The 122,500-nt window shown below is 36.8% G+C and overlaps 21 protein-coding genes across 39 annotated transcripts in view; 9 read left to right on the top strand and 12 right to left on the bottom strand.

Annotated features, from left to right (window-relative positions):
• Window positions 1-12,665: 12,665 nt before the first annotated feature.
• On the bottom strand, window positions 12,666-17,364 carry LOC106870983 (uncharacterized). The gene is made up of 2 exons (XM_089343554.1): window positions 16,985-17,364; window positions 12,666-14,793 (listed from the first exon to the last, which is right to left on the bottom strand). The coding sequence occupies exon 2, from the start codon at window positions 14,094-14,096 to the stop codon at window positions 13,497-13,499; it is 600 nt and encodes a 199-aa protein (XP_089199680.1). The 5' UTR covers window positions 14,097-14,793; window positions 16,985-17,364; the 3' UTR covers window positions 12,666-13,496.
• A 9-nt stretch (window positions 17,365-17,373) lies between these two features.
• LOC106871004 (uncharacterized) lies at window positions 17,374-26,618 on the top strand. 2 transcript variants are annotated; one of them, XM_014917257.3, is made up of 2 exons: window positions 17,374-18,208; window positions 19,478-26,618. In XM_014917257.3, the coding sequence occupies exon 2, from the start codon at window positions 19,896-19,898 to the stop codon at window positions 20,835-20,837; it is 942 nt and encodes a 313-aa protein (XP_014772743.1). In that variant the 5' UTR covers window positions 17,374-18,208; window positions 19,478-19,895; the 3' UTR covers window positions 20,838-26,618. The 2 variants fall into 2 exon arrangements, with proteins under 2 accessions (XP_014772743.1, XP_089199676.1); XM_089343550.1 differs by lacking the exon at window positions 17,374-18,208 and adding an exon at window positions 18,226-18,464 and having other exon boundaries at window positions 19,478-21,468.
• On the top strand, window positions 24,005-26,618 carry LOC106871000 (uncharacterized). The gene has a single exon (XM_014917251.3). It carries the CDS (start codon window positions 24,005-24,007, stop codon window positions 25,484-25,486), a length of 1,482 nt encoding a protein of 493 aa, XP_014772737.1. The 3' UTR covers window positions 25,487-26,618.
• Window positions 26,512-33,164, bottom strand: LOC149130781 (uncharacterized). The gene is made up of 3 exons (XM_089343560.1): window positions 31,614-33,164; window positions 29,111-30,473; window positions 26,512-28,502 (listed from the first exon to the last, which is right to left on the bottom strand). Exons 2-3 carry the CDS (start codon window positions 30,044-30,046, stop codon window positions 27,468-27,470), a joined length of 1,971 nt encoding a protein of 656 aa, XP_089199686.1. The 5' UTR covers window positions 30,047-30,473; window positions 31,614-33,164; the 3' UTR covers window positions 26,512-27,467.
• Window positions 33,165-33,300: 136 nt separating this feature from the next.
• Window positions 33,301-39,292, bottom strand: LOC106871001 (uncharacterized). Of its 5 annotated transcripts, none has more exons than XM_089343509.1 (3): window positions 39,166-39,292; window positions 37,120-37,252; window positions 33,301-36,285 (listed from the first exon to the last, which is right to left on the bottom strand). In XM_089343509.1, exon 3 carries the CDS (start codon window positions 35,849-35,851, stop codon window positions 34,412-34,414), a length of 1,440 nt encoding a protein of 479 aa, XP_089199635.1. In that variant the 5' UTR covers window positions 35,852-36,285; window positions 37,120-37,252; window positions 39,166-39,292; the 3' UTR covers window positions 33,301-34,411. The 5 variants fall into 5 exon arrangements, with proteins under 5 accessions (XP_089199635.1, XP_089199636.1, XP_089199632.1 ...); XM_089343510.1 differs by lacking the exon at window positions 39,166-39,292 and adding an exon at window positions 38,998-39,122; XM_089343506.1 differs by lacking the exon at window positions 39,166-39,292 and adding an exon at window positions 38,804-38,939.
• On the top strand, window positions 38,450-44,962 carry LOC106871003 (uncharacterized). Its single transcript, XM_089343537.1, has one exon. The coding sequence runs from the start codon at window positions 38,450-38,452 to the stop codon at window positions 39,530-39,532; it is 1,083 nt and encodes a 360-aa protein (XP_089199663.1). The 3' UTR covers window positions 39,533-44,962.
• On the bottom strand, window positions 40,567-42,532 carry LOC106870991 (uncharacterized). Its single transcript, XM_014917239.3, has one exon. It carries the CDS (start codon window positions 42,530-42,532, stop codon window positions 41,477-41,479), a length of 1,056 nt encoding a protein of 351 aa, XP_014772725.1. The 3' UTR covers window positions 40,567-41,476.
• A 1,791-nt stretch (window positions 44,963-46,753) lies between the features above and the next one.
• On the top strand, window positions 46,754-49,676 carry LOC106871008 (uncharacterized). Its single transcript, XM_014917263.3, has one exon. The coding sequence runs from the start codon at window positions 47,073-47,075 to the stop codon at window positions 48,219-48,221; it is 1,149 nt and encodes a 382-aa protein (XP_014772749.2). The 5' UTR covers window positions 46,754-47,072; the 3' UTR covers window positions 48,222-49,676.
• A 1,010-nt stretch (window positions 49,677-50,686) lies between these two features.
• LOC106870992 (uncharacterized) lies at window positions 50,687-54,223 on the bottom strand. The gene has a single exon (XM_014917240.3). The coding sequence runs from the start codon at window positions 53,758-53,760 to the stop codon at window positions 52,189-52,191; it is 1,572 nt and encodes a 523-aa protein (XP_014772726.1). The 5' UTR covers window positions 53,761-54,223; the 3' UTR covers window positions 50,687-52,188.
• Window positions 54,224-54,257: 34 nt separating this feature from the next.
• Window positions 54,258-64,612, top strand: LOC128251349 (uncharacterized). Its single transcript, XM_089343499.1, has 2 exons — window positions 54,258-54,384; window positions 61,705-64,612. The coding sequence occupies exon 2, from the start codon at window positions 61,915-61,917 to the stop codon at window positions 63,643-63,645; it is 1,731 nt and encodes a 576-aa protein (XP_089199625.1). The 5' UTR covers window positions 54,258-54,384; window positions 61,705-61,914; the 3' UTR covers window positions 63,646-64,612.
• Window positions 55,534-57,545, bottom strand: LOC149130780 (uncharacterized). Its single transcript, XM_089343514.1, has one exon. The coding sequence runs from the start codon at window positions 57,543-57,545 to the stop codon at window positions 56,136-56,138; it is 1,410 nt and encodes a 469-aa protein (XP_089199640.1). The 3' UTR covers window positions 55,534-56,135.
• Window positions 58,452-61,235, top strand: LOC106870997 (uncharacterized). Its single transcript, XM_014917247.3, has one exon. It carries the CDS (start codon window positions 58,452-58,454, stop codon window positions 60,225-60,227), a length of 1,776 nt encoding a protein of 591 aa, XP_014772733.1. The 3' UTR covers window positions 60,228-61,235.
• A 256-nt stretch (window positions 64,613-64,868) lies between the features above and the next one.
• LOC106870998 (uncharacterized) lies at window positions 64,869-72,206 on the top strand. Its single transcript, XM_089343174.1, has 2 exons — window positions 64,869-66,614; window positions 70,095-72,206. The coding sequence occupies exons 1-2, from the start codon at window positions 65,629-65,631 to the stop codon at window positions 71,188-71,190; spliced, it is 2,082 nt and encodes a 693-aa protein (XP_089199300.1). The 5' UTR covers window positions 64,869-65,628; the 3' UTR covers window positions 71,191-72,206.
• A 735-nt stretch (window positions 72,207-72,941) lies between these two features.
• LOC106870982 (uncharacterized) lies at window positions 72,942-77,306 on the bottom strand. Its single transcript, XM_089343449.1, has 2 exons — window positions 75,744-77,306; window positions 72,942-75,253 (listed from the first exon to the last, which is right to left on the bottom strand). Exon 2 carries the CDS (start codon window positions 74,897-74,899, stop codon window positions 73,295-73,297), a length of 1,605 nt encoding a protein of 534 aa, XP_089199575.1. The 5' UTR covers window positions 74,900-75,253; window positions 75,744-77,306; the 3' UTR covers window positions 72,942-73,294.
• Window positions 77,307-77,453: 147 nt separating this feature from the next.
• On the bottom strand, window positions 77,454-85,147 carry LOC128246991 (uncharacterized). 3 transcript variants are annotated; one of them, XM_089343457.1, is made up of 4 exons: window positions 84,567-85,147; window positions 80,482-80,506; window positions 79,792-80,183; window positions 77,454-79,450 (listed from the first exon to the last, which is right to left on the bottom strand). In XM_089343457.1, exon 4 carries the CDS (start codon window positions 79,211-79,213, stop codon window positions 78,095-78,097), a length of 1,119 nt encoding a protein of 372 aa, XP_089199583.1. In that variant the 5' UTR covers window positions 79,214-79,450; window positions 79,792-80,183; window positions 80,482-80,506; window positions 84,567-85,147; the 3' UTR covers window positions 77,454-78,094. The 3 variants fall into 3 exon arrangements, with proteins under 3 accessions (XP_089199583.1, XP_089199582.1, XP_052833148.1); XM_089343456.1 differs by having other exon boundaries at window positions 79,792-80,506; XM_052977188.2 differs by having other exon boundaries at window positions 79,792-80,506; window positions 84,499-84,619.
• Window positions 81,333-84,633, bottom strand: LOC106870999 (uncharacterized). Of its 2 annotated transcripts, XM_089343450.1 has the most exons (2): window positions 84,499-84,633; window positions 81,333-84,380 (listed from the first exon to the last, which is right to left on the bottom strand). In XM_089343450.1, the coding sequence occupies exon 2, from the start codon at window positions 84,193-84,195 to the stop codon at window positions 82,855-82,857; it is 1,341 nt and encodes a 446-aa protein (XP_089199576.1). In that variant the 5' UTR covers window positions 84,196-84,380; window positions 84,499-84,633; the 3' UTR covers window positions 81,333-82,854. The 2 variants fall into 2 exon arrangements, with proteins under 2 accessions (XP_089199576.1, XP_014772736.2); XM_014917250.3 differs by having other exon boundaries at window positions 81,333-84,502.
• Window positions 85,148-85,611: 464 nt separating the features above from the next.
• Window positions 85,612-94,142, top strand: LOC106871007 (mitochondrial chaperone BCS1). 4 transcript variants are annotated; one of them, XM_089343453.1, is made up of 6 exons: window positions 85,612-85,727; window positions 86,331-86,412; window positions 87,260-88,016; window positions 88,441-88,596; window positions 89,058-89,175; window positions 89,785-94,142. In XM_089343453.1, the coding sequence occupies exons 3-6, from the start codon at window positions 87,281-87,283 to the stop codon at window positions 90,038-90,040; spliced, it is 1,266 nt and encodes a 421-aa protein (XP_089199579.1). In that variant the 5' UTR covers window positions 85,612-85,727; window positions 86,331-86,412; window positions 87,260-87,280; the 3' UTR covers window positions 90,041-94,142. The 4 variants fall into 4 exon arrangements, with proteins under 4 accessions (XP_089199579.1, XP_089199580.1, XP_089199577.1 ...); XM_089343451.1 differs by having other exon boundaries at window positions 85,654-85,783; XM_089343452.1 differs by lacking the exon at window positions 85,612-85,727 and adding an exon at window positions 85,791-86,132.
• Window positions 92,834-98,990, bottom strand: LOC106870981 (serine/threonine-protein kinase 16). The gene is made up of 7 exons (XM_014917228.3): window positions 98,654-98,990; window positions 97,523-97,763; window positions 96,708-96,847; window positions 96,053-96,173; window positions 95,601-95,696; window positions 94,965-95,089; window positions 92,834-93,660 (listed from the first exon to the last, which is right to left on the bottom strand). The coding sequence occupies exons 1-7, from the start codon at window positions 98,767-98,769 to the stop codon at window positions 93,531-93,533; spliced, it is 969 nt and encodes a 322-aa protein (XP_014772714.2). The 5' UTR covers window positions 98,770-98,990; the 3' UTR covers window positions 92,834-93,530.
• A 3,501-nt stretch (window positions 98,991-102,491) lies between these two features.
• On the bottom strand, window positions 102,492-107,188 carry LOC106870993 (granzyme-like protein 2). Its single transcript, XM_014917241.3, has 6 exons — window positions 106,995-107,188; window positions 105,399-105,582; window positions 104,852-104,973; window positions 104,027-104,158; window positions 103,418-103,563; window positions 102,492-102,795 (listed from the first exon to the last, which is right to left on the bottom strand). The coding sequence occupies exons 1-6, from the start codon at window positions 107,053-107,055 to the stop codon at window positions 102,637-102,639; spliced, it is 804 nt and encodes a 267-aa protein (XP_014772727.1). The 5' UTR covers window positions 107,056-107,188; the 3' UTR covers window positions 102,492-102,636.
• A 4,537-nt stretch (window positions 107,189-111,725) lies between these two features.
• On the bottom strand, window positions 111,726-121,614 carry LOC106870980 (GPI alpha-1,2-mannosyltransferase 4). 7 transcript variants are annotated; one of them, XM_089343395.1, is made up of 3 exons: window positions 121,487-121,614; window positions 114,770-114,922; window positions 111,726-114,007 (listed from the first exon to the last, which is right to left on the bottom strand). In XM_089343395.1, exons 2-3 carry the CDS (start codon window positions 114,891-114,893, stop codon window positions 111,870-111,872), a joined length of 2,262 nt encoding a protein of 753 aa, XP_089199521.1. In that variant the 5' UTR covers window positions 114,894-114,922; window positions 121,487-121,614; the 3' UTR covers window positions 111,726-111,869. The 7 variants fall into 7 exon arrangements, with proteins under 7 accessions (XP_089199521.1, XP_089199522.1, XP_089199526.1 ...); XM_089343396.1 differs by lacking the exon at window positions 121,487-121,614 and adding an exon at window positions 119,711-121,101; XM_089343400.1 differs by lacking the exon at window positions 121,487-121,614 and adding an exon at window positions 119,671-119,798.
• A 646-nt stretch (window positions 121,615-122,260) lies between these two features.
• LOC106871005 (nuclear cap-binding protein subunit 2B) overlaps window positions 122,261-122,500 on the top strand; it is a 10,232-nt gene continuing 9,992 nt past the window's right edge. For both annotated transcript variants that reach the window (XM_014917260.3, XM_014917259.3), the window contains exon 1: window positions 122,261-122,364. In XM_014917260.3, coding sequence (XP_014772746.1) covers window positions 122,284-122,364 — 81 coding nt within the window. In that variant the 5' untranslated portion in view covers window positions 122,261-122,283. The remainder of the gene's footprint in view (window positions 122,365-122,500) is intronic.

Here is a 122,500-nt window from a genome sequence, read left to right as displayed (position 1 = left end):
TCAAATGCTTCAAAATGTTGTTGACTGTCCCCTGACAATCTTCATGTACAAGATGAATTTTTTTCACATTTCCAAGGGTGACACTCACGGCAGGTTTTCCAAATCACTCATCATCTTCTAGTGACATTCTTCTGCTTTCGAAGCAACCATGTCACTCAAAACATTGCATACAACCCACTGCTTCATTGCCGTAAGCTTGCCAAAGCATGCTCAATGTCTCTGTAGCAGACTTCCCAAGATTAACACAATATTTCACGTCGGCTTTTGGTTCTTGTCCATGACAGAAATCACAAACTACAGCATACACGCGATCACACAAAAACACAAATTTCACAACTTGCGAAGTAAGTACAGCAATGTCTCTCGGCACACTGCCTAGTGAAGGTAACTGCTAGCTATCACTGCACCTGGAACCATGTGCTGCCATCTGTTGGCACGCTACAGAACAAGTCAGCGAACTTTTTGATGCCATCTCGTATTTCATTGACTTTAACTTAATGCTGAGTAGTATGAAATGAGGCAAAACAAAGCACGTAGAAATATCTGACAAAACAAAATCAATAACATCTTCTTGTGAGACAGATTGATTTCTCCTGCCATTAACGTTGTTGTTCTCATTTATTTAATATTTTTTTTTATCGTTGTTATTGTTTTTTCTCTCTTTTTTTTTTGTTGTTTGTGTTATATTTTTATATATATATATATATATATATATATATATATATATATTTGTAATGCAGTCACATCAGTAAATTAATAGAAGAAATTTAGGTGTTACTATACAGAAAGCAAATCAATGTGGAAAGAAATAGGTGTTACTATTATAATGTAATGTGGAAGCATTGATGCCATTACGTATTTGGCAATGATGGTGGTCGGCTGCCAGAGTCATTAGCATTTTGTTTTTTTTCTTGTAAATTCCTGAAGACTGCACCTGTGAGCTCCGCTTTTTTTTTTCTGAACGAGATCGTTGCCAGTGCCCCTGGACTGGCTCTTGTGCGGGTGGCACATAAAATACACCATTTTGAGCATGGCCGTCGCCAGTACCCACCTGATTGGCCCTCGTGCCGGTGGCACGTAAAAGCACCCACTACACTCTCGGAGTGGTTGGCATTAGGAAGGGCATCCAGCTGTAGAAACTCTGCTAAATCAGATTGGAGCCTGGTGTTGCCTTATGTTCTGTGTTCAAATTCTGCCGAGGTTGACTTTGCCTTTTTCATCCTTTTGGAGTCGATAAAATAAGTACCATTTGAACACTGGGGTTTATGTAATTAATTCATCTCCTCCCACAAAATGGTTGCCCTTGTGGCAAAATTTAAAACCATTATTATTATTATTATAATTATTATTATTATTATTATTATTATTACTATTACTACTACTTCCTACATTAATTGCTATAAATAACACACAGATCTGATTTGTCAGTTTTTGTGGCTTTGTCAGACACATATATTTTAAAACCTCAGAGTTTCTTTTTTAGATGCTTAAAGTCAAATAGAGAAAGGTTAATATTCCTTAACAGACTGTGTCGCTGTTCAATTCAATGAGATTCTCAAGCTAAAAGACTGCTTTTAATAGCATTCCTTTATGTGGAACAAAATTTCATTAAAGCTTTGCTTTTAAACAGTGGCAAATTTGATACAAATGCAAATGGCTGCCATGTCACTGTCATTTTATATACTTGCACTACACACTTGCATATATGCAAATATACATCCATTCAAACAACTGTATATGTCCATACACACCTACAAAAATAGTGTGTAAACATACAACTATAATATATATATATATATATATATATATATATATATATCGTCATCATTATCCTCCTCCTCCTCATCATCATCGTTTAACGTCCGTTTTCTATGCTGGCATGGGTTGGACGGTTTGACAGAGGACTGGTGAAACCAGATGGCTGCACCAGGCTCTAATCTGATCTGTCAGAGTTTCTACAGCTGGATGCCCTTCCTAACGCCAACCACTCCGAGTGTTGATTACTTAACTCTTGTTTCTTTCCAGTGTCATATGTATGCAGAAAGGTCATGCAATGTCTTATCTCAACAGCCGTTTCAAGAGGTCAAGTCTCACATAATAGGTAATAACTATAATTATCATGTAATTACAGCTACATGATAACCACAATTATTGCATAATTATAGTTACATAATAACCCTAATTCACAGGTGATACGCACACCATGTCACAAGCCTGCGACCATCAGCAAATTCAGATAAAGTTGTCATAGAAAGTTAGGCATCCCTTTTAAAAGAGAAGATTGGCTTTTAAGTCTGTGTGTCTAAAAGGTTTCTCTTAATCCAATATTTACTTACAATTCTTTATGGCTTTTCCTACTTCAAGATCTACCATGCCAGAAATTGAATTATTTCACATTCTCTCAAAGAGTATAAGATCTTGTGATCTTAACAATATGTATTCATGTGTATGTAAGTATGTATATGTATATGCATATATGTATATGTGTGTGTGTTTATGTTTCTCTCTCTCTCTCTCTGTTTACATACATGCACACACACACATGTATGTATGTATGTATGTATGTATGTATATATATATATGTATATTTATATATATGTGTATATATATATATATATATATATAGAGAGAGAGAGAGAGAGAGAGAGACACACACACACACACACATATATATATATGTACATACATAAATACACACATGCATACATATGTATATATATATTTATATATATCCTATTTCCATCATAAAATTTGCACATACATACATACATACATACGTACGTACGTACATACATACACACACATGCACAAACAGATACTCACACATACATACACAGACACACACACAGACACACACATACACACAAACACACACACATGCACAAAGAAAAAGAGAGGGTGTTGGAGATGTGGTTGGCATAAGCATATACAAAGCTTTCCTGTGTCTGCGACTGAATCGGTAAATTGAACAGATAAATCTATTGATTTCTTATATTGGAAATATCAATATATTTTTGCAAGACTTTCATTGTAACAGCATTGATAAGGTATTGGTAGATTTATCCTAAAAGATTGATATAATGTATTGTCTATAGATATTGGTTAGTTTATCATATAATGTTGATATAATACACTGTTTGTTGTTAGACACATGCTGTATAACCAGTTGCAGTTGAGTGTGTGTGTGTGTGTGTGTGTGTGTGTGTCTATCAATCTATTTCAATCTATAGAAAGAGAGAGAAAGAGAGTAAAAGATACAGATGTGGATATATACATATACATGTATAATGTGTGTATGTATGAAAATATATCTATCTATCTATCTATCTATCTATCTATATATATATATATATATATATATATATATATATATATAGAGAGAGATGGAGAGATAGATAGATAGATACATCCACACATACATACATACCTATATATATATTATATATATATATATATATATATATATATATATATATATATATATATATATATATATATATATATATATATATATATATACATATCATCATCATCATCATCATCGTTTAACGTCCGCTTTCCATGCTAGCATGGGTTGGACGATTTGACTGAGGACTGGTGAAACCGGATGGCAACACCAGGCTCCAGTCTGATTTGGCAGAGTTTCTACAGCTGGATGCCCTTCCTAACGCCAACCACTCAGAGAGTGTAGTGGGTGCTTTTACGTGTCACCCGCACGAATGTCATATATATACACACACACACATATATATATAGTTATACATTTGTATGTATGTATATGTATACATCCTCAAGGCAGTTATATAAGTATATATGGCTGCAGTCAAATGACTGCAGCATGTAAAAAGAATAAAAGAATGCATACATATGTGTGTATATATATACACATACATATATATATATATATATATATATATATACATATATGTATGTATGTATATGTATATATATACACATTTATATACATATATATATATACATATATATAGATGTGTGTGTGTGTTTGCTTTTCTGTGTGTTTGTGAGTGTGTCTGTGTTCCAGTGTTTATGTGCTTGCATCTATGTGTATATGTGCACGTGTGTATGTATGTGTGTCTGCAAATGTGTGTGTGTGCACATGCACGTATGCGGTTGTATACAGAATCTTGCTTGTGGACAAACTTAGCTTTTTTCCTCTGCAATGTATGGAGACATTCAGGTGAGTAAACCATCTTCAATTAAAAGAAAAAAAAATTGCTTTCATCTTGGAAACCTTGTCTGTTCAGACATTTTTTTTTGCTTACCTTTGTGCATTGGATGTGAAATGTGCGTGCGCATGCACAAGTGCACCAGAGTATATGGCGTTGAGAGAGTATTGAACACCAATAATCAGATCTACTTAGGCACTGATCCATCACACGCACACATACACGCATGCATGCACACGCACGCACACACACACGTGCAAACACACGGAGATACATGCACACACACACAAACATACATAAACACACACACACACGTATTCACAGATGCTCTCCCTCTCACACACACACTCACATGCACACACACACACACACACACAGAGACTAGCAGAATCATTAATGCAATGGGCAAGACGCTTAGCAGTATTTCGCCCGTCTTGACGTTCTGAGTTCAAATTCCGCTGAGGCCGACTTTGCCTTTCATCCTTTCGGGGTTCGATAAATTAAGTACCAGTTGCGTACTGGGGGTTGATCTAATCGACTGGCTCCCCCCCCCCCAAAAAAAAAATTTCAGGCCTTGTACCTAGAGTGGAAAAGAATAGGCATGCTGCTGTAAAGGAGATACATGGTTACCTAGCAGAGGGAGGAGCAGGAGAAGGAGAGAGAGGACTGACCAAATCCTCGTGAGGGGGTTTGGTAGACGGAAACTGAAAGAAGCCTGTTGTTGAAGTTGTTGCTGCTGCTACTGTTTTTTTTTCTGGCTGTTGTTTGTTGTTCTGGTCATTCAACCTGATCCTCCCAGTTATCATCCGAGACACTCTACCCATGACCATCCTGTCTTTCCAGGTGTACCTGTGACTACCTCATCCAAAGTGTCCTCCCTTTATATGAAATGGTCGAGTGTGACAGATGGGAGATTTGGTTGCTCTTTCTAGCAAACAGACCAGCCAGATGGCTTGCCTACGAGACACTCGTTAATTACACAGTGCCTCCACCACCTACAACAACTGGCTGCACCTTTCTCTTTGTCTCTATGAATCATATCTTATTATTACTCTGCTACATCATTGTCTCTATGGCAACAGTCGTTTAGCTTACCCCCTCCTCCTTCACCAATCTACTACATCACTGTCTCCGTGGCAACAATTTTATTTTTTACCTACACCCGCCTCTTTCACAATTCAACTATGACATAACCAGCATGAACACTACCAAAAATACTGCAGCCACCACCACCACAACCACCACCACCACTACAACTATGACGACAACGACGACCACCACCACCAGCACCACAACCACCACCACTATCACAACCACTACAACTACCACCACCACCACCACCAACCACCACCACCACCACCACCACCACCACGACCACTACAACTACCACCACCACCACCAACCACCACAACCACTACAACTATGACGACAACCACCACCACCACCACCAGCACCACAACCACAACCACCAGCATAACCACCACAACCACTACCACAACCACCACCACCACCACCACAACCACTACAACTACCACTACCACCACCACCACAACCACTACAACTACCACCACCACCACAACTATTACAACTACGACCACCACCACCACCACTGCTGGATGGAAACCAAATCATGTCAAAGGTCAGATGAACACAAGACAGTCACCAGCCATTCAACAATGTGTGCGTGGTGTATATATATATATACATATATATAAAGCCGTACATATACACACATATATCAATATATATGGGAGGGGGTGCTGAAAAGTTCCTGGCTTTAATGGTATCGCGAAAGGCCTGGTTGGAGGTCGAACCTTTCAAGTTCTTTTACAGGTCTCACAAAAACTGATGATGATAATATATATATATATATGTATATATATATATATATATATATATAAGCTGTGTGGTAAATAGCTTGCTTACCAACCACATGGTTCCGGGTGCAGTCCCACTGCGTGGCACCTTGGGCAAGTGTCTTCTACTATAGCCACAGGCTGACTAAAGCCTTGTGAGTGGATTTGGTAGACGGAAACTGAAAGAAGCCCGTCGTATATATGTATATATATATATGTATGTGTGTATGTGTTTGTGTGTCTGTGTTTGTCCCTTCAACATCGCTTGACAACCGATGGTGGTGTGTTTATGTCCCCGTAACTTAGCAGTTCGGCAAAATAGACCGATAGAATAAGTACTAGGCTTATAAAGAATAAGTCCTGGGGTCGATTTGCTCGACTAAAAGGCGGTGCTCCAGCATGGCCGCAGACAAAAGACTGAAACAAGTAAAAGAGTAAAAGAGTATATATACAGGGTGATTCAAGTAACCATACATAGGAAAAATTTATTTCTTTATAAGAAATAGATAAATAAAAAACTTTATAGAGTGGACTGGGTGCTTTTCTTGTGGCACCAGCATTGGTGCTTTTTACTTATTTGCTGAATTCTATGAACAAGAGACAGCATTAGTTGTTTAGGTTCATAGACCAAAGGGGGAGCTTTCACTGAAGAGGCACAACTAGGTTGAAATACAGTGGTGTCTTGAAGCCCCCTCACCCCACCGTTTATGTCAATGAGAGCAGGGAAGAGAGGGAGGGAAGTGAGAAAGAATGGGAAGAGAGGGGAGAGAGAAGGAAGAGAGGAGGAGGAGGAGATGGGAGGGAATTGAGAAAGGTGAGGGGAGAGAAGGGGAGGGAGAGAGGAAGAGAGAGAGGAGAAGGGAGATAGATAGGGTGAGGAACAGAGGAGAGTGAAAGAGAGAGAGAGAGAGAGAGAGCAGGAGAAAAAAAGGTAAAGAAAGAGCTAGTAGTAGAGAGATGAAATAATAGTGGAAAAATATGACAACAGTGAAGAAGAAAGAGAGGGAGGAGGAGGAGGAGGAGGAGGAAATTTGTTGAAAACTGTTAAGAGAGAAGGAAAAAATATTGATAAAGATGGTGGTGGTGGTAGTGGTGAAGACAATGAAGGTTGGAGGGTGCAGAGGAGGTTGTGCTGCAGTTGGAAGTAAAGAAGATGGTGGAGAAGGTGGTGTGGTGAGAAACAAGGCAGAGGAGGAGGAGGAGGAGGTAGAGGTGGAAGTGGAGGTGGAGGTGGAGGTTGTCAAAAACGTCTGCTGCGATATTAATGGCGGTTTAGTGATGGAGTTTTTTGTTATTTCTATAGTTACAAAATGTTAATCAATAATTATCTGTAAATAAAGCTATTTTCGTTGCAGATTTTTCTTGACTTTGTGATCTCTTGATGATAGGAAACGATATTCAGTGAAATAAATGCAAATATTTCAATCAGAAACTCTTAAAATTTGTCTTTACAATTTCATCCATTAAAATACTCATTAAATGATGAAAGCAACCAGGGAAATCCTCCAGCTAGAAACAGCAGCCAAATCTCCCTCAAATCACATTACTATTTTGACAGTTTTGTTACCATATTTCTGTTGAGACACACTGACTTTGCTTTAATTAATTTTGAAAAAAAAAAAAATTAATGAAATAATTTTGTTATTATTAAGCTGGTATCTAAAACATAAATTAACATGAATTTTTGATTGGAGGTTTGTGTCTAGATCGTTTAAACCCTTCTGGTAACACATTTCTATTGCAATAAATTAATTTTGCTTCGATTAATTTTAAAAATAGCAAAGAATCTAATAAAATAACTTTGTCATTATTAAGCTGGTGTTTGGAAAATAAATTAACATGAAATCATGATATGAGGTTTTTTGATCACTTTAACCCTTTTGTTACCATATTTCTGCTGAAATACACTGCTTTGTTTTAATTAATTTTGGAAATGATGAAGAATTTAGTAATATAACTTTGTCCTTATTAAGCTGGTCTATTTTGTCTTCTCTCATTTCAGAGACTGATAAAATAAGTACCAGTTGAGCACTGGGAGTTAATGTACTTGACTTCCCCCACTCCTCTCAAATGCCAGCCATTTTCCAAAATTAGAAAGAAATATTAAGGTCGGTGGAGGCGATAATTAATGATTGAGACCTTTGGCAATTTGCTGTATTCGAGAAGGCGGTGAGCCGGCAGAAACTTTAGCACACCAGGCGAAATACTTAGTGGTATTTCATCTGTCTTTACGTTCTGAGTTCAAATTCCGTCGAGGTTGACTTTGCCTTTCATCCTTTCGGGGTCAATAAATTAAGTACCAGTTGCGTGCTGGGGTTGATCTAATCGACTGGTCCCCCTCCCTAAAAATTTCAGGCCATGTGCCTATAGTAGAAAAGAATTTGCTGTAGTTGAGAAGACAGCAAGTAAAATCGTAGTCAAGGCTAGTGCCAGAGACTTATAAAAGGGATCCGAGCTGGAGACACATTAGAGGCACTTGTGTCAGTGGCACGTAAAAGGCACCCATGCTGGTGACACGTAAAATAAATCGGTATCAAAAGGATTAAATAAAAAACAAAAAATAACGGACATATTGGAGGATATGTTTAGCAAAAAAGACAGGATGGTCACGGTTGGAATGCCATTGATTCTAGGCTTACTTCTTTAGAACTGACTCAAAGTTAAACAATAGCAAGTTAAATAGAAAAAAAGAAAAAGAAAATCTAATTGGAATTTTATTGAAATTTTGGTCAATTTTCTCCTGACTTATGATGGCAGCATATTTCATTAGCAGTGTTGTATCTGTGGATATTGAGTTATTCATTTATGCCAGCTTCTCTGTCAATAACATCTGTCTGTTAAATTTCCACTATCCTCTCCAACCACGCCGCTTCCACCCACCCCACCAATTCATCTAAGCCATCATTTCACTGCAGTTAGATAGAGACTCTTGTCTCATTGTTGTTAAATAAAAATAATAATAATAATGTTGCTGCTGCTACTACTGATGATTATTATTATTATTATTATTATTATTCATCGTTTAACGTCTGCTTTCCATGCTAGCATGGGTTGGATGATTTGACTGAGGACCGGTGAACCAGATGGCTGCACCAGGCTCCAATCTGATCTGGCAGAGTTTCTACAGCTGGATGCCCTTCCTAACCATTCCGTGGGTGCCTACTTAACCAGGAGGTTACCGTAGGTACCTGTTTCCATAGTAACAAGGCAAGCATTATCCCTCTCCAGCAAAACTAATGTGTGTTTATGCAAAACAAAATGTGCTGCTTACTCTTTTTCCAAACTGGACTTTAGTTTGTTTTTTCTTCTCTTAAAACTACGAATTGTGTAGTTTACTCTTGTATTCACAATAAATTCATATTGAATGCTTAAAACTACAATTATTTTGTCGTCTTACGATTGCAATCAACACAAAATGACAACTTCCAAATCCTCCTTCCTGGGTAAAAATGATCAAACTTTAAACCTCTGTAACTCTTTAGAAAAATTTTTTCCGCAACAAGTGAATTAGGCTTTAAGATTCAGCATGAAAAATTACACCAATACACCAAATTTGAAAATTCTCACTTAATTTTAAAATTTCAAAAGCTGCAGCCAAACAGAAATGATCTGCAATTTATTGCAAATCTCATAAGACCAAATCTCATACAGACCCCTAGGGGTCATGTGGACCCCCAGTTAAGAACCACTGGTCTATATTTATATCTTTAGTTAAACATTAAGCTTATACATTTTTAAAAATGTGTGTATGCATAGAGACAGGCCTGTGTTGATGTAGGTATATCTGGGGGATATGTAGAGAGCGGTAGGTATAGTTTATGTCCTATCTGCATTGTGGTGCACTCTGCATCGTTGCATATGCACCAGGAATGTACTGCAATATAGATTTATATCATGGTTAGTGAAGCCATGGCTGAAATATTGAGTGCAAACACATCAGTAACAGGATGATGGAGAGAGAGAGAGAGAGAGAGAGAGAGAGAGAAAGAGAGAGAGAGAGAGAGAGAGAGAGAGAGAGAGAGAGAGAGAGTGAAAAGGATATGAGAGAGTGAGTAAGAGTGAGGCAGATAGACAAGGTGGTAAAAAAAGAGAGAAAGAAGATGAGAAAAAGTGAAGGTAAAAGAGAGAAAGAGAGTGTGTGTGTGATAGAATCTAAGAAGAATATGAGAAAGAGAGGGAGGGAGGTGAGAGGGAGAGTGATTAATATGAAAGTGGGAGGAGAAAAGAGGGGGGAAGGGGTGGGGTGGAACAGAAAAGAATAACAGGTAGAGGTTTGTGTGTGTGGGTATGTGTGTTCATGAGTTAGATAAAAGGGAGAGAAAGATAAATAGACAGATATATATATAGAGAGAGAGACAGACAGACAGACAGAGAGGGGGATAGATAGATCTATCTGTCCCCCTGACTGATCTGGCAGTGTTTCTACAACTGGATGCCCTTCGTAACGGTAGGGTATGTGTGTGGGTATATGTTATATACCCACACGCGCACGCGCCAAGTGAATTGACTTTATTACATGAGAATTTTATTCATCGATCACGAAAAGATAGAAAAACAAACTCGCCCAACAGCAGGATTTGAATTCAGGGTGTAAAAGCGGAGTCCAAAAATTAACAGCAATTGTCTGTGACTCTAACGTTCCAACCTGCTGTTTTCGAGATAAATCTTGCCTGGCTATAACTTCGTTGAATAAATTCTAAAGATAGTACAAGGGAAATAACTCTTACTTACAGGAGTTACGTACCTTGATTTTGTAAAACTGGTCGATATAGAGTTTATAGCTGCACACGCAAATATACGTGCATGTGCCCATACAGCTATGTGTGTGTGTGTATCTAGGAGCACTCCGTCGCTTACGACGTTGAGGGTTCCAGTCGATCCGATCAGGATCTTAACGTAAATGGATCTACGCAAGATTCCCACCTATGGACTTATTACGAACTTTTATGCTTCTCTTTTCTCCTTATTCTTTTACTCCCTCTACATCGTCGTCTCATTAATACATACCATTCTCATCTTCCCTATTTGTCTCAGATGACAGGATATCCCATACACGGGGATATCCAAGAAACAGAATTTTTTTTCCAATAATAATAAAAATAATGTATACAACTTGAGATATTTGTCTTGCCTTAACGTTTGTTGTTCTCTTTAACAATTATATATCCGTAGCATCGGAAATCTGCAATGGCTCCACAACTACCGTCTCGGCTATAACCTTGGAGCCCTAGTAATCCGTTACAGAATTTACCTAGTGTACCTACTCGTTTAGATCACCTGTAAACTAAACCCCCATACTTTGTGTTTGTGTATATATACATACATATATAAACTAATACATCCTTTTGTTGTTTACACCACCTGTCCTCGTCTGTTGTTTTTTTTTTTCGTACATTCTCCCATGAGTACCGGTGACCCGTTGGGTCACTGGAGAAGTGGAATTTTGTTTCGTGGGGTTTATTTTCTTTTACATGTTATTTCGCATGCTTTCAACGAATGTGACATCGAAATCATGTGTAAACGGCTCCTTTTTCCCCGAGAAAAGGAAAGATTTGGCTGCTATTTCTTCCATATCCTGCTACCGTGCAAGTTATATTGGGTCCTTTATCGCAAATAGCTGTTACATGGTAGCAGGACGAGCTAGAAATAGCAGCCAAATCTTTGGAGGTGAGATACGTTGAATGCACACAAAAGAAGCCTAAGAAAAAAAAACTATTTCACACCTAAATTATGAATGGATCTTCTACGAAATACTAACCGTATTTTTAAAGTCATTTTCACATATACTCTTTTACTTGTTTCAGTCATTTGACTGCGGCCATGCTGGAGCACCGCCTTAGTCGAGCAAATCGACCCCAGGACTTATTCTTTGTAAGCCTAGTACTTATTCTATCGGTCTATTTTGCCGAACCGCTAAGTTACAGGGACGTAAACACACCAGCATCGGTTGTCAAGCGATGGTGGGGGACAAACACAGACACACAAACACACATACATATATACATATATACGACGGGCTTTTTTCAGTTTCCGTCTACCAAATCCACTCACAAGGCTTTGGTCGGCCTGAGGCTATAGTAGAAGACACTTGCCCAAGGTGCCACGCAGTGGGACTGAACCCGGGACCATGTGGTTGGCAAGCTACTTACCACACAGCCACTCCTACGCCTATAAATATTTTTTTTAGAGTATTTTCCCCATTATGCACTGTTTTGTGGGTATTTATACTCCAAACACTGAATATCTCTATAACCACTGGTCCAATTTATGCAAAATTTGTTTTATTCCGTTCATATTCACATTTCAGGGCCACTTTACTTTCAAGGTATTTTCCAATTATGCGCCAGTTTGGCTGTGTAACATTGCCAGCTCCTATCTAATTGTCCAACCCATGCCAGCATGGAACACAGACCTTAAATGATGATGGTGATGATTTGTTTAACTGGAGGACACAACCCTGTCAGCTTAACCATGCAGATTAAACTTAGACCTCACTCCTGAATTAATTTACAGCGATTATGGTGATTCAAATGAGCCGAAGGGACACAACTTTTGACATATGAGTACATAGGTGTACTCACATGCACAAGATATAATATAAAAATATATAAATACATAAAAATGTACTTGCAGGGTTGTATGTCTGTATTAAAATCAATGGGGATATTAAAATATGCAAATGGTGAATGAGGAGTGATAATCCAAAGAGATGAAATGGTGGTGTAAAATGATTTTATGAAGAAACTTCAGCAGGTATAAAGTCTTATGGCTGTTTCAAGAAAATATAAGTTGGTATGGGCAAGTTAATTCCAGCCATAACAAACATCTATAATCAGAGTTAATCTAAGAGGATTTATAAAAGAGTTATTCAAGTCTTAATGTTTTAAGCAACATTCGAATGCTGTGTTGGGATATATGGTTCAGGCAAATGATATATAATATAAAACGTGCTAAAATTAAATGTTTAAATAGATTATGAAGTTATTGATAAGTGTTTTAAGATAAATCCAAATGCACAAAGGGCAACTAGGTTAAAATCATATAAAACATTTTTGGAAAAAAATTTAAAAGGATAATGACATCCGAGATCTTATTAAGTAAAGTTTTTTTGTCAGCACAGAGTACATTGATAGATTTTTTTTGTGCATAATTTACATCTTCTAGTGTGTGTATTATATGGTATGGTTTCTGTTATAATAGACCAATCCAGATTGAATTCTTTATTACACATTTTTAACTTATTAATGTGGGTGGTTGGTGCAATTGAATTTTTTGTATCTGGATTAATAAATGAATTTGTGTGCCCCCAGTATCTAATCTTAAAGTCAGCTATACTTCCTACGTATATCTTCTATATAAGAGAATGACATATCACAAATATTGCCAGGATATGGTTCCTTGCTGTATGAATGTGTTTGTGACTTGATAAGATATCACAGAGATATGCTTCCTCTCAGGTATGAGTACGTTTGTGCCTTGGTAAAGCACTGCTGTCAGAGAATGATTTACCACAGATATCACAGCGATGAGGTTTCTCTCCTGTATGAATGCGTTTGTGTCTTGATAAATCGTTTTGAGAGAATGATTTACCACAGATATCACAGAGATAGGGTTTCTCTCCTGTATGTATACGTTTATGTATTGTTAACTTACTTCCCTCTGAAAACGATTTACCACAGATATCACAGTGATATGGTTTTTCTCCTGTATGTGTGTACTTGTGCCTAGTTAAGCTACTTGTATGAGAAAACGATATACCACACACATCACAAGAATATGGCTTCTCTCCGGTATGAACATACATGTGTCGAGTCAAGTGGCCTTTTTGAGAAAACGATTCTCCACAGATGTCACAGTGATACGGCTTATCTCCTGTATGAATACGAACATGTCTTCTCAAAGCATTACTTTTAGAGAACGATTTACCACAGACACCACAGTGATACGACCTATCTCCTGTATGAATGAGTATGTGAGTTTTCAGGTTACATTTTTGTGAGAAAGACTTCTCACATATATCACAGTCATACGATTTTCCTGTCACTTTCGGCATTTCTCAAGAAAAAATATACCAATCCTTTCAGTTACTCACAAAATTCATTTTTCTATAATTTTTTCCCCTTCTATCACCAGAGAACGTGGGAATTAAACGTATTCTACTTCTCTTCGAAACGCTTAGTTTTAGAATGGTGGCAGCTGATGAAGGAAATGTTCTCTATGTGGCCTGTGTGTTTATCATTTTGTCCACATTTTTTTTTGCAACGTCCTATACCCAGATATGCATCTATATATACAGGTAGATGTAGCTATATACATACATGTACATATATAGGCATATACTCATATATTATTTGTATTATATATATATATATATATATATATATATATATATATATATATATATGTGTGTGTGTGTGTGTGTGTGAGTGTGTGTCACAATGAATATGTCTCTGCTATATTTTCTTCAACTGAGATCTTTGTTGCTATGTAAAGATGCTGTAAATTCCTTTGTACATTTGGCCAAGCTTAATTAGAACACAGAATCATCTTGTAAGCATTGCCACACAGAGAAGCTGAGAAATTTCCCTGTTAGTTCCAGTTTAGAAGAAATATTCTACAGTAATTCACCATAGATTTGTATAGACAGGGTTATATCTGTCCTGTATGGTATCTTCCTTTAACTGAAATATGACGATAGTGATGATGCATCAGAAGTTAAAAATTCTCTTCTGTCGATGTCATCTGATGTTCTGAAATAAAAGAGAGAAAGTATAAGATTACAGAGGGTACTTAAGAAAATGAGATTCAACAGTTTACATTATTTCTAAATTGATAAACTGTAGATAACAACTTTTAGCTGAAGAAATTGACTAAGCCCATGTACTCCTCTATTTTCAAGACTGAGAGGTTTATATGTGAGTGTATATATATATATATCTGGCAAAATGCAGGCAAGAGAAATAAGTGCAAAAAATATTTTGAGTTATTTTTTTTTTTTAATACAAGTAACAAGTAATAACAAGTTTTTAGTTTTAATAAAAGCTAATATTTTATAAATCTAAATATGTTATTTGGCTGGCGTAGGAGTGGCTGTGTGGTTAAGTAGTTTGCTTACCAACCACATGGTTCTGGGTTCAGTCCCACTGCGTGGCACCTTGGGTAAGAGTTTTCTACTATAGCCTCAGGCCAACCAAAGCCTTGTGAGTGGATTTGGTAGATGGAAACTGAAAGAAGCCCGTCGTATATATGTATATACATATGTGTGTGTGTGTTTGTGTTTGTCCCCCCCCCCCCATCAATATCGCTTGACAACCGATGCTGGTGTGTTTACGTCCCCGTAACATTGCGGTTCGGCAAAAGCGAGACAGATAGAATAAGTACTAGGCTTACAAAGAATAAGCTCTGGGGTCGATTTGCTCGACTAAAGGCGGTGCTCCAGCATGGCCGCAGTCAAATGACTGAAACAAGTAAAAGAGTAGCTGCAATATTATATCAGGTCGTTCCATAATTTTTTTTTTCTTTTTTTTTTTTATATTCGTAATCTCCGACATCTAAAACGTAGGAATCCGAAAAAAATTGTTTAAAAAAACTCCCTTTTTACAAAGAGAGGTGTGAAACTACATTAGCCCCCCTCCACACACACACACACACACAAATTTCGCTGATATGATTACTCGTTTTTAAAATGACATTGAGGAGTAAGTGTAAGAGGCCGGATTCGTTCAGTTTGAACATAAAACAAGTCACATATTTTGGCCTGATACGACGAGTTTAAATGCTAAAGAGTTAAATACGTGTTATAGCATTATAATGCAATTCAAAATACATGCAAAATTAATAAAATTTAACATAATTTATGTTAATGTGATTCTAAAATGGACTGACATTTGATTAACAATGAAAACAGCAGCATGTGATGTCAACAAGCTGCTACACTAAATAAATATCGTCAGTTTGTAAAATAGTTTTCGATAGAAAAGCAACAAATTCGAGGAGAACCAATTAATAAAGAATGAATCTCGTGGGTTGCTAAGTTTCGTTTAGGAACATAATGCCTAATTCAACTAAGATACTTTGGCATAACTACAGGGTTTTACCCCCCTGTCCATCATCTGACAGTACCCAGGGTACCTCGGAGAATGGTCTTTACCAGTGGTTCCCAGTGTCCATTTCCCCCCACCTTTTTTTTTTATCTTACTGAACGCATCAAACTTAAAAGATGTACGTAAATTGAAACATATACCACAAACTGTGTGTGTGTGTGTAAAGGCAAATAATATCTTACCGGCTATGGCATGCATCCAGTAATATATTCTATACTTTTTCTGACTTATGGACAACTGATAATATATATTAACAGATGTGTGTGTGTGTGTGTGCGAGATGTGCGTGTATTTATGTATTATCATTTTTACTAAGGGCACATGACCTGAAATTTTGGGGAAGGGGACAAATCAATTTCATGGACCCAACCAGGGCTCGACTGTTACTTATCTCATCGATTCCGAAAGGGTGAAAGGCGATCTAGGCGGAATTTGAACTCAGAACGTAAGGATGGACAAAATGTCGCTAAGCACTTTGCTCGGCGTGTCAACGATTCCGATAATATTTACTCAGATCTAATTATATTTTCAAGTAGTCGTTCTATGACAGTATATAATAATATTTAAATATTAATTAATATAGGACCCAGTGTAGAATATGTCACAACATGCTCTGTGATTTAAACGTTATTTTACACAGTTAATTACCAACCACGTATATTTATTTCGATCTCCAACTGAATATCAATTGTAAAGTGGAACTCATTGAGTAACATAAATGTTTTGGACTGAGTAGATGTGTTTTGAGTAATTTCTGTAATTAGGGTGAATGCTGTCCCAGTATCGACAAGGAAACGGTATTTATATAAGCATCAAGAACATAAAATATGCGACTTACTGAAGAGATACCGGGAGATATAGTGGCACTTAATTCCCTGGATGCTCAGTTGAATAAAACGGTTAAGGTTGAATATACTTAGCAGCAGGAAAAGAAGCTTCTGTAAATGGAATGGTGCTTCTCAAAGATAATTATTTATTATTCAGAGCGGATCTTTTCATTTCTTCCAGTTATTCGTATGTTGTCAAATGTTAGCCTGAAAATGTTCAGAAAACGTACTTTCGATGTAGTCTTACTTGCTGATAAAGACAACTGCATTAATTTTTCCGGGAAATTGATAATAATAAAGTTAGAAGCAATTAAATCTCCGTAATTTTAGCCAATCAAACAAGTCCATTGTCCTCCCGAGCGGAAGCCGAAGCCATTTGTTGCCATGGCAATTCCAGTGTCACGCTGTTGAGCCACGGAGCTTTAACCCATTACCTGCCATAATTCTATTAACTGGAATTTTTTTATGAACAACCTTAGAAATATGCTGGAATGATCGAAATAACATTTCAAATAGAAATAAGTGAGATATTGGGTGAAAAATTAGCAAACGTCATTTGAATATCAGAGAAATATCCGTCGCTTACGATCAACGGAACAGCCTGCTCGTGAAATTAACGTGCAAGTGGCTGAGCACTCCACAGACACGTGTACCCTTAACGTAGTTCTCGGAGATATTCAGCGTGACACAGTGTGTGTGACAAGACTGGCCCTTTGAATTACAGGTACAACAGAAACAGAAAGAAAGAGTGAGAGAAAGTTGTGGTGGAAGAGTACAGCAGAGTTCGCCACCATCCCCTGCCGGAGCCTCGCGGGGCTTTAGGTGTTTTCACTCAATAAATACTCACAACGCCCGCTCTGGGAATCGAAACCGCGATCCTATGACCGCGAGTCCGCTGCCCTAACCACTGGGCCATTGCGCCTCCACTGTCTTCTCGTAATCTGAAGTTAACGGGAAATAAAATGAATGAACGTATTGTGAAAGCGCTACACCGGAACAGCGCTAGAGTCAGTGCCCTTTGTGCTCCAGTTTCACAAGCATCTCATCTTCGTAACTCTTATTTAACGGGCACCAATTGAGTATTCATGACTGGTAACTGGTAACTAACAGTTAAATCGCAGAGAACACTGTGACCTATTTTACACTGTGCCTATGTTGGTATCTAAGTATTATTTATATACTTTCATAGAACGACTACTTGAATATGCAGTGACGTCTTTCTTATTGGGATCTAAGTAAGTATTATTAATATGTGTGTATGTGTTCTGGGAATGCACATGTTAATATATATTTCCAGTAAGTTGTCCATCAGTGAGGAAAAATGCACGCAATATTCGTACGCCATAACTAGTAATGTATTGCTAGATAATATGTGTGCGGACACGCATGTATTTTTGTGGATGTTTTGGAGAGAAACTGATAAAAAAAAGTGAGGTACCATTATGAGAGATATCTTCGTTTAATGTCAGAACGATATTACTACGTAATGAGGTAGGTGTACACCCCAGCCCAGCCCCGACCCGACCCGACTTTGTTGCTTCCAGAAAAAAAGAAATGGATACTTTTTAACGAATTTTTGCAACAAATAACCGCTTCGATCCTGTAGATAGAGAGTATGTAAAGATGTTTCCGATGAGTTGAGAGGAGTTTCGGAATATTCACAAGACCCGACATTCTCCACACTCAACTTTGCTGAAAATGGGTATTCTTTAACGAAATTTTATACAAATACCTTTCAAATGGTGCAGAATACGACGACAAAGAAATTTGTAGGCAAAATTTTTTGGAAGGGGGTGGGGTGGGGGAGTTTTGGTTTAGACGGTCCATATAAGTTGGAATCTCTCCGTTTTGACGGCGATTTTTTCCAATTTTTTTTTTAACACAGTCTTCGGAATGATGGAAAGCATCTTTTCATGGAAAAAAGAAAAAAGATTTTGAAAATTTATGATTTTTTTTTTTGTCACTCTCACCACCCCAGTCCGGACTTAAAACACGTGAGAGAAATATTTTCGGTTAAAAAAAATGGCGATCTTTCGATACTAATCCTTTTTTCTGTCATCTCTTTATTTACATCAATTCGGCAGTCTCCGTAAAAAATGTTGTGTTAGGGAAGTGGGAAAGGACGCGAAAGAGATTGAGAGAACGCACGCGAGTTGGCATGCCAACAGTAGCTGTTGCAAGCAGCAAACAACAGTCACCACTGATATGTATATATATATACCAGTTTCTATAATTACCCTCATTTTGATGCATGTTAAACTGTGGTTGGTAGTACCATGTATCACCAATCAATACTATCTTATGTAACTTCTCTATACTGCATCTTCTGGTTAGCCGTCACCACTTAGGCCTTCTTTTGAATCTATCTTCCAAAGATTCCACTAACATAGAAAACTTGGTTTCTTATTTACAGTTTGCCAATATAGAAATTAAAGTAAAATTTCCAATGTTGAATCACATCTTTTTAAGTATTCTCTATACCTTATTCTGTTTCTTCATTTCAGAACATCGGATGACATTGCCAGAAGAACTTCTAATACATCATTATCACCGTCATCAATTCAAGGTTAAAGGAAGATATTGTACAAAACAGATGAAAATCCCATTTACATAAATCTGCAAAGAATTAATGTGAAATATTTCTTCTGAACAGGAATTACTTGAGAAATTTCTCAGCTTCACTGTCTGGAATATGTAGCAGATGATTCTGTATTTTAAATAAGCTTGGACAAATTTATATAGGAGTACACAGCGTTGTTATATAGCTATGAAGATCTCATTTGAAGAAATTCTAGCTGAGACATATTCATTGTGATTAAAAAATTTTAAAATAAAGAAGGAAAAACACCCGTAATATCCATGTGATAGAGTAAGAGTAGTTTTCTGAGAAATTGAAAAAAATTTATATATTTATCTTGAAGAATGCTGAAAGGAACAGAAAATTCATATGACTGTGATATCTGTCACAAGTCGTTCTCTCAAAAATCTAATCTGAAAACTCACATACTCATTCATACTGGAGAGAAACCATTTCACTGTAATATCTGTGGTAAGTCGTTTGCTGGGGGTAGTAACTTGACTAAACACAAACGTACTCACACAGGAGAAAAACCATATCAGTGTGACATCTGCGGAAAATCATTCTCTGTAAATCATAACTTAACTTCTCACAAACTCATTCATACAGGAGAGAAACCGTATCACTGTGATATCTGTGGCAAATCATTCTCTCAAAAAAGTCTCTTAACTTACCACAAACGCATTCATACAGGAGAGAGAGCTCATCACTGTGATATCTGTGGTAAATTATTTTCCGAAAGTGGGGCTTTAACAAGACACAACCGTACTCATACAGGAGATAAGCCATATGACTGTGATATCTGTGGTAGTGCATTCTCTCAAAGTGATTTCTTGACAAGACACAAACGCATTCATACAGGAGAAAAACCATATCACTGTGATATCTGTGGTAAATCATTCTCTGAAAGTGGTGCTTTAACACGACACAATCGCACTCATACTGGAGACAAACCGTATCACTGTGATATTTGTGGTAGAACATTCTCTCAAATTGATTTTTTAGTAAGACACAGACGCATTCATACAGGAGAGAAACCATATCATTGTGATATTTGTGGTAAATTGTTTGCTGGGTGTAGTGATTTGACTAGACACAAACGCATTCATACTGGAGACAAACCATATCACTGTGATATCTGTGGTAAATCAGTTGCTAGAAGTAGTGACTTAACTAGACATAAACGTACTCACACAGGAGAGAAACCATATCACTGTGATATCTGTGGTAAATTTTTCTCTCAGGCAGGAGGCTTATCTAGGCACAAATGCATTCACACAGGATAGAAAGGATATCACTGTGATGTTTCTGGTGAATCATTTTCTTTTGGAGTTGTCTTAAATAAACAAAAACACATATATACGGCTAAGAAACCACATCGGTGTAGTATGCGTGATACTCCATTCTGTTGTAGTTGTGATTTAGCTTAACACAAATGTTTTCATATAAAGAAGAGAAACTATGCAGCCATGATCCATCCATCTGCCATTCTATTCTACCCATTACTGAACTGGATCCTGTCAAATGCAACTATCATTAAACTTTCTGACTGGATTCCAAAGCATAACCAACTCCATCTATGGATGTCATCCAACCATCACCTGTTTGGTCTTGACCTGGGTTTCCTATCTGCTGGCAAATCTATCTTGCTGTACTTTCCTTTTTAACTACACATCCATGTCTGCGCTGCTATATCTACTACAATATAAAATATAATTATTTACAAAAACCTCTAAAGACAATTCTTTTTTAAACACCAGATTTCAAAGTGCCTGCAGTACAATTTTTTTTTTTTTTAATTTCTTTTTCAAACACAATTATGATTAAAGAAGTGTCAATAAAGAAATATAATAGATGTTTATAAAATTCACAATTACTTGAAAAATTAAATTTTAAATAAAGTTAAATCAACAAAAATATATTCTTGTAAAAGGATTTTCTCTCAAATTTTGTGTGTTTAAAATGTCCTCACTTGGTCATTAAGACTGCAGATTCCCCATTTCTCTCTCAGTTGAAGTCCTAGATGACACTGGCCACTCAGATTGCAACTTCTTCCTCGCTTTTATCCACCTGTGAACCTTGTTCGAACCTGACCTCAAGCACATTTACTATCCAACAAAGGAACCCTCACTTCTACTCTGACCTACCTCTCCAGGTGTTAGTTGCGACCCACAAACACCTCTCCCAGTCAATGCATATTCCTGTTATTCTCCCAGAATGGTGCTGATCATTTCGGTACCTGATGTGTCTCAACACCATAACAGCCACATTGTTCTTGTATGCACACACTGCTATCTTGTGTCCTAGGTCAAGCAGCGTATCTCTTGGACACCTCTAGCCTCCACAGCCAAGGTCCAAGGCCAAAAATAAAGTAAAAACAGAGGAGTGTTATCCTCGGCAGAGCGACTCCGTAAATTGAAAAAATTATGATGGGTAGCCATTCAGTTTGACCATGAAATGTATACAGCCGTACATTGTAACCATCCAGTTTCTGAAGACTGGGCTGTAACTGGTTATAGTTAGAACAGCCAGCATGGTGCAGTGGTCAAAACTGTTGCAACTTAGACCAATTGAAATCCATCAAATTGCTTCAAAGACAGGCTTGGAGCTAAGTCATTCAATAGATATCCCATAAGGTGATTATTGTGTCTAAAGGGAATTGCATAAGGTTGTGCCTGAACTAGCACCCGCAGGTGGAGCTTTGCCTCTCCATTCCTCTTGGTGAGTACTTCTGTCAAACTCTGCAGAACTGTTGGCTTCCCGACTGAAAGAAAATAATCTTCCAGAGAATGGTGTCCATATAGCCTGCTATTGGAGTTGGCATGAAGAGTTCCTTTCTTTCTTCACAAAAGAGGAAGAGCTGGTTTACTGCAGAGATGTCAGTGGGCTTCTTAATAAACCTGGCATTGAGGAATACAAACCAAAGGAATGGCGTCTTTTCATAGACAACTCTAAGCGTAATTTAAAATATATATTGTTGTACAATGGAAATATGTATGGCTCTGTTCCACTCGGCCACTCAACACCTCTGAAGGGAAAATATGAAGAAATTAAGTTGGTTTTAGAGAAGATATTGTATCATGATCATAAATGGATCTTCTGCGTTGACTTAAGGATGGTGAATTTTTTCATGGGACAGCGATCTGGTTATACTAAATACGCATGCATTTTCTTGCATGTGAGACAGTAGAGACCGAGTAAACCACTATGTTAAGACAGACTGGCTGCTTTGAGCAAATATGGCTCCATGTAGAACTGCCAATATATTGGAAGAACCTTTAGTTGAGTGAAATAAGATCATTTTCCACCCTTTGCACATCAAACTCGGATTCATCAAGCAATTCATGTTTGAAATACAGAAACAGGAAGAAAGAGTGAGAGAAAGTTGTAGTGAAAGAGTACAGCAGGGTTCGCCACCATCCCCTGCCGGAGCCTCGTGGAGCTTTAGGTGTTTTCGCTCAATAAACACTCACAACGCCCGGTCTGGGAATCGAAACCGCGAGTCTGCTGCCCTAACCACTGGGCTATTGCGCCTCCTGATTATATGACATTACCAGGAATATATTGCTTGATTATATGTATGTAGTACGTATGTCTGTATAAATCAAATTACATACAGGATTTTTTACGTATGTCACCGATGTCATTGAAACAAGGGGAGCAATTTTATTAATGTTTTCTGTAGTAATTATCTCAAGTTAAAGTAAACGTTAATAATTGTGGCTAAGGTAAGAGAACCTCCGCGTGTTCCTGGATCGGTGATTTCCATTACCTTCATGATTGATATTTCATTTCATCACAAAAATAACATCGTTAATTGTTCCCTAATTTACAGGAAGAAGACAGTAAATAACTTTTAACGACCAACAAATCATTCAACTTTTGCTGACACACTTTTCGTTTGGATTTCAAAGCGAAAACACAAATTATTTGGATTGGCAAAACACATCACAAACTGTGGACTTTTCTTCTACTCACCAGCGTAAACAACTGTCACAATTTAATAGGATCTCTCTCACTAATTAACACACAGAGTTAAAGAAGGTATTGAACCTACGAGCCTGTTTGTCCGAGAGTTAAATCGTTTTCTGTGGTTCTTAAGAAACAAAGAATCCGTTGTAGAGTTAACTATCCATCTATCGTTGTCTTGTGCCATTTCGCATTGCTAAACTACATTCAGCAGCACACACACACATAGGTTAATATCTAGATCCACATATATACACACACGCTTATTTGTATCGAGTACTTTGACAATACGTAAATAGAAATTGATTGCCTCTACATGGATATAGGGACCCAGTCGGCAACAGTTTTTCTGCTGCTAAGTAATATGTATACATGGAACGATCGTTGTAGTTCCACGCAATTAAACAGACCTTCTTGATATTAGTGACAAAAAGCTAAACCGTAATTAACTCACAGACGTACTCCAGCTTCGAAGAATTCGTGAATGAACATGGAGGACGTTAAGGACTTCAATACGTCTAACACAACTGTTTTTAACAATACAAATACAGTTAGGGACACGGAGAAATATGAGAAATCTCTACATGGGGAAACATTTACTAAACGATTGTTCCAGGTAAATATTACGAAACATAAATGTGATGTTTGTGGGAAACTTTTCTCTTTAGAACAGGAAATCTTCGAACACAAAGAAATGCACAATAGGAAAAAACCATATCAGTGTGAAATATGCGGCAAGTCGTTTGTGTGTAGTAGTCAATTAAAAATACATAACAGAACTCATACGGGAGAAAAACCTTATCCCTGTGAAATATGTGGAAAAGCATTTGGCTCTAAAAGTAATTTAACACAACACATAAAAACACACGCTGGGAAAAAACTCTATCACTGTGAAATATGCAGAAATACTTTTGTGTCGAGAACAAATTTGAAAATACACAACAGGATTCATACTGGAGAAAAACCCTTCTGCTGTGAAGTTTGTGGAAAATCATTTGTGTCTAATATTCAGTTAAAAACACATAAAAGGATCCATACTGGAGAAAAACCTTATCACTGTGAAATATGTGGAAAAGCATTTGTAACTAGTTGTCACTTAAAAGAGCACAACAGGACTCATACAGGAGAGAAACCGTATCACTGTAGAATATGTGGAAAAGCATTTATATCTAGTAGTAAGTTAAAACTACATGACAGGGCCCATACTGGACAAATACCCTTCCACTGTGAAATATGTGGGAAAGCATTTATGTGTAGTAGTAAATTAAAAATACACAACAGGACCCATACTGGGGAAAGACCATATTGTTGTGAAATTTGTGGCAAATCTTTCTCTAACAATGCCAATCTTGTTGGACACAAAAGAACACACACCGGAGAAAAAGCTTTTCTCTGCGTGATTTGTGGGAAGTCGTTTAGCTTGAATTATTCTTTAAAAAGACACAAAACAACACACACTGGAGAAAAACCATTTGTCTGTGAGATATGCGGAATGTCTTTTAGTTTGAATAATTCTTTAAAAAGACACAGAAGAACACACACTGGAGAAAAACTCAGTCATTGTGAAATATGTAACAAATATTTCTCTAATAATTTCAATCTTTCTGTCCATAAGAGAATACACAGTGGAGAGAAAACTTGTTACTGTGAAATATGTGGGAAAAGTTTCTTTCATAAATCTTATCTTTCTGCTCACAGAAGGACACATACTGGAGGGAAATCCTTTAAATGTAACATCTGCGGCAAATCTTTCTCCAATAATAATGTCTTGTCACAACACAAAAAAATCCACACTGGAGAAAAACTGTGTTGTGAAATATGTGGTAAATCTTTTTCTTATAATTCAAATCTAATAGTTCACAGAAGAACACATACCGGAGAAAGACCGCATCCTTGTGAAATATGTGGGAAATCGTTTACCAGAAGTGATAGCTTAAAGAAACATGCAACAATGCACACTGCATGAAACGTTGATCATGATAGCCATGTATTTCTTTTATAGCAAGATACTTGTGCATGTCCCTCTGTCTTGCTTTAGCCATGTGTTTCCTCTGTAGTAAGACACCTGTGCATGTCCTAGGCTGATTTTGTTTCACCTAACGTTGAATTATACAGGGGTATTCAAAAAGAATGAACCAATTTCATTACGCTATATTTTGATAAGGAAAAGCAATAGAAAAACTCCCGCTAAGTCACAAGTATTTACTCACAATCAACTTTTATTTCCTGAAACTTGTGGTCGTCCTGGACTTTTTCCGTTACACAGATACCCCCTCTCTTGAAACTGTTGAAACCACCATCGAATTTGAACTCAGAACGTAAAGACAGACAAAATACCGCTAAGCATTTCGCCTGGCATCCTAACGTTTCAGCCAGTTTGCCGCCTTACATGTAGAATGAATATTCTTTTCTACTCTAGGTACAAGGCCTGAAATTTTGTGAGAGGGGCCAGTCGATTAGATCAACCCCAGTACACCACTGGTACTTAATTTATCAACCCTGAAAAGATGAAAGGCAAAGTTGACCTCAGCGTAATTTGAACTCAGAACATAAAGACAGACGAAATACCATTAAGCATTTCGCCCGGCATGCTAACATTTCAGCTCACCACTTTGCATGCAGAATGAATATTAAAACATTGACGATGGTGGTAATTCACAAATTATACCAACCACTTTATGTAGATGTTAATTTCTGGACACCATCAACTGGTGTTTCATCATTAATTGATGCCTGACTGTCTACTGCCTCACATGTGCCTAAGCATAGGCGGCCCTATCAAAACCAGAAATCGGGTTGCAAACAGAAGATTTATACAGCGATGAAGTTCTTTTCTTTTTTTCTGACCTTCCTTCATCATCAGATGGTGATGACACTCTACACAGCAGAGAAAAAAAAAACTGATGCTTCAACCAGCTCTAAATGGGAAAAGTGTACAGATTCTTCTCCATCCACTGATTGCAAATGGAAACAAATACTTTATGACACTCATTCATAATGGTATTGTAAGTTTTATTGTGCGAGAGACTAACGAGGATTATAAATTTTTAAAATTTGTTTGAAATGAAAATAAATATAAGAATTGTCCTTTAGAAAAAGAGATACCTTTTGTTGTGTTGTTATTTTTTGTACCTGTTTACAAGATACAGTAATGTCTCGATATATGAGTTAATTTGTTCTTGGAGAACGTTCATAAAGCAAAATCTCGTAAACAGAAAGTAAAACTCAGAAAAGCTTGTAAATCCTGGGTCTCATAAAGTGGGTCCTTGTAAAGTGAGGTATTACTGTACACTCATGCAAACCTTTCCTGCCGTTTAAAAGTTAATGTTGCAGTGGTACTTGTAAATGAACATTCAGTCTACCCATCAAATTGGGAAGGAACCGTACTATAAATAGAATTATTCTTTTGATGGGAAGCATACATTATAAAATTTAAACCAGAATAAAAAGGAAACAATTGATATAAAATCCAGAAGATATATATATTAGATACATGTATATATTATCATGGCCTAGAGACATCCAAAGCATCTATTTTTCCTTCAGCAGATATGTAAGACCAAATATACAAATAAATACTTTTATTTATATATTCCATTTAAGTAATACTTTTGTTCAAAATATGACAGTCACAGAAGTCTGGTGCAGACATCTGCCTGACCAGCCCCTGTCACGCCATCTCACCCATGCTAGCATGGAAGGTGGACGTTAAACAATGATGATGATGACAGTGTTATGTTCATATACCAGTGTAGATACAGACGTGGTTATATAAAATATAACATTTGAAGATTGTTATCACACCTATATATTTTGTTTCCCTTAAATATACATTTATGTAAATTCTGTTAATATTCTGGAGTGATTTTTGATATCATTTGTTATTTTTCTGCAGAAATGCATACACACGTTAATTAGCTTTTTGAGAAAAAGATTTATTACAGCTATCATAGCATTATGGTTTCCATCTCAATATGAACACGTCTGTGTTTAGCTAAATCACCACTACGTGAGAAAGATTTTTCACAGATATCACACTGATATGGTTTCTCGCCTGTATGAATGCGTTTGTGTTGAGTTAATTTACTTCCTTCTGAGAATGCTTTGCCACAGATATCACAGGGATATGGTTTCTCCCCTGTATGGATATACTTGTGAGCAGATAAGTGACTGGTTTGAGAGAATGATTTACCACAGATATCACACTGATGTGGTTTCTCTCCTGTATGCGTGTACTTGTGTATAGTTAAGCTACCTGTCTGAGAGAATGATTTACCACAGATATGACAGGGATAGGGTTTGTCTCCTGTGTGACTACGTATGTGTTTAGTTAATTTATTTCCTTCTGAGAATGCTTTGCCACAGACATCACAGCAATATGGTTTCTCCCCTGTATGAATTAGTTTGTGAGCAGATAAGTGACTGTTTTGAGAGAATGCTTTACCACAGATATCGCAGTGATATGGCTTCTCACCTGTATGCATGTACTTGTGTGTAGTTAACCTACTTGTATGAGAGAATGATTTACCACAGATATCGCAGCGATATGGTTTGTCTCCTGTATGAATATATTTGTGTATAGTTAAATTACCAGTATGAGAAAATGATTTACCACAGATATCACAGTGATATGGTTTATCTCCTGTATGAATGCGTTTGTGTCTTGTTAGAGTACCTGTCTGAGAGAAGGACTTGCCACAAGTATCACAGTGATATGGTTTCTCTCCTGTATGAATACGTTTATGTTTTGCTAGGTTATCTTTTTGAGAGAATAATATTCCACAGATATCACAACGATAAGGTTTATCACCTGTATGACTACGTTTGTGAGCAGTTAAACCACCTGTCTGAGAGAATGATTTACCACAGATATCACAGTGAAATGGCTTCTCTCCTGTATGAATGCATTCGTGCGTCTTAAGGTTACACTTTTGAGAGAAGGACTTTTTACAGATATCACAGTCGTATGATGATTTTCCTGTTACTTTTGGCATTTCCCAAGAAAAAGATTTCAATCCATTCAGCTTCTTATATAATTCATATTCCCATGAGTTTTTCTCTATCACCAGAATACATAGATATTGAGAATATTTTTACTGTTCTTTCTTTAATATATATATAGTTTAATCACAATGAACATGCCTCTCCTATACTTCCACCAAATGAGATCTTTGTTGGTATTTAAAGATGCTGTGAACTCCTTCATAAATTTGTCCATGATTATGTAGAACACAAAAGCATCTCACACACATTCCAGATGCTGAAGTTGAGAAATTTATAAATTGCAGTTCAGAAGAAATATTTCACAATAGTTCAGCATGGATTATATCTCTGTATAACAACCTCCTTGAATCCTTAAAAGCTAATATAGATGATACATCTGAAGTGAAGAATTCTCTTCTGTCAATGTTGTCTGATGTCCTGAAATAATAGAGGACAGGTGGAGGAAGAGATTGGGAAGGTTGGTTTGAGAAGTGAGGGTGGTTGCTATGGCATCAAGGTAGATCCAGCCACACCTGTTAACGGGGACAAGTCCCAGATTTAAAATACTGGATGATAATCATCATAGCATTATGGTTTCTATCTCTAAATGAACACGTCTGTGTTTAGCTAAATCACCACTACGTGAGAATGATTTACCACAAATGTCACACTGATATGGTTTCTCTCCTGTATGAATGTGTCTGTGTTTGGTCAAGACAGCTCCATCAGAGAATGATTTACCACAGATGTTACAGGGAAAGGGTTTGTCTCCTGTGTGACTACGTATGTGTTTAGTTAATTTACTTCCTTCTGAGAATGCTTTGCCACAGACATCACAGCAATATGGTTTCTCTCCTGTATGAATATACTTGTGAGCAGATAAGTGACTGGTTTGAGAGAATGATTTACCACAGATATCGCAGTGATATGGCTTCTCACCTGTATGCGTGTACTTGTGTGTAGTTAAGCTGCCTGTCTGAGAGAATGATTTACCACAGATATCGCAGCGATATGGTTTGTCTCCTGTATGAATATATTTGTGTATAGTTAAATTACCAGTATGAGAAAATGATTTACCACAGACATCACAATGATACGGTTTATCTCCTGTATGAATACGTTTGTGTCTTGTTAGAGTACCTGTCTGAGAGAAGGACTTGCCACAAGTATCACAGTGATATGGTTTCTCTCCTGTATGAATACGTTTATGTTTTGCTAAGGTATCATTTTGAGAGAATAATTTTCCACAGATATCACAGTGATATGGTTTCTCTCCAGTATGAATATATTTGTGTGTAGTTAAGCTACCTGTATGAGAGAATGATTTATCACATATATCACAATGATAAGGTTTATCACCTGTATGACTACGTTTGTGAGCAGTTAAACCACCTGTCTGAGAGAATGATTTACCACAGATATCACAGTGAAATGGCTTCTCTCCTGTATGAATGCATTCGTGCGTCTTAAGGTTACACTTTTGAGAGAAGGACTTTTTACAGATATCACAGTCGTATGATGATTTTCCTGTTACTTTTGGCATTTCCCAAGAAAAAGATATCAATCCTTTCAGCTTCTTATATAATTCATATTCCCATGAGTTTTTCTCTATCACCAGAATACATAGATATTGAGAATATTTTTACTGTTCTTTCTTTAATATATATATAGTTTAATCACAATGAACATGCCTTTCCTATACTTCCACCAAATGAGATCTTTGTTGGTATCTAAAGATGCTGTGAACTCCTTCATAAATTTGTCCATGATTATGTAGAACACAAAAGCATCTCACACACATTCCAGATGCTGAAGTTGAGAAATTTATAAATTGCAGTTCAGAAGAAATATTTCACAATAGTTCAGCATGGATTATATCTCTGTATAACAACCTCCTTGAATCCTTAAAAGCTAATATAGATGATACATCTGAAGTGAAGAATTCGCTTCTGTCAACGTCGTCTGATGTCCTGAAATAATAGAGGAAGTGAATAAGAAGGAGGGGTTACTTAATAAGTCGAGATACAACAGTGAAATTTTACTTTATTTCTACACTCATAAACTGTAGATATATTCCTTCATGTGAACAAATGAACTTAACCAATATAGTCTTCCATTTACAAGACTGATAGGTGTATATGTACAAGGTGATGTAAAAAGTTCCTGGCTTTGGGTAAAAGAAAATACAGGAGGGTCAGTTAATTATGATTTTATTTCACTCTCTGATTCACACACTTATCATCGTTTTTCATCCCCCCCCCCTCTTAATCCTTTCTACCGAAGAGTGTAGCCTCGAAACATCAATGACTTTTCCATTCTTCCAGAGCATTAAACTAATACACATACCTGTTGTCCCCTTCTCTCACCTTTCTTTATCTTTTGTTTTCACTAAATTTGAACACTCTCTCTCCCTCTATCTATATCTATATATTTTTTTACTCTTTTACTTCAGTCATTTGGCTACAGCCATGATGGAGCAGTCTTCAAGGATTTTAGTCAAAGAAATCGATCCCCAGGACTTATTCTTTGTAAGACTAGTACGTACTCTATCGGTTTCTTTTGCCGAACTGCTACGTTACGGAGACGTTAACAATGCAACATCGGTTGTCAAGCGACTTAGGTTGGGGGGACAAATGCAGACACACACACACAAATATATGCATGTGGCGTTATGAATTTAAGGATGAATTCTTCGGAAAGTTATTGGAACAAATTCGACACCATTCCAGAGTATAAGTATCACATTTATTTTTAAACTTAACTTCAAACTTCATTTGTTCTCTATTTTGATAAATTCTCTCTGTTGAAAATTATATATTTATATTTTAAATAATTTGCAATTTCAGAAAATACATTTTTATATACCAGCAGTATATATATATATAGATATATATTTTTATTTATTTATACACAGACATACATGTAAACATATACACACAGATCTGTGACTGTGTGTATATACAAATTATTTTACGTTTATTAAAGACGAAAATGATTTCTTCTTTCGGAGATGTCAGGCTATTTCAAGTGTAATACGAAATCATAAGAAAGAAATGTATCAACATGACATATATATACAATATAAGTGTTTATATAAATGTAATACTTACATAATTAGTATATAAAGCTAAAGAGGAAAATGTGACGATGCGATCGAGACGTCTGAACTTAAATCAGACTGGACAATAACAGTTTCGAGGGAATTTCTAGGTTTTTATAACAAAAGTTGATGTAGATCAACGTAATAATGAATGCTGTATCTCTTTCTTTACACAGTTAATTACCAATCATGTGGATTTAATTGGATCCCGTTAAATATCAGTTGTAAAGTGGAACTGATCAAGTTACGTAGATGTGTGTGAAACAACCGAAGATTTAGTAATTAAGTAACAGGGGAAATAACTCTACTTTTAACAGCAGTCTCTCAATAAGTCCTGAGGCTCTTAATACAGTTAAGGGTTCCAGAGGCACTTTACACAGTTAGGGGTTTAAAAGCACAATTCCGAAGTTGGGGGAAATTTACGTATTTCAGTGGGTAATAATTTGAGGCGAGTTGGCAGAATCGTTGGCACACTAGACAAGATGCTAAACGGCATTTCGTCCATCTGTGTGCTAACATTCCTGACTGCTTGCCGACTTCTGATCTCTACAGATATTCTATAGAAATTATGGTCAGCACTGATTTTTGTTGCTACATTTTGTATACGAGACATCATATTAAATGCATTCCTGGAAGCTGGTACATAAATAATAATGACTTGTGGTATTCTGTTATGCAAGCATAATATACTAAACGTTTTTATAAGTCAATCCCACATTCTACTGCATTAACAATGTGCTTTTACATTACTTTGTTAAGGTTATCTCGGTGGAGGCGCAATGGCCCAGTGGTTAGGGCAGCGGGCTCGCGGTTTCGATTCCCAGACCGGGCGTTCTGAGTGTTTATTGAGCGAAAATACCTAAAGCACCACGAGGCTCCGGCAGGGGATGGTGGCGAACCCTGCTGTACTCTTCCACCACACCTTTCTCTCACTCTTACTTCCTGTTTCTGTTGTGCCTGTAATTCAAAGGGTCAGCCTTGTCACACTGTGTCACGCTGAATATCCCCGGCAACTACGTTAAGGGTACACGTGTCTGTGGAGTGTTAAGCCCCTTGCACGTTAATTTCACGAGCAGGCTGTTCCGTTGATCGGATCAACTGGAACCCTCGACATCGTAAGCGACGGAGTGCCAACAAATAAGGTTATCTCTACAGATATTCTCTAGAAATTGTGGCCAGCACTGATTTTTGTTGCTACATTTTGTGTATGAGATATAAGATGAAAACAATAGCTTCCAGGAATGCACTTAATAAGTAAAATTGGTGTATCCAATAACTATATACTGCTGTATATGGTATACTTTATAGCAGTGCTTCCCAAGCTTTTTCAGGCTGCTGCCCCCTTGGTTTTAAAGCCACAATCCTAGTGCCACCCCACTCACCATCACAGACTATTTTCTGCAGAAAATTCCGAACAACAGCATTTAACAAATAAAACTTAACTAAATTAACCCCTTACTTTGTTTGTTTTACATCCGTTGTCCCGTTTTGATCACCCCATTATTCTTCAATATTCCACCTGGATTTTTCCCCTGATAAGGCATCTGGAAAATGCGAAACTGCTGTCAGAGAAAAACTATTGTTCCACCGTGGGAAAAGTTCTGTTGCAGTGTTAATTTAAATTAACACTATGGTGGATTGAATCCACTTCATGCATACAAGATCCACTACAGATATATTAAATAACAGTAGAATAATTTAAGAGTAAACCAATTTTATTGAAGAATCAGGGTTTATGGTTTGAAACACAAGCCTGAGAGCATACCAAGTGGTGGTGTTTCATCACCATCAGAACCGAAATCTTTGGAGCCATCAGAAGAGAAAGAGGCAACAAAAATCAACCTCATCTTCCATCAACATTGCCATGCAACCAATACCAATGACTCTTCTATGCAAGAATCAGTCTAGAGTCATCAACGCCATCACCACAAACGAATGAGAGAAGCAAAGAAGAAATTAAACTCTCGGATACAAAATAAAGCTGATGATGATCATTTGTTCAGAGCAGTTATTTACTCTCAATGTCCAATGAACCGATAGTCTCTTCCCTTCCATCTGAAAATATGCTACATAGTCCTTCTGTAGTAATATTCTGAAAGAATGTTTTTATCAAGAATAACAGGGACAGGCATGGCTGTGCGGTTAAGTTGGCTTCCCAACACTCGGTTTTCAGTTTCAGTCCTTCTGCATGGCACTTTGAAGTGGTATTCGTCTTCCACTGTAGCCACAGGCCAACCAAGCCCTGTGACTGGATTAAGTAGAGAGAAACTGAAAGACGTCCTTCATATATAATGTGTGTGTGTGTGTGCCTCCTTGTCTTAATATCGTGTGATAGTTGTAAATGAGTGCCAGTCATATGAATGGTACTATTCATTTCCAATATTCATTGAAGATATGACCACCATGGGGAAATATTCCCTTACTTACAGACAAGTGAAAGTTGGTGACAGGAAGAGTATCCAGCCATTGAAAACCTGCCTCAATGAATTCCATTTGACACATGCAAGCATCAAAACGTGGATTTTAAAATGATGATGATGATGATGATGATCACAGTAGCAAATCGTGTTGCAAATGTAATATAGCTGTGGTTATATAAAATGGGTTTGCAATCACATGGTTATATTTCCAATGATACATTTATCATTTATATAAGCCTTTTTCTCACAGAGAAACTCTGAACTCTGATATGGCTACTCATCCATGTATTTAACAGGAATTCTGTTTTTTTTATTTTTATGGGAGATTGATTTTACAAAAATGTTATGTAACATTGCTCCTAACACAATACATTTGTGTAGAGTTAAGCTATCGGCCTGTATGAATGTGTTTGTGAGTTGTCAAGTTACTTCCTGAAGTGAAGGATTTACCACAGATATCACACTGATATGGTTTCTCTCCTGTATGAATACGCTTGTGTTTAGTTAAGGTACTTCCTTCAGAGAATGATTTACCACAGATATCACAGTGATATGGTTTCTCTCCAGTATGAATACGTTTGTGTTTAGTTAAGTGGCTTCTTAAAGAAAATGTCTTACCACAGGCATCACAGTAATATGGTTTATCTCCTGTATGAACATGTTTGTGAATTCTTAAGTGACTTGTTTGAGAGAATGATTTACCACAAATATCACAACCGTATGGTTTCTCTCCTGTATGAATGCGTTTGTGTGTAGTTAAGACACCACTTCCAGAGAAGGATTTCCCACAAATATTGCAGCGATAAGGTTTTTCTCCTGTGTGAAAGCGCTTGTGTTTAGTTAAGTCACCACTTCCAGAGAATGATTTACCACACACATCACAGCGATATGGCCTCTCTCCTGTATGAAACCGTCTGTGTTTAGTTAAATTAGATTTCTGTGAAAATGGCTTACCACAGATATCGCACTGATATGGCTTCTCTCCAGTATGAAAACGTTTATGAGTAGTCAAATGACTTGTCACAGAGAATGATTTACCACAGATATCACAGTTGTGTGGTTTCTCACCTGTATGAATATGCTTATGGCTAGTTAGGTTACCACTTTGAGAAAATGATTTACCACAAATATCACAGTGATATGGTTTCTCTTCTGTATGAATGTATCTGTGAACAGTTAGGTGACTTTTTACAGAGAATGATTTTCCACATACATCACAGCAATATGGTTTCTCTCCTGTATGAACACGTTTGTGAGTAGTTAAATTACTTCTCGAAGAAAATGTTTTATTACAGATATCACAATGATATGGCTGCTCTTTTGTATGAAAGCGTCTATGTTTAGTTAAGGTAGATTTTTGTGAGAATGAATTACCACAGATATGACATTGATATGGTTTTTCTCCTGTATGAATGCGTTTGTGTGTAGTTAAGGCACTTCTTTCAGAGAATGATTTACCACAGATATCACAGTCATATGGTTTCTCTCCAGTATGAATACGTTTATGTTTAGTTAAGCTATGATTTCGTGACAATGACTTACCACAGATATCACAATGATATGGTTTTTCTCCTGTATGAATACGCTTGTGAGTGGTTAAGTCACCATTCTGAGCGAATGACTTACCACAAACGTTACAATGATATGCTTTCTCTCCAGTGTGAGTACGTTTGTGAGTAGTTAAGTGACTTCTTTGAGAGAATGATTTGCCACAGATATCACAGTGATATGGTTTTTCTCCAGTATGAACACGTTTGTGAGTGGTTAGATTAGATTTCTGGGAGAATGAGGTTTTACAGATATCACAGTGGTACATGACTTTCCCCATCTCTTTTAGGATCGCATCAAGAAGATCAATCTTATAAAGCTTTGTTCTACACTTAAACTTGTTCTCACTGTCATTTGGGAGAGCTTTTCTTCTCTCAAAACAATATATGAATGTTGTTGTTGTTTTTTTTATTTTTATATTTTATTCTCAAATATTTCTACTACTACAATTCCATCAATTGTAACAGTTGTCAGCAGCTAAAGATGACGCAAAAGTCTTTCGTAAATTTGGCCAAGTTAAATTAGAATGCAAAAATTTTCTTGTACACACTTCTGAATGTGAAACACAAATCCTGCTAAAAATCTCAGTCCAGAGGAAATATTCCACATTGGTTCTACTCCAGGTCTATACAGACATTCTCTTATTCTTTAAAAGATGATTTTGAAGACGGATCTGAAGTTAAACATTCTTTAATGGCAATGTTGTCTGTTATTCTGAAATCAGAGAGAAAACACTATTAGTGGCAGAGACAGCATTGACGCTGAGAGGTAATATTTATCTCCACTTAAACGTTGATGTTCTTTTAGAACAAACTATATCACAAACTCATATTTATTTATTTATTGCCCACGGAGGGCTAAACATAGAGAGGACAGACAAAGAGATGAAGTCGATTACATCGACCCCACCTACAATGAGATGCAAACAACGAAATGTTCGTACGCTGCAAAAGAACATATATTATTTCTGAAAATTAAATTTAAAATAAAATAAATAAATAAAGGAAAGAAACGCACCATTGAATGCTATGGAATTCTAAAAATTTTCCTTAACTATAAAGACAAAAATATTTTTTTACTTTTACTACAAAATCAAACTTTTGACAATTTTACTTCAATTGACCACCACCTTCCTCCAAAAAAACGACTGATTGTTAAATATAATTAAAATTGCACGTAGTGAACAGCTTTAAATTAAAGACATTGTTACAATATATAAGATTGTAATGGCAAATGCGGTTCTCTACATCGTCTTCGTGCAGGTACAAAAGAAACATGTTCTGTAGATTCACATAATTCGTTTCGTTTTCTCCACGTAGGTTTTTCATGTTCCTGTTTCCAAACTTCACATACAGTCGAATTACTCTAAAGCGCGTAATAATGATCCTTGACGCCTGCCATACACACATTTCTAAGCATTGTATAAAAGAAGAGCAATGACTAAAGTTTACTTAGAATCATTTGATGCTATGAAATATACACCAAGTTCATGATTGCATCTGAATTTTACTATAAGTCGTAAATTAGTATTCAAACGTATAACATTACCTGCTATAGTATATATACATACATCAATGTTCAGTATGGAATATATCTGTGGTACAATCCTAATCTGTAATTGAAATCAATATGATGTATACAGCTAAATCCGTTACTCGTATTTTCTCGTCGTCTTCAGAACCTTTAAAAGACAAAATAATGAATGGAAGAATTTAAGTACCGGCGGAAGTCGAAGTATACGTTTTTCATTGGTTAGTTTTGGTCAGGTGACAAGACATGCAGTAACGTGGAAGGAAGAGTGAGGAGTATCTTTATGAATGATCGATTTCGCCGTTATTGATTTGGTTATAGTTATAAGCATTGTTTTAGTTGATTCAGTTATTGAACTGCAACCATATTGGTCTACTGCTTTGAAGTATGTCAGTCGAACAAATCGACATAGTTTTCTTCAAAGTCAGATACGGTATGCTAAGTTACGAGTAAACAAACCAGCACCGGTTGTCAAGTGATGGTGCTGGTGGTCGGATCACACACCCACATCACGTTATTATGTGTCCGACCAGGCTGTCAGATGTTATTGCACATCGCTGGTCACAATGTGCTTTTGCGTTGTTTTAACCTTCAAACGACGCCACTCTGCTAGCGAGGCGAGCAGGCTAACATTCCCCACTGATCGAAGGAGGACTGGGGCAACGTGAAATGAAGTGTTTTCTATTCCCACCATTTTTTTACAAGATACTTGTAGAGAATTACATTAAAAAATTCCCATCCTCTGAAAGTTATGACGAAACAAAGTCGGTGGTGGTCTGCACACTTGTATAGATATTCCGTTAATGATAGTTCGTTTTGAACGAAATATAAATCAGAGAATAGTTCTTTAGATCCTGATCGAATTGATCTATAATTATAGAGTTTTTTCTGCGACAGTCCATTTTATTTATTTATTTTTGTCTCGAACTACCACCACTGTCAAAGGAGGTCTTCACTTTTTAGTAGGCTGTGATTCGAGGGTGATTTGACTACTGTTTCTAAGACATCAAACAATCACGTTGAATTTCATTCATTGATATGTGGTAGCTATTTTGAATTTTTTCTGGGTGCTGTTTTTAATTTATATATTTACCGTGGGTTACATACAATACGTTTGTGAATGTATTAAATTGTGTTAGGGATCCTTCTTTTCTATCACCGGTGTTGTTAAGGCGAGGGAAAATTTTCAACGTCACCGCCGCTTTAGTATCTTTGTAATTAGTCCAAAGAAATTAATTATATCATTTAAACAAACGAATTCCTATGATATTTAAGGCAAGAAATTGAACCATAATAGATTATACTCACAGGCATTTCTACAGATTGTAAGTATTCCTGGTTAATTAACATGGAAGACGTTAATCAGTTGGATACTTCTAATACAACTGTTTTTAACGATATAGATTCAATCACACAGACATTCAATGGTAAGAAAGCTTTATATAACGAAACATTTACTGAACAAAGATCATTACGTAGAAATATTACAAACTATAGCTGTGACATCTGTAAGAAAGCATTCCCTTCTGACTATGAATTATTTACACATAGTAACGTACACAAGCCAGAAAAACCTTACTGTGAAATATGTGGGAGATCCTTCGTCTCTGAGAGTCAATTAGCAAGACACAAACGTAGTCACAGCGGAGGAAAACGGTATCACTGCAAAATATGTGGTAAATCTTTCATAAGTAATTCTCACCTTGTAATTCACGTACGTAGTCACACTGGAGAAAAACCATATCACTGTGAAATGTGTGGGAAATCTTTTATCACAAATGGTCACTTAACAACGCATAAAATTATACATACTGGAGAGAAACCCTTTCGCTGCGATGTCTGTGGAAAATCTTTTGTGCACAATAGTTATTTAGTAAGTCACAAAAGGATACATACTGGAGAAAAACCGCGCCACTGTGAAATATGTGGGGAATCTTTCATTCAGTACTCGAGTCTTGTTGTCCATATACGTAGTCATACCGGAGAGAAACCTTATCATTGTGGAACATGTGACAAGTCTTTCGTCTCTAAAAGTAATTTAGTAAGACACGAAAAAATACATACGGGAGAAAAACCGTTTCACTGTGAAGTATGTGGAAAGTCTTTTGTCAGCAATGGTGATTTAACGAAACACAAAAGAATTCACACTGGAGAAAATCCGTTTCACTGTGATACGTGTGGCGAATGTTTTATGGACAGTAGTAATTTAACAACACATAAACGAATCCATACTGGAGAGAAACCTTTCCACTGTGAAATATGTGGGAAATCTTTCACTCAAAATTCCCATCTTGCAGTTCACAAAACAATACATACTGGAGAAAAGCCTTATCATTGTGATATTTGTGGAAAATCTTTTATCACTAGCAGTCGCTTAAAAAGACACAAAGAAATACATATTGGAGGAGAGACTTTTAAATGCGAAATGTGAGAAATCTTGTGCAAATCTAATTTTGTATTCTACCACTCCCTTCTGTCCGTATAGTGGTTTCAAGACCAGCAATTTTGAGGAGAGCTGACCAGTCGATTGCATTGATCCTAGAACTTGACTACACTTTGATCTTAGCCAAAAGGCCGAAATTATTTTATTGACCTCGAAAGGATGAAAAGCAAAAATCAACTTCATCAGAATTTGAACTCAGAACGTAAAAACCAGAAAGAAATACCTCAAATCGTTTTGCCCGCTGTGCTAACAAATTCCAACATGTTCTTCAATAATAAAATGTAACAATAAAAATTCTTATTAATTTTGGTATAAGACCAGAAGTTTTTTTGTGGGGGTGGGGGAGGGGGAGTAAATTGACACTGGTACTTAATTTATTGACCCTGAAAGGATGAAAGGCAGAGTTGTCCTCGGTGGTTGAAGTTTGAGCCTGATCGTGCCCTTTTTTTTTTTTCCTGGTTTTACAGTGTAAGCACACCCACTTCTCTTTGTTACCAACAGAGGTAGGAGTTTTCTGAACTTTCCCCAGGCTATTCTTATTCTAGTGGCAATGCTCTTAGAACATCCACCCCCCACTACAGACTTGGTCACCTAGGTAGCGGAAGCTATCAACTACTTCTAGTTTCTTCCCCTGGCATGAGATGGAATCTGTTTTCTGAACATCTTCAGTGTTTATTGCCCCTGTTAATATAAACAATTATAGAGTTGAGTTGAAAGAAGATAAAGTTGAAACATGGTACTCCTACAACATGGTACTCCTATAACATGGTACTCCTATAACATAGTTTATTTGATAAATTTATGGTTTCATTTTTTATTCCTGTAATAGTCATAATATTGTATTTACATGCATAGAATCAGACATTTCCCCCCAACAAAAGCACATCGAAGTATCCTTCAATGGGTGTATGACCAAACATTAATTATATTTCTTCCACAAAATATCCCTGTAAAACATGCATCATATGAGGGGGGGGGGTGCTAAAAAGTTCCTGGGTTTGGGTAAAAGAAAATGGAGAAGATTCAGTTAATTACAATTTTATTCACCATATTCTTCGCTTAGGTTTACACACATATTAGAGGTTCTTCAGTTTCTTTATGCCCTGTAAAAGAACTTGAAAGGTTGAGCCTCCAACCAGGCCTTTCGTGATACCATTAAAGCAAGGAACTTTTCAGTACTTCCTCACATACGCTGGCAAATGTAGTAGTTTACACAATAATATCAGAATTATTTCTCAAAAACAAGATTTTGTGACAGTTCAGTTTTTTGATTTTATAAAGATTGCAACACCTTATATGCAGTTTGAGGGTCACTTTGAATTCCATTACACCAAATTCCTACTATTACAGGAAATAGGTCAAATGTCCTCTCAAGCAGATTCTTAGTAACATGGTAATGAACACAGAAAAATAAGATGCAGCAGATTTTGTCCATTAGTTTTGCCTGCAATTGTTATTCTTGAGCTGTACAGGCAACTATTTTTTTATTTTTGCTCAAGAACATATTTTACACTGAATGAATTTTTCTCTTGGGTGCAGGTGCCACATTAAAAGCACTGGTGCTGGTGCCATGTAAAACCACTGGAAATGGTGCCACATAAAAAGCATTGGTGATAGAGCTGCATAAAAAGCACCCAGTACACGCTGTAAAGTGATTGGCATCGTGAAGGGCATCCAACTGTAGAAGCCAACCAAAAAACAGACTATGGAATCTGGTGTGGCCCCTGGCCTTGAAAGATCCTGTCAAGCCATCCAATCCATGCCAGGATGGAAAACAGACATCAAATGATGATGATGTGTCAGTTATGTTTCTTTTGGTGGGGAGGAGGCAGTTGTGACATGCGATATCCCTTTCGAGACAAAAGATTTCACAATGTAGGAGTTTTTATGCAATTACACAAATGAAAGGAAGATTCCTGCTATATTTCATAATCAAACTTTTTCCCCAGTGTGTATTCTTTTGTGAACAACAAGACTAGAATTCTGTCTGAAAGATTTGCCACATATTTCACAATGAAAAGGTTTCTCTCCAGTATGAATCCTTTTATGAGTTGTTAAATCACTGTTGGACACAAAAGATTTCCCACAAGTTTCACAATGAAAAGGCTTTTCTCCAGTGTGCATTCTTCTGTGAACTGCAAGATGGGAATTCTGGGTGAAAGATTTCCCACATATTTCACAGGGAAAAGGTCTCTCTCCAGTATGGATTCGTTTATGAGTTGTTAAGTTACTACTGTCAAGAAACGATTCCCCACAAATGTCACACTGAAAAGGGTTTTCTCCAGTATGTGTTCTGTTGTGTTTTGTTAATTCGCCATTAGTGACAAACGATTTACCACATATTTCACAGTGAAATAGTTTTTCGCCAGTATGCCGTCGTTTGTGTATCGCCAAATTACTTCTGGAAACGAAGGATTTTTCACAAATATCACAATGATAGGGTTTCTCTCCAGTGTGACTACGTATGTGGATCAGAAGATTCGGATTACGAACGAAAGACTCCCCACATATTTCGCACCGAAACGGTTTTATTCCTGTATGTATTTTCATATGTCTTCTTAACACAAGACCACTGACGAATGTTTTCCCACATGTTTGACAATGGAATGGTTTCTCTCCAGTATGACTACGTACATGGATAACGAGTTCTGCATTCTGAAAGAAAGATTTCTCACAGATCTGACACTGAAACGGTTTATCGCAGACGTGTATTTTCTTGTGTCTTGTTAATTTAATTTTGGAGACAAACGATTTCTTACACATTTCACACTCGAGGGGGTTCCCCTTCTTGTGTGTGTCTTTGTGCGCGAATAATTTATGCTCCGAAGAGAAAGTCTTCTTACAAATTTCACAGCTGTATTCAGTAATATTTTTACGCGTTGATCTTTGTTTAGTAAATGTTTCATTACATAAAGCTTTCTTACCATTGTGTGCTTCTATTACTGAACCAACATCGTTAGAAGTGTTCAGGTGATTAACGCGATCCATGTTAATTCACCCGATTACTATAATCTCTTATGTTTCAGTTTCATGTCTTAGTTGCTGTGGTTTAGTTGTTTATTAATTATAATTAAATTAATCGAACCAAATAATAAAGGTTCCTAATCAACGGTGTTGTTCGAAATATTTTCCTCTTGTCACTGACACCGGTGTCATAAATAAAAGTTCCCTAACATAATTTAACACCTTCAGAATCATCAATTTTATCAATTTACTCTGTTCCACTGTATCCAACATTGATTAAAAAAGAAAAACTATCATCCAGTAAAATATTGCTTAACGATGGAACCTCAATAGGATTGCTTCACCCGCTAGACATAGCAGCTAATTCCCGTTCCGATTATACCAAACTTCCCATTAAAAAGACGAGCAGATTTGATTCTCTTGTGTTTCTCACCAATTTTGAGCAACAAACATTTTTAATGAAAGTACTCACCCTACATATGCAGTATATCGAACATCGAATGAAGAATAAATGTTGCTTTGTTACAATTATCTGAAATGCTCAAACAGTTTAATTGCAAAACTTGTATTTTTTATTAAAAAGCTCGGCGAAAGTAAATACGTACACCTGGTGTTTGGGGTTTGGGTTTTTGTTCTGCCGAAAACAGGTGAAGTACGTATTCTTTACCTCCGCCAAATGCTCACCATGTTCACTGAATGAATAATACAGGAATTTTAACCATGTTTCGTGGTCTTCTACCACAACAGCTCCTTTATAGGATCCAGTTAGCTCAAGACATCATCAGGAGGAACCACGTCCGGTTTCGGCCCCTACTCCTCTGCCGTTTTGACGTGGCAGCCCCCCCCCCCCTTCGGAGGTGTCTTCAGCTCTGGTGCTGGGTGCATGTCTTCTTTCTTCTATTCCCTGGCCTCTTCGAAGTAGCATCAACGAGTGTCAGCTTCCGACTGACTGCCTTGTCAAATTCCCCTTTTTTATACCTGCTGCTAGGCTCCAGCAGGCTACCCCCAGCAAGTTGTCACGTGACACTGTCTAAATTTCCCGCTGCTAGGGTCCAGTATTATAGAAGTAACTTGAGAAGAAGCGCAAACGTTTTGAAAGCAACAAACCAAATCTTTATTAAAATATTCACCATGTCCATAGTTATATTGTTGACATACGCATAAATTATATGTTAAATGACAATTATTTCGTGTTCCTCGTTTTGATTATTTAACGCTATTGTTACTTCCATTTATTGTCACAGAATTCTTCAAGACAAATTATTTTGCGGAAATGTACGAAGAGTGAGGAATGTTTCTGGTTGGGCCCCCCAGGTTTCCTGTACTGGAATCGCCTGGCTAAAAGTTCATACGGTTACAGTGAAACTACCGTACACCTTGTAACTATGTTATACGACCAACCAGCACGTTACATTGGGTGTTTAAGAACTTAAAGGTGCATAAAACATCCCCCCACAAACACTGAAAACAAGGTGAAGATGACTCTCACTTCAACTGCCTGGGTACATCCCCTGGTGCACACATTCCCTAGCCTCTAATCACCGTGAAAGGTTGAAAGAGACTGAAGATTTTCGAAGCCAAAATCCCCGAGATTTGGACAAGACGGAAGACGCTTAAATCTTCCACACGCTAATACACACACACACACATCTATATATACATATATACGCACATATATATGATGATGGCTGTCCACTCGTGACTTAGGAAGACCATTGCTGACCTTCAGGAACATTTTTCGCTGTAGGACTAACTTATATTCTGCATTTGCGGCTCCATTTCTCAGCCATGTAGATTCCCCACCTGGACTGGATGCCGGTCCACTGTAGGATTACTCATTTTTGCCAGCTGAGTGGACTGGAGCAACATGAAATGAAGTGTTTTGCTCAAATATGCAACGTGTCACCCGGTCCAGGAATCAAAACCATAACCTTACGATCAAGAGTCCAACATCCCTAACCACTAAGCCACGTGCCTCTTCATCCTGTCATTACATATTAAGCAGAACATTCACCTAATTTTTCTCCAACCTTAGTCCATTCTCTGCCTGTTGTGCCATCTCATATTCCCAAGCAATACCACATTTTGTACTCAGTCCTTTACAAACTGTAACAGAAATACGAGTAGATGTTTGATGAGTAGAACTTGTCTCATATTCCAGTTTGTACTCAGAGCCAGAACCAGTTTTAGCAGGGTTGGTAATGAAAGGGTTAAAAGAACAGATTTTACTTATTGTTAGGTTGTTGGAGCTATTGTCACGACAGATAGGTAAGACATGATCTAGGCAGTTAAGAAACATCAACAGTCCTTTCTTCGAAAAGAATTTTAATCAAATTTGCAGATATCTTAATTTTATTGAAGCTAATTGTGAACATTGACATTTTTTTTTTTTTGTGTTATTTGTAATATTACAGTTTCTTGTAAAGGAAATAAAAGATGTATATAATTCCAAAATTGTTAAAGGGTCATAAAATCTTTAGCATTCCAGATTCCTCTTCCAAATGTAATGGTTACCTGTTCACACTGTTTCGAATTTATCTTTTAGCTTCAAGATTTCAATGATGTGATTGTTTAGTTTTAAGAATGACATTGTATGATAGGTGTGAGAAACCAGATCTAACCAGTTTAAGCATAAAACAGAATATTTAGGCCAAATATGGGTGGTTTAAGTGCTAAAGGGTTAATCTGACAGAATCTCAGACTTTTGATGATGATGATGATGCATGTCTGAAGAAAAATTAATTTTTTTGCCAATTTTCATACTTTGTAGGGGTAAGCAAATAAGAAATAGCAGTTGCTACCCAAACACAAAAATCGTGTTACACTGTGTAATTTTCCATATACTTCACAATGATACGATTTTTCGCTAGTGTGTATGTTTGTGTATTATTAAAATATGATTTAGAGATGAAAGACTCGTCACCTATTTCACGGGGAATATGCATCACTCAAGTGTGTATTTTTATGTGCCAGCAATTCTTTCTTAGACACAAAAGATTTCATACAAACAACACAGTTTTCTCCAGTGTGAGTTCTTTTATGAGATGTCAGTTCACTGCTGGAGACAAAAGATTTCCCACATATTTCACAGTGATGCTGTTTGTCTCCAGTATGTCTTCTTTTGTGCATTGTTAAGTCACTGTTAGAAACGAAAGATAAACCACACATTTCACAATGAAAAGGCTTTTCTCCAGTATGCCTTCTTATGTGAAATATAAGATGGGAATTCTGTCTGAAAGATTTCCCACATATTTCACAGTGAAAAGGTCTCTCTCCGGTGTGTGTCCGTTTATGAGTTGTTAAGTTACTACTGTCAAGAAACGATTCCCCGCATATATCACAGTGGAAAGGGTTTTCTCCAGTATGTGTTCTGTTGTGTTTTGTCAATTCGTCATTAGCGACAAACGATTTACCACATATTTCACAGTGAAATGGTTTTTCGCCAGTATGTATTTTTTTGTGATGTACTAAATTGCTACTAGATACGAAAGATTTTCCACATATATCACAACGATAGGGTTTCTCTCCCGTATGACAACGCACGTGGATAACAAAACTCTTTTTCCAAAAGAAAGATTTCCCACATATCTCACAGTGAAACCGTTTCTCTCCAGTGTGTAAGTTCCTATGTTCCTTCAAGTTACTTATACTCACGAACGATTTCGTACATATTTCACAATGGAACCGTTTCTCTCCAGTGTGACTACTCATATGGGCAACAAGTTTACAATTGTGGATAAAATATTTCCCACATATTTCACAACGAAATAGTCTTTCTCCAGTATGTATCCTCTTGTGACTTGTTAAATTACTTTTAGATACATAAGATTTCTCACATATTTCACAGCGAAATGGTTTTTTACTCTTGTGTATTTTCTTATGCGTTAATAAACCATCTTCTGAAGAGAATGTTTTCTTACAAATATTACAGAGATATTCAGTAATATTTTTGCGTAATGATCTTTGTTTAGTAAATGTTTCATTACATAAAGATTCCTTACCATTGTATATCTGTGCAACTGAATCCATATTAATTGAACAGGGATTCTTAAAAGCTGTAGAAATGTTTGTGGCTATAATCTATTATAGTTAAGTGTTATGTCTTCGATATCATGAAACTTTCTTTACGTAATTTAATTAATTTAACTGAACTAATTATAAAAATACTAAGAGTACGGTGTCACTGAAAAACTGTTCTCTCCTGAATAACATCGGTGACAGATGATAAAGGTCCCTAACATAATTTAACACACCAGAAACACTATCAAATTTATCAAACCAGAAGCGAATACACCAGATTTATCAAATTTATCAAACCAGAAGCGAATACGTTAATAAAACTGAAACATTTTCTGATTGTATTGAATTATATGAGGCGAACTAAAGTGTATATCACCGGTAACACTGAGAAGCAGGAAAATTTTTTTACCGACACCGCCATCTTCGACTAATGTGATCATATCTAGTTGAAGCATATCCATTATATTTAATACTAGAAACAGCTCTGTAATTGATTAGAGTTAGAGATAATTCTATAGCTTGCAAGAATTCCAGTTCAGCTAATATGGAAGACGTTGATGACATAGATTCTTCTAACGCAACTGTTTTTAACGATGTAGATTCAATTTCACAGACAGACAACGGTAAGAAAACCTTATGTGATGAAACATTTACTGATCAAAAATCATTAGACGGAAATATTACTGAATATAGCTGTGAGATTTGTAAGAAAATGTTCTCTTCAGAACACGAATTATTTATGCACACACGCACACACAAGAGCGAAAAGACAAATGAGTGTGAAATATGTCAGAAGTGTTTTGCCTCTAGAAAAAAATTAACATGGCACAAAAGACGACACAGTAGACAAAGATTGTTTCCGTGTGAAATATGCGGGAAGTCTTTCTTCCATAATTCAGGACTTATTATCCACGTACGAAGTCACACTGGAGAGAAACCGTTCCATTGCGAAACGTGTGGAAAATCATTCGCTTATCTTTCTGTCTTAAAAACACATACAAAAGTACACACGAGAAGAATGCTGTTTCGGTGCGAAATCTGTGGTGATACTTTCGTTCATAAACCGAATCTTCTTCTCCATATGCGTAGCCACACTGGAGAGGAGACCTCCGGAAATCAAACAGATGGGGAACAATTTGATTTAAGTGGTGATTTAGAAACAGAAGCTAAAGAAAATCCGTTTCATTGTGAAATATGTGGAAAATCTTTCTGTTGGAAATCAAGTCTTGTTATCCATATACGGAGTCACACCGGAGAAAAACCTTTCCACTGTGAACTATGTGGAATTCCTTCCGTCTCTAGAAGTAATTTAGCCAGACACAGAAGAATACACACAGGAGAGAAACCGTTTCACTGTCAAGTATGCGAGAAGTCTTTCTTCTCTAAAAACGATTTAGTCAAACACATAAGAGTCCATACAGGAGAAAAACCTTCTCATTGTGAGATTTGTGGGAAAAGTTTTCTCGATAACAGCAATTTAAGAACTCATAAAAGAACACACACTGGAGAAAAACGGTTTCACTGTGATACTTGTGGTAAATCTTTCACTCAAAATGCTCATCTTGTATCTCACAAAAGAGTACATACTGGAGAAAAACCATTCCATTGTGAGCTGTGTGGGAAATCTTTCTCTCACAGTTCAGCTCTTAGTTTACATAAAAAAATACACACAAGAGACAAAACTGTTTTATAGCGAAATATGTGGAGAAATCATTTGTCATTAATGATTTAACAACACTCAAAAGAATATAAAGTTTGTGGTGATGGAACTTCTATTATTGTCAAATATATGGGGAAATGAGTGGAATTTCTGGTTTAAGTAACCCATCATCACTTTTTATTTTTTGGAATTTTCAGGAAAATGTTTGCGAATTTGTGTTCTACACATGGAAATTTCTGCAATTATGAACCCAAAGTTCCAAGAACGACTGGACTGAAGTATTGTATCGTGGTCGTTGCAGTATTTCTAGCTGGGACCTGGTATTTTGTTGTCATTGCAGTATTTCTGGCTGAGAGAGACCTGATGTTTCATCGATTTTTCCTGTGGTTTTAGTAAGGTGTTCATAGCAGAAATTGTAGTTTACAGCCTTTTGTAAGCTTGGGTCATATTTCACCTCATTTGAAGAAGCTCTTTGAATCGGTAATGAAGGGCTTGCTCATAGTTTTCCAGCTGTTGATGTAGTTCTTAGAATATATATATCAGCTTGATGTCTAATAGTTATTCAGGAGGACAGTCATTCAGTAAATTGGATCTGATAAAGAATTATCTCAGGATTGCAGTGACCCATGAAAGAATAAACATTCTGTGCCTTTTCGATGTTGAGAGCAGTTAGGAAGGGCATCCTGCTGTAGAAACTCTGCCAGATCAGATTGGAGCCTGGTGCAGCCATCTGGTTCGCCAGTCTGCAGTCAAATCGTCCAACCCATGCTAGCATGGAAAGCGGACGTTAACTGATGATGATGATATACAGTTTGAGAAATTCATTAAAGATTTTTCAGATGCAAAGTATAAAAAGAAAGTTGTTTTGATAATATTGTAGTATAGAATGGTAAATTGATGGAACTTGCAGTACTTTGTCGAGATGACATTTTGCACTGACAGATGCATTTAAATTTCCTAAGAACTACTAATTAATCAATTTCAATTAAATGCAATAGACTGATTTTGAGATGTAAATTTGATAATTTTTCATGGATTTTAATTTGTGTATGAGAGACCCACTGAACTTGAAGTGCCCAGGGCCCCACAAGCATTAACTCCATCCCTGTTTACAACCAGAAAAGGTAGGATGACTCCTACACCAAGACTACTTTGTAGGACCAAAAATTCCTTGTGAAATGCAGCAAGACTTGGAAAGATACCTGGTGGTGTTTAGATGTTTATATATTTACATTCTCTGCTATGTCGACTGATATGCTGGAAAATACAGGACTTGTATAATAATGAAAGTATTGCTTGTGTTTCTATTTTATTTATGAATATGGTTTTTTTATTGCTTGCCCCTCTATCCTCAGAGACTGGTAATTTATGATGTTACAGCCTTCATTGAATTTGAAACATCACAAGTGAACGTTGTTGCCTACATAATGTTATCTAATTGAAATTCAACATTTTTATCCAAATAAACCTTAATTTCTGTTTTTAAAACTTGGTTACTAGTTTTTCCTTTATATCACCAACATATTTTATTTAAAAATGTCTCTAGTGTTTTCAAATGTATTAAAAAAAAAAATTTGGAAAGTAATTTTTATCATCGTCATTATCACTTAATGTCCGATTTCCATGCTGGCATGAGTGGAATGGTTTGACAGGAGGAGCCAGCCAGGTAGAAGACCACAGCTGGCTAATGTGTCTGTTTTGGTATGGTTTTTACAGCTGGATGCCAACCACTTTACTGTGTGGACTGGATGCTTTTTATGTGGCACCTGTTCCATCATTTAGTCTTGTATCCATTTTTCATGATGACACAAGCTGGACAGGTGTGTCTCAGCTCAACATCCAGCTGATACCAGCAATAGGGTAGAAACTGCACTGTTAACTGGTTGACGTGAGGAAGAGCATCCAGCTGTAAAAATCCTGCCAAAACAGTCACTGTCAAACTGTCCCACCCATGCTAGCATGGAAGGTGGACGTTAAATGATAATGATATATAAGCCAAACGGAGAGATTCTGAAGAAGCTGCACCAAAAATCATGCCCGATTGCATCTGCAACTGCCCGTAATACATGCAGTAGAAACACACGTATGTCATCAAGACCATAAATAATATGATGTATAAAATTGTAAAATAAAAGAAATTAAATTTTGAGAATGAACAAGTCTCCATGTTCTATATCATCATAATTATATAGATATATAAATAAACTAGAGGCACATGGCCTAGTAGTTAGAGCAGCAAACTCGCAGTCATGGGATCACAGGTTCAAATCTCAGACCAGGTGATGTGTGTGTGTTTATGAGTGAAACACCTAAGCTCCATGCAGCTCCGGCAGAAAGTAATGGTGAACTTCTGCTGACTCTTTTGCCACAACTTTCTCTCACTCTTTCCTTCTGCAGCTTACCTGTGTCTCGTCCAGGTGGGGAACCTATATGAAACCAGGAAACTAGCCCTTATGAGCCAGGCATGGCTCAAGAAGGAACAAAAACAAACATATATATAGAAAGAGAAAACGATTTGTATTAGAGGGCTTACAACTGTACTCTTAATTTATTTTTTTCCATAAATATATTTCATTTGAATTTGCAGTGTGTAAATTTATATTTTGTTTGCATTTGGAAGCATTTGAAACTTTTTTTTTTTGTTTTACTTGCTGAAAATTTAAAACTGTTGCCAAAGTTCAAATTTATTAAACACGTATATTTATACATTTCAAATGCAATCAAATTGTATATTGTACAAATCAAAATATATTAACCCTTTAACATTTAAACCAGCCATAACTGGCCCAAATATTCTATGTTTTATGTTCAAACTGGACAGAGTCGACCCTGCAATGTCATCTAAAAATAATCACATCATTGAAATCTGGAAGCCAAGTGATAATGCATCATTTATTCAAAACGATGCTGGTGTCACATAATTGGCACCTGTGCCAGTGGAATGTAAAAAGCATCTTTTGAGCGTTGAGCCTCATGGAGGCTGTGTGGCTGATGCCGGTTGCATGTGAAAAGCACTTTCTGAGTGCTGGACCTCACAGAGGCAATGACGAATGACCGAGACTATTGGCATTATGCTATGCTTGAGAAGACCCATCAAGCCAAGTAAAATTGCAGTCGTGTCACACAAATGGCACCTGTGCTAGTGACATGTCAAAGCACCAATTATACTTTCAGAGTGGATGGCATTAGGAAGGGCATCCAGCCGTAGAAACCATGCCAAATCAGACTGGAGTCTGGTGCAGCCTTCCAGCCTTGGTCAAACTGTCCAACCCATGCCAGCATGGACCACAGATATTAAATGATGATGATGATGAATGGTTGTGGATAAATAAGTATTACATTTGACAAAACCATCTGAATGCTAAAGGGTTAATACAGTTTGAATGCAAATGAAATATATTTATATACAAAACAAAATATATTTATACACTTTAAATGCAAACAATATTTCCATACAAAACAAGATGTTGGCACACTTATTATAATTTACTGAATACCCATAACGGTTTCAAATTTTGTCACAAGGCCTGCAATGTTAAGGAAGTGTGGAAAGTTGCTTGCAGATGAAAACCAGTCTGACTGTATTTATTTTATCAACTCTGAAAGGCAAAGTCAACTTCGGAAGATTTTGAACTCAGTATGTAAAGACCCGAAAGAAATACCACTAAGCATTTCGGTTTGATGCTTGAAAGGTTCTGCCAGCTCGCCAATAATTCTTTCATTTACCACCAGGGTGACGAGCATTTGGGAAAAGATGTGAGTGGGGAGGGAGGAGCAATCTGAAACCAATTTCAAACTACGCCCTGCACATAAAATCAGTTTCCTCTCACCACCTGGAAATCTGAATGTGACTAAGTTACCAGGAAGTAATCTGCACAGAAATTGCTACATTTAGGGTAATTTGAAATCAATTTCGGATTACTTGGAGGTAAATTGAGATTTTACACCAGTCTCAAGTTATTGGTGGATTATAAATTTAGATTTCAAAGGGAAAGCTTCCTCACGTTTCATATATGATAGGCCCCTCGCTTGTATGTACTTGTACATGTCTTTTTAAGTGACTGTGTGCAATAAATTTTTTCCCACATATATTACAGTGAAAGGGTTTTTCCCCAGTGTGTATTCGTCTGTGTATCGTCAAATCACTGTTTGAGGTAAATGGTTTCCCACAAGCTTCGCAATGAAAAGGTTTATCCCCAGTATGTATTCTTCTGTGAACTATAAGATTCGAATTCCGAGCAAATGCTTTGCCACATATTTTACAATCAAACGGTTTTAATCCAGTATGTGTTCTTTCATGAGTTGATAAATCACTTTTACATACAAAACACTTTCCACAGATTTCGCAACGGTAAGGTTTTTCTCCAGTATGAATTCTTTTGTGAACGATAAAATAGGAATTCTGAGCAAAAGATTTTCCACAAATGTCACAGAGAAACGGCCTTTCTCCCGTATGTATTCTTTTATGCGTTGTTAAATGACTAAAATCGAGAAAATAGGTCCCACAGATTTCACAGGGAAAAGGGTTTTCTCCAGTGTGAATTCTTTTGTGTTTGTTTAAGTCGTCTTTGGTGACAAACGATTTTCCACACGTTTCACAGTAAACCAGATTCTCCCCAGTGTGTCTTCTTTCGTGTTTTACTACATTATTCTTAGAGGCGAAAGACTTCCCACACATTTCACAGTGAAAGCGTTTGTTTCCAGTGTGTCTGATTCTGTGTTTTGTTAAGTAACTGTCAGATTTAAACGATTTCCCACACACATCACAGTGATAAGGTTTCCCCCCAGCGTGCTTACATGTGTGAATAACAAGATCTGCATCACTAACGAAAGCTTTCCCACACATTTCACAGTGAAATGGTTTTTGTGGAGTATGTACAGCCTCGTGTTTTCTTAACTCACCGTTACTGACAAATGATTTCGTACATATTTCACAATGGAATGGTTTCTCTCCCGTATGACGGCGTATGTGAATAACAAGTTTTGAACTATCAATGAAAGTTCCCCCGCATATTTTACAGTGGAATGGTTTTTCCCGAGTGTGTGAAGTGGTGTGTTTTGTTAATTCACCGTTAGTAACAAACGATTTCTTACATATTTCACATTCGAACGGTTTTTCTCCAGTATGACGACGTATGTGAATAGCAAGTTTTGATCTTTCTATAAATGCTTCTCCACATATTTCGCAGTGAAACCGTTTTTCCCCGGTATGTATTCGTCTGTGTCTTTTTAAATCGCTGTTAGAAATAAAAGATTTTTTACATAGTTCACAATGAAACGGTTTTTCTCCAGTGTGGATACGTTTGTGGATAACAAAATGAGAATCTCTTAAGAAAAATTTCTCACAAATTTCACAATAAGGTTTTTCTGTCTTGTGTATTTCTTTGTGCGTGAAGGCTTCCTGTTCGGAAGGAAATGTTTTGCTACAAATATCACAGCTATATTCAGTAAGATTTCTGTTTGATGATCTTTCTTCAGTTACCGTTTCATCACACACAGCTTTTTCACTCTTGTATGTCTGTGGAACTGAATCTAGATCGTTAGAAGTATCCAAGTGATTAACGTCTTCCATACTAATTAACCAGGAATGCTTACAGGTTCACAAATGTCTATAAATATAATGTATTACGGTTCCGTTGCTTCTCTTAGATATCCTAACACAATGTTTAACACGATTTCAGCAAATCAATTTCTCCCATACAAAGTGCGCGGTGTCGTTGATAATTTTTCCCTTCTTTTAATGACAACGGCGTCGTTAGTTGAATTTCCCTCATATAATTTAATACAATCACAAACATTTGTAATCAAGTTGATTAAGGCGGTGATCTAGCAGAATCGTTAGCGCGCCAGGCAAAATGCGGCATTTTGCTCGTCTTTACGTTCTGAGTTCAAATTCCACCGACTTTGCCTTTTATTTCTCCTTTCGAGGTCGATGAAACGAATACTGGTTCAGCAGTGGGGTTGATGTAATCGACTAGCCCCATCCCCTGCTGAACTATTACACGAATAAACATGTAGATATTCAGATATATTTATATACATATCTCCGTTGGTTGGTTGATGTTCTAATCATGATTTACATTATGTATAATCTTATTTTTATATATAACATATAGTGGAGGCGCAATGGCCCAGTGGTTAGGGCAGCGGACTCGCGGAACCCTCGACGTCGTAAGCGACGTACAAAAGCGTCAAGGTATTTATTTATATTGACTTTGAAATTTCCAAAAATGCTATTGAATTTGCTGGTATTTATTTTATCACGTTGCTCCAATCCACTCAGCTGGCAAAAATGAGTAATGCTACGATGGACTGGCATCCTGTCCAGGGCGAAACTGGCCCTGTGAGGACTATACTCAGTATAAATTACATAAGTACAAAATGTGTCGTGGAAACAGAGATAAGCTAATGGAGGAGGTAGGCTTTACATATAGCTGCACAGTAAGAGTGCATTGGAAGTAGATCCTTTCAAATAACTAGAAGGCTCCATGGCAAAGATGGGCACCGTTAATTGAAAAGTTAACTGTTAATCTGTTAACCAAAAAGTTAACTTCAATAACCATTAATCAGTTAATTATTTCCTAATGTAATGGAAGTTATCGATAAACTATTAACATTAATTTTTATTATAAACAACAAAAAATCAGTTTTTGCTCTAAAACCACCTTTAAAAAGTGCCAAAACTATAAGATCCGTTAATTTTAATTGAATTGAAGTTAACTAAAGTTGACTTGAGTTAACAGAAGCTAAATATAACAGAAGTTAATTAGTCCAATAATGATTTCCAAAGTCAACTTAGAAATTAAAATCATTTATGAAAATGTTAACTTCATTAATTTAACGATTAATGGTTTGGTGTTCACGTTTGCTCCTCTCATATAGTTGAGAGTTTTTTTATTTTCTAGGCGATCTTATGAACAGTGAAAGTGGATGTTTTGAAGGTTTAACCCTTTAGTGTTCAGATTATTCTATCAAACATAATGCTTATTGATTCACATTGATTTGAATTAATCATGCATTATCTCATATCTTCAAGATCTTGATGGTGTAACTACTTAATGTAGAATAACATTGTAGGGTAGGTGTGAGAGCCTGGATCTGGTCAGTTTGAACATAAAACAGATTTAATATTTTGGCCGGATATGGCCGGTTTAAATACTAAAGGTTTAATTGCCAGAGTAAGAATGGGATGGAGAAAGTTGAGGGAACTACTATTTTTGCTGGTAACAAAGGCATTTTTCTCTGTTAGCCCTGTAGTGGGGTGTGTAGCAAAAGATGTTGTTGAGGTAGCAGATGAAGTAGGCATGTGGATGACATCAAAGTAAAACAATTGGAAAGCATCGGATTGTGGTTTAATTCATTTATTTAATCAACATTTGCATTTATGTGTTGTATACACAAGGAAATCCATTACATGATATTACCAACTTGCTTCGAGTTGGTGAAGTAAATACTGTGTCGATGTGATGAGGTAGAGGTTTCTTGGTATGTATTTTTAATTTTTTTTGTAAACTACAAAATGGGATTTCAGAGTCAAATTTTCCCACAAATTTCTTAAATGTGCTCTTTTGTGAGGTATTAAGTTACAGCTGTCACAATAAGATTTTCCACAAATTTCTTTGTTAAACTTTTTTTCTCACATGTGTTCTTTTGTAAGATGTTAAGTTACGGCTGATTTGAAAATATCTTCCACAAATTTCTTAGTTAAACAATTTTTTTCTTCTCACGTGTTCTTTTGTGACTTGTTAAGTTACAGCTACCACAAAAAGATTTTCCACAAATTTCAGTTAAACTTTTTTCCTCAAATGTGTTCTTTTGTGAGGTGTTAAATTACGGCTGTCACGGAAAGATTCTCCACAAATTTCAGTTAAACTTTTTTTCTCAAATGTGTTCTTTTGTGAGGTGTTAAATTACGGCTGTCACGGAAAGATTCTCCACAAATTTCAGTTAAACTTTTTTTCTCAAATGTGTTCTTTTGTGAGGTGTTAAATTACGGCTGTCACGGAAAGATCTTCCACAAATTTCGCACTGAAAAGGTTTCTCTCCAGTGTGTATTCTTTTGTGAGTCGTTAGATTACTACTATTAAGAAACGATTTCCCACAAGTTTTACAACGATAAGGCTTTTCTCCAGTATGTATTCTTATGTGTATTGTTAGATTACTACTATCAAGAAAAAATTTCCCACAGATTTCACAGTGAAACGGTTTTTCTCCAGTGTGTGTTCTTATGTGTGTCACTAACTTACTTTTACAGACAAACGACTTTCCACAAATTTCACAATGGAAAGGTTTTTCTCCGGTGTGACTACGGACGTGGATAACAAAATTAAAATTATTAATGAAAGACTTTCCACACACTTCACAATGAAACAGCTTTTCTCCAGTGTGTATTTTTCTGTGAACAACAAGGCTGGACTTCTGAGTAAAGCATTTTCCACACGTTTCGCAATGAAAAGGTTTTTCTCCAGTATGCGTTATTTTATGTGTTTTTAAATCACTGTTAGATACAAAGGCCTTCCCACAGATTTCACAGTGATAAGGCTTTTCTCCTGTATGTCTTCTTTTATGAACTACAAGATGATTATTTTGGGTAAAAGATTTTCCACACATTTTGCACTGAAACCGTTTCTCTCCACTGTGTATTAATTTGTGAGTTGTTAAATTACTTCTATCAAGAAAAGATTTCCCACAAATATCACAAGAAGAAGGTTTTTCTCCAGTGTGTATCCTTCGGTGCCTTATTAAATGATTATTAGAGACGAAAGATTTCTCACATATTTCACAGTGAAATGGTTCTTTTCCATTGTGCTTTCCTTTGTGCGTAGTTAAATCATTAATATGATGAAAAGATATCCCACATATTTCACAGTTTAACGGATTTTCTCCAGTGTGTATTCTTTCATGCCTTGCTAAATTACTCTTGGAGACGAAAGATTTGCCACATATTTTACAGTGGAAGGGTTTTTCGCCTGTATGGCTACGGAGGTGAATGACAAGATTCAGTTTCTTAATGAATGATTTCCCGCATATTTCACAGCCAAAAGGCTTTTCCCCAGTATGAATTCTTTTGTGAACTACAAGATGAGAATTCTGCTTGAATGATCTGCCGCAAATTTCACACCGATATGGTTTTAACTTCTTCTTGTGTGTTTCCTTGTGTGTGAAGACTTCGTGTTGTGAAGGAAATGTTTTCTTACAAACCTCACAACTATATTCACCAATATTTCTCTGTATTGATTTCTGTTCAATAACTGTTTCACCATATAAAGGTTTCTCGTCATCGTATGTTTGCACAACCGAATCTACATCGTTAAGAATTGTCTTACCAGAAGTGTCCAACTGATTAACGTCTTCCATTTTAACCGATAGGGAATTCGTAAACAGCTAAGAAATGTCAGTATCTATAATCCATTATGGTTCAGTGTTTCTGAGTAATGAGATTTCGCTAACATGATATAAATTAAATTAATTATGAAGATGACAAGTTCGCGACGTTGAGAAACTTTCCCAAACCGCAATTATACCGGTGACGTAATTAAACTGTCCTTAATACAATTTATTACATCCAGCATCACATTCAGTTATATCAGTTTGTTCTTTGCATTGTGTCTAATCCATTGTGAATCTAAAATACAACATCCACATAAATATCTTATACGTATCAACGAAGGACCTCTTAAGTTATCATTTGACTTGCTAGAAATAGCAGTCAAATGTTTGTATGTAATGAAAAAAAAATAAAAGGTTACTGTTCAGTTAGCAGGGCTTGCTGTATTAGCTTTTTTAAGACGCCAACTGTATTTCACTTTGTCAAACAAAGCGACATGGGAAAGATTTTGTTTCTGTAGTACAATAAAAGGAAGATTTTGACTTATTTGCTGTCTAAAAATTAGGGCACTTCTTCGCTATTTGAAGTGAGGAAATAAACTATTTAAAATAAATGAAACAATTGAAATGTATTATACATATATACATTATTGATCGGGCATCAACAACAACACAAAAATACAGAACAATGCGAAGAAATTTTCTAGCATTTCAGAATGTTTTAAATTATGTTAGGCATCTTTCAATTTTGTCGCCGGTATCATTGAGGTGAGGGGAAAATATATGAACGACACCGCCGTATCTTTGTAATTACTTCAGGTGAGTTAATTAGATCATGTAAACATTGTCTCATTACATCTAAGACAAGAAACTGGACCGTTATAGATTATAATCACAGATATTTCTAGAGCTTTTAAGAATTCCTGGTTAATTAATATGGAAGACGTTAAGGACTTGGACACTTCCAACGTAACATTTGCTGAAGGAAAATCATTTCATAGCAATATTACTGAAAAAAACTGTGAGATTTGTAGTAAAATATTCTCGTCGGAAGAGGAATTATTATCACACAAAGAAATACACAAGACAGAAAAACCCTACCACTGTGAAATATGCGGGAAATCTTTCCCATCGAACGTTTTTCTAACAACACACACAAGAACACATACAGGAGAGAAACCATTTCACTGTGAGATATGTGGGAAATCGTTTGTAAATAATTCTCATCTTGCAATTCACAAAAGGATACACACTGGAGAAAAACCATATCAGTGTGAAATATGCGGAAAATCTTTCACTCAGAATGCCAGTCTTGTTATCCACGTACGTAGTCACACTGGAGAGAAACCTTTCCATTGTAATATATGCGGGAAATATTTTGTTTCTAATATTATTTTGTCACGTCATAAGACGATACATACTGGTGAGAGACCATTTCAATGTGAAATATGTGGAAAATCATTTATTAATAATTCGAAACTTGTCATTCATATACGTAGTCATACTGGAGAGAAACCATGCAATTGTAATGTTTGTGGGAAGTGTTTTGTCTCCAATAGTAGTTTGGCAATTCACAAAAGGCTGCACACTGGAGAGAAATTGTTACACTGTGAAATATGTGGAAAAAGTTTTATAAATAATTTGAAACTTGTCATCCATGAACGTAGACACACTGGAGAAAAACCGTTTCATTGTGAAATATGCGGGAAGTCTTTTATTGAAAATGCTAAGCTTACAATCCACCAACGTCGGCACTCAGGAGAAAAACCGTATGTGTGCGAAGTATGTGGCAAATCTTATGTAAATAACAGTGATTTAAAAACTCATGAACGAATACATAGTGGTGAAAAACCCTTCAGTTGTGAAATTTGTGGCAAGTCTTTTCTCTATAGCAGTAATTTGAAAAGACATAGTAGGATACACACTGGAGAAAACCCGTTTCACTGTGACATATGTGGCAAATCTTTCTCTGATAATTCTAATCTCGTAGTTCACAAACGTAGACACACTGGAGAATTACCACATCATTGTGAAATTTGTGGCAAATCGTTTGTAAATAACAGTGATTTAAAAACACATGAACGAATCCACACTGGAGAGAAACCTTTCCACTGTGATATATGTGGGAAATCGTTCTATGTGAATTCACAACTTGTAGTTCATAAAATGATGCATGCTGGTGAAAATCCTTATTCTTGTGATATTTGTGGGAAATCTTTTCTGACTAATAGCTTATTAAAAGCACACAAAAAAATACACACTGGAGAGAAACCTTATCACTGTGAAATCTGCGGGAAAGCTTTTCTTAAAAACCACGATTTAAAACGTCACAATCAAATACATACAGGAGAGAAACCTTACCATTGTGATATATGTGACAAGTCGTTCTGTAAAAATTCTTCCCTTGTTGTGCACAAGCAAATACACACGGGAGAAAAGTCATATCTTTGTGATATGTGTGGGAAATCTTTCTCTCGAAATTTTGATCTTATGAGTCACAAGCGTAGACACACTGGAGAAAAACCTTGTGCCTGTGAAGTGTGTGGGAAATCTTTTGTTAATAACAGTGATTTAAACATACACAAACGGAAACACACGGGAGAAAAGCTGTTTCACTGTGAAATATGTGGGAAATCGTTTATTACAAGCAGTCTTTTAAAGAGACATGTACGCATACACACTGGAGGGAAGTCTTTAAAATGTGAGACATGAGAGGTTTTTGCTTGTAAGTCTAAATTTATAGACCAGTAACAAGTAAACACTGGAGACCATTTATTCCTTTAGCATTTGAACCAGCAAAAATAATATTTCTGTTTTGTGTACAAACTGGCTAGATTTAGCCTTTCACACCTACCCTACAGTGTCATTCTAAAAATGAATAATTCCATCATCAAAATCTGAAAGTTATGAGATAATGCATCATTAATTCAAAGCAATGTGAATAAATAAGCTTTACATTTTGACAGGGTAATCTGAATTTTAAAGGGTTAATCTTAGTGTAATTATATTGGAACTCAATCTCATTGTATTCTCATCTTTTAATATAGAAATGGAATCTCATTTCAGAGAAATCTTAACTCTTTTACTCGTTTCAGTCATTTGACTGTGGCCATACTGGAACACCACCTTTAGTCGAGTAAATCAACCCCAGGACTTATTTTTTGTAAGCCTAGTACTTATTCTATCGGATTCTTTTGCCGAACTGCTAAGTTACGGGGACATAAACACACCAGCATCGTCTATCAAATCCTCTCACAAGGCTATGGTAGGAGACACTTGCCCAAGGTGCTGCTTGTTTCTCCCCTGTATAACTGTTTTCTACCAGCTCTCAGGTTCTTGTTCTAGTATCCTCTCTTTCGTTAATTTCCTTTTGTGGCAGGAGGGGGGGAGGAGACAACCCTCTGGTGCTGGGGAACAACTGAACAGAGATAAGATAAGGCAGAGAGGAGAAGTCTTTATGCTCACTGAAAACATGACAGCTCCTTGATGTATCCGACTAAAGTTAGCATTGTAAAACGTGTGAATTACATGAAAATTATCAAAATATGTTTGAACTCATTCCCTCTTGTTTGTTATCTTGTAATTAACAGATACACCCTGCAGAAAGATCTCTTTGATTTTATTTGTCTTTAACCCTTTTGTTACCAACCCACCTCTGGCTCTGTAGTACAAATGTCTTGTTTTCATAAGTTTTGAATTAAAATCTTCCACCAAACCTTAGTCACAATTTATGTTCTTAACACTAGCTGAATGATAGCTAAGTTATTTTACTAAATTCTTTGTTATATTTAAAATTAATTGAAAGAAACACAGAGCATCTCAAAATAAATACAGTAATGAAAGGTTTAAAGTTTATAAGACAATCTCATTAATTATGACTGGCAAAACATCATCATTTAACGTCTGTTTTCCAAGATGACATGGGTTGGATGGTTTGACAAGAGGTTGGTAAGCCAAAAGATGGTGCCATTTCCAGGTGTGGTTCTGACGTTATTATGTTTTTCAATATCGTTCTCCCCGTAAACACATTTAAGGGTCTTTTTCTGGGTTATATGCGATGCTTAAAACAGAATTCCGCTGCTGGCATCTGCCAGGCGAATTTTTTTCCGAATATCTTTCTCGTTGCTTTCAAAATGTAACAACGATATTCATCAAGTTTGTTTTGTTTTGTTTTTTCTTCTTCAATCAGAGTTCTTCTCATCAGAACTAATAGCAGACTGGATGAAACTGAAGAATCAAACAGATCGAATTGGAACTGTATATGAATCGATTAAACTATATTAGGAACTTTTAACTTAAAACACCGGAATAATTATAGCAAGGGGAAACTATTAGCGACACCGCCAACTTGCTATTGTAATTAGTTCAGCAAATTCCATAAAATGATGTAAACAGTTAAATGAAACTGAATTATTTTAGATTAATATTAACATACACCTCTGCAGCTTTTAAGAATTCCTGGTCATTAATTATGGAGGATGTTAATCACTTGGGATCTTCTAACGATGTAGATTCAGCTTCACAAACATACAACTGTGAGAAACTTGCACGCAATGAAAAATTCACTGAACAGAGATCAAGACAGAGAAATATTACTGAATATAGCTGTGAGATTTGCAAGGAAACATATTTTTCAGAGCATGAATTAATCACACACAAAGACATACATAAGAAGGAGAAACCATATCAGTGTGAAATATGTGGAAAAGCTTTCACTCACAATTCGAAACTTGTTATCCACGTACGTAGTCATACAGGAGAGAAACCTTTCCATTGTAATATATGCGGGAAATATTTTGTTTCTAATATTATTTTGTCAAGACATAAAACGATACATACTGGCGAGAGGCGGTTTCAGTGTGAAAATTGTGGAAAATCGTTTATTAATAATTCGAAACTTGTCATTCATATACGTAGTCATACTGGAGAGAAACCGTGCAATTGTGATGTTTGTGGGAAGTGTTTTGTCTCCAATAGTAGTTTGGCGATTCACAAAAGGCTTCACACTGGAGAGAAATTGTTACACTGTGAAATATGTGGGAAAAGTTTTATAAATAATTTGAAACTTGTCATCCATGAACGTAGACACACTGGAGAAAAACCGTTTCATTGTGAAATATGCGAGAAGTCTTTTATTGAAAATTCTAAGCTTACAATCCACAAACGTACCCACACTGGGGAAAAACTATATTGTTGTGAAGTGTGTGGTAAATTTTTTGTAAATAATAGTGTTTTAAAAACTCATGAACGAATACATAGTGGTGAAAAGCCATATCAGTGCGAAACGTGTGGCAAGTCTTTTCTTAGCAATAGCAATCTTCAAAGACACAAACGAATACATACTGGAGAAAATCCATTCCACTGCGAAATTTGTGGCAAATCATTCTCTGATAATTCAAATTTTCTGGTTCACAAACGTAGACACATTGGAGAATTATCATATTGCTGTGACATTTGTGGCAAATCGTTTGTAAATAACAGTGATTTAAAAACACATGAACGAATCCACACGGGAGAGAAACCTTTCCACTGTGATATATGTGGGAAATCGTTCTATGTGAATTCTCAACTTGTAGTTCATAAAATGATGCATGCTGGTGAAAATCCTTTCTGCTGTGATATTTGCGCAAAATCTTTTCTCACGATTAGTTTATTAAAAACACACAAAAAAATACACACTGGAGAGAAACCTTATCACTGTGAAATCTGTGGGAAAGCTTTTCTTAAAAACCACGATTTAAAACGTCACAATCAAATACATACAGGAGAGAAACCTTACCATTGTAATATATGTGACAAGTCGTTCGGTAAAAATTCTTCCCTTGTTGTGCACAAGCAAATACACACGGGAGAAAAGTCATATCTTTGTGATATGTGTGGGAAATCTTTCTCTCGAAATTTTGATCTTATGAGTCACAAGCGTAGACACACTGGAGAAAAACCTTGTGCCTGTGAAGTGTGTGGGAAATCCTTTGTTAATAACAGTGATTTAAACATACACAAACGGAAACACACGGGAGAAAAACCCTATTGTTGTGAAATATGTGGGAAATCTTTCATTTCTAGCAGTCTTTTAAAAAGACATGAACGATTGCACACTAGAGGGAAGCCTCTCAAATGTGAAACATAAGACATGTGTCTCTTTTTTAATCTAAACCTATAATGTGTCAACAAGTATTCATTGGAGAACATATGTGGGCATAAAATACCAGAAATCACTTTCTTTTTGAATTCGTATCATGTAGGCCCACAAATATGTTCTTTGAAAGAGAATCATCTTCATTTAGGGTCTGTTTTCCACACTAGCATGGGTAAGACAGTTTAACTGGAGCTGGTAAGCCAGCAGAGAGTTGCACCAGGCTCCAGCCTGTTTTGGCTTGGTTTCAACAGCTGGACGCCAACCATTCCACAAAGTGTACTGGGTGTCTTTTACATCTTTAACTAGGAAATCATTATTTGTGAACTTTGACAAGTGAACACACCAGACATTGGAAATCGTTCTTGTGAAGCAAGACTGCATGAAATGCAACTCATCATAAGGTGGGCCACACTACTAAAACAAATTCAAGACCAGTTTTCATTAGGGGTGCCATTCAGAAAGTTTTGCAGGTTGCCCACGACTGGAATATACATTAGATAAAATCTATATCAAAGGGAAATAACTGGATTAAGTAAATCTTCATATGTGATTCATAGCTGATCACAGACAGAAGAAACCTTTCACTGTGAAATATGCTATCATCATTCTCTAAATTCTAGTATTACAATCCAAGAATATACCTTGGAGGAAGATCATTCACCGTTTGTCTCATTATCATTGGAAAGACACAAAGTTAAAAAATGACTTTATAAATTTGAAATGAGGGGGAAATTAATTCTGTTGAAAAGCCATGTTTGAATTTAAGTAAAATATACACAGGTGAAAAACGTTACTGAAATGACTTCTTAAAAAGATGCTTCATAAACAGAAATATGAGAAATTTATGTAAAATATTACCTCTTAAATTTACGACAAAATGTTCAAATAATTTACATATAAATTGAAATATTTCTTTATAATAATTGTATGCATTTTAAATTAAAATGTTTAAGCTATATTTGTTAATGTTATTTTCTTTCTCAATATCCCTTTAGCATTCAGAATATTCTGTTAAATGTAATACTTGTTTATTCACATTGTTTTTAATTAATTTGGCTGATGCCTGCCTTCACTATATATATATATATATATATATATATATATATATATATATATATATATATATATATATATATTTGCATATCGGTTTAAGCATGCAGTTGTTAAAACGATTTGGCGGGGGTGGAGACAGTCATTACGGCGTGACGTCTACAACACTGCGAATTGGTGCCTAAAATCAACTCTATAACCGTTGGAGGGAAAAGTTAAACGTTGTTGTTTACTATTAGATTAGCATGATCGCTCAGAGCTAAAATGAAAAGCATTTTCAACCGTGTCGATCTCATTTTTGTATACATAGGACGACACTGCCGAACGTCTCTTTTCTAAGGCAAAAGGGTCTGGTTTGAGGGGAATTGACTGTTATTTCATGCTGGTCGAGTGACCAAACTGAGGCTCTTTCGTTGATACGTTATTGTCATTTTGCTTTACCATGAATTGGGATACACTTGAAAGACTAAATTCTTATCATCGGAAGGCTTTTTATGAATGTCTTGAATTATGTAAGGGACTATTAATTTATATCACCGTTGTACATAAGGTGAGGGGGAAATTCTCACCGACATTACCTTATTGTGTTAAGTTTGGTTAATTTAATTCTGAATTGTAGTATGATAAACGTCACAATGTGGATAGCATAGGAGTGACTTATATGTTACATTGTTGGTGTTCTATATCTGCTTAATTCTATATCTCCTTACATCACAAACTACGCTACATCGTAAATTTAAAGAAGGGACAATATTACAAACAACACCGCCAACCTTGTATTATAATTGGTTTAGCTAAATTAATTACAGCATGTAAACAAAGTCCCGTGATATCTAATAACAAATTGAACCGGCGATCTTTCGATACAAGTCCGAAATAGCAACAGACATTTCTACAGCTTTTAAGAATTCCTGGTTAATTAATATGGAAGACGTTAATCACTTGGATTCTTCTAATAACACGGTAATTAACGATGGAAGTCCAATTACACCAACATACAATGGTGAGAAACCTTTATATAGCGAGACATTTACCGAACAAAGAAATATTGCTGAATATCGTTGCGATATTTGTAGAAAAACATTCTCATCCGAAGATGAATTGTTCAAACACACAGATTTACACAAAGCAGAGAATACATTTCACTGTGATGTGTGTGGGAAACCTTTTGTCTCTGAAAGTAATTTAGCAAGACACAAACGTAGACACACCGGAGAAAAATCGTCTCATTGTAAAATTTGTGGGAAATCTTTCTTTCAGAATTCTAATCTTGTTATCCACGTACGTAGCCATACAGGAGAAAAACCATTTCACTGTGAAATCTGCGGGAAGTCGTTTGTGGCTAATACTAACTTAACAGCACACAGATTAATACACACCGGAGAAAAGCCTTATCACTGTCAAGTGTGTGGTAAATCTTTCAGTAATAATTCCAATCTTATTACCCACATTCGTAGTCACACCGGAGAAAAGCCTTATCACTGTCAAGTGTGTGGTAAATCTTTCAGTAATAATTCGAATCTTATTGCCCACATTCGTAGTCACACTGGAGAAAAGCCTTATCAATGTAAAACATGTGGGAAATTTTTTGTCTCTAACAGTGTCTTAACAAAACATAATAGAATACATACAGGAGAAAAGCCCTATCGTTGCGAAACATGTGGAAAATCATTTGTCAAAAACGATGATTTAAGTAGACACAAATTGATCCACACGGGAGTAAAACAGTTTCATTGTGAAATATGTGGTAAATCTTTCACTCAGAATTCTAGTCTTGTTATCCATATACGGAGGCACACTGGCGAACGACCCTATCACTGTGAAATATGTGAGAAATCGTTCGTCACTGGGGATTATTTAAACAGACACAAACGTATACATACCAAAAGAAATTCTTCCAATTGTGAAACGTGAGAAATTCTCTTGCAACCGAAACTTACAGCTCCCTATCTCCCAAGAAGTACACAGAAGAATATTTATCTTGATATAATATGTCAAAGTTCATTCTCCTTCAATTCTCGCTTTGTAGTCTATAAATGTGTGCTTGCTTGAGAGAAAGCATTTCGATAAAATATTTAAGATGTCCTCATTAACTTGAAGTATACAAATGAACTGAAAAAGAGAGAAGAAGAAAAACAGAAAAAAGGATTCTCACTGAAATATTTAGGAATCATTCACTGTAAACCACAACAACACTTATAATCTGCAAGTGGAATGCGGAGGGAAATAATTTTCGCTGTGAAATATCTCGGAAATAATATTTTGAATCGTGGTATTTTATCCAGAAATTCACCCTGGCGAAAGATCTAATCACTCATTTGTCTTTGAAGTTTCTTAGAGACATATTCTCTTTAATAACGGCTGAAAAATGCAGAGGTAAAAGCTTATAGATGTGGGAAATGTGTGTGGAATTATTTTCATTCAAAAACTATGTTGTTAAAACATGAACTAATATTTATTGGAAGAAACTATTATTGAGATGATTGTTTTGTAAACATTTTCAATAAGTGAAAAGAAATTATGAAATGTATGTAAAAAATTTTGAGAAAATATATATTTTTTAATTAAAATATTATCTGAATAGTTTAAATTATTTTTTACAAAATTGACACATTACCAAAACACTGGCACAAAATATTATTCAATATCTTTATGTGACACACAACACAAAAAAATAAAATACACTCCATCTCTAGATTTGTGTGTTAAGAATTGAATGTATATTACTTTGAATAATAATAATAATAATCCTTTGTAGTGAAGGCACAAGGCCTTGAAATTTTTGTGGGTAGGGGACTAGTCGATTACATTGACCTCAGTATTTCATTGATACTTAATTCATTGACCCCAAAGGATGAAAGGCAAAGTCGACCTTGGCTGAATCTGAACTCAGAACATAGCAGCAGACGAAATACCACATTTCACCCGGCATGCTAACGATTCTGCCAGCTTAACAATAATAATAGTAATAACCTCTCTTCGGTCAAGAAACTACATTTAGAAAAACGTAGAAATAAACAATTATTATCTTCATCATTTAACGTCTGTTTTCCATGCTGGCATGGGTTGGACAGTTTGACAGGAGCTGCATCAATCTCCACCATCTGTTTTAGCATGGTTTCTATACTGCCACCAAACATCACTACAACCATCGTCATCACCACCTTTGCCTACTACCAACACCACCACCACCACCACTACAATAATCATTGCCACCACCTTCACCACTACAACTATCCCCACCTCGATTGTCAAACACGATGATAACTCTCACCGCCAAATCCACCACCACCAAGAAGAAAAGGCGACGTTGGTGGGAGCGACATTTACGAAAACTCATTTGAATTAGATGGTAAGTAACCATGGCGCTCCTTTTTGTCTTTTTACATGTTTCAGTCAATGGACCGCGGCCATGCTGTAACAACGTCTCAAAGCGTTTTCAGTTTTGTTTTGACAACAACGTTGCTTTGTGGTTTTATTAATTAGAGAGGGTAAGTCACGTGAGGTGACAGCTTTCACTTCCGGATTTTTGTGACATTTCATAAACGTTAAATGAAAATTAAAAGGTTATTTCACAATAAATATCGATTTATTTCAACCACAACAGGTAAGATATAATACACATTGAACACTAATACAAAAGAAGTCGCTTATTAGCATCGGAGATCATGTCATCAACTGGTTACTGTGATCAAATTCAGTAGGTTTTCAAACTTATTCCTTTAACAGCTACTTATTTTCGAAACGGCTTCCAGTGTATATAATTTAATTAAAAGTTGGTATATATAATCATAAATATGTGTATATTTTATGTCGCCAAATAATACCAAAGTAAACATTATTGATCGCTCTTTTCCACACAATTCCTGGGAATTCATATACAGCAGGTGCTTGAAGCTCTTAATTATAATTGCCTTTTCTGAGTATACACCTGTGAAAAAAATAGCAGAAGGGCTCTTGCCCTCTTGATCAGGCACCCGTGGCTTTTGTGGGGTTTTTCTACGAGTAACCTTAAAGCGATTCCCTTTTTAGGGAGATTTACATTGTTTAATTTTAATCGTTTTTATTGTTTTACACGCAGTAAAACCCTTTGTGTCGTCTTGTGTTATTTCTTTATGTTGTTGCATGTTCGTTAATGTTTGTTTACATTAGCCCTTGTGGCCAATAAAAGAATAAATTATAATTGTTTTTTTAATTTTTATTATCTTTGTTTCAGTCATTGGACTGCGGCCCTGAGTTAAAAAGTAGTGCAAATAAAAATCGGATTACTTCCTAACTCACCCTTGTAATAATCTTTTCTTCTGAAGGCACAAGGCCTTGAAATTTTGGGGGAAAGGGACTAGTTAATTACATCGACCCCAGTGTCTCACTAGTACTTAATTTATCAAGGATGAAAGGCAAAGTCGGCCTCGGCAGGATTTGAACTTGTTGAAGCAATTGTTTATATTCTACAGTTTCTTCTTATAAAAAGGTGTGAAGGTGCATGGTTTAGTGGTTAGGGTATTAGGCTCCAGATTATAAGGTTGTGAGTTCGATTCCCAGTGGCACATTGCTTTTCCTTAACACATAAGGCGAGACAGGTCACGATCATAGCCATCAGGCAACGATCATGGCCGAGATAGATGCATTTAATTTATGGATGTTTGTTGGTGTCTAATGTCTCTCAAACACTCCAATATTTCGCAGAATGTAAGAGGACTAATAGTTCAACTAATGACTTTTCAGATGATGTAAAACTTGCCACCATTATATACTAAGAAGATATTTTAACTATTTTTTTGTTTTTTATCTGTGCATGGTAGTCTCATTTTCATAAAATGTGTTCAGCAGTCCACGCTACGGAAGTGCAAATCCCAGCGCTTCAAGAGTTAAACAAAATACCTTATTTCATGCTGCTCCAGTCCACTCAGCCTGCAAAAATGAGTTAAGGGCCATCCTCATCACACTGAATCTCTCTAGAACTACATTAAGGGTCCACATTTTTGTTAAGTGCTCAGCTACTTGCTTGTTGATTTCACAAACAGGCTGTTCCCTTCATCGGATCAACCTGAACACTCGTCTTCAGAGAACCAGTTTTTATGAAAATGTTGAATCTCGACATTTTAAATATTTTCTGTGTCTTATACTACTTCTCTACTTTTCAGAATCTCAGAAGACATTCCTGTAAAAGAAGTCTTTACACCAGAAACATCATCAAGGAACATGCTCCATGGAAAAGAGATAATCCTGGATATATAAACCTGAAATAAGTTTACTGAGAAATGTTTTTTTCTGTATGAGATTATCAGTAATAATTCTCTACTTTGCTATCTGGAATATGTTTCCGATGAATTTGCATTGTAAGTAAATTCGGATGACAGAGTGGTCAGTGGCATCTTCGGAAATTGACTAAGATCATTGTTGATGCAAATATGGCAATTTCTTATGAATGTAGTATTGGAACAAAATGAAGAAAAACATCTGTGTGGTGAGGGAAGAGAAAAAATTATGGAAAATGAATTACGTGAGAATAAATTGAAAACGATTGATTTTTCTGTTGGTATAATGAAAAGGAAAACATTTCACTGTGATATCTGCAAAAAGTCATTCTCTCAAAAAGATGAACAGACTATTCACAAATGTATTCATACGGGAGAGAAACCCCATTGCTGTGATATCTGTGGTAAATCATTCTCTCAAAGTCATCACTTAACTACTCACAAACGCATTCATACCGGAGAGAAGCCATATAACTGTGATATCTGTGGTAGATCGTTTCCTCAAAACCATCACTTGATTATTCATAAACGCATTCATACAGGAGAGAAACCATATCACTGCGGAGTGTGTGGTAAATCATTTGCTCAGAATCATATTTTAATTAATCACAAACGAATACATACTGGAGAGAAACCATTTCACTGTGATATCTGTGGCAAATTCTTCACTCAAAATGACGGTTTAATTAAACACATACGCATTCATACAGGAGAAAAACCTTACCATTGTGATATCTGTGGTAAATCATTCTCTCAAAGTGATGTTTTAACTAAGCACAAACGTATTCATACAGGAGAGAAACCATATCACTGTGATATCTGCGGTAAATCATTCTCGCAAAATCATCATTTAACCAAGCATAAACCTACTCATACAGGAGACAAGTCATATCATTGTGATATCTGTGGGAAATCGTTCTCTCAAATAAATAACTTAACTACTCACAAACGCATTCATACAGGAGATAAACCATACTGTTGTGATATCTGCGGTAAATCATTCTCTCAAAATCACCACTTAACTGAACACAAATATATCCATACAGGAGATAAGCCATATCACTGTGATACCTGTGGTAAATCTTTCTCTCAAATAAATAACTTAAACACTCACAGGCGCATTCATACAGGTGAGAAGCCCTATCACTGTGATTTCTGTGGTAAATCATTTTCTCAGAATCATAACTTGATGACTCACAAACACATTCACACTGGAGAGAAGCCTTAACAGTACAATATCTTTTATGTCTTACTTGTTTGAATGATTGAACTGCAGTCATACTGGGGCACTGCCTTGAAGGGTTTAATCTAACAAATCGATTTCATTACACGTAAAAGACACCCAGTACACTCGGTAGAGTGGTTGGCATCAGGAAGAGCATCCAGCTGTAGAAATCATGCTAGAACAGCTGACTGGAGTCTGGTGCAGCTCTCCAGCCTTGCCAGTCCCCGTCAAAAGTCTAACCCATGCGAAGATGGAAATCCAATAATGTTACTTTATTGGTCTCTTTTGTTAAACTGCTAGGTTACAGATGCATAAACAAACCAACACAGTTTATCACGCAATGGGGGAACAAGCACACACATATGCGTGATGGCTTCCATACAGTTTCTGTCAGCCAAATTCACTCACACAACATTGGTTAGCCCAGACTATAATGGAAGACACTAGCCCATAGTGCTGCATATTTTCCAAGGTAACCACATCACCTTAAAAAAAGACGGACTTCTGGTGATTGTTATCCATTATTCTGTTTTTCGTAATCATCATCCTCATCATTTAATGTCTGTTGTCCTTGCTGGCATGGGTTGGAAGGTTTGACCAGGGCTGGCCAGCTGTACCAGACTCTAGTCCCTTCCTAACTCTTTTATGTGTCACTGGCACATTTACATTTGATGGATATTTGTCCTCATCTCGTTTGTTGTTAACACAACGTTTCGGCTGATATACCCTCCAGCCTTCATCGAAAAATACCCTAGGAATGAGAACCCAGGTTCGAAAATTCCCCACGACACCTGATGAAGGCTGGAGGGTATATCAGCCAAAACTTTGTGTTAACAACAAACAAGATGAAGACAAATATCTGTCTAATGTACATAATTCCTCATCTCTTAAATATAGAACTGTTGTTTCTTCTTTTGTTCGTGATTGTATTTGCTTTGGTGTTCGATTTGGATTTTATTGTGGATTATTTATGTAATTACGTATACCTTTCGTGTTTGAGAATAAAAGAAATTGCTTTATTTTCTTATTCTTGTCAATCAAATTACCATTTCTCATCTTCCACAGAATCTTTCAGCCTTTACTCCTCAGCCTTCCTAAACCATTTTGATTCTCTGCCAGGCATTATATGGAATTCTTCCTTTTGCTGACAGACAGCTTCTTTTTTTCTTTACCAAAGGATCAATAGATATACTTTCAAGCATTCACCCAATTCCTTGCCTTTATTTGTCTCCCTGTGACAGTGAGAGCTTTTCCAGAAGTCTGTCAATCATTACCCTTGTGTCGCAAGTATAATAGTTTATTTACTAATCCTTTAGTAGATAATAAAAAAATTGTCTGTCAATAATTAAAATGTACCTATTATATCATATATCTAACGTATTTGATATTTTATTTTAAATAACCATATAACTGAGAAATTGAGATACATTGAAGTCCAGTTATGAAGATATGGCAACATTTAAGACATTGTTGAAAACTACTTCAGACCTGCATTTGCTAATAATAATAATAATAATAATGAAATTACTGTGTACAGTTCTCAGGTGCACTACAACTTACCTTAAATGTGTACTGGGTACTGGATGCTGGCAATTAAAATGTTAGCTAAAATATACATGTATGACAAATCTAGAAATTCTGTTGAAGATGACTCACTTTTAACATTTAAAACTATGTGTACGAGTATACAGTATTAAACTTTTAATTTTTATGAAATTATTTCCATGGTTAGAAAATGTGAAAAACGCATCAAATTGTTGGAATATCTTTTATTGGAATTGACAACATCAATGTGAGGGATGAGCATGGTGATCCTGAATCAAGGCATTGACATCAGGCTGAAAGTTGGCTAGTTTCACTTTCAAATCACCTCATTCCTCCAGGTTCAGGCAAACACTTGACGGTCTGGATCCCCTCAGCCTTTGATTATGATACAGATTACGACATCAGGCCTCGAACATTTGATAAGGATTTTCTCCCCATTAAATATACTTGCATGTAATAAAATTGTGTAAGAGAATAATTTACCACAACTCGGTTGCAAGAAGCACTTCCATCAAGTAAAGCTACTTATTTGAGAGAATGATTTGATATAATTATCACAGTGTTATGCTTTCTTTCCTGTATGAATTTGCTTGTGAGTAGTTAAGTTAGCCTTTTGAGAGAAAGACTTTTTACATATATCACAGTGATAAGGCTTCTCTCCTGTGTGAATGTGTTTGTGAGAAATTAAGGTATGATTCTGAGAGAATGATTTACCACAGATATCACACACATATGGCTTCTCTCCTGTGTGAACACGTCTGTGTTTAATTAAGACATCGCTCTGTGAAAATGATTTTCCGCAGATATTGCAGTGATATGGCCTCCCTCCTGTATGAATAAGTTTGTGTTTAGTTAAATGTTGATTTAAAGAGAATGATTTACCACAGACATCACAGTGATATGGCTTCTCTCCACTATGAATGCGTTTATGAGTATTCAAGTCGCCAGCGAATGACTTACCACAGATATCACAGTAGTATGGTTTCTCTCCTGTATGGAACGGTTTGTGTTTAGTTAAATGTTGATTTTGTGAAAATGATTTACCACAAATATCACAGTGATATGGCTTCTCTCCTGTATGAATGCGTTTATGATTAGTTAAGACATCACTTTGTGAAAATGATTTACCACAAATATCACAATGATATGGCTTCTCTCCTGTATGAATGCGCATATGTTTAGTCAACACAACATTCTGAGAGAACGATTTACCACAGATATCACAGTGATATGGTTTCTCTCCTGTATGAATACGTTTATGGTTAGTTAAGATATGGTTCTGAGAAAATGATTTTCCACAAGTATCACAGTGATATGGTTTCTCCCCTGTATGAATTCGTTTGTGTTTACTCAAGTCATAACTTTGAGAAAACGATTTACCACAGATATCACAGGAATAGGGTTTCTCACCTGTATGAATGCGCTTGTGAGTAATTAAGTTATTTATTTGAGAAAATGATTTACCACAGATATCACAGTGATACGGTTTCTCTCCAGTGTGAATGTATTTGTGAGTAGTTAAGCTGTGATTTTGAGAGAATGATTTACCACACAAATCACAGTGATATGGCTTATCTCCTGTATGAATACGTTTATGAATAGTTAAATTATTTTTCTGAGAAAATGATTTACCACAGACATCACAGTTATACGGTTTATCTCCTGTGTGAATATGCTTGTGGGTAATTAAATGATGGTTCTGAGAAAATGATTTGCCACAGATATCACACTGATATGGTTTCTCTCCTGTATGAATGCGTTTGTGAGTTGTTAGGTCACTATTTCCAGAGAATGATTTACCACAGATATTGCAATGATATGACTTAACTACAATGTGAATGCATTTGTGAATAGCTAAACTATGATTCTGAGAGAAAGATTTACCACAGATATTACAGTGATATGGCTTGACGCTTGCATGAATGCGTTTATGTGTAATCAAATGAACCTTTTCAGAGAATGATTTACCACAGATGTCACAGTGATAAGGATCACCTCTTGTATGAAAACATTTGTGAATAGTCTGTTCGTTTTTTAGAAAAGACTTGTTGCAGATATCACAGCGAAATGATGTTTTTTCTTCATCTTTTGTTATATCTTCAGTAAAATCAATCTTTAAAGACTGTGTTTTACAATTAACCTCATTCTCACATAATTCATTTTCCATTATTTTTTCTTCTCTCACCACAATGTTCAAATGTTTTTCTCTCTTATCTTTTTCTATTTCTCAGTTGTATTGCTATATTTCCATCAACTGTAATCATTGTCAATATCTGAGGGTGCTGCAAATTCCTTTGCAATCCAGATTTAGTTAGAATGCAGGATTGGTTTTCCTGTACCCATTCCATGCAGTAAAGTACAGAAATGTTACTAATAATCACACACACCCAGAGATTTATATAAACAGGGTAATATTCCTTCTGTGTAGCATGTAAATTTCATCTTAAAGATTATATTTTTATATATATTCATGATGTGTTTGATGTAAAATCTTCTTTCATGCTAAATATCCTCTGGTACTCTGAAATAAAAAAAGAAATAAGATGAGATATAGAATATACTTTAAAAGTAGAGATTAAATAATGAAAATTTGAACTCAGAACGTAAAGACATGAATATTGCTAAGCATTTCGCCCGGCGTGCTAACGTTTCTTCGAGCTCCCCCCGCCTTGAGGAGAAAGATATTGACAAACATATATATATACACACACACACAAGTTGGCGATTAAAAAGAAATTTCACAAGAATCATATATAGTGGAAAAGCCGCTTATTGTGATCATTTCCGTACAATATTGACTAACACCTAACAGGTGACGTTACACAAATATAAAGTTTGAACCTATTAATTTTGATAACAATAACCGGTTGATAACGTTATTCGCGATTTCGAGTGACCTCCACTGCATTAGTATATAACAAACTACGGCATTTCTATGTATCACAGTATTTGCTATACAATACCTTTAATTAGATCATATCTGTGTTCAATATATATATATTATAATTTACCTGTTACGGCAATAAATAAATAAATCTTTGTTTATTCTTTAAATTGGATCCAAAGAGTTGAGAAAACGGAACAAACCGGAAGTAAGATGCGTCATGTGACTTAGGCTCTTTAATTCATAAAACCACAAAGGGTGCAGCTGACACAAAAGCGAAAGGGAGAACTGTCTAAACTGAAGGCGCATGGCTCAGTGGTTAGAGCATCGGGCTCTCAACCGGGAGTCAGTGAGTTCGATTCCCGGACCGCGTTGTGTGTTGTGTTCTTGAGCAAGACACTTTATTTCACGTTGTTCCCGTTCACTCAGCTGTAGAAGCTGGTGCCAAGCTGTTTCGGCCTGTAGGGACTTCACGTGGCCCTGCCTGAGATCTGGAACCAAATCCACCCGCTTGTTGCTTGTCAAAAAAAGCGGGAAATCCTTCGTTTGCATCTCCACACCAGATGATCGACAGAGGAAAGGTCAGTCCTTTGTTTAAGGTTCGACCTACATTACCGACCATAGTCTATATAACAGGGAGCATTTCCGATCTCTCCCTCTTTTGTGTCAGTCGTGACCAAGGAGCAGCACTTCCCTTCGTCCTTCGCTCGACATACGAAGAGAAGCTTTCGGCCGCAAGAAAGACGATGCTCCCTTTATCCTTTCTTCCTCTCTCGTCAGCACCGTGCATTCCTTACTCTTTCACTCTCTACTGGCAAACAGCAACCTCCACACTATCATCTACCAACAGGCGAGCCAACCTTTTTATCACTGTCACTACAATTACTGCTGTCTTTCTACCTGTCGGACAAACGAATAAATATATGTAAATAATATTTCTTCCTTCTTGGCGTTGATTCTTCGATGTTCTTCACTGGTTACTCCAATGCGAGAACCTTTAAGCATTACATCTACACGCTACATCATATCAACGTGATATGGCATGTCCCTTCAGCCCGCTACAGACCTTTGCCGTACCTACAAAGGCATCTAAACAGGTCCCCAATTTGCGATTAATTACTGAGCTACAGCTGTGATGAGATAGTTTTTTTTTTTTTTATCTTTAGTTATGATAGATTTAAATATCTCTTAATTTACGAAATTAATGTTGGGTGTCTTGGTGGTCTCGTGGGTAGAGACATAATTAGACAGTCACATTGAACATCCTGGGCAGGGTTCAATCCCACCCAGGGCCTGCATTTAGGAGTCTTACTAAAATTTTTCATTTTTTTTTTAATCTCTAGAGATAAAAAATGAAAATGTTTAATAAGACCCCCTGTAATTCCTGGCAGAGATTAGAAACCTCTGCCTGTGTCTTGTTACTGCTTTTAAACACCCTTACCTACTGGGCCACCAAAGCAGCAACAATTTTTATGAGAAAATTAAGATACTTAAATTTACTTCAAATATTGTATTTACTATAACTATATGAGGGAGATCTGGTTACCATGTGAAGGCTGCCTTGTGGTCCCTTCTTTGCACACACCTACACACACAATATTTTTGGTGAGTGAAATTTGGTTGCTTAAATAAAAGTATTTAATAATGTCTTTTGTAATTTCTGGCAGAGATTTGAAACCTCCACTTCTAAACATCCTGACCTGTTAGGCCACCAAAGCAACAACAATTCTAGCGCGAAAATGAAGATTCATTGTGCAAGACATTAGTCATTCTTAATGATGACCAGATGGTCGTCATCACTTTGGACAGGCAAACATAAAAGAAACAGTAAACAGAATATATTCAAATATCATAAAAGAATGCTTTTATTAAAAAAATACCTTAAGTTATTTCAACAAGGTGGAAATAGTCATATGTCACAGGGTGTTTGCACAGTTATATAGTCTTTCCTGTGTGTATACATATGTGGTTATATAAGATAAATTTTTTCTTTCATAGAACTAATTTTGATATTAAGAATTACTCATGAATATGACTACACAGAATAGTTAACTGAGATTAATTTCCCACAGATATCTTGGTAATATGGTTGGTGTCTTGTATGAAAGCATTTGTGAGAAAGTAAGCAGTTTCAGAGAATGATTTCCCATGGAGAGATGGCTGTGAGGCATTTGCATCGCAATCACATGGTTTGAGGTACAGTTCCATTAATGGCACCTTGGGCAATTGTCTTCTGTTCCCAGGCCGACCAATGCCTTGTGAGTAAATTTGTATGAATATGTTTGACCTCGCTAGTGCTGTGCCAATGTCAAAAGCACCTGGTACACTTTGTAAAGTGATTGTTATTAGGAAGGGCCTCCAGCAATAGAAACCATGCCAAACCAGACAGTAAGGCTTGGTGCAATCCTCTGGCTTGCATGTCAAAAACCATTCAACACATGCCAGCATGGAAAAACAGATGTTAAATGAGGATGATGGTCAATCACATAATTTATCCCTTGTAACGGTATGTTTGTGAGCAGTTAGAAGTCTTCTTTGCAAGAATGATTTACCACAGGTGTCACATTGATATGGTTTCTCTCCAGTATGAATGCATTTGTGTTGGTTTAATTCACCACTTTGCGCAAAAGACTTACCACAGATGTCACAGTGATATGGTTTCTCTCCTGTATGAATCCGTTTGTGAGTAACTAATGCACTTCCATCGCAGAACGTTTTACCACAGATATCACACTCATATGGCTTTTCTCCTGTATGAATTCGTTTGTGTCTAGTTAAACCAAAACTCGCAGAGAAAGATTTACCACAGATGTCACAGTGATATGGTTTCTCTCCTGTGTGAATCCGTTTGTGAATAGTTAGGGTACTTCCTCCTGAGAATGATTTGCCACAGATATTACAGTGATATGGTTTCTCTCCGGTATGAATGCGTTTGTGCTTAATTACGATACTACTTTCAGAGAATGATTTACCACAGATATCACAGCTGTATGATCTCTCGCCTGTATGAGTGAGTTTGTGTCGAGTTAAGTGAAACCTGCGTGAGAATAACATACCACAAATATCACAATGGTATTTTTTTTCTCCTGTATGAATAAACATGTGTGTAGATAAGTTACCTCTCTGAGAGAATGACTTACCACAGACATCACAGTGATAAGGCTTCTCACCTGTATGAAAGCGTTTGTGAGCAGTTAAGCTACTTGTCTCTGAGAAGGACTTGCCACAGATATCACAATGGTATGGCTTCTCTCCAGTATGAATGTGTTTGTGGCTACCTAAATGATCATTTTGGGAGAATGATTTACCACAGATATCACAGCGATATGGTTTATCTCCTGTATGAATACGTTTGTGTCTTGTTAAGGTACCTGCATGAGAGAATAATTTACCACAGATATCGCAGCGATATGGCTTCTCTCCAGTATGAATATATTTGTGTGTAGTTAAAGTACTTGCTCGAGAGAATGATTTCCCACAGATATCACAGTGATAGGGTTTGTCTCCTGTATGAATGAGTTTGTGGGTAGTAAGGTTGCCTCCATGAGAGAAAGTCTTTTTACATATATCACACTGGTGTAATGACTTTGCTGCCATCACATTTAAAAGGTAAATTTTCTCCAATTTTCACTTGAATATCAAATCATTTTGAATAAATTCCAAATTGTGAAGTAGATAGATTTTGTTCTCAATCTCAATTCACAAGAAATATTTCACTGTAATTCTTCAGAGATTTATACAAAAATGAAGGTGTTTGTTTTGTGTATCTTCCATTAGTCTTTAAAACATAAAATAAATAAGAACTGCAGTCAAATGTTCTTTTCATCTGATATTCTGAAATTAGAGAAAAACAGGACAAGATATTGAGGAATCTTAATAAGTAGAACTTCAACAATGGAAATTTCACTGTATTTCTATATCGATAGACAGATAGATTGATTGATTGATAGGTACATCGGTAGGTAGATAGATAGATAGGTACGTAGGTAGATAGAGATAGATAGATAAATAGATGGATAGAGAGACACACAGATGGATAGAGAGACACACAGATCGATAGGCAGACTAACAGGTGGATAGATAAATAAAGATAAATAGATAGATAAAAATAAATTGATAGATAGATAGATAGACAGACACAGATATGCTTTAGAAATAAACCTTGATGTACGCACCTTGAAGTTTTCCAGTGTTAAAACTTTCTTGCGAAGTTCCACGTCATCAAGCAGTTTCTTCGCGCGCGCGCGAAGATATATGTTGGCACAGTACGGCCGAATGGTCAAGACGTTTCCTTAACCACGAGGTCCCTCGTTCTGTCCTACTGCGTGACACTTTGGACAAATGACACTTTCTGCAGTGTCCAGTTGACCAGAATGAAATTGGACAGTAGGAAACTGCTCTACCAGCAATTCCAAAGAGGTCAGCTTCGTGTCACAGAGGTTCTTGTATGAAGACTTCCACGTACCAGCGACTCACGGGAATTCAGGGGTAGGTAATTCAGTTGGTCTTACACCTGAATTCTTATCGACGAACGACGGAGATCCATTATGTGTATGTATAAAAGTGTCTGTATAGGTATAGATGCAAATGGTGAGGATATTCAGAAATACGGAATTTCTTTTACGGTTAATAGCAAAATATGGGAAATAAAAAAACTGGAATGGGGCAGCCAAAAGGAAAACGAAACAGTGGAAGACATATAACCTTGTTTAAGTGCACCTGCCGTTTAGCTTACAGAACACACCGAAACACAGATATGTGTAAAATAACACATTTACAACATAAATCTTTACATAGATATTTTGGCAGAGGTAAAGGACATGGCCCGCACTCCCTTTTGGTTATTTTTCTCTATAGAAACTCACCTTTTCGACTGCGGAGATTCCGAATCTGCAAAAAATTAAAAACGGGATTTCAAAATGTTTTTGAAGTTTTCAAAATCTTCAATTTTTATATACGCTCCAACCGGAAAGTCCGACAAAACACTGTGTATACGTTTTCGTTACTTTCGTCCGAGGAATACGTCACACACAATATGTAGACAGCACCAAGAGAATTTCTAGATTTTACAGGTCAACATAATAAAGACTTGTATTTATTTCATTCCACAGTTAATTAAAAAATCGTTCATATCTAATTCGGTCTGCTAATAATTATCAGTTATGAAGTGAAATTGATCAAGGAATAAAGATGTGTATGAAACAATAGGAGGAAACAAACAGAATTAGTAAGACTGGACAGTTAACGGTCGAGGGGAACTAACTCTTCGTTCAACAAATGTCCTGAAGTATTTTAGATAGCTTAGGGTTTAAATGACAATTATTTCATTCTTCAACAACATTGCTGCAATCATTTAATTAATTCCAAAGACAAAGACAAAAAACTCTTCAATGAAATACAAATTAGATTCCTCATCAGGAATTACAGACTGGTGTGAATGATTTCGACCAACAAAAATATACAAAGACCGTTTTTGTAGCCCATATGTGAACAAATAATTTATATATATATAGGGGTGGCCAAAAGTCACCTGACAGTAAATCAAAACCATTTAATTCCAAGATTTATTGATGTTTAATAACAGAATGAATTTAATAAAAGTTTCTAAATATGAAATATCATGAAAATTGTTCAAACTGAAGTCCTTCTTGAGCGACACATTTTTCCATTCAATTCAATACAGAATTACAGATAGCATTTATGGAATTTCGATTTACTGTCGGATGACTTTTGGCCAACCCTGTGTGTGTGTGTGTGTGTGTATATATATATATATATATATATATATATATGGGAGAATGTACGGAAAAAAAACAACAGACGAGGACAGGTGGTGTAAACAACAAAAGGATGTATTAGTTTAACGCTCGGGAATAGAGAAAGTCTTTAACGTTTCGAGCTACGCTCTTCAACAGAAAGAAACAAGGAGAAAAACATGGAGAACAAAAATTGAATGGTCTTTGGTCAACGATCTATCATTGCTACTATATATATATATATGCAGTTAACATATGCGTTTTACTCCATTCACTAAATTTATATATATATATATATATAATACACACAAATACATATATATACACAGTGGAACAGGAGGAGTATGTACCCTGGAGGCAGAAGAGGTGTCGATACACCATTTAGAACATAAATTAAGATAAAATTTGACAGCTGGTTTTAATTTAGAACACTTTAACTATTTTATTGCCATATTTCTACTGAAATATACTGGCTTTGTTCCAAATGATTTGGAAAATATTGAAGAATTTGATCAAATAACTTTGTCTTTATTAATATAGTGTTTGGAACACAAATTAGCATGAAATTTTGGGAGAAAGTTTTAATTTGGATCATATTAAAACTGGAATGTTAGTATTTCAATATCAGTGGCAGTTTCAGGTGAGTTGGTACCAAAATGGTTACAAACAATTCTTCTGGATGGAATTAGTTTTCCATAAATTTTACATCTTCAATCTTTTAACATCCAGACATCTCCGTCAAATGCAATGCCTATTTATATTCACTTTGTTTGGAATTAATCATGCAATATCTTGTAGCTTTGAGATTTTAATTATGTGATTCTTTATTTTTAGAATGACATTGTAGGGTAGGTGTGAGAGGCTAGTTTAAACCTTTAACACTCATAGTTCTTTGTCAAATGCAATGCTTATTTATTCACAATGTTTTGAATTAATCATGGATTATCTTGTAGCTTTGAGATTTCAACAATGTGATTGGTTTTTTATTAGAGTGACATAATAGGGTAGGTGTGACAGACTGCATCTGGATAGTTTTGAACATGAAACAGAATACTTGGGCTGGATATGGCTGGTTCAAATGCTGAAGTGTTAAAGTTTTGCCCCGGTGTTTTTTGTTTTTTTTTTCTAATTATGATTAATGAGATAGTGTCTCTTTAAGAAAGACAAACCACAGTGACTAGATCTTTCTTCCAGGTGTCTGTGACTTTGAAGATGTCTGTGAATTACAAAACAGTCTACAAGGAATAGTTTCTTACACACCTTTTTCTTTAGAATGCATTTGTTTACCAACTACAAGTTTATAATTCAAAAATAAGGATTCCTCACTCATTTTAGAAAAAAGGATTTCTCTCAAACAAAACCAAATTTGCAGATTACAAAATGAAAATTCAAGTGAAGAAAACTTAAATTCACCACAATAAATGCTTGCCTACATGTACTTGTTGATGGACCAAAAGTTTAGATTTGCAAGAGAATTATTTCTCAAATTTTACATTTGGAAGATTTCTCTCTAGTATGAATTCGTTTATGTGTCTTTAAATTACCGTTTGTGGAAAAACACTTCCCACATGTGTCACACCTAAATGGCTTTTCTCCGGTGTGTGTACGTTTGTGTTTTGTTAAGTAACTGTTAGTAATAAAGGACTTGCCACAAGTTTCACAACAATAAGGTTTTTCTCCAGTGTGAATACGTTTGTGAACTACAAGATGAGACTTCTGCATGAATGCTTTTCCACAAGTATCACAATCAAAAGGTTTTTCTCCTGCATGCATTTTTTTATGAACTACAAAACGAGAATTATCAGAAAATAATTTACCACATAGTTCACAGTGAAACACCTTTCCCCCATTGTGTATTTGTTTGTGTGTTTTTAACTGAGTACTGGTGAGAAACGATTTCCCACACAGCTGACAATGGTAGGATTTTTCTCCAGTATGTGTTCTTTTATGAACTATAACGCAAGAATTAACAGAGAAGGATTTGCCACATATCTCACAATGATAAGGTTTTTCTCCAGTGTGAACCCTTACGTGTCTTGTTAATTTATTATTAGAGATAAAAGATTTCCCACAAATTTCACAGCTAAAAGGTTTCTCTCCTGTGTGAATCCTTTTGTGAACGACAAGATGAGAATTACTAGAGAAGGATTTCCCACATATTTCACAGTGGAATGGCTTTTCTCTGGCATGAATTCTAGTGTGAACAACAAGACTAAACTTACCAGAGAACGACTTACCACATAATTCACAACGAAATGGTTTCTCTCCAGTGTGTGTTCTTTTATGAAGTACAAGACAAGAACTAGCAGAAAAAGATTTGCCACATATCTCACAATGATAAGGCCTTTCTCCAGTGTGTATCCTTGTATGCCTTGTTAGTTTATTGTTCGACACAAAAGATTTCCCACAGATATCGCAGAGGAAGGGTTTCTCTCCGGTGTGTATGGATTTGTGAACGACAAGGTGAGAATTCTGAGTAAACGATTTCCCACATAAATCACAGTGAAAAGGTTTTTCTTCAGCATGAATTCTAGTGTGAACGACAAGACTAAATTTACCAGAGAACGATTTTCCACAGACGTCACAATGGTAAGGTTTTTCTCCTGTGTGAGTTCTTTTATGAAGTACAAGGCAAGAACTAACAGAAAAAGATTTACCACATATTTCGCATTGATGGATTTTTTCTCCAGTATGTATTCGTTTGTGCCTTGTTAATTTATTATAAGACATAAAAGATTTCCCGCATATATCACAATGGAATGGTTTTTCTCCAGCGTATGTTCTTTTGTGTTTACTGTTAAAGACAAAATATTTACCATACATTCCGTAGTTGTGGGATGTTTTTCTATGATGTGTTTCTTTGTGTGTGAAAACTTCATGTTCAGAAGAGAACGTTTTCCGACAGATCTCACAGCAATATTCAGGAATATTTCTCTGGATTGATCTTTGATCAGGAACTGTTTCATTCAATAAAGGTTTCTCATCTCTGTCTGTCTGTGTAACTGAATCTATATCGTTAAAAACAGTCATGTTAAAAGTGTCCAAACATTTAATGTCTTCCATATTAATTCTTAAAGGCTGAGAAATGTCTGTTTATAAATAATGTATGATAGTTCAGTTTCTTACCTTCGATATCATGAGTCTTTTATTTATGTATGTAGAAACTATGCAATGTAGACATGGTATTTTCTTACCTCTAGACTGCTTGAGGTTGACTATGTTCTATACAGGTATTACTCACAGTTGCAGGTAAAGACTTTTACATCTATATTACGAAACATCGCTATATCTAATGGAAGATTATACAAATATATGTGGAAACAAATAGAAAGCCCGTATAAATGTCTGATAGCAGACGTTCTGGTGGAATCGGTAAATCTAACATGGTTAAAATGATACAAGATATGGTTATGTAGGACTGAAACCGGAAAAGAAAATATACGGTTGTCCCATTAATTACGTTTGATTTAATTATGTTCAAGTGCATGTATGCGGTCGTAATGAATCGGGATTATTTCAAAAGGTTTGATATGGACTAATGTCAAATCCTAAGGTAAAAATCCCACGCCCCTCTCTCTATATTCTCTGTACAAACCCGAATATCTGCTGCGGGAATGTTCACGATATTGAGTAAGCAAGTCATAACAAGCAGACGTTGATGGTTTCGTTTGCATCGTCAGATTTAATTCAAATTTTCTACGCTGGTGTACTCTTGCATGCTAATGACGAAAATCACTTTCGTTTCTCTTCGTAATTGAGAATAAAAAAGTTACAAACATTTTAAAGTTTGGAATTTTAGCCAATCAGAAGCCTTTGCTATCGATACACCGGAAATCGGTATGTCTGTGTGTAGACGACGAAACCTTGAATTTTTTTTCATTCTTAATTAAAAAGAAATTTAATGAAAGATAAATAAAAACATTAAGAAATCAGACAAAATTATTTAAATACAATGAAAATGTTACATAACTAGTAAATACGGAAGGGAAAAAATAATGATAAGTTCCTAAATGGACGAAAGAATGATTTTTTTTGTTAGGGGTGGAATTAAAAATGGTAAAAAGTTATCAGAAAGGTTGTAGTATTTGTTTTTAAATAAAAATTCATACAAACACCTTTCAGATGGAGTAGATTACGATTATATCAGAATTTAATTTGAAAAGAAGTTATCAGTTACGTTTTGTGGATATATGTGACGTGTGACAGTATGTGTGCGCACGCACAGCATTTTTTTTTTTTTTTTTTTTCATATTAAATTCCGATATAATCGTAATCTACACCATCTGAAAGATATTTGAAGAAAATTTCATTAAGAAATATCCATTTTTCTTAACCTTACGAGGAAACAAATCGGGGTGAGGTAAATTTATGTAGGTATGCCGCGAATAGAATAAGTAATCCAATAACAAGAGTAGGTTTAATTCTTTTTTTTGTCTATGTCAGGCATAACATATTTTATTTATACTTAAATATATACATAAGAGCGAAAAGAAGAAACAAATTCACCACCTTAAGATGAAAATTTGGGGGCGCTGGGAAACCTCTCTAATGACCTTTGAGGTACGCCGGCACCGTTGCCACTGGTGATGACGATAATGCTGTGCTGGAACAACCAAGAGCCCTCATGCGCTTCACCTGTTACCTCTGCTAGGCGAGCAGACCAGTGAAGACAGGAATCTCGCAGTCAGTGGTCCGACCCCACCAAATGTCTTGAAAAGCTACAGGATTTTTACGATTTTCCTCTCGACCAATACAGAAATGTGGTTATTTATGTCTTATGTTCTACGGAGCTACTTAAATAATTTAACTAATTGTTGTTGAGAAATTAAAACCTTAACTATGATAATCTACTTTTTGGAGCATAAACTTATTCTTTTCGTTCTTTCGGCATAGCCAATCTATTTTTATATATTTCCCATTATTTTTGCTATCACTTTCTCACATGTCTCTTAACACAGAGGTCACCAAGGCGATCATATGTTCGTAACTTATTTTGCCTCACCTCAAGATCTCTCTGTAGGATAACTTCGCTATCCACAGGTATCTATCATATTTACTGTGTTATTTCCTTGCCTTTATGTGGTCATTCAACATACTAGATATAACAGCCAATTTTTTCTTTAAAATCACCACTTCGTACCGGACAAAAATACGGGAATAATTTCTCATTACGGGGGGAGTTTTGTGGATTAATAAGGGGCTGGATAAATTGTCATGATTAAATGAAGATGATTTAACATTTTTATATCTTCCCATTACTGTCTAGTTTGGAAGTTCGCTTCACAACAACGTGGTTTCGTGTTCAATCCCACTGCGCGTCACCTTGAGGACCGGGCCGACAATGACACGTGTTGGTTTGTTGTCTGCCAGACTATTTGTCTGTTTGTCCATCTGTCTGTCTATCTATTTCTTTCTTTAGGCGCGTCTGTGTATACACCTTTGTTCCCGCCCGTCTGCACACCGCTTGACAACAGGTGTTGGTTTGTTTACCTCCTCGTAACTTTACAGGTCCGGCAATATATATATATATATCTACATACATGGTTGCATAAAGTCCTGGCTATCCTTCCTTCCCAACGGCGTTCTTTCAGCCTTGTAATTGTTTCAGTTATTGAACTGCGAACATCGTTCTCGAAGACTCAGGTCGAACAATTCTACAGCAGTACGCGCTATTTTTAAGTCTGGTATGAGATAATCCATGATTAATTCAAAACAAAGGGGATAAATAAGCTTTAGATTTGACCGAATAATCTGAATGTTAAAGGGTTAAACAAACGTCTGCTCAGCCAAGACTGACCTGGGGCTTAACGATTGTAATGATCACAATATGAATAATCTTAATGAATTAGTTTTATTTTATGTTGATTCTTTTTCGTTTTTATTCCAGATTACATATCTTTGACACAGTATGACGGTTGTAGACCTTCTGGGATCCCTGACCACAAATCCCTATTTTGGTGCTGGATTTGGGCTGGTAGGTGTTGGAACTGGAATGGCAGCACTGCGGAAATTAAGTCAGTATGGTGTGATCCTGTTACGAAGAAACTACCTGATCAGCTTAGAAGTACCGAGCTCGGACAAGAGCTACCGCTGGCTGTTGCACTGGATCTCCAACCGAGCGTACAAACGCACGCAGCATCTTAGCGTTCACACCAAGTACCATCAGTCGGACACAGGTCGTGTCTTCACGTACTTTGACTTTGTGCCAAGTCCCGGCGACCATTTTTTCAAGCATAAAGGCAACTGGTTCAAAGTGGAGCGAAACCGCGAGAAAACGATGGGTGACTTCACGACGGGGACACCCTTCGAGACGGTCTCGTTGACGGCTGTTGGGCAAAACAAACAACTGTTCATCGACATTTTGAATGAGGCACGAGAAATTGCACTGAAAGAGCAGGAGGGAAGGACGGTCATGTACACACCAATGGGTGCCGAATGGCGACAGCTGGGTTACCCGAAGCGCAAACGTCCCTTGCACTCGGTCATTCTTGATCATGGCATTTCAGAGGGAATATTAGAAGACATAAATGAATTCATCTCCAGTGTCAAGTGGTATACAGATAGAGGTATCCCCTATCGCAGGGGTTACCTGCTTTATGGACCCCCAGGTTGTGGGAAAAGCAGTTACATTGTAGCACTGGCTGGTAAGGAAACATTTTGAAGAATAATTAACTCTTTTAGCATTCAGATTAATTTATCAAATGTAATCAAATTAATTATGAAGTATCTTGTAGCTTTAATATTTTTGAAGATGTGATTGTTTAGTTTTAGAACAACATTGTAGGGTAGGTGTGAGAGAGTGGATCTGGTCAGTTTCAACATAAAATTGAAACAGCAGAAATACATTTCAATAGATATGTGACCAAAACGGACATTGAAGCTTGGCGTAGTTTTCTGGTTTGCCGGGTTCTATGGAACCCCCCAACCCATGCCAGCATGGAAGGAGGACTTTAAATGATGATCATATTCTCACCTCAGTGACCTCTGACCTCTTCACACACACACACACATACAACTTGCAGTTAACCATGTTAGTTCATTGACTTGATTTGGTGTTTCTGTGAACAGGTAAACTGGATTATCACATTTGTGTTATGAACCTCAGTGAACGCAGCCTCACAGATGACCGGGTGGCTCACCTCCTGACCACAGCACCCGAACAGAGCATCATCCTTCTTGAAGACATAGATGCTGCTTTTGTCAGCCGTGATCTTTCTGTTGAAAGTAAGTACTCTGCCTCTTTATCTACGTCTTGATCTCCTCTTCTCCCTCAACTTCCTCCTCTTCTCCTTCCACTTCCTCCTCTTCTTCTTCTTCACTCTTCCTCTTCACCTATTACAATAAAGATTCCAGTTGATCCGATCAACAGAACAGCCTGCTCATGAAATTAACGTGCAAGTGGCTGAGCACTCCACAGACACCCATACCCTTGACGTAGTACTCAGCGAGATTCAGCTTCAGCGTGACACAGAATCTGACAAGGCTGGCCCCATTTGAATTACCGGTACTACTCATTTTTGCCAGCTGAGCAGACTGAAGCAACGTGAAATAAAGTGTCTTGCTCAAGGACATAATGCATCACCAGGATTCGAACTCATGAACTTACGATCATGAGTTGATTACCCTAACCACTAAGCCATCTCTCCTTCACCCTCTCCAACCCATTTTATGGTTTCTGTCCCCAGATCCTGCTGCTTACCAAGGGTTTGGCCGTTTGACACTCAGTGGTTTACTCAATGCTCTGGATGGAGTCGCTTCTGCAGAAGGACGCATAGTTTTCATGACAACTAATTATTTAAACAGGTAAGTTCTTAATGACTTTTATTCCTTCATTCGTTAATTTATTCTTTTACTCGTTTCAGTCATTTGAGTACATGAATATGTTAAACTAGCTTGAAAGCCACCCGATGTGTGGCACCGTGGGCAAATGTCTTCTACTATAGCCTTGGGCCGGCCAAAGCCTTGTAAGTGGGTTTGGTAGACGGAAACTGAAAGAAGCCTGTCATATATATATGTATATATACTTATGTATGTATGTCTTTGTGTCTGTTTGTCTCCCAACAATCACTTGACAACAGACGTTGGTGTGTTTACATTCATGTTACTTGGCGGTTCGGCAAAGAGTCCAATAAAATAAATCCTGGAGTTGATATCTGCAACTGAAATCCCTCTAAGGCAGTGCTCCAGCATGACTGCAGTAAAATGACTGAAACAAGCGAAAGAATAACAAAATGATTGATTTTAAGTAAATAATGAAATTTTTTTAAACTTCAAATTGCTATGGGCGTCCAGCAAAGTAAAACAGGAATTAAAGGGGTCCATAGACAGAAAATAGTTGAGAACCCCTACTCTATACTCATCATTGTCCTCTCCTCTCTCTTTTTCTGCTTTTTTTTTTTCTTTCTTTTGCAGACTCGACTCTGCACTGATCCGACCTGGTCGAGTGGATATCAAAGAGAAGATTGACTTTGCCTCAAAACATCAAATAAAGACCATGTTTCTACGCTTCTATCCGGAGGAACTCGAGAGCATGGCAGAACAGTTCGCTGACCAACTTTTAGCTGAGAGCCAAGAAATCAGTGCAGCCCAGCTCCAAGGCTACTTTCTCATGCACAAGTCAGACTCGAAATCTGCCCTCGACAATGTACAGCAGTTACCTAACTTTTAATTTTGAAAACATTATTTAAAATTTCCATGTGTTTGTGCCAACCTCTGGTGTCAGTTTAGGCATGGTTTCTATAGCTGGGTGCTTTTCCTAACACCAAACCACCTTACAGTGTGTACTGGGTGCCTTTATTGTGCCACTGGTACGAGTGAGGTTGACCATTATCATTGTCATCACATTAATGTCCGTTTTTCCATGCTGTATGGGACAGTTTTTTTCCTACACCTGGATCTGTTGCCTGTTACTGTCACCTGTTTCCAAGCAAGGTTATAGTTCCTTATTGTCTCATATCTAGAAATGATTTTGCACAGAAGAATGGAAACAAATGACACTGCTTATATGACAGCTTGATGCCGTAAACCTCTGAATCAATAACACAAAGAGACGAGATTATTGTATACAAGATAGCCATTGCTATAATATCTGCTTTTTTAAAAAAAATTTTTATTTCTTCAAAAGAAACAAAATATTTGATAAATAAATAATATATTATTAATTACAAGACCAATCATTTATCCCAGCCAAAAATGAAAATTAAAAAAACAATATCAACATCGCATAATTAAATAATACACCTGTCACCAAAAAAAAGGTATAATAATTGCTTTTAATCAAGACAGAAGGCCAGTAATTTTGGATTAATCAATAGCACAGACTCCGGTACTTGGCAGGTACTTTATTGACCTTGAGAAAAAAAAAAAAAAAATGAACGGCAAAGTTGACTTCAGCAGGATTTGATCTCGGAATGTAGAGAATTGAAACAAACGCTACAAGGCATTTTTGCTGATGTTGTAATGATTCTGTCAATCCACTGCCCTTGCTGTTTCTAAACTAGGTTCAAGGCTAACAAATTTTGAGTGAGAGAACAGTGTACTTTAATTTAGCAACCTTGAAAGGATGGAAAGCAATGTTGGCCTCGGCGGGATTTGAACTCAAAACAAACGAGATACCACATAGCATTTTGTCCGACACTCAATAGTCTGCCAACCATGCAAGGCCTGAAAATTTGAAGGAGCGGGCTCGTCGATTACTTCAACCCAGTACGCAGCTGGTACTTATTTTATTGACCCTGACTGGATGAAAGGTAGAGTTAACCTCAACAGAATTTGAACCTAGAATGTAAAGATGGACGAAATACCACTAAGCATTTTGCCTGGCGTGCTAATGATTCTGCCAGCTCACCACCTTAATAATAATAATAATAATAATAATATTAACAATAACTCTTTCTACAATTGGTACAAAGCCAGCAATTTTAGGGGGATGGTACTTATTTATCGACCCCCACCCCACCAAAAGGATGAAAGGCGAAGACACCCTTGGCAGAATTTGAACTCGGAACATTAAAGAGCAGGTTACTAAGGTAATAAATCAGCCAGCTGGTCACCTTTGATAATAACAATACTAATACTACTATTAATAATAATGATAATTATTATTACAATATTTTCTCACATTAAGCACAAAACCACAAATATTTTACAGGTTTACCGAGCAGGGAGGGATGGGATTAATGTTACCGATGCCTTGCTTTTTCACCTGGACTTAACTGGTATTCATTTTAGCAAATAATAATAATAATAATAATAACACCAATAGTAATAACGAATACACAATAGGTATTTTCAGTGATTAGCCCAGCGACAATAATGTCCTTGTCACATTGGAAGGTTATATAAAGATATCACAAAGAGTTTCTTTTTTTCGAAGAGGTGACCAAATCAAAGGGGTGGGGGGGAAAAATAAAGGGTGGAAGACAGGGGCAGAAGCAGACTAAGGATTCTGTGACTGCTTATTTATTCTATCTAGCCATCCTCCACCAGATGGCGGTGGGGACGGAGACCGGTTTTGAGGGGGGGGGGGCAATGAACAGATCAACAATGGGATGGTGTGTTTCGTTAATACCAGTAATAAAAACATCGTAGGAACAATGCTGGAATTCACAAAAGAATTCTACCAAAGGCTTACCCAACTGCTGGATGGAGAAGGAAAAAGTGCCAGGATGTGAAAGTGATTGCATATATATATATGTATATATATATATAAACACACACACATACACATATTAATATATATTATATATAATAAATAATATACAATATATACAAAAAATTATATATCTATTATTTATACAATAATATATATGCATGTGTTTATATATATATATATATATATATATATATACATACAGGGGAGAGGGATAGAGATTATATAAGAATTCTATAACAGATTTGGAATGTGTAATTTTGTGGAAAAACCTTGCAAAGCCCCAATTTGCAAACCAAATACATACATGATAGCCACAAAAAAAAACTACAACACCCAGCATAAATTTAACACTGTAGGTAGGGAGGTAGGTACATACATACAGGGGTGGGGAACAAACCTGAAACCACAAAGTTGAGAAATGAACTTCTTATACAAAGAATCATGTCTGTGCCTCTATATAAACGACGATATGTGTATATTTATAAATCTCTGTTGATTCACCAGAAGCAATAAGTAATGGGATTCAATACAAATGTAGAGTATTTGTTAATACATTATAACTGAAAAGCTCTGCCTTCCAGTACTCAGGGTGGCTCATTTCTGCTCACATGCTAGAAAACTCAGCCTGGGTTACTTTTGAAATAGCCACAGTCTGAATATCTTCTTTTGGAAAATCCTTGTGAGTTTTGCAGGTGTCGTTCACAAAGGTTTTTAAATGGAAGAACATAAGGATAAGCGTTTCCTTCCAAATTTCATTGTGAAGAAAAAAAATAATTAAATTTTGAAAAAAAGAAACAAAAAAAAACAACAAATTTTACATCCTGTATTGAATCCTCATTTTGTCTTTCGTTGGCAAATTGTATCATTTGAAATGTACATAACACACACACACACATGTTCGCATTCAGCCTCATTTCCCTCGTTTTCACCTTATGCACACAGAATATTACTCACAAACGTAAAGACACATCATTCACACCACTCATGCAGGTAGACATGTGTATATATGCTGTAAAGGCACATCATTCACATCACTCACACAAGTAGATGTGTATGTATGCTGTAGTGACATATTCACATCACTCATGCAGGTAGACATGCTATGTATACCATAGTAACACATCAACCACATCACTCATGCAGGTAGGAATGTTGTATATGTATGCTGTAGTGACATTATTCACATCACTCATGCAGGTAGACAGGTGTGTATATATGCTGTAAAGACATATCATTCCTACCACTCATGCAGGTAGACATGTGTGTGTATGTTGTAGAGAGACATCATTCACATCAATCATGCAGGTGAACATGTGTATGTATGTTGTAGAGACACATCAATCACACAGGCAGACACACGTGTGCTGTAGAGACACATCACTCACAACTGCACGTGTATGTGCTGTAGAACTACACCAGTCACATCATTTACACAGGCAGACATGTTGTACGTGAAGACAAGTCACACATCACACCCAGCAAAGTCCCTTCTGCTGCTACCTCTTTACATTGTGTGTCCTGCATTGTCTGTCCTGGCCACGCTCACCACTTGGCACACTTGTTCAATAAACGGACGCTCCATCGGATTCACAGCCATCAGTTTCTGCACTGTCATCTCCAGATGTTTTGAGTAACTGAAAGCAATCAAAACAACAATGTAGGGAAAAAAGGTAATGTAAAAGGAGAAAGGGCTCTATACCCCTTTCTTATTTTTTCTGACCAGCTCCCGTGGTTTTATGGGTTTTTCCACGTGTAACCTTTTCTTTTACGAAGCGCCTCCCCCTATTGGGAATTTTATTTATTTGTTATATCTTTCTCCGTTCTTTTCCTCTGTTTACACGAACGTTTTTCTACTTTTCAGACAAAACCTTTTGTAACCTTCGTCCTGTCTTAGTCCTTACATGATTTTAATTTATATTAGCCCTTGTGGCCAATAAAACGAATTAATTATTATTATTATCATTAGCCATGATTGACTGCTAGCTCCAAAAGCTTTTTTAATTCTCTCTCTGTTTATTTCCTCGAGTTCCTTTCTGTTGAAGAGCGTAGGCTCGAAACGTAAAAGACTTTCTCACCTTCCCGAGCATTAAACTAATACACCTGTTTGTTGTTTATACACCTGTCTTCGTCTTTTGTTTTTCTGTAAATTCCAATTATTAACCCTTTAGCATTTAAACCAGCCATATCCGGCCAAAAGTATTCTGCCTGTTTTATGTTGAAACTGGCCAAATCTGGTCTCTCACACCAACCCTACAATATTGTTCTAAAAATTAACAGCTACCTCATCAAAATCTCATAGCTACAAGATAATGCATGATTAGTTCAAAACCATGTGGATGAAAAAGCATTAATTTTGGCAGAATAATGCAAACACTAAAGGGTTAAGGTGACAAGCTGGCAGAATCATTAGTGCGCTGGACGAAATGCTTAGTGGTATTTCACCTGTCGCTATGTTCTGAGCTCAAATTCCATCGAAGCTGACTTTGCCGTTCATCCTTTTGGGGTTGATAAACTAAGTACCAGTTGAGAGGTGGTGGAACACTCTTGTTGGTTACGACGACGAAGGTCCCAGCTGATATGATCAATGGGACAGGATCGATTAGTACTTATTTTATCGACCCCAGCGAAATTTGAAGTCAGAACATAAAGATGGCTAAAATATTGGATGGTTTGACTGGGGACTGCAATTTGTCCAACGTGTTAGCAATTCTGCCAGCTCGTCACCTTATAGAGAGACAATAATAATAATAATAATAATAATATTAATGAAAATAGCAGTCAAATCACTATTCAATCAAGTTCTACTAGCTTAAAAAGGAAGGACGCAATGGATAGAGTAAATGTTGAGAAATGGTCTGGTTATGGTATGTAATATTATCTCTTCATAGATGTGAACTGGTGATGGAATGGCGGGAGGTTAAATGGCAACAACACTTACTGTGGATTTTCTGGGAATTTAATATTTCCACCAAGCACTGCCAAAGCTATGCTGTTCCCTCTTTGGTAATCCTGTTCAAAAGGAGACTCGAGAAAAGCCAAGGCATACAGCAGACAACCTAAGGACTGGAAGACACAAAAAAAAAAAAAAGGAAAACCAAGATAGAATGAATATTTAATGTTTTTAATAAACATATCATCATCATCATCATAGTTGTTATCATCGTTTTAACGCTTCCTTTTCTATGCTGGTATAGGTTGGACAGAATTCTCTGCAGCATATTTTCTACAGCTGGGTGCCCTTCCTGTAATCAACCCTCATGCAAGGAGGTAATGTTTCCCTCAAGGCCAGACAGGTTTTCATGGAAGATTAGGAAATGTATGCTTGTATAACAGTGTAGAAACCTTGCCAGATCAGATTGGAGCCAGGTGCAGCCATCTGTCCCCAGTCAACCCATGCCAGCATGGAAAACGGACGTTAAACGATGATGATGATGTAATCAATGTCATTGAAGATAGAAAAATATAAATCGATACTCAGTAGTATATTGTGGTTGCTTAACCGAAATATGGTGCCTCTTCCAGGAATTAAAGTGAACAATACGGTAAACAAGATGAAGGATTTCAAGAGCCTTACCCAAATGTCAGTGCGCTCATCAATACAAGATCCTTTCTCCACATTGAACAGCTCTGGCGCACGGTATTGCATTGAACAGCGTTCAGCAGCTACATCCTGGGTAACAACAACAACAATAATAATAATAATAGTGGTTTCAAGTTTTGGCACACGTGTGTGTGTGTGTGTGTGTGTATATCTCTCATTATGTGACTTGCCTCTCAGTTTCCATCTATGAAATCCACTCGCAAAGCTCTGCTCAGCCTGGGGGCTTCCCTAGGAGACACTTACCCAAGTGTTGCTCCAAGGGATTGAACCTGAAAGCACGTGGCTGGGAAGTGACCTTCTTAACCACCCAGGTCATAAGGTCTGCGTGACAAGAGCTTGCAGAGGCCTAAACAACATCAACAACTTGTGTAGCAATTTGTTGGAAGGTATAACGGAAATAAATGAGGAAGACCAGTGTTAATTACCTGGAGGGTCCGAGCCTCTGACATGGTCTTTATTTCTGTTCTGGCCATTACTGATGACCCGAGATCCATGAGGACGGGGCAGTTGTTATCAGCAAACATGATGTTAGCAGGCTTCAGGTCCCTGAGCAAATACAATTATTACATAGTTAATTATTATATACAAGTAAATAATAATAATAATAATAATAGATGCAGTAACAGGCAGTGGCTCTCATCTTAACGGATTGGAAGTGTTATCATGTACATTGTTTTGTCTTGGTATAAAAAGATGGGCTACAGCAAATATTCTGCTCAATACCACAGATTTGCTTGTCAGTTGTTTGACCTTAACCAGTTGAGCATGTTCCTTGGTGGCTGACGATATGTGAATCTCTGATCACTAGCAGAAGTAGTGGGGGAGCATCATAGCCATGTGTTGAGAGGAATTCTTTGGGGTTTGAATAATTCACCTCTGGAAACATGAGTGTTTTGTTCATCATCCTTAACTCTTTTGCAGGGACCTTTTGAGCGGGATGGGCTACTTGACCTGAAGAAAATTCTAACTGGGCTCCACCTGCAAGGTCGAGGGCTATTTATCTTGATATGAGATCACCATGATGTTGTTGTTGCTGCTGCTGATGATGATGATAGAGGAGAGAGAGACTGTGAAACTAACCTGTGGGCATAGGGGGGGGTGTGGCTGTGCATGGCCTTTAAACCTTCGCAAATCCCAAAGAAGATCTCCCATAAACGGTCCTCGTGGATGTGATCCCCTTTTCTAGCAAGCATCTCGATTCGGTCCTGAAGTGAACCTCGCTGAAATAGAGAAGAGACAAAGAGAGATCGGATTGTCATATATGGATTGTCTTTGATCGTGCAGGTCTGCTGGATGAAGATGACCTGGGGCTAAACAACAACAACAAAGACAAGGAAAAACACATTAGATGATGTAATCCTAGATACACTATGTCCGAATAAAAGACGGGATGGTCATGGATGGAATATCTTTAATCATACGGGTCTGCTGGATCAGGGCTGACCTGGGGTTAAACAACAGCAAGATCAACATACACATAGATACACACACACTGACACATGCATACACACACACTCGGGGACACATACTTGCAGAGACACAGACATACACTCACATACACAAACATACATACACACATAGACACATACACACACACAAACACACATATAGACACATTCACACACATACAAACATACATACACACAGACACATACACACCTACACACACACATATAGACACACACACAAACATACATACACATACACACAAACATACATACACACACAGACACATACACACCTACACGCACAAACACACAGACACGTACACACCTTCACACACACATACAAACATACATACACACCTACACACACAAACACAGATACAGACACACACACACACGCACGCACCCAAACACACACACATATATAAAAAAAGGGTATTTAATACTTACTGAATAATATGGCATGACGATATGTAACTCACTGTAAATGTCTGTATTTTGGACGAACTTGCTGGCTGGCACGAGCATATACTCAATTAAGGGAACTATGTGTGGATGCTTAAACAATTTCATCACCTTCACTTCGTGCAGAGCAATGTTTTCGTCATCCTTTGAGTGGCACTTGATCCTCTTCAGAGCAAAATTTTTGTGGCTTCGTGCATCTTCGATCAAGTCGACCAGACTAAATCCGCTGATTGGAAAAAATTAACTAGATTAAATTAAAAGCAGACACAACCATACACTCACTCACACATAATAAGGAGTATGGTGAAGTAGCATTTCATGACTTTTAATTTACATTTAAATTTAACACATAAAGCACAATAGGCCACGATTGTGGCCATCGGGCACAGGTCGACAGGTCATGATCATGGCCCAGATAGATGCATTTAATAATGCCTGTGCCCGACGGCCACAATCGTGAAATTGGCACAACGCAAATACAAACGATGCCATGACAATGCGGCAAGAATGATCCATTGGAAGCTCTGTGGAAATCACGGCCTACAAAGAGCAAAGACGTTGGATGAACAAACCCCAGAAGGAGTCACCAAGAATGAAAATTGCAAAATCCTGTGGAATGCAATGATCCAGTGCAATCACCTGACCAGTCATCAGAAACCGGACATTGTTGTGGTGAATAAAAAAGAAAGAACATGCATGATAATCGACAGAGCATGCCCTGGTGACAGCAGGATCAATGTGAAAGAAGGGAAAATAAATAACTACGACGATTTAAAGTGGGAAATATGAAGGTTGTGGTCAATGAGGAGAGTAGACATGATACCAATAATAATTGGTGCATTTGGAAGTATCGGCACTCAACTACCAGCATGGCTGAAAAAGATCGGTGCAAGTGTGAAGGTAGAACACCTCCAAAAGTCAGCATTGCTTGGAACTGCAAGAGTTCTTCGCAGGGTTCTTCAAGCATGACCAGTAAAACAAGTGTCACCTTAGTCTGCTGGCTGTGGACAGCTGACACTTTCCATCTTACCCAGCAATAGAAGCTGTGAGCTTTCAGATGATGATGATGATGATGACGACGATGGTGATAATAATAATAATAACAACAACACGTACCCTTCACCAAGACTTGATCTGACATAGAAACGTCGGTTGTTGATGAAAATCATTTCCTTTCCGCAGACACAGCCCATCTTTAGTAAGAGGTCAATTCCGAAAGAGTTCAAAGGCATTCCTTGGTTAATCAACTCAAATTAATTCTAAAATATTACTGAAATAAATGGGGATGGGACGGGGGCAAGGTAAAGAAAGTGTAATGATGTCAGCGAACAAGAGTAAGCAATAAAAAGAATAGGGATAAATAGGGTGGAGCTTTTGGAATTATTTCTCAAAAGGAGAAACAGAATCTTTCTGTTCAGTTGAAGGTAGGATTCTACATATATATATATATATATATATATATATATATATATATATATATATATAGGATTATAAATATGTAGTTATATGTAGCTGTATATATTTGGGATTGTATATATATATATATCTACCTACATATATATATATATATATATATCACAGACAGAGACAGGGGGAGAGAAAGAGGTCTTTATTATTCTTCTTGATTGCTGCTGCCACTTCTACTGCTGCTGCTGCTGTTGTTGTTGTTGTTGTTGTTGTTGTTCTTGTCCCTGCTGGTGCTTACGTTCTGTAATTGTCGCGCACTGTGATCTTAATTGCGTCGATGTAGCAGCTGTTGAAAATAATAATAATAATAATAATAATAATAATGATGATGACAATAATGTTATTGATACTGATCAATATTTCTTTTTGCCAATATACATGTATTATATGCAACCACACACACAGACACATGTATATCCATTCTATGTTGAATGCGAGAGGAAAGATTACTCAACACCATAAAAGAGATTAATAATAAATATTATTTTGATCAAGTCAGTCTCTTGCTACTCTGAGTTTCACCAGTAGGTAGGGGCACAGGATCTTCAGGCAAATTATGACTAACTCAACAATATATCTATCTATCTATATATATTTATCGACCCCCCCACCAAAAGGATGAAAGGCAAAGTCGACCTCAGCAGAATTTGAACTCAGAACGTAGCAACGGGAAAGCAGATTATTAATAGCGGGGAAGGTGTCAAGCTGGTAGAACCGGACAAGATACTTAGCAGTATTCCTTTCAGCTCCGAGTTCAAATTCTGCCAAAGTCGATTTTGCCTTTCATCGTTTGGGGGTCGATAGAATAAGTTCGAGCCGAATGCTGGAGTTGATGGAACCAACTTCCTCCTACCCCTCAAAATGTATGCGTGCGTACACACCAATTTTTATTTCTTTTTCCACATTAAATTCCAATATAGTCGTAATCTACATCACGTGAAAGGTATTTGTGGAAAATTTCATTAAGAAAAAAATATCCATTTTTCTGAAAGTTATGAGGAAACAAACTCTTTGTAGGTATGTCTTAGTGTCTGTACCTGCTGTTCATTCCCACATCGCTCCTAATCAAACAGATCGACGATCAAAGGTATTCCACAGGTAGCCATCTCGTCTTACTTTCCCTTCCCCGACATAGTGTATCTAGGAATATATCAGCTAATGTGTCATTCACTGAAATTACACCTTACACTCTAGACTGACTGTCTGTAAGTAACCGCGTAGAGCTTCTCTCGTTAGTCCAGTCGTATTTTCGTGGCTGTTTAGTCCCAGATAGGCCTGAATCTAGCAGAGATCTACGATCAAAAGTCTTTCCAGTCGTGACTATTCCATCTTTTTATTCAAATAATGTATCTATGAGTATATTAACTAACGTGACTTTAAGGCAGTAAGGTTTGAGTTGAGACCGATTCGGTTGGTATTTCTACGATGTCGAGAGAATACACTGTCGACTTCGCTCGTTCGATATGGTGTTGTTGTTGTTGGTGGTGGTGGTGGTGGATCAGGCGACAGTGGTGCTGGCAGCGGGTGTTGTTTACTTTCCTCGAAACGGCTTTGATAACGCAGACCTACGGTCACAAAGACGTTTCAATTGTGACCTCCAAGTCGAACAACCGGCCACGTCGAGGTTTTCTCGTCACTTCATTGTTATCAGCTCTTACGTTTTTTTCCATGTCTCTTTATATATCTCACTCACATACACCGACAAACCTGTGTGTGTGTGTGTTTATGCATGTATAAGTGTGAGTGTGTGTGCTTGTGTATGTATAATTGCGTGCGTGTATAATTGTGTATATGTATATACGTGTTTCAAGGAACGTTCGTAAGTAGACAAGTCGAAGCCGACGCTATGCAAATGTCATAACAAAACGAATGTACACAAACACACACAACCAGTGAAAAATGGTCAAACAAAGATACATATATTCATATTTTCTTTCCTTTTTTTGCCTGCAGGACTCCAACGAACAAGAAACCACGAACACATATGTTTAAAAAGCTTCAAACTCACACTTTACCGTTATCCCCTCTTGCTTAGGGTTCGAACCCACGTATCCTTCATCCACTTTTTTGTTTGTTTGTTTGTTTTTTAATCAACCAGTATGTAATAAACACTAATAACGATGCTGATACAATAACTCAAGCATTGACAGGTTGTTGTGATTTTGGTTGTAGAATTAGGGGTTTGGCCCCGGGTGTCCGGGTGGCATGATGTACTCTTTAAAGCAACAGCTTGCTTTCTCTTTGTAAATATAAGAAATATTATTTATGGAAACTGTTGTCTATTTCCTCAGGCTGACTTTTGATAATTTTATACAACAGAAGAGTTCTTTATTTAGGCACACTTCCGCTTCTGAGTTACCTCCCGCTGCTCCATTTCTCTATCATTGTTCTTATTGTTGTTATGGTGGAGGCGCAATGGCCCAGTGGTTAGGGCGGCGGACTCGCGGTTTCGATTCCCAGACCGGGAATAAAAAGGCAGAGAAACAGACAGAGAGATTATCTATCTCTTTATTAGATAAAGATCAGTTGCAATGGGAGGAGTTGAATCTCACAAGAATAAAAAAACAAACAACTACAAATGGTGTTATATATATACACTTTATTATTACAGCTGCAAAAATTTCACAAAAGGCTGCTACTCAGAGTTTCACGTTCCAGTTCGTCAGACAGTTGTGATCAAGACTGATCACAATTGTGCGACGAACTGGAACGTGAAACTCTGAGTAGCAGTTTTTTGTGATATTTTTGTGATGTCTTTGCAGCCTTACTGATAAAACATATTACTCTACCACCGGTATTTGAGTACTATTTTTTCCACCTTTTTTCACAATCACATCCTTACTTGGGTATGTGTGTGCATGTGCACATGTTTATATATATATACATACACACACACACACACATATATATATATATATATATATATATATATTTTTTATTTTTTTTTCCCAGAGGATGTAGCAACCGTTACCAATATAGCATAAGAAATGTTAACATAGAGTGGTGAATAAATCGATATATCGAGTTTGAAGTCTCTGTCTCTTTTGAATATGAAAATTTAAAAGTTAAAAACCTTATATATATATATATATATATATATATATATATATATATATATATATATATATATATATATATTATGTATTTATTTTCTCTAAGTTAATAATTAGCTTGGACAAAATAAATTGGTTAATAGATACCAGGGTAGCAAAGATCACAAAATGACTGTGGTGTAACTCCTGTTTATGAGGTTGAGACTCCTTGTTATTTTGGGTACTTGAGTAAATATATATATTTAGTAAATGGAGTAAAACGCATATATATTTATATATATATATATATATATATATATATATATATATATTTATATATATATATATATATATATATATATATATATATAGATGATGTGCATGGTTTAAATGTCTCTCATGCTAATCCTACAAAGCAATCATTTCAGTTTTTCAGCACATAATTTCAGATCAAGTTTGTTCTGTAATTGAAACCATTTTTTTTATTTTACTTTTTTTGTCTTTTTTTAAATGAAAAATTCAAGCCAAAGCGTCAAATGCTAAAGAAAATAAAAACAAAATAAATCCAGATCGTTTGATGGCAAAAAATGCAGATTCTAATCAAGATTCCATCATCTGTTTCTTAATCCATTTCACATAGGTTATAACGTTTGTGAACACAGCAAAATTTCCATTACAGTCGAAGATAAATGAAGAAACTCCGAGTAGCACTTCCTTTTTATTGGGTAAATAACAAACCAGAGGTCCACCAGAGTCACCCTGTTGGAAGAAATAACACAATATACACATGGGTAGAAATATATATATATATATATATACATTAATATACCTTGTTTGTTGAAAATCTATGTTTATCGCAACTGAAGATAGCACTGAATTTAAATTGATGTAATGATTACATTGTTCAATTAAATGGAGCCACTTGAAACAGTCATATTGCACTAATACTTGACATCCTGTTACTTATTTTGATTATATATATATATATATATATATCAGGTGTGGAACCAAGGATTAGAAGCTGAGTTAAGTGGAGCAACGTGAAATAAAGTGTCTTGCTCAAGAACACAATGCACAGCCCAGTCCGGGAATCGAACTTACAACCTCATGATCGTAAGCTCGACACTCTAACCACTGAGTATAACCAATTTATTAGACATAAACTTTATTCATCTGAAGCACAGTTTTTTTTCATGGTCCCTGACAAAGTACAAACTACTCCCAAAAATCTTATATGGTTCTCCAGGCCCATATGGAGCCTGGTTGAGGACCCCTAATTAACAGTCATGGCTAGAATATTTTTGACCCTAATCAGACTTATAGTTGAACAGGGCTGATGTGAGAGCTAAACAACAACAACAACAATAATTGGGTAACTCACCTTACATATATTCGGCCCACCTTCATGGAAGTCTCCCGTACAGAGATGGTACCGTCTGTCCATTGGCCCCATCATTTCACATGTCTCTGGGGATCTAATTACCATGTTGGAATAATGCAGGGAATTCGACATGCGTGTATCATTAACTGAAAATACATCATTCAAAGAGCAGAAGCATAAAACTTGAGGTTCCATAGTTGGAAACGGTTAAACACTTGAAGAGTTTGCTAAATTCAGTTGTTACAAGGACTGAAGAATAGGATAAAGGGCAAAGGGTAAAGACCCCCTTTGGTCATGAATGACAATGGGATTGCACTAGAAAGTTACCCTCCAAGGCACAAGTCTGGGCAAAGTTATTTATGGAAGACCAGAAGTCCTGCCATTTGATGTTGCTTAAAATTACACCCAGGACTATCACCAACATCAATTTGGGCAACAACAAGAACAACCACTACAACAACATTTACTGGGGTAACCACAACAACAACAACTACAATAACCAACAGTTTAGCAGGGCCCAGCAAAAACCATGGGAGTTGTGTGTTCATTTCACACTTAAAAACCATAAAGGGACCATAAAGGAATAAGGGTAAAAGAGATGTTACCTACATTTTGTAAAACCCCAGCCACTGATGGTGCAAACTCGAGTAATGTGGTCGTCTTCTTTTGGCAGCTGAATCGGTTTCAAACAGGCATTGTACTGGACTGGTTTCTTTAGGGTCAGGACAGCGAGGTCGTTCACTGCAGAAGGAAATAAACAGAGAAAGGGATGGATATATGTATATATATATATGTGTAACAATTAGAAAATGGAGGATAATATGCTGAACCCAACTACTTGCAGACGGTGTATCCCGTTGAATTCATTAATTTAATTCATAGCAAAAGTGACAAAAAAAGGAAGAAAAGAAAAAGAAAGAAAGAACCAAAGCACAGGTGTCTATGGCGGACTATGTTATTTTGCCAACCTGGTTTACATATAGAAGTACAAAGTACATAAGGAATTAGAGGATATATATATATACATATAAGCGCGTGTGTGTGTGTGTATCTGATGGCTGTCCACTCGTGACCAAGGAAGACCATTGCCGACCTTGACACATGTCTTCTGCCATAACCTCAGGCTGACTAAGGCTTTGCGAGTGGATTTGGTAGATGGAAACTGAAAGAAGACCATTGTAAAAAATACACGTATGTGTGTGTGTGTGTTTGTGTTTGTCTGCCACTGCTGCTTGATAACCAGTGTGTATCTACATACATACATACATATATATGTATGTATGTATATATGTGTGTGTGTACATATGTGTACATCCAGATGTAAGAAATCTGCCTCAACAAACTTTGTGCTACAAATTTGGGCATGGAAAAAGAGCAGACATTAAATGACATGATGACAATGAAACGAATTTAAAAGAAACTTGGATTACAAACCGAGAATTGTATTATATTTGTAGCCCTTGTGGATAATCCAATCCCTGACTCTGAATTTTTGTGTTTTCTTATTTGATGTGATGATCACATCCACACGAATTGTCTTTACTTTTTTTTTCTTTCTGGAATAATTAAAAACAAAACAAAAAAAATAAATAAATAAGTGCAAAAGAAAACAACAGAAAACAGATAAACATTATAGGTGCAGGTGTGGCTGTGTGGTAAGAGGCTTGCTTCTCAACCACATGGTTCAGGGTTCAGTCCCACTGCATGGCATCTTGGACATGTGTCTTCTGCCATAGCCTCGGGCCGACTAAGGCCTTGCAAGTGGATTTGGTAGATGGAAACTCAAAGAAGACCATCGTAAAAAATACATGTGTGTGTGTGTGTTTGTCCTCCCACCACTCTTGACAACCAGTGTTGGTGTGTTTATGTTCCTTTAACTTAGCAGTTCAGTAAAAGAGACCAATAGAATATGGAGGAGGAGGATCATGATGATGATGATGACACATACACAAGCCATTTGAAATGGTAATAGTCTACTTACATGCAATGTCCTGCTGTGAGGATATGGTAGTTGTCAAGTAATGTACCACTGCAATAAGCTACGGATTTGCTAGATCTGAAAATCCTCAGTTTCACAATATAAGGGATGCTACATCTTTTCGTTGCCTTTCCATCAACGATGTAAGGGGACGTGTCATCTTCATCAGCCTTTACAATTTGGAAATCTGGAAATGGGAAAAGAAAAAAATAAAGAAGAAAAATGTCCACAGAGATAAAATTATATCTATTGTTATTGTTGTATAACCCTAGGTCAGTCCTGATATGACTAAACAAACTTTAGGCTAATTAAAATAGGTTTGGCATATATTTTAATTTCTAAAGGTAAATTCACAATAGTTACCATAGAGAAGAAAAATTCTCTCTTATGGTTTTGTTGGCACTCCGTCGCTTACGACGTCGAGGGTTCCAGTTGATCCGACCAACGGAACAGCCTGCTCATGAAATTAACGTGCAAGTGACTGAGCACTCCACAGACACGTGTACCCTTAACATAGTTCTCAGGGAGATTCAGCATGACACAGAGTGTGACAAGGCTGACCCTTTGAATTACAGGCACAACAGAAACAGGAAGAAAGAGTGAGAGAAAGTTGTGGTGGAAGAGTACAGCAGGGTTCGCCACCATCCCCTGCCGGAGCGTCGTGGAGCTTTAGGTGTTTTCGCTCAATAAACACTCACAACGCCCGGTCTGGGAATCGAAACCGCGATCCTATGACCGCGAGTCCGCTGCCCTAACCACTGGGCCATTGCACCTCCACTCTCTCTCTTATGGTAAACAGTATAAAAACATCATATCTTTCCAGTGTTTCCCCCTAGTGGATTCCCAGATCCACGTTTCTGGCTCTTTAGCCTTCTTCCATGGAAAATACTGAAGAGAGATTCAAAACCATAGCATCAGTAACTGAATAGCGCCAGTGGAACACCAGGTCAGGACGAACATTGCAGTTTTAGTACCAAGCAGTAGTTAGAAATAAGCACAAACTTTAGGTTAGTTAAAATATGTCTGTGACATATTTCAGCTTCTTACGGCAAATTCACTGCAGTTACCATGGAGAAAAAAATTCTTTCTTATGATAAAAGGTGTAAAACCACCATGTCTACCGAATACTTCCCCCCTATTGGGGGAAGGCAGATTCCCTGCAAATACCCTTGTATTTACATATATACATACATACCCTTGTATGTACATATGTACATACATATATGTGTATGTATGTATGTGTGTCTGTGTGTGTGATAGGCTTTTTGGTAGGTTTCGGTTGTCCAAGGGCTACAGTAAAAAAAATACTTGGTCAAGATAACAGACAGTAAGATTGAACTTAAAACCATATGATTGGATGATTGGGAAGTGAACTTCTTGACCGCACTGCAACTGATGTAGTCTTAGATGCACTGTGCTGCAACTTCAAAGAAAAGAAAGAAACAACTGAAACAATACAACCAAACCAAAGCTGCAGCATTTTCGATCATGGAAGCTACTTGACCTGATGGTGACCAAGGGTTTAAGCAACAATAGGGGACTGTTTCCCTTTCTTGGCGCTGTAGCAGAAATGTTGTAGAAATATTCTATTGAACTTACTGAGTGAGAAGATTACCAGATATGCTATGAAAGTGAGCATGGCAAAAAATGTTGACTTCATAATTCTTCGCTTGGTCTGAATGATCCTGTCCGGCCAGCCTGGTACGGTCTGTTGAGAGCTGCATCATATGTGTGTGTATATATATGTGTGTGTGTGTGTGTGTGTGTGTGTGTACATATATAAATATATATATGATGATATATATATAAAACTTACTTGGAGACAGTGCGTGGCATTCGATCATATATATATATACACACATAAACATATATACTACATATATATATATACATACACATATGTGTATATGTATATATGTAAATATGTACACACACATACATATATCATGAATATGCATATAAAATGTGCATAAGCACACACATACACATATATATATATGCATGTATGTATGTATACACATCCATATATATCATAAATATACATAGAAAAATACATGTGTACACAAATTTGTGTAATTTATATATGTGCATATTCATACACATATTGCGTGTGTATACATAAGAGCATGGGTGTATAATGGAAAGGTCACGTCATTGTCCTTCTCTTTCTCCATCCCCCTTTCCCCACCCCTTACCTACACACATTCCCCTAACAACTTATCATGCAATAATTAATTAATTAATCAGGTATGCAGAATGCATGCATGTACATACACATGTGCACACATACATACACTGGCATCATAAATCATAAACCATCCCCTTGCACCCCCCCCCCACATTGCCAGCATCACCACCTCCGCTTCAATATGTAACTCTTTTGCCATCAGTGTGCATGTGTGCGGTGATGGTGGTTGTGGTGGTGGTGTTGACAATGTAGTGGTGATGGCGGCGGAAGCATTGGTGGCAGCAACATCGGCGTCGGTGGTGTAATTTTGGCTTTCTTTCTTGGTCAGGGTGTCAGCCCTTTGCATATTCACTCTTTATGTCTCTTAGGTTCAGGAACAGCTTGCTATATTGAGGAACAATGGGGACATTGGATGATGTAACCTTAGATACACTGTATTTAAAACAAAACAACAAAAATAAATGATAAGGTGGTCACAGATGGAAAACTTTTGATCAGAAGCTTGCTTGGAGCAAAACTGACCCGGGGCTAAACAACAACTAATCGACTGGGATACAGCTGGTTGTCTCCATCCCAACCCCTACCCGACACTCCACCTTCATTAATTATTAACACACTTAATTGGTTATTCTCATAGCGTTCATTGTTTTATGGCTAATGAGCTGCTGCTGTTGCTGGTAATGAGAGGTATGGCGGTGGTGTGACATGGCTGTGTGGTTAGAAGCTTGCTTCCCAACTGTAAGGTTCCAGGTTCAGTCCCACGGCTGTAGAACCTTGATTGGGGGGGGGGGGACAGACACATAAATATATATATATATATACATACATATATATATACTCTATTACTCTTTTATTTGTTTAAGTCATGTGACTGCGGCCATGCTGCAGCACCACCTTTAGTCGATCAAGTCAACCTTGGGACTTATTCTTTGTAAGCCTAGTACTTATTCTATCGGTCTCTTTTTGCTGAACCACTAAGTGATAGGGTCATAAACACATTAGCATCAGTTGTCAAGCAATGCTAGGGGGACAAACACAGACACACACACACATATATACACAACGGGTTTCTTTCAGTTTCCGTCTTCCAGATCCACTCATAAGGCTTTGGTCGGTCCAAGGCTATAGTAGAAGATAGCAGCCCAAGGTGCCACACAGTGGGACTGAACCCAGATCTATGTGGTTGAGAAGTTAGCTTCATACCACACATACATATATATATAGATGTGTGTATGTGCATATATGTGTGACTTGTATGTGAATACAGGAATACTTCAGATCCAAGTCACATAATTCTTCCTCATAACACAGCCAAAAGAACAATATTTCACAGAAATGAACATTGACCTTTTGACCTCAAACATTTAATAGGCAATTAATTACATTTTAAAATCCTGATATATATATATATTGATTAAGATCTGGAGACAGCTGTATCAGTTGTGTATCAACCTAATTATTAATTGAGCTTTGTGTGGTTCAATCCCCATCTTCAGTAGCTAAAGTTCTCTTTCCATGGCTAAGTCTACCTAGCTGTAAATAGGTACCATGTTGTGCTGTCAGTCACTTGTATTGTTCCATGGCCAATTGTCAATAAACTCAGTTCACCTAGCTGCAAAGAGGTACCACAGTTTGTATAATTTGCTGTGTGTGTTTGTGTATAAATACATGTGTGTGGAAAAAGGCAAACGCTCAAACGGCATTTCCGACGGAAGAGTCCATTATATATTCAAAACAGTTTGATCTGGATTCCATGCTACTTCAAGTTTCGAAGGCCCTAATGGAGCTTTTCCCATCAGGCTGGTAATAACCCAAATGATCCATGTAACTCCCAATAAATGTATTGAGGGCTCTTTCTTTCATTTGTCCACTTACTCATATATATATATTTACTCCCCCTTTCCTTCTCCTGCGCTTCCCTCAGGATAGGCAACCGTGTATTCTCTTTGCAGCGGCACACCTGTTCCTGTCGTCATTCCTGATGTTTTTCTATCCGGCCAGGTAACCATGTACTTCCTCTACAGCAAGTCACCTGTATCCGTCTCACTGTAACCCCTTCATCATCACCTCCTCCCCTCTTAAAAAGTGTTTGTCTTGCAAGTACTTGTTGACCTTGTCAGTGCAGGTGCCACTTAAAAAGCACCCGGTCCACATAGTAAAGTGGTTGGTGTTAGGCAGGGCATCCAGCTGTAAAACTCCTGCCAAAACAGTCACAGAAGTCTGGTGCAGGCTTCGGCCTGGCTGGCTCTTGTGGTACTGTCCTACCCATGCTAGCATGAAAGGCGGATGTTAAACGACGATGCTGATGATGATGATAGATATATCTATATATATATACTGCCAGTAAGGTGGTGATTGTGTTTTCATGTAGCTAAAGTTTGACCGTTTTCTCTTCTTTTAGTTACCAACATGGTTTGAGCTGCTGCATCAAGAACTTTATGAACATCTGCACCAACACTGCATTTCTCAGATGGAATTAACATAAGAAAATAAGAAAGCTGGACATTTCAATTACAGGTGCTATATCTATCCAGTGGTCTTCCACATAGTTTCTGTCTGTACAATACCCTGGTTGGCAAAAGGATTATAGTAAAAGACATTTAGACAAGATGCCACACAATGGGATTGAACCCTAAACCTTGTGATTAAGAAGTAAACTTCTTAACCATTCACTTATACCTCAGCTACTTTCATACAATTAATCTCATTTCAGGTATTATGACTCTCTGTCACAAATTCCCCTGCTCCTCTCATAATTCCTTGTTTTGCGAGTTACTTGGTGACCCTACCATTGTTAGTGCCACGCTTGGAAGGGCATCCGACAGTAAAAATCTTGCCAAAACTAACTTCACCTGTGCTGGTGCCACGTAAAAAGCACTGAGTCTGCTCTGCAGTGTGGTTGGTGTTAGGAAGGGCATCCAGCCGTAAAAACCCTGCCAAAACAGACACTGTAGCCTAGGGTAGTTTTTCTACCAGGCTGGTTCCTGTCAACCATCCTACCCCTGGCTGCATGGAAGACAAATGTTAAACAATGTTGATGGTGATGATGTCTGGAAAGAAAGGAACCAGAAAATACTTCACTACTGGAGCCAAAATCAAAGTCAGTTCAGATGAGATTTGAACTCTGTATGTAAAAGGAGACAAGTGAAATTCTGCCAGGCATCTTGCCTGTCTTTCTACTCAATGTGCCAATCCATTGCTTTAATAACAACAATAATAAAAATGATGATGTTGATGATGATGATGATGACAATGGTGGTGGTGGTGGTGGTGACGATGATGGCGGCAACAATGATTATGAGGACGTTGATGATGATAATGATGATGACAATGACAATGATCTACATCAGTGGCTCTCAACTGGGGTCCACGTGGCCCTTGTGGGGCCATGTAAGATTTTGTTATTAAATTTTAACGTGCAATAAACTGCTTACACTTCTATGATGCACAAAATATTTTAATTTGTTTTTATACAATTCCTAACAACATTTAATTCCAAAAACATCAAAGGGCTCTGGGAGTTCAACAAAGTAAAATAGGGACCAAAGGGCCCACAAGTAAAGAACAGTTGAGAACCACCGAGTTAGAGAATGTGGCAAGCCAGGTGGAATCGGTCCTCTGCTACAATCTCTTTGCAATGGTCCAGGTCAGTGCTTCTCAGCCAAGGTCCAACATGACCCTTAGGGGGTCCGCATTAGATTTTGTTGTTAAAATTTATCTGCAATAAATTAGTTATATTTCTACAATACATAAATTATTTTAATTTGGTTTTTTTTTAATACAATTCCTAAAAATATTTAATCATAAAAACAGGGAATATTTTTAAACATCAAACAACTACGAGGGTCCACCTGAGTAAAATAGGGATTAAAGGGGTCCAATGGTTGGAAAATGGTTAAGAAACACTAATCTACATGGTGACAATGGTAATGCTGATGATGATGGTGACAAGTGATGATGATGATGGTGGTGGTGGTGGTGGCGGTAGTAGTGGTGACGATGATGATAAGATGGATGGTGGTGGTGGTGAGGATGACGATGATGATGACGAAGAGGAGGAGGAGGTAGATGATGGTGACAAATACATTGATGATAACAATATCAATAACAACAATAATGAAAAATGATGATAGAATAAAAACTTTAGATTTGCATTTTTTCCTTTTTTTTTTGAGATTTTCTTTTAAATATTTTTTGTTTTGCCATTACTTTTCTTTGTTATTACATTTTTTTTCCACTTGTTTTATTTTTTGTGCTTTTTTTTTTTTTCCCAAATTTCTTTTTATTCACAACATTATTTTCTTTATTTGAAACATTTTCAAATGCAGGTCCTTGAAAACGCTGCCCAGGGAGAACCACCCCGTCCACAAGTCCCCATCGGATGACGTCCGACCAAAAAGCTGCAGGGGAGGGTCTTCCAATGACAGGTGCGGTGCAAACCACCTCTCTTCGTTGCATAAATACTGCATGCCACACTGCTGCGCGTGTTTGAACGCATCAGCGAGCGTTGCTGGAAGGACCACTCGCACAGAGCAAGCTTCAGGAACCAATAGGTTCTCGTCGTTGTTTTTGCTGCTATGGTAACTATTTTTGTTGTTGTCGTCAGAGAGCAGTTTGTGCAAGAGGTCAGTCAACAGAGGCATGGCACCCCCCCTCAGATCATGAGTAACCAAGGTGATGTTATCGTGTTGGTTAAGCAACAAGTGTTTCGGTACCATGTATGTGTGGTAGAACACAAGGTGGTCCTGTCTGCTGCTGCTGCTTCCACACGGAGCGGAAATGCCAGTGGAATCGAGTGGCGGTGAAATCTGGTTGTATTTAGCAGTCATCAGGCTTGGAATCACTCCACCTTGATGAAGAAACCCATAGAAGAAGGCCAGGACAAGGTTAGAAATCACCCAAGTACTACACAAATGCATAGCATACTTCCATTTGCATTGCTCGATCACCAGCGCACCAATGAGGACGAGTAATGGTAGAAGTGGCAGCAAGAAGCGAGGTTCCTGGTGAGGGAAAATTGAGAGTATGGTAACGGGTACAACGACAAATAAAGACAGCACGCAAGAGGGGATGAGGAGCTTTGTGGACTGGCTAAAGCATTGGTAAATATTGTAGAAGAAAAGGATGTAGAGAATATGGTAAAGAAGGGGCATGTTGATGAGGACGTGGAGATAGGATGGGTGGAGCCCATGTCCGGCGAGGTTAGTGACCTGCGTATTATAAAGGAGGAAGTTGAATGGGGTAACAGTAACGTGAGTTGCTAGTACGCGCCATGCACATAGAGTCACACTGGCAGGCCCGCCGAGGTGCATGCAGTCATCGAGTGCATTGAAGAAGTCTGTTGGTGAGATCCGGTAGTAGAACATGTCGACGCAGACAAAGACGATGCACACAGGCAAGGAGAACAACACGAACAGGGCCATGTTTTTCACTAGAGTTGCAGGCTTGGTGCGACAAGTGCAATAGAACCATGCAAGAATTGGTGTCACGGCAAACAATGGAAACGTAGGTCGGTTGAAGGTACCGGCAACGAAGCAGCAAGCCAAGACACACAGTTCAGTCTTGACAAAATCAGTTTCACTGAATGTTTGGTGATTTTTTTGCGAGTTCAATACTTGTTGTTGCTGTTGTTGTTGTTGTTGGTGGTGTTGTTTTTGTTGCTTCTGTGAATGTTTTTGTTGTTGCTGTTGTTTTTGCTGTTTTTGTTGCTGCTGTTGTTTTTGCTGTTTTTGTTGCTGTTGTTTTTGTTGTTGTTGTTTTTGTTGTTGCTGTTTTTGCTTTTGTTGTTGTTGCCCGTGTGGTGCAGTGTTCGAGCCAGGGTTCGTTTTCGTCTTTTTACCTTTCTGTTTGCCCTTTCCTGACTTTGTCGGCGCTGATGCTGCGGAGGAGGGAGCAACAGCGTTGGCAGACTTTGCAGAAGTGGCTGCTTTCTTGTTTGCTTTGGCAGAAGCAGAATTGTCCACCACGGAAACCGGATTCTGCTGTTCCTCTTTCTGCTGCCTCTGTCGCTTTCTAGTACGACGTGAAGAGCTCGAACCGCCGCAGCCGGTGCCAAATTTCGGCAGGACGATGTACAAGATGATCGCAAAGAGCAGACATTCGATGGTGTTGGAGAGAGTACGGGTCAAGTAAGTCAGAGTCACGTAGGAACTGGCGTAAAGGCAGAGAGAAAACCAGGGTTTGATACCCAGGCATTTACTTGACTTCCACAAGACTGCATCAACGGTGAACATCAAAGCAGTGACTGCAAGTCGAGGAACGACGATAAGCAGATATGGAGATATTTCGAAAAGACCAAGTTTCTGCAGAAAGGCGAGTAACCTCACAGGCAACCCGTAAATCAGGTGTAGGAAGAAAATACTTCGAAGGGGCTGCGTGTTGTTGAACTCCCATGTTCTTTCCACATCCAAATTGAGTATGTCACCTAAAAAAAAAAAAAAAATAATAATAATAATAATAATAATTATTTCAAATTTTTTTTTTCCACAAGGGCAGCTTGGGGGAGGTGGGGATGACTCAATTACGTCGACCCTAGTGTATAACTGGTACTTATTGCATCGACACCGAATGGATGAAACGCAAAGTCGACCTTGGCAGAATTTGGAGTCAGAACAGAAAGATGGGTGAAATGCCGCCAAGCATTTTGCCCACCACGCTTATTATTTAAGCCTACGTCGACTCAGCTGTGACTGTGATAGGCTTCTCCCAGGTCCCATATCCACTGGAGCACCACCTTAAAGGATTTAGTTGAACAAATTGACCCCAGTTCTTATTTTGAAAATCTGGCACTTTTTTTATTGGTCTCTTTTGCCAAATTGCTTAGTCAGAAGGACGTAAGCAAATACCAGTCATCAAATCGTAGTGGGGAACAAACACAAACACACACATATACAAATAGATACATATATATATATATATATACATACATATACAGTGGGCTTCTTTCAGTTTCCAAATACCATATCCACCCACAAGGCTTTCGTCATCACAGAGCTACCGTAGAAGACACCCACCCAAAGTGCTGCACAGTGGGACTGAACCCAAGACCACATGGCTAGGAAGTAAACTTCTCAACCACACAGCCATGCGTGCACCAATAAGGCCACATGTGTGTCTGCACATACAAACAGAGACAAAAATCACTTGGAAACTTAGATACAAAGGATGATTCTTTCATTATACTAACCGACAACGATTTCAGTCGACTGGAAAAACTCATCAGGGTGGATGTACCCCTGTTGTGGCCAGAGGGTCCAAATTATTCGGCAGGCAACAAGCACAGCCCATAGCTTGGTCAGAGAGTGGTTCATTGAGGGATGGTCAGAGAATATACAGCACCCTGGAGGAAGAATTAGAGAAAAAGAATATTATCAGTTGATGATATCATTAATATCAAAACAATATTCACAGGCAATTATATCAATATTATCAAAGCTTTACCCAATATCATATGATTATATGATCGACCAGACTATTCATCATCATTGTTTAATGTCTGCTTTCTATGCTGGCATGGGTTGGACAGGCCAGGAGGCTGCACTTCCGTCTTCGAAAGTGCTCTCGCTCTGCTTAGTTCACTCTATTCTTCTATGATGTGTATCCTTATATGTGTATACGTCTGCATGTGTATTTGTGTGTGTGTGTGTGTGGTAACAAAATATGGTAACAAAGGGGTGAAGTAAAAGACGGAATGGGTACTTTCAAAAAGCAAGCACTTTCCATGCAGAATTTAAGAAAACTGCTTGAAGATGTGCCACTTGTGTAGTGAATGGGGGAAGTTTGGTCTGCAATAATCTGCAGACATCTATGTTAATCAAGAACTGGGTTCATCCGTCATCAACGAAGCTAACGAGGGCAAAGCATAGATTTGTCTGAGTGCACAATGTCCGTGACGGCTCGTGATGGTGTTTCTCATTGATAAATCGTATGAATTCCCGTGTGCAGAACACAAATTTGTAAAAGTTTTCTTAAAATCCCCCAAAATAATAATAAAAGAAAAATTACGAGGTGTTAAATAGGATGTTTAAAGGGGAATTCCACCTTTGTGAACAAAATAACGTAATTGTTACTTTATCGACACCTGAGTATAGGTAATAAGGTTCAATCTAATCAAGAGGACTGTCTGTTACCATTCCCAGTGTAAGGGTGGGAGCAACAAATTTTGACCTTACACAACATTCTCGATCTCATTAGCAATAAACCGTTCTAGCTTTCGTTTAAAAGTATTGATGTTTTGTGTGGTTTTGATGTCATTAAGACGAAGGGTTCCTTTCGTTATTTATTCCAAGTTTCGAGTAGTTTGGCCAGTATTATGATTAGACAAGTAATCTACGCAAAACTTGCAGTAAAAGACCAAAGGAGACCTCAGATTTAAAAAAAAAAATTCTAAGAATATTTATACTGATATATATTAAATATCACTAATTATTATAAAATTATAAAAACAATAAATGGATATATATATATATATCAAATAATATATATTTATTGTAAATTTTAAAATACTGTAACGTAAAAACCTCCGGCAGCATGCCAAATCGAAGAATTGATTTTACCCCAGAATAGATCAAGTGAACCAAATTGGAACGAAGAAAGGACTCGAGGAATGCGTTTGTAACTTGCCTGTAAACAAACACGATATATATATATACACACACAGTGATGTATACACATATATACACATAGCTATGTATCGAGATAGTTAGGCAACTAGCTACATACATGCAAATATATACACGCACAAACACCCATACATAGACATAGCACACACATACACATATATAAATAACACTAGCACACACATATATATACACACACAGAGATAAACAATACAAACTACATATAGTGATGTTTTAAATATTTGTGCAAATATATACATTGATATATATTTACTTTGGACAAAGAAAATTTACCTTTAAATTTCACATACAATTATACAATTAATCAAATACATTTTTTTTTTTTCGGTAATGAAACTATTTTCTCATTGATAATAATAAATAAATAAAAATGTTTTGAAAATTTTGAAAGTAATTAATTAAAAATTCTATTTAATTTAATCTAGAAGAAAGATTTTCATGTCTCGAAGTGAATATTAACGGTCAAACAATAGAATTTACATACGAAATTAAATTATATTATATTTTATCTTCTAATTATGACTTTCCAGATAAGTGTTTCTTGGTTTTGCTGTTGTTGCTTTGAGAATAATTTTAAATAAAAATATTATTTTTTATGGATGATTTTAATATTAAAACATTTAAAAGATGTATTTATAAACTTCGTTTTTCGTTTCGTATTGGTTGCCTATCGTTCTTTTAGCATTTTTAACATAACCTTCTCTTCGAATTTTCTCTTGTCATAATTCTTTGTTATTTTCGTTAAAATAACACATTTAAGAGAAAGATATTTTTGCATTAAATGTCCATATTTCTTTAAAACGTTCTGTTAATATATTTACTATTAAAAAATATTAGATCTAATATAAAAGTATTAGACATATATATTTATTTCTTTATTACCTACAGGGGGGCTAAACATAGAGGGGACAAACAAGGACAGACAAAGGGATTAAGTCGGTTACATCGATCTCAGTGCGTAACTGGTACTTCTTAAATCGTCCCCGAAAGGATGAAAGGCAAAGGCGACCTCGGCGGAATTTGAACTCAGAACATAACGGCAGACGAAAGAAATACCGCTAGTGTATTAGACATATATTAAAAAAACTCCCGAATTAGATTATGATAAAAAAGCAGAATGAATTAAAACGAAACGAAGACCAATCTAGATCGAAGCGAAGGCCGGTAACATGATGTCATGCAACTGGCACCTGTGCTGGTGGCATATAAAAGCAACCAAAGATTAGAAAATTACTATTTTTTAAATCTCACAATGGGAGATATTCAGCAACAGTACTTTGGAGTAAAGATTGTTTGCCAACATAACATGGCAGTCCTGGTTTAGGACGAATGTTGCTGTAATTTAGCCCCAGGAGACATCGTCTCCAGCTGGCTATACGACACAAATCGTGTGGTATTAGGACACAGATCGTGTAATTTTCTAATCTTTGATCCTATTAGATCTGCTGTATCAGGGCTGGCTTGTATTTAAACAAAGTCTATAATCAATATAGGGGCTGTTTTTTTCTAAGGGGAGGGGGAAATAACTAATACTTTAATATAAAAGAATGTTTTCCTATATATATATACTATTTTTGCCTCTCTATTTCTCTGTTACACTCTAACCTTTCCTCATCCGAGACTGGATCACCTCCTCTAATGTATGGCAAGACACCTTCTTCTGTCTCTTTGTCATACTCGAACCTTTCATCCTCTGACACAAGTTCCCCTCCTCAAATCTCTTGTCTTGTGAGTTACTCGGTGACCCTGCCAGTGCTGGTTCCGTGTTAAAAGCATCCAGTCCACACTGTAACATGGTTGGCATATTTGGAAGGGCATCCAGCTGTAAAAATCATGCCAGAACTAACCTCACTTGTGCTAGTGCCAAGTAAAAAGCACTGAGTTCACACTGTGGAGTGGTTTGTGTTAGGAAAGGCATCCAGCCGTAAAATCCCTGCCAAAACAGACACGGTAGCCTAAGGTAGTTTTTCTATCTGGCCAGCTCCTGTCAACCATCCTACCCATGCATGCATAGAAGATGGACATTAAACGATGATGATGATAACTATGTCTGAATAAAAGACAGATGGAATGGGTATAGCTACAATATCTTTCATCATAATAAATCTGCTAGATTAGGGCTGGCCTATATTTGAACAAACACTGTAGCTGATCTTTTCTCTTTGGCTTCACTTTTTGTAATTTTAAAATTAAGTGAATATTTTCAAATTTGGTATATTGATGTAATTTTTCGCCCTGAACAAGACGTTATTGTTCACATGTTTGGACTAAATTTTAGAAAAATGTTACAGAGGTTTGAAGTTTGAACATTTTTTACCCAATGTAGGTCTGTTTTTATTAGGGAGAAAATAGTTTCCTCTGTTACTAGCACTTGAGATTGTTTTCCTAGATAGACCAAATCTGGATAAAAATCGGGAAAGTCGTAGTTTGAATAACGCCTTTGATACGAACAGATCTTCTGGATCAAAGCTGTCCTATGGCCAACACAGGTCTGTTTTAATTAAGACATAACCGTGACATAATGCTTTCGAATTTTGGAACAAAGCCAACAAATTCGAGGAAGGGGATAAGTTGAATATATCGACTGGTACTTATTTTATCGACCTCAAAGGGATGAAAGGTAAAGTCGATCCCAGCGACATTTGAACTCAGAATGTAAAGTCGGAAGAACTGACGCTAAGCATTTTGTTCGGCTGGGTAACGACCCTGCCAGCCGCCGCCTTGAACTGGGATGTATTAAATACTAACATCAGTGTTTTAAAAAATGCGTTCCCAGATGCATATTCGAAGTGGGATGTGGTCACAATTAGAACATATTTGATTATAGGTGGAACAGACCTGGACTCTACTGCGGAATATCCGAGCAAAATAATGTGTATTCAATAAGAGGAGGAGTTTCACAACAGATGTTCCGTACCCCCAGGGCGTGCATGTGTATGTGGAATCTTATAGAAGGGGGCAAAAATAGAGAAAATTAAAGTATTTTGAGGAATTTTTTTTTTTACCTGGGATATTAAAAAGTGTAGGGAATAAAACCCCACAGAAGAAAAAAACTACTCTTTTCTTTCTCAGCGGGATCGAGATATCTATTGGGAAACTCCGCCCAATAACGTAAGTTTTAGCACAGAAATTTAAATAATGAATAAGCAAATAAACGTGTGAACAGATATATTATGTTTGCATATAGAATGAGAGACATTTTTCATGGTTAGAAAATAAAGCAAAAGCGCTTTTAACTTTTACAAACACATCACCTCAGGAATTCCTCTTACCATTTGTCTAAGAACGTCTTCTCAACGGTTTCAAGGTTGTCTTCTACTTTCGGAAACGAAAGTAAAAATAATTTTAAGACGTAATACGAAAAACCGAAATGGAAACAACGAAATGTATTTAGTTTTAGCAAAATACGTTTCACATCACGCTACAACCAAACCTAAAACAACAATACCTTAAACGTTTACAGAAATGTCACCTCGGGGATTCCTTACCATTTGTCTAAGAACGTTTTCTCTCAGGTTTCAAGTTTGTTGCCTATTTTCGTAATGCATTGAAACAAAAGGGAAATATTTTTAGGGTGTAATGCCAAAAACCGAAACGGAAATAACGAAATGTATTTAGTTTTCATAAATTCCTTTCTCATCAAGATCTAGCTAAATTCAATTTATAACAGACAAAGGCATCTAGTCAATTCTTTTACTAGTTTCAGTTATTGGACTGAGGCCATGCTAGAGCAAATCTTCAGTTTAATAATAATCAGCACGGAAAAATTGGTCGCAACCAGGGTCGCCATCGCAGTGGTGCCCAGGCAAATCAATACACTGGACCTTATAGAATTTATTGATGAACAGCAGGCCACAAGATCAGAATTGGGCTCCAAGACCTCCGGGCAACTGCCTAGTGTGTCCGTTCATAATGCACAATAAATTATTATATCTATATCGTTTGAATAATCTCGACTCTACTTTTTTATTTTATATAAATACATAGACTGATTTCGATATAGGCCTACAGTTATTTAAAATATTTCGTCTTTATATATTTTATAACAGAAATCATGAACGTTTCACTGTTTCCGTTTCAGTTTTTTTAATTCTATGAAATTATATTCAAATAATGACCAGGTACAATAAATTATACGTGAATAATTTCATTTATACCCCTGATGTATGTGTTGGGTATATTGCGTTTATTGTTACATTTCCATATTCGAAAATTTTAAGTGAAACTGTACAGAAATCATACTTTTATTATTAACTACACATTATTTCCATTATTTTGCTTGGGTAAATAACGAAAACGTATTATCGTTTAACCACAGGTAAACCCCTATGATCAAAGCATTCGGTGATCTTTTGAATATGACAATATTGTCTTTTCCAATTTACTTCAAGACATACATTGAATACCAGACATCATTATCTATCTTAAAACCGCATTTATTATTTTAAACAGTGTGTTTTACAGCAGATCTGGTTGCTATTTCTAGCAGATAGCACGGCCATATATAAGGTTACCCCTGTAGAAATTACGGCACCCCATATATGCCCTAATGATGCACCCACGGGCGGTCCATTGTGAAATTGAAGCAAAAAATTCGAACTATCCGTATTTTAAATTCTGATTTTTAGAAAAATTCCAAAAAGATTTTACGAGGGGTAGAAAAATTTTTTCTTTAATTTTTGTATAGTCGTATGAATTCCGGTATGTAGAACACAAATTTGCAAAGATTTTGTGTAAATTCCCCGCAAATATATACGTTATGAGGGGTTATATGGGTTGCTTATATCAGAATTCAGCCAAATTGAATTCCAGATTTCATGATCTGACCTAAAATGGCATTAATTATTTCAAACAGTGGGTTTTACGGCAAATTTGGCTGCTATTTCTAGCAGTAGCGCGTCCATACTGCAGATTACCCGTGTATGTAAATTCGATTGAACGAGAGGGCTTCTGAGTGAACGCTCTACATGCTAGAAATAGCAGCCAAAACAACTTATTTCCAAAGAAAAAAAATGTGGAAGGAGAATAGGAAGAACACATTGAATAAAATGAAGGATGGTCACGTTTGGAATGTCTCTGGTAATAACCAAAGTTTGACCAAATAAAACAGCAACATCATAACTAAAAGTTACCCTTGTGCAAATTATATTCGATTCAAATGCTAGAAATAGCAGCCAAATCTTCAAAACAAGATATTAAAAAAAGGTGGGGGAGGAAGGGACTATATTAGATTATGACGTCTGAATAAAATGTGGGATGCTCACGTTTGGAATGTCGTCTCTGGTAGTCATTAGAGTTTGACCAAGAAAAAGAGAAACATCATAATTTTTGAAGTGCACGTGTTTAACGGATCAAAATATATACAGTATCGGACCAAACATCCGGAAAGCTTGGGACCGGAAGTGAACCGGATTTCTGAATTTTCTGGTTTTCTGAAGATAGTCTTACAATACAAAAAAATAAACTATGAAAAATATAGATATAAATTGTATTTTACATATTTAAAAATTTATACACATCTGAAGCAAGGTTAGTTTGATGTTTATTAAGCTATTTAATTTTTTTAAAATATATTATCATGCAGCACCGTGAAAATTGAATGAAAAAAAATAAAGAATGTTATTTTCAACGAAAATGTTTGTAATAAAGCTGAAATGAAAGCCAAATATTTAATGCATGTGTTTAATTGTCAAAATATGGCCATCCCCAAGTAAAGCATTATTTTATTTAACAGACACAGATGCAAATTAATACACTTCTAAAACAGTATGTTTAATCTTTATCAATCCACTTTTAAAAAAGGGAAAAAACGAAACTATATATAAACCCTGTATGCAAATTAACTCATTTCAAAAACAAGGGCATGTGTACTCAAAACAAGGTTCAATATATTGCAGGTAATATTACGCAGTGTTTCCGGATTTCTGGAAGCCGGATAAACGGATAAACGGTCCCGCAGTGAATAATAATAATGATAATCCTCGTACAGAATATCTAAAAGACAAGCTTCTCCCTTCCTCTCTCTCTCTCTCTTTTTCAGTCACAGTCGAAGGATTTCATCATGAACGCCAGCATGTTTGGTGAGAAGAGAAAGCCAATTGGTGCCATAGCGCTCGGATCCTATAGGGACCAACACTTCAAGGTATTATTCTAATTATATTTCTTAGGTTTTAAAACGAAACCCGTATTTTTTTTCACCCTTTTTTAGATTATGTTTATGTTCGTATTTGAAACCGTTATTCTTACATTCCGAGTTCAAATTCTGCCGAGGTCGGCTT

The sequence above is a fragment of the Octopus bimaculoides genome, chromosome 27 (assembly GCF_046866305.1).
Source record: "Octopus bimaculoides isolate indiv1 chromosome 27, ASM4686630v1, whole genome shotgun sequence".
Lineage (NCBI taxonomy): Eukaryota > Metazoa > Mollusca > Cephalopoda > Octopoda > Octopodidae > Octopus > Octopus bimaculoides.
This window is presented reverse-complemented; position numbering and strand designations above follow the sequence as displayed.

What these genes read in the sequence shown, in the direction of transcription:
- LOC106870983 (XM_089343554.1), bottom strand. Translation starts at nt 14,096, where the DNA reads ATGCCGAAAGTGACAGGAAAATCGTATGACTGTGATATATGTGAGAAG.
- LOC106871004 (XM_014917257.3), top strand. Translation starts at nt 19,896, where the DNA reads ATGCTGAAAGGAACAGAAAATTCATATGACTGTGATATCTGTCACAAG.
- LOC106871000 (XM_014917251.3), top strand. Translation starts at nt 24,005, where the DNA reads ATGAACATGGAGGACGTTAAGGACTTCAATACGTCTAACACAACTGTT.
- LOC149130781 (XM_089343560.1), bottom strand. Translation starts at nt 30,046, where the DNA reads ATGCCAAAAGTAACAGGAAAATCATCATACGACTGTGATATCTGTAAA. An exon ending in CTAAACACAGACGTGTTCAT is followed by an intron (nt 28,503 to 29,110) that starts TTAGAGATAGAA and finishes ATGCCAAAAGTA; the next exon opens with ACAGGAAAATCATCATACGA.
- LOC106871001 (XM_089343509.1), bottom strand. Translation starts at nt 35,851, where the DNA reads ATGGGGAAAGTCATGTACCACTGTGATATCTGTAAAACCTCATTCTCC.
- LOC106871003 (XM_089343537.1), top strand. Translation starts at nt 38,450, where the DNA reads ATGGAAGACGTTAATCAGTTGGATACTTCTAATACAACTGTTTTTAAC.
- LOC106870991 (XM_014917239.3), bottom strand. Translation starts at nt 42,532, where the DNA reads ATGGATCGCGTTAATCACCTGAACACTTCTAACGATGTTGGTTCAGTA.
- LOC106871008 (XM_014917263.3), top strand. Translation starts at nt 47,073, where the DNA reads ATGGAAGACGTTGATGACATAGATTCTTCTAACGCAACTGTTTTTAAC.
- LOC106870992 (XM_014917240.3), bottom strand. Translation starts at nt 53,760, where the DNA reads ATGGAAGACGTTAATCACTTGGATACTTCTAACGATCTAGATTCAGTT.
- LOC149130780 (XM_089343514.1), bottom strand. Translation starts at nt 57,545, where the DNA reads ATGGAAGACGTTAATCAGTTGGACACTTCTGGTAAGACAATTCTTAAC.
- LOC106870997 (XM_014917247.3), top strand. Translation starts at nt 58,452, where the DNA reads ATGGAAGACGTTAAGGACTTGGACACTTCCAACGTAACATTTGCTGAA.
- LOC128251349 (XM_089343499.1), top strand. Translation starts at nt 61,915, where the DNA reads ATGAAACTGAATTATTTTAGATTAATATTAACATACACCTCTGCAGCT.
- LOC106870998 (XM_089343174.1), top strand. Translation starts at nt 65,629, where the DNA reads ATGGAAGACGTTAATCACTTGGATTCTTCTAATAACACGGTAATTAAC. An exon ending in AATTCTTCCAATTGTGAAAC is followed by an intron (nt 66,615 to 70,094) that starts GTGAGAAATTCT and finishes CGGAAATTGACT; the next exon opens with AAGATCATTGTTGATGCAAA.
- LOC106870982 (XM_089343449.1), bottom strand. Translation starts at nt 74,899, where the DNA reads ATGGAAAATGAATTATGTGAGAATGAGGTTAATTGTAAAACACAGTCT.
- LOC128246991 (XM_089343456.1), bottom strand. Translation starts at nt 79,213, where the DNA reads ATGGCAGCAAAGTCATTACACCAGTGTGATATATGTAAAAAGACTTTC.
- LOC106870999 (XM_014917250.3), bottom strand. Translation starts at nt 84,435, where the DNA reads ATGGAAGACATTAAATGTTTGGACACTTTTAACATGACTGTTTTTAAC.
- LOC106871007 (XM_089343453.1), top strand. Translation starts at nt 87,281, where the DNA reads ATGACGGTTGTAGACCTTCTGGGATCCCTGACCACAAATCCCTATTTT. An exon ending in TTACATTGTAGCACTGGCTG is followed by an intron (nt 88,017 to 88,440) that starts GTAAGGAAACAT and finishes TTCTGTGAACAG; the next exon opens with GTAAACTGGATTATCACATT. An exon ending in ACAACTAATTATTTAAACAG is followed by an intron (nt 89,176 to 89,784) that starts GTAAGTTCTTAA and finishes TTTCTTTTGCAG; the next exon opens with ACTCGACTCTGCACTGATCC.
- LOC106870981 (XM_014917228.3), bottom strand. Translation starts at nt 98,769, where the DNA reads ATGCCTTTGAACTCTTTCGGAATTGACCTCTTACTAAAGATGGGCTGT. An exon ending in AGATCAAGTCTTGGTGAAGG is followed by an intron (nt 97,764 to 98,653) that starts GTACGTGTTGTT and finishes TTTTCCAATCAG; the next exon opens with CGGATTTAGTCTGGTCGACT. An exon ending in CAGAGGCTCGGACCCTCCAG is followed by an intron (nt 95,697 to 96,052) that starts GTAATTAACACT and finishes GTTGTTACCCAG; the next exon opens with GATGTAGCTGCTGAACGCTG.
- LOC106870993 (XM_014917241.3), bottom strand. Translation starts at nt 107,055, where the DNA reads ATGAAGTCAACATTTTTTGCCATGCTCACTTTCATAGCATATCTGGTA. An exon ending in TCTGGTAATCTTCTCACTCA is followed by an intron (nt 105,583 to 106,994) that starts GTAAGTTCAATA and finishes TCCCATTTCCAG; the next exon opens with ATTTCCAAATTGTAAAGGCT. An exon ending in TGGCTGGGGTTTTACAAAAT is followed by an intron (nt 103,564 to 104,026) that starts GTAGGTAACATC and finishes ATGTATTTTCAG; the next exon opens with TTAATGATACACGCATGTCG.
- LOC106870980 (XM_052977163.2), bottom strand. An exon ending in GTCGACTGAAATCGTTGTCG is followed by an intron (nt 114,008 to 114,769) that starts GTTAGTATAATG and finishes TTTTTTTTTTAG; the next exon opens with GTGACATACTCAATTTGGAT.